At 36.5% G+C, this 144,179-nt stretch overlaps 8 protein-coding genes across 9 annotated transcripts in view; 4 read left to right on the top strand and 4 right to left on the bottom strand.

Moving 5' to 3' along the window:
* Positions 1 to 1,757: 1,757 nt before the first annotated feature.
* Positions 1,758 to 12,527, top strand: LOC121413765 (PR domain zinc finger protein 1-like). The gene is made up of 5 exons (XM_041606704.1): positions 1,758 to 2,082; positions 6,891 to 7,082; positions 7,777 to 7,896; positions 8,375 to 8,636; positions 9,063 to 12,527. Exons 1-5 carry the CDS (start codon positions 1,966 to 1,968, stop codon positions 10,964 to 10,966), a joined length of 2,595 nt encoding a protein of 864 aa, XP_041462638.1. The 5' UTR covers positions 1,758 to 1,965; the 3' UTR covers positions 10,967 to 12,527.
* A 3,705-nt stretch (positions 12,528 to 16,232) lies between these two features.
* LOC121413766 (protein white-like) lies at positions 16,233 to 37,024 on the bottom strand. Of its 2 annotated transcripts, none has more exons than XM_041606706.1 (18): positions 36,843 to 37,024; positions 35,225 to 35,382; positions 33,698 to 33,746; positions 33,103 to 33,298; positions 32,102 to 32,173; positions 31,631 to 31,723; positions 30,769 to 30,935; positions 29,268 to 29,442; positions 28,519 to 28,608; positions 27,956 to 27,987; positions 27,188 to 27,293; positions 26,152 to 26,289; positions 25,610 to 25,702; positions 24,281 to 24,416; positions 22,563 to 22,668; positions 21,786 to 21,883; positions 21,526 to 21,587; positions 16,233 to 17,194 (listed from the first exon to the last, which is right to left on the bottom strand). In XM_041606706.1, exons 2-18 carry the CDS (start codon positions 35,376 to 35,378, stop codon positions 17,087 to 17,089), a joined length of 1,875 nt encoding a protein of 624 aa, XP_041462640.1. In that variant the 5' UTR covers positions 35,379 to 35,382; positions 36,843 to 37,024; the 3' UTR covers positions 16,233 to 17,086. The 2 variants fall into 2 exon arrangements, with proteins under 2 accessions (XP_041462640.1, XP_041462639.1); XM_041606705.1 differs by having other exon boundaries at positions 35,225 to 35,455.
* A 3,917-nt stretch (positions 37,025 to 40,941) lies between these two features.
* Positions 40,942 to 51,359, bottom strand: LOC121413768 (sodium/myo-inositol cotransporter 2-like). Its single transcript, XM_041606707.1, has 11 exons — positions 51,253 to 51,359; positions 49,978 to 50,083; positions 49,489 to 49,569; positions 48,673 to 48,884; positions 47,414 to 47,549; positions 46,483 to 46,590; positions 45,854 to 46,004; positions 43,915 to 44,083; positions 43,350 to 43,565; positions 42,544 to 42,760; positions 40,942 to 41,561 (listed from the first exon to the last, which is right to left on the bottom strand). The coding sequence occupies exons 1-11, from the start codon at positions 51,346 to 51,348 to the stop codon at positions 41,374 to 41,376; spliced, it is 1,680 nt and encodes a 559-aa protein (XP_041462641.1). The 5' UTR covers positions 51,349 to 51,359; the 3' UTR covers positions 40,942 to 41,373.
* A 1,751-nt stretch (positions 51,360 to 53,110) lies between these two features.
* On the bottom strand, positions 53,111 to 59,402 carry LOC121412925 (sodium/glucose cotransporter 2-like). Its single transcript, XM_041605687.1, has 4 exons — positions 59,221 to 59,402; positions 55,676 to 55,747; positions 55,204 to 55,308; positions 53,111 to 53,173 (listed from the first exon to the last, which is right to left on the bottom strand). The coding sequence occupies exons 1-4, from the start codon at positions 59,299 to 59,301 to the stop codon at positions 53,111 to 53,113; spliced, it is 321 nt and encodes a 106-aa protein (XP_041461621.1). The 5' UTR covers positions 59,302 to 59,402.
* Positions 59,403 to 62,111: 2,709 nt separating this feature from the next.
* Positions 62,112 to 65,289, top strand: LOC121412926. The gene is made up of 2 exons (XM_041605688.1): positions 62,112 to 62,584; positions 64,641 to 65,289. Exons 1-2 carry the CDS (start codon positions 62,268 to 62,270, stop codon positions 65,287 to 65,289), a joined length of 966 nt encoding a protein of 321 aa, XP_041461622.1. The 5' UTR covers positions 62,112 to 62,267.
* Positions 65,290 to 67,802: 2,513 nt separating this feature from the next.
* On the bottom strand, positions 67,803 to 89,057 carry LOC121413769 (kynurenine/alpha-aminoadipate aminotransferase, mitochondrial-like). Its single transcript, XM_041606708.1, has 12 exons — positions 88,683 to 89,057; positions 88,180 to 88,279; positions 81,863 to 81,931; positions 80,707 to 80,839; positions 77,473 to 77,547; positions 76,966 to 77,078; positions 75,487 to 75,646; positions 74,931 to 75,013; positions 72,653 to 72,749; positions 71,557 to 71,683; positions 70,791 to 70,999; positions 67,803 to 69,577 (listed from the first exon to the last, which is right to left on the bottom strand). The coding sequence occupies exons 1-12, from the start codon at positions 88,747 to 88,749 to the stop codon at positions 69,518 to 69,520; spliced, it is 1,293 nt and encodes a 430-aa protein (XP_041462642.1). The 5' UTR covers positions 88,750 to 89,057; the 3' UTR covers positions 67,803 to 69,517.
* Positions 89,058 to 92,679: 3,622 nt separating this feature from the next.
* Positions 92,680 to 114,280, top strand: LOC121413770 (neuronal acetylcholine receptor subunit alpha-10-like). Its single transcript, XM_041606709.1, has 9 exons — positions 92,680 to 93,012; positions 101,778 to 101,911; positions 102,433 to 102,477; positions 103,464 to 103,573; positions 107,813 to 107,993; positions 109,482 to 109,650; positions 110,541 to 110,729; positions 111,122 to 111,320; positions 112,576 to 114,280. The coding sequence occupies exons 1-9, from the start codon at positions 92,949 to 92,951 to the stop codon at positions 112,856 to 112,858; spliced, it is 1,374 nt and encodes a 457-aa protein (XP_041462643.1). The 5' UTR covers positions 92,680 to 92,948; the 3' UTR covers positions 112,859 to 114,280.
* A 10,638-nt stretch (positions 114,281 to 124,918) lies between these two features.
* The window catches only part of LOC121412927 (neuronal acetylcholine receptor subunit alpha-9-I-like), a 20,825-nt gene continuing 1,564 nt past the window's right edge, over positions 124,919 to 144,179 (top strand). The window contains exons 1-6 of the mRNA XM_041605689.1: positions 124,919 to 124,922; positions 125,267 to 125,400; positions 125,921 to 125,965; positions 136,946 to 137,055; positions 139,792 to 139,972; positions 144,039 to 144,179. The exon at positions 144,039 to 144,179 is cut by the window's right edge and continues 28 nt beyond it. Of these exons, the coding sequence (XP_041461623.1) occupies positions 124,919 to 124,922; positions 125,267 to 125,400; positions 125,921 to 125,965; positions 136,946 to 137,055; positions 139,792 to 139,972; positions 144,039 to 144,179 (615 nt within the window). The remainder of the gene's footprint in view (positions 124,923 to 125,266; positions 125,401 to 125,920; positions 125,966 to 136,945; positions 137,056 to 139,791; positions 139,973 to 144,038) is intronic.

Below are 144,179 nucleotides of genomic sequence, written 5' to 3' on the forward strand. Positions count from 1 at the left end.
AATGCAACTATAGACATAAAATGAAGTAAAACACAAATAAGATTATCTTTAAACAATGGAATTTAGAATAAAAATTCCGATAATAATGTGAAAACTATATAGATCGAGATCCAGCCGTGTTTCTTTTACTTTATAATTGTATTAAGATTATTTAGTTTCAGGTGCATTTGAAGTCTTATACCCATTCTGACTATATTAAGCCACGTCCCTTGTGAAATTTTAGTCGAGTCTATATCTTCTTTAATTTAAACAACCATATCGAAAACTTGCATACAGTATACCGGACATATAAAACATAGCAGACGACGTTTGCAGACCTCGCGATCATCGTATGACTAGTGGTGCAGAATGTTCCATTGCGGCTTTATGGGGGAAATAGCATTACAGAGGGATAAAACGTCTTCACAAATAATGTTTCAGCGTTGATTCGCAATATCTTATGTCGATTTCATAAATTATCCTTACATTTAACATCATTTAAAGTGAAATGAATAAGCAAACTTAAATTTCAGACTTACCAATGCAGTGATCAGCTAGGATGCACCCCCCGTATACATAATGGACCCGTCACAACATTCAGAGACATATCCAATTCAGAGAATAAAATTGATTTTTGTTGGCAAAAATAATGGTATTTGATATATTTATATCCATAGTTCGGACTGACAAGGTATGATATATTCATATATTCCTAATAAAACGTTCAGCACTGCAATGGAAAGAGCTAGAAAACCGCTGTGACTCGAACAACACACCGACGTACACAAAAGCTCTGTCCAGCCCTATGTGTTGAATGCACGTCGAGTGTAGGTTTGCTCTTCGGACATCAGTATCACAAAGAAAATCTCCTCTGATTTGATGATAAAAGTGCATTATTTCCTTATTAACCAATCTCCATGGTTCTTTCATGAGTATTTGCCTTATAATGTGCCCTTTATTATAATCTAGGCGGAAATTCTTGATACCATCACCCAACGATGTGACGACGGATGTAATCCACCCGGGTACTATAAAAATGTCCCACTAACCCATTATCCCAATACATATTCCTGACTATGGATGGTTTTTAGTGATTTTAATGTAATAAAGTGCCATATTTCCCACCAATTGAATGTAAAAAAAAATATGGTCATCCGATAGAAGAAGTTATTAACATTCATTTCAGGGGGGCGGAAATTCTATCTGAATCAACGCTTGTCCTTGATACACATTTGTTTGTGAAAAAAGGGTATAATGCAAGGGAATTCTGCGTGTTATAAGGGTGCGCGCGTGCAGCGAGGACCTTCTGTCCGCTAGTTTTCCATATGCGTTCCCGTTACATCAAAGTGCCGACCCTCTTTGTTTTTACTTTTAATTACCGTTATTTTGATTAATAACTCCTAGCTTAGCATGGATCCACTATGTGTGCACCAGTGTTAAAATGTAACTACCACCTTCAAACTGTATTGGACCCACTCGAAGAAGAACAAAAGTGACCCCCTTTCATCTATTCAACCAAAGATTCTTGATCATTTTGATGATGAGGATGAAAGCTGCCGCCTTTTCCACCCCTTTCTTTTGAATCCCCGCCCAGGACAATGCTATAGGAGTGGGAATTTGTATAAGACAGAACTCCGGTGTTTGGTTAATTTGTTAGTGTCTTGCCGCAACAAAGCGGGAAATCTGTTAATCGTTCAACTTGTTTTGTTCTCCTAAATAAATGAGTGTACTTTAAACGACCCATTCAATAGCGGAACCCGACCCACACATTCAGTGAGCGTATTGTTCCGCCGGTGCAAAAGCGAGAGGACATCCGTGGTGCACGCAAAGTCGCCTGAGCTACAAATAGCCAATGCAGGTCTCTCTGGTTCATAGTACACATTTTTACTCTCGAAGAAAGCGGACATTCTTCTACTTTCTCTGCCTGCCCTCACCCGATAACTTTGTTGTGATTTTGTGCTGTTGTGTTTTCGAAGGAAAGGGAAAATGGTGATAGTTGACCATCCCCGCTCGCTAGCTATGCGAGATCTTTACTACCTAGCGGCGGCCCACCGAGCGATGTGCCCGAGCTTCCCCGTGCCTAATCCTAAGCCCCATCCATCGGTAAGAAAAAAAAACATCTCTTTGCTGCTTCGACAAATCTTAAACTATCATAGAAATTAACAGTATTGTTGCTTGATCTCAAATGGAATGTCCATTAAACCTTCGAAAAAGTTATTTGTGTATGATTCATGGACCAAAGCATATTAATCTTCTTTCAAATAAATACATGGCATCATTGTTTTTCTCATTAAACATGCAGGAAACTAAAAATGATAGTTATAGTTATCATGGTTATATATAGTTATAAGAAAAAACTTTGTTCTTTCATATATTTTTTTAAAATTTATACAAATTCTCATGTAACTCTGTACCCATTCGTTTCCATCAATATAGATAATTGAAAAAAAAACTTAATTTATATAAATTAGAGCATACCTGATAATAAGAGATAAATAAGCAATCGTTTATTATTATGTTTTTGTTATGATTGCAGTGTTTTTTTTAATATCCATTTTACTTAGTCTAAAAATGAGTTGTGACTATTCCGCTTTTGCCTTCAAAGATGTCCACACATTGTTGACCATTCCTCTGAAGGCCACTTGTCCACATGAGAAAAGTATTTTTCTGAGATACCATTTAACACGACAATAAGCCGATTTCAATTGCCTTTCACCCATGAACCCGCCATTTTCCATTATGTAGAATTTGTCATTGGTACAAAGAGATTTATTTTGTAGTTATTCGTCAACATCGTCTTAGAAGAAGATGGCCCACAATTACTCTCAGAAAGTGCGTGTTTAACCATAAGGGCGTGTAAATTTGGTTCAAAGCTAAACCAAGACATTATTGTCCTATGATCGAACTTTAAAGAATTCCTTTTTGACTTCCCCTTTTAATTATCCAAAGGGGGTAGAATTAAGTCTACAGCATTATATTTCCCTTAAAGATATAACGGGGGTTATGCTTTTAAGATTAAACAAACAACTTTCGCTGTTTTAGATCAGCGAGATTCTACTTTTACTCAACTTATGAATCTATAATATTTTTAAGATGCATGTTTAGTATGGATGTTGATAGTATTGAAGATGATACTTTCATTTTAGATCTGCTTATTGATGAGGTGAAACAGATTTGCATTTATCTTAAGAGTGAGTTATAGGTACATGTTTTCATGAAGCACTGGTCAGGTTTTCTCTTCATTATCTTATTCCATGGTAGGCCTATACTTCTATTGTTTTTGTTATGTAATTGTTCAGTTTCCATATATTACCATGTTCATCTTCATTGCAAATTGCGTTCATTTCTTAGTATTTATTATTCTTTCGCCTAAAAGTCAAACCTCGGTCATAATGAAATGATTGTGGCACAGGCCTATAATATTCCCACTTCCTGAAAAGCCTTTTTTTGTATTAAAAATTGTCCACCCTTCCCTCCATTTTATGATACCCCTCTCCTTTGTTTTTGTCCACTCCTGCCCCCTGACCCCTCTAGTTTATCCTTCTTGTTCTTATGCCCACCTCCCTCTTTTAATACATGGTGATAATTCTCACATCCCTATACATGTAGCTATACAGATTAATAAAATCAAAGATGGTCGCGCGCTTTCAAGTTACTTTTTGTTGGGGGTTAGGGGGTGGGAGGGCCCATTGTGGCGGGATAATACAAAGAGATAAAGGGGGCATTTTTATACAGAGGGGGTGGGTGATGACCCGGTCCCTATTGTTACATTAAATAGCACAAAGGCCTTTTAATCCTAATAGGGGCTATCACTTACCCAGACAGTTTTAAGTGTGTCGTTAAGTTGACACATTCTGCGAATTCTTAAGAAAGTGGTGGATTTAGGGATGCATAGGGATGCAGGAAGTACCGTATAAATTGTATTTACTAGACGACACATTTGGAAAGAGACGGGTATTTGCTTATCTATTTACTGTCTTAAGCCAAACTCTGAGGCATTTCTTTGATGCTTATCAAACGAGGTACATTTGACTATAAAAAGTAGTTCAAGGTATACTTTGAGCAGAGATTGTATATAATAAGATAGTGTAATATTTCAAATATCATGGTTGCACAAAATGATATGTCATCTCTGCATTAGTTTCACAAGGACAAAGAATAAATAAAAAAAAGTAAAGAATAAGGGGGGGGGGGGAGGGGTAGCAGAAGGAAGTAAGGGATGTATAACATAGTGAAATAATGGTAGAAATTGGGAGTTTGATCCACAGTGGAGACGATTCATTTAATATTCTTCTAGACCCTGCATGTCGGACTGATAAATGCTGTGATTAGATCGCATTCATTAATTTAATAGACAGTTGTATTATAAGAACTGAAGAAATATTTAAGTTTTATGGCTAAATTCTGACCTCCGAGTATAAAACTTTACGTCATTTCATTTTCCCCAAATTATATTAGACAACACATGGTACAATACAAACAGAAAAAAATATTAAGAAATCGTTTGTTGCGATTTTATTTAAAGCATTTCGATTGCTTTAAAAGGATAGGGCGATATTGCATGAGTTATAGATATGTTTTTGGAAATGGATATTGACCAGTGCGTATTTATTGTCCATCAATGCATATTTTGTCATGTCAGTCATGTCATGTCAAACCAAAAACTGATGTTTGCACGGTTTACAATAACGGAATAGAATCCTGGTTAAATTAATCATGTCAAACGGTTCCCAAGGAAAATTTCCTGGAATATCAAGCACCTTAAATCATATGCCAAAAAGAATAGTGACTATATTTCTGATAGGCACATTTGGGACCAAAGTTCAATGGTTATAGATCCAGGATATTTGTTTTTGCTGCATTCCAGTCCAATGGTACTCACTATAAAGCCCTAGTCACACGAGATGATCGCATTGAAGTTCGATAGTAATCTAACAAGCAAATGCGGTGCTAATGCAGTCCAAAATTATCCGAGTGCTATCAAATTGAATGCGCAACGCAACTTTTCATATTGTTTTGGCTGGTTTAAGAAAAAGTGAACTTTACACGCTGTGAATATTATGTAGGTTGACTGTTATGAGTCACTGCAATCGGCGGGTAATTGCGAATACCAACACAACGATAATTGGAATGAAGACATAATGGAAAAGTTCACCCGCGCCTTTATAGGAATACAGTCTCCTCTTCCTTACCACTTTGAGCGTCTTTTTTTAAATCCAATTAAATTATGTTATTGTGATGAAAGAAGGGAATACAGTTGAATCGATAGTACAAAATTCGTGGTCTCTTTATGGAATTAGAAATCCCAATTTTTACTTTTTTACCTTTAAAATGGAATCAGTTTCATATATATTCTTGAAACTAATGAATTAATTACTTCTGAAACCGAAAAGTCGGAGAAAAAAATACAAATTAGTCATTGCATATTAATAGCATAAATACTAAAAATAACGAACACATTTTGTGGTTGTATTGATGACAATTATTGATGGCCAACTGTACTGGAAAACGCTATCCAATGCAATAATAACGGGTTGGCAAAACAATAGAAAAATAAATAGGTGGGTTAAGGGGGGGGGGGGGTTATGGTACACTTCGATGAACAAATGGCTACGTTACATATACTGTGAATGCATTATGTCTTCAAACTGACGACAAAAATCAGTTCATAAATACCCTACTTGCGATGATATCTGTATAATTTCTTCCTGCTGTAAATATTGACAGACATTGGCACGGAAGGACATTTATAGGCCCTGTTCTTATTATATCAACCATGTCAACAGTAATGTTTTAACCCAATTACGTGACCAATACTCGCCCAAAGCTATAGTATATGTTTTAATGACTTTCTGCCATTTTATCATCCAAAATGGGATGTGCGTGGCCATGGACTTTGGAGTCGGATGTTTAGTGCGAATTATAAAAAAAACAACATTCTGGAAACAAACAGGAAAGCTCCAGGGGGAAACAAACAAACAACTTAGTAATATAGCCTTTCACTTCTCTCTTGTGACGTAAAAGTGATAACAAAACATCGCTTAAAAGAGGAAGAGGTTTGACGGGGTTTACCTATATGTCTAAAGGTTAGTTAGTCATCGATTGTGAGCCCCGTTTGAATTACTTCCGACTGTATGTGCCAATAAGTTCCGGTTCGCTTGCGTGACTTGATAACCCTGGAATTGGCGGAAATATTATGATATATGAAGAGAAGGTGATTTCACAGGACAGGGCGAGATGATTTCCTATATTTTTTAACGGGATGTTATGCAAATGAATTATCAAATTTCACTTTCGGCGTACTATAGCCCGCGGGGTCAATAGCCGTTGATTGCGGTTCCCGTACTATTTGAAGTGGTGGTATTGGGCCAAAGTATGCATTTGTAGTGTGTACTATCAAACATGTCAAACGGAACTTGGTTGATAATGATTGCTTCGGAGAACATCCTTCATTATGACGTCATTTCTTTGAAGTGTTTGTGCAAAGTTTTCAAACACGAATCTGCCGAATCATTGGCTATTACCCCTTTTCTGTCAATAGTATCAATAGCACTGCTCCATTTTCCTTATAGAATTCATACAATGATAAAAAAAATCAATATTACATTCTTGATATTTATTTGTCCATGTTGATTTTTTTTCTCAAACGAAATGGTAAAATGTCAATTTACTATTTCGAGCGGTTGTTTCCAGAATGGGTTCAGACCTTTTTAAATATCAAAGTTAAGACAAATATGTATTTACTTTGCATAAATACGATTAAAATTAAATGAAAACAAAATTAGAAAATAGAGAATTACCTTATACTTTTAGATCATGTCGGCCATGTAAATGCATAACATTTTCAGTCAATTTTATCTAACCACTATTTTTCATTATCTCCCTTTCTTTCTCATTTTTACTTCGATCAGGTCTTCGACAGCCGTCATCGGCTGGTCATGGGGTGCAACGATAACGCCGTGTCCACTGGCATGTCCGAGGTCGACTACCAGAAGAAGTGCATCTACGAGGTCAAGGATCAAGACTCAGACCCAGCCAGCAAAGAACCGAGGTCGGTGACGTCACTGCCAGGCAATCTCAAATTCAAGTACAGGAATGAACAGGTGAGTTTGGCCTCGTCCTAGTAACGTGATTTCTGGTAGATTTGTGAAACTCGTTTGGACTCAAGTTTAAAAAGCATACATGGTCATTTTGTTTTTGTAAAAAAGTGGTTTATCTAGTCAAATAGTCAAATAAATATATATTTTATTTTTTACTGTTTAAGTAAATACTTAAATAAAATACGTGGCTAGCAAAGCAATATTATCACTTAAATGCACTATTTTACATGTTCTTTTTTCTGTGATTCTCCGAAGAGAATGCTGTTATCTTCACTATGGGGAATGGTTCTTTGAATGAACTTAAAATGTATGATTTTCTTGGAAGGTGACGATTACAGTGGAGCTTAACTATTAATCTTCTTCGTCCACTATATAGTGCCAAAATAAGAAGTACATGTAGCTGGATATCATTTCATAGCTTCCCAATACAACACTATATATAAGAAAGATGCTAATTGATTAGATAGAAAAAGGGATACGAATATTTTGAATCTTTGGCGCTACGTTCAGCATAAATCTAATTTTGAATGTCACCCCTTTCTCGTACTCCCCCCCTCTCTCTTCACGCCTTGCGTATGTTCATGCCTCTGTTATTTTCTCCACTCCCTTCCCCCCTTCTCAATCTCTCTTTTTTAATGAGGGCGCTATGTTCATTCCTGACTAAAATGTTCTCAAATTCTGTCTCATCCATGCGCAGGTGGTCGGTGTGTTAGCAGACCAGTACATCCCGAAAGGTACACGGTTCGGACCCCTAGCTGGAAAGATTTACAGGGAAGAAGAGGTGCCGAGTGATGCAAACAAGAAATACTTTTGGAGGGTAAGTTATGGTGTCTGTATGCTCCCCTTCCTCCACGTTCTTCTAATTTTACTTATTATATCCTTTGTAAGGAATATGGCATGATTTCACTTTTCCTGTTTTCTGTAAATTTCGGAATCAACGGAAGAAACATTAAAGATATAGCAATTCTGGATTATATACGTGTATATCTTTATTTTTTTTTATAAAAAGCATCAACTGTGTAGTTATCATAGTTGAGAATGGGGATATCATTTTTATATATCTCTGATGCCTCATGTTATAATCATTGATGTGATGAAGTTATATTCGTAGATGTCAATTTAATAAAGAAAGAATGGCTTTGTTTTAGAACGATTGTAGCAGGAAAATGTTTGAATTACATGACCTGTAGTTTATTTGTGAATACCACAGCCCCAGTTGATACTGTTCAATGCTTTAATTAATATGAATTTATCACCACATTACCAAAGTGATATTTATTTCTTACGCTTTCTAGATCTACAATGTACAGAAGTTTGTCCACTATATTGATGGGTTCGACAAGAAGCGAAGCAACTGGATGCAGTACGTCAGCCCCGCCGGAGCTTCGGCGGAGCAGAACCTCGTGGCCTGCCAGTACAAGACAGATATCTTCTACTATACAACGAAGGCTGTAGAGCCCGGCCAGGAGTTGTTTGTGTGGTATTGCACTGAGTTTGCCCAGCGCCTTGAGAAACCCGTCGCATCCGCTCTTCGCGCCAGTCCAGTTGTGAAGAAAGGTAGGAAATTGGTCACTCATTTTTTATTACCTTGTGGTTATATAACCAAAATCACATTGGCCATCATAGCTTGTCCTTTTTTTCAAAGCATACTTTCTTGTAATTGATTAAAATACTTAATTGGTTTATGGGTTGTTGGAGGATAATTTGATGTGCAGGTTGAAGACAAATGTGACAAACAAATCAGTATTCTAAAAGTAATTAGTGTAAACCCGTTATGAGCACAAGATGTATACATTTAGATAGCATTTTGCAATTTTTTAATAAAATAATATGTTCATCAATTTAAACCACTACTTTTTATAAAAATACATCAAATAATATTTCTGGTTGCTGTAACAACTCATTCTTGTATAATTATTTGATTGATCGGTATAAGAAATAAATAGGTTTAAGTAATGAATCATTTTATTCTTTATTTTCCAGAGCCAGTGGTTTCTGCACCTTCTCCTTCTGAAGATGCTATAGACTTCAGCCGTCGACCAAATCAAATGTCTTCTAAAGTCAGCAATGCCAAGTCTTCCTTCCCGGTGTATTCAGGTAGTGGCAGTGGTTCCGACCACCTTGGTGCTGAAGCAGGTTCCAGTAAAACCTTGTATCCCAGCCTTCCTCCCACCTTCCCCTTCAGTCACCGAGTTGGATGCAGCCCACCAGGTACAGACATCAAACAGGAGCCACCTAGTCCAACATCCTCATCCTCAATGAGCAGTTCAACCTTGTTGCCAACCCAACCAGCCATTCCAGTCTCAAGGATGTACCCAGCTAGTGGTTCTCCAGTTGTCGTACCAGTACCCTTGTATGGCCTGTCCTCAAACTACATGAGTTCTGCAGGTGGTTTAACGTTTGTTGCCTCACAACCCATCTACTCTATGCCGTCCAGCAGAATGATTGATTCTCGCTCTATGGAATTGACCAAGAACCGCCACATTCAGCCAAAACCTCATCCAAATCAGCCTTATACAGATTCCAATGGTTATCTCCCAGAACCTGAATCATCCATGAAGCATGATATTCCCAGAAGAGTCAGGCGCAGCAGTAACCCTAACTACGGTCACCGTGCTCTAGGCTACGAGCTCCCACGTCGCAATGGAAAGATTGTATACGAATGCAATGTCTGCAAGAGGGAATTCGGACAGCTCTCAAACCTCAAGGTCCACCTTCGTGTCCATACTGGTGAGAAGCCCTTCTCCTGTGATCTTTGCGGAAAAGGTTTTACGCAGTTTGCACATCTTCAGAAGCATCATCTTGTCCACACGGGTGAGAAGCCACACTGCTGTCACGTCTGCGACAAGCGATTCAGCAGTACAAGCAACCTGAAGACCCACATGCGCCTCCACAGTGGCGACAAGCCCTTCAACTGCAAAGAATGTCCTGCTAAGTTCAACCAACAAGTCCATCTGAGGCTTCACAAGAAGGCTCACCTAGAAGGCAACGCGGAACTCTTCATGGATTTCAGCGACGATGCTGACACCCCAAGCACCGATGGATCTGACATGGCTGGTCTTCACAATCACCTCGCTAGCACTGATGTCACCGACTACTTCGGAAATTCTGATGTGGCATCGACAGGTAGTCGAGTACATCTCGATGATGAGGATGACGATGAGGACAAGTTGGTCATCCAGGAGGGAAGAAAATCACAAGAAGCATCACCTGCCGGCTACATGTTTGGTTCTGATGCCATTGAAGGATCCCCTCAAGGATTCTCTGATTCTGCCTCGACTGGAATTCCCCTGCCCAGCGGTAACGACGAAGAAGATGCAATGGAAACCGCCGAATTCAGTCGAGGACAGCTACCAGCCTTCGAGAGCAAGAGCAAGGCAGCTTCTCTTTCGTCATCTGAAGAACCTACGCTACCACCGTCCCATGGAACCAAACGATTGCATCCCGACCTCGATGTGGCATCGACAGGTAGTCGAGTACATCTCGATGATGAGGATGACGATGAGGACAAGTTGGTCATTCAGGAGGGAAGAAAATCACTAGAAGCATCACCTGCCGGCTACATGTTTGGTTCTGATGTCATTGAAGAAGCCCCTCAAGGATTTTCCGATTCTGCCTCGACTGGAATTCCCCTGCCCAGCGGTACCGACGAAAAAGACGCAATGGAAACTGCCGAATTCAGTCGAGACAAGCTACCAGCCTTTGAGAGCGAGGGCAAGTCAGCTTCTCCTTTGTCATCTGAACCTACGCTACCACCGTCCCATGGAACCAAACGATTGCATCCCGACCTCGAGTTTGGATCAAGAAGCAAGTTTTCGAAGTCCAATCCTGCACTAAAGCTCGAGACTGTGGTCCAAAAGATACTCAACCGCACCACCAAATCATAGAAAACGGGACATTTTTGCAGAATACTCGTTGGCTTGTTGAAGACGAGTGTTGATTTAAAATGACTTTCTTCCATTTGATTATCCAAATTCAAATTGCGACAAAAAGTCTTCACCAGTAATAAGATAAGATTAGATACAAACTTTACAGTGTTACCAAAGTGGATCGTACTATTTGGGTAAAGCAACTCATTAGTGTATTTTGTTGAACTCGTCATAATGTAGGATTGTATGAATAAGTACTAATCATACTGTAATCACGATGCCAAAATTAGCCGATTATGTCTATCAATATAAGTTAGTGCCATATTCTGCCGAGTCACCTTAATGACACCTAATTTACTAATGAACATAGATTGATGTATACGTACTTGATTTGCAGTACTTTATTTACTTACTGATATTTTGACATGCACTTTCATTTGGAATAACCATAATTAAATCATTTCCTGTTTATCACTTACCGATTTGAATACCTGTTCCAGGGGAGCGTTTCATCAACATTTTGTCGTCAGATCTTACAGGTTTCTTAGATTTTGATTGGCAGAGAAGCACGATTGCTATGGTAACTGTCGGATAACACAAGAAATGTCCGACAAGTCCTTTCATGAAACGCTCCCCAAGTCATCTACACATTCGAAAGTAATTTATGTATTCAAACTTCATCTTGAAATATTTAAATGTCTCTGTCTTTCAAGAAACATCCCGCTTTATCATTCATGACATTGCGTGAGAAGTGGGACTTTTCGGTTGACTTATCTGGGATGGAAAAATCATTTCTATAACTGCAGAAAGTTTCCTGAATGTTATCATTCATGCAATGTCTTATGATAGTGTTGTCTTTCAAAAATAAGACGTCAAAAGCAATCATGAAATTGTCTTTCTCTGATTATAATGTATTCTGTAGACACGATAGTTGATGTGGGATTTATCAGTAAACTATTTGTAGATTTGTTTGTAAATGTGTCAAGAAAGTGCTGAGGGGAATGGTTCTTTGAATGAACTTAAATGTATGATTTTCTTGGAAGGTGACGATTACAGTGGAGCTTAACTATTAATCTTCTTCGTCCACTATATAGTGCCAAAATAAGAAGTACATGTAGCTGGATATCATTTTATAGCTTCCCAATACCAAACATGCGTTTCGTTATATCATTTTCAATCTGCGCATGTGTAATGGCGGGCTGCCACCTTGCCTTGTTCTAATCCACGTCTAGTGGGATAAAGATTTTACTTAACTTGACTCCCACAGGCCTTACATTATTCGAATCGCAGTATTCAGCTATATTTATCTAATCTAGGCAAAGGTAATTCAATATGTGATGTGTATTCTTAAAATGAGTGACTTAGCAATTAAGATAAATGTTATTTTTAGAATGATAGTATATTTTTCTGTATATTATTAAGTGATGTTCTTTATTACAACTCATGGGTGTCAGGGCGGTGTGTTCCGCGAAGACGTTTACTGTGTAGATCTTCCAAAATAATTGTGCCTTATATTGATGACATTTTGTATAAAATTGTGACATTTTTGCCAATAAACAAGAATTTATGTGAACTGAAATACTTTTATTCAAGATAGACATTTTAAAAGATACCGCTTATTGCCGAAGACTGTGGAAGCGGAGAAAGTGTTTGAAATATAAGAGAGAGAGTGGGTGGGGGAGGAGAGGGGGAGGAGTGGTGAGAGCAGAGAGAGAATAAGGAAAAGAAAATAAAGGAGGACTGAAAGGTAAAAAGGGAGAAAAGGGATACTTGTAGTAAGCCCAGACGATGAGAGGGAGAGAGAGGGGGGGGGGGGGGGGGGGAGGAAGGGGGTTAGAGTTTTCAACGTTTTACCATGTCAATGCACGTAGGTTGTCGAAATGGTGCCAGGTCAAAATGGCAGAGGTAATAATGGCAGAGGTAAAAATGGCAGAGGTAAAAATGGCAGAGGTAAAAATGGCAGAGGCAAAAATGGCAGAGGTAAAAATGGCAGAGGTAATAATGGCAGAGGTAAAAATGGCAGAGGTAAAAATGGCAGAGGTTATAATGACAGAGTAAACCATTATAATGTATAGTGTATAATGTAAACACCAATGTGTGCAGCCACTAACCCTCGGAACAAGTTCGGGTCGACGTCGAACTACTCTCATAACTTAAACTGAATAAAAAAATAACTGAACATTCTGTAGTAAAAGTATTTTTTCATGTCCATATCATGATGGATCATGATGAATAGATATTGATGTCACTGGCAGATCCATGGGGCACAGCTGGCCCGTCCCCCCCCCCTTGAGAGGTACAATTGAAATCAAGACCCTTTTCTGCTTGCTAATTATTTTTGTGGAGGAGTTAGTAGGCGGAAAACTTTTTTGCGTGTCATTTTTCAGGAAAATGTGCCCCCCTTGGAAAATCCTTGATCTGCCCCTGATTAATGTGATACGTTAAATATAAATTATACAATTATTGTTCAGTCTTTAGAGTAATATCTCAATGCTAGTCCAAGTGGATGCAAGGTTCCCAAAGGGTTTGACGTCATATATGGGAAGCTGCCCCATGATATTTTATGCACTAAAAATGGTTCATAATTGTTTTTAAAAAAATATTTCAGGAGCGTCAGTGAAATGATTTGTCTCTTGATATATACTGAAGATAAAAAAAATTGGGATTTTTTTTTTGGTAGAAAATTACATTTCATTAATATTTTCTAAACACCAAATATGGGAAAGCTGCTCGCAAATGACGTCATCATTAAAATATAAAAGTATAGCTTTTTTAATCTTTGATTGATTTCCTAAAACCCTCACCAATATCATTTTATTTTTTCTCCTATTCTACAATGACTTTTAACTGAGGTTGAACTTCCCCTGTAATGAATTAAGTACAATTGCGATCAAGAGTGTGCTTCAAATTTGAATACTAATACAGCGATTTGACATGAGAAGGCCGTCCATGAGAGTCCAAAAAATAAGATATTTCAGCCAAAAGATTATCAATTTGATGCAGACGATCTATCTATGATTTTAAGAATGTCACCCTTTCCATTATTTTTATTTTCTTAGAACCTTTCTTAGTTAATCTATGTAGGGCTTACATGCGGGGGCTTTTTTATTTTTTTTTCATGGGAGTTTAAGACTCTTTACCTATACCATTATGACCTCTGCCATTTTTACGTCTGCCACATAGATATGTATACTAATTAGGCGTTATTAAGTATATATCTCTATGGTCTGCCATTATTACCTCTGCCATTTTTACCTTTGCCATTTTAGCCTCTGCTATTTTTACCTCTGCCATTATTACCTCTGCCATTTTTACCTCTGCCATTATTACCTCTGCCATTTTAACCTCTGCCATTTTTACACCGAGCCGTCGAAATAATGCACCAAAAACATATAAATTGGGAGGAATCTTGAAAGTTGTACACTATTTAAAACAAATCAGTCAAAATGACTAGTTAATAGGGTCAGCTGGGTGCAACGGTTATTCAAGTCATATCTGTTGCACCCAACTGACTACTGGTCTAGTCGATTTGACTGATTGTTTTAAGAGTGTAAGCTTCAAACTTTCCTCTTGAAAATAAATTGATATTTTCCCACTTCGATCAGGGCAAACAAATAAAAAAAGAGATACCATGAATATTTCATAAAGATGGTTAGAAATTTGCATCAGGAAAATCATATTTATTTTTCTGTCCACTGATTTTTTTTATGGTAGGCCTATCGAAGTGTTCAATTCATTTTTGCCCTAGTGATGGCGCCCTCATATTTTCTACTACTGCGGAACCTTCATTTCTTATTTTAGTCCTCATTTTTAGTCACATGTAAGTTGGGAGGGGTTTCACAGAAGGAGGTGAAACAAAGTGTAAAACAATTATTGCTAACACAGGGCTGAGGGGCAGGATGGGAAAGGTAATAATTTTGACGGTCATCCCTAAAAATACAGGTTTACGCGATGCACAATGTGCAGAAAAATATTTGTATAAATATATTTTATCCCTTAATTAATCAAATCTTAAAGAAATTACGATCCCTTTTGCAGAAATCATCCTTTGTCATATTTGTCAAACAGATTTGACAACAACAACGACAATATACGTGCTTTCATCATAGGTCATTTCATCTTTTTTTTCTTGAATCGTGATAAAATTTTGATAAATAATATCATACAGAAATTTTTAATTGCAGCACAGTTCCAATTAGCCATACCTATGCCGAAAGGCCTATTGAGTGAGTTAAACTCATTCACCCAATCAATTTTTGTGTGTGAGGTAACTGAGTTGAGTTTTGGATACCGTGCACTTTTTCTGAAAATTTGTCTTAAATAGTTAATTCATTATATCCTAGATATGGTAAAAAGAAGTCGAAAACTAAAGATTCAATGTAATCTTATGGAATAATAGTTTGCTGAGCGATTAAAAAAATAGAAATAAATATAATTATTTTTTTTTTGTAAAATTTGTAATTCAATCTCTCTAAATTTTGTTTACACAAGCATGTCATTGGCCGCGCTGTCATACTTTTGTTATTCAAATGAATTCCCTTGGTATAGAGGTGACCGATGACGTATCACGTATAGTATACCACTGTTGAAGGTTATGGATTCATGCGCCTTGTCAGTGTGTGCTGTTTTCTTGAAGTGGGGAGTCCCTAAATCAAACATTATATTTGTGACGTCATTATTTCCTGACAGAAAGAGTAAGTGTTCTTGATAATAAGAATATTAAGGCCTATTTTTCAAAATCGTTTGATTTGTATAATTATTACCGGGTCTTCTCCCCGTTCTGGCCAGGCCATGACTGATGACCAGCGCGCGTGAATTCCCATACAAGAACTAAATCGCCGGCGACGCCACATTCGTAATGTTCGTACACATAGCATAAGTGAGTGCATGGAGCTATTAGTATTAATACTAGCTTCATGCTGAGTGGGTGCTTATTCTTCAAATAGCTTATGTAAGTTTCATCATGGTGTTTATTTTTCGATTTTACATTATAAAAGCATTTCGAATTGATTTGAGTGGTAATAAGAAGGATTTTATTTCTGTGGTAAAGAGACTGAAAGAGTTTTACATTTTGCAAAGTGCATAGACCTATGATTCCATTCGAAATAGCTAAGAACATGAAGAAAATAAGAATATGATCATGGATAACATATGTGTAAGAATTAGAACCTTGGGTAATTGAAGTGGATAATATTAGTTAACTTAAATTTGGTTAACCAATTTTTGTTTTCAAATTTGACGGAAATTTTTTTAGTAAATATAATATAAAAAAAAGAATAAGTAGGGGATATGACATCATCAGCTTGCTCATATTCATGAAGACATGCATTTAAATGTTTCACCGAAATAATGCAAATCTTCGCATGTTTTATTAAACTGATCAAAATAATCATATACAATATTCACATAATTATGGCATTTCGAAAGAAAATTGATAATGTAAAACTTTAAAATGTCATAATTTTCTTATCCCTTGTCCAAATGTTGTTAAAATTTTCAATATATTGTTTATCGGAGTTTAGTTTATCAACAATTCTGTTAAAGCACATTGTTCTCAGCCCGGAGTACCCCTTTAATAACTCTTTATCCAATTCACCTCGCATTTTATGGTGAAGATGGCCCTTTTGAAATGCAAACTAGTATAAAAAAAGGTGCTTTGGTAATACCATTAGTTTCTCCTAATACACATTGTAGGAAATAAATAATAATAATATATTCTGTCTCTAAGTAATAATATACTTAAATAATTACAAGTATTCCAATAACAATAAGCTAACTTAAAGTTGGATTTAAAGTAAATAACAAAATGGTAATAATGTCAATAAAATAGGACTCGGAAAGAAATCGACTTAAAAAGACTTGAGTCGTAAAATGTTATGAGTATTTCATTTCATATGATGATTATTTCATTTATTCATCTACTTCCATTTCATAAATTTCACATTAAAAATAATATAAATTCATACAAAATCAGTTTGTCATCAAGAATATGATCATAATAAAACCTATAGAAAAATAAGACCCAAGAAGCACAGTGACTAGTTGATCAAGTAAGTTTTTCCCCTCTCCAATTTGATTTTTTTTTACCAAATGATTTTATTGCACTTTAATTCATTTAAAGTATTTTGACTAATCATTTCAACCAGACCACTTGAATCTCATTTTAAGGGAAAGAATAATAAAGGCAACTACGTGATATCCAGCGAGTTGAAACAAGATGAGAATGAAGTTCTTTTCAAAGGCGTTCTGAAAAGACAAAAATAAAACAGATAAGAAATACATAATATAAAAGCGAATATAATATTATCTTAACTATTAATTCTATTTCATTTCTTCAAATATTTTTGGTCAATCCCAAGTTAATGGCAATTTTCTAATTTTTTATGATGGAGGGGGGGGGGGGGGAGCTATACATACGTTATTATTAAAATTATTATGTCGCCCTGCGTGGCTGACATGTGGTAGTTTAAGCTCTGATATTTTGCGTGTTTTTCACCTTTATATTGTGTACTTTTGGTTTTATAGTTGTATCATGCAAATTTGTTATATGCATGGATTCATTTGGCCAAATTTTGAATCATTTTTTTCCAATATCGGTGTGATCTTTGACATAAGATTTTTTGCATTGGTTTTGATTTGAGCTACTCTGTATAGGTAAGCCATTTTGTACATGTAGGCTGTGTATTGTATGTCTGCTGCCTACACATACACTGTACTTGGTGCTCACCATTCATGTTCATTCAGCTTTAAAAGCTATTGTATTGTTCAAGTAAGTCATTGATCCTAGCATTACAATGGAGCTATTGAGACTTTGGTTCATCATTAACATTCTATTTACTGCTCAAGTCTCAACTGCAGCTGTGCCACATCATGTACATGAACATGGATATCTTCACACTCCAGTATCCTGGATTCATTGCAAGTACTTGAAACACCGCCAGCCATATTACCAGAACTCAACGGCAACATTCCAGTTCCAGTTATTGAAGTCCGGCGACGTCAACCCCAACCCAGGACCAACAACCGAAAACGCTCCTGGAGAGTACTGTGCCCGTAAGCTATCTGCGAGTACATCTTACAATGGAACTAATGGACGAATTTTTTATGACAGAGATTTTCTTCTGCAGTGTAACCCTGCATGGAAACATTACAGTCCTGAGGTGGTTACAAATGGACTATCAAACATTGCTCACAAAACAACGAAGAACAGGGGCATGCTCCACGAGAATTTATGGCTTCGGATCAAAGAACTTGGTATCCAGACACGTTTTCGAGGTAAGAGAGGAGGACAGAAAAGGGATTCTGCAAACAGTTTTTGTCTAAAGAAGCGACGAAGGAACAACATCAATCTTAAAACAGTGTCGTGCGTTGATAACAATCTTGTAAGATCTAGTTGCAATGTTTGTTTGTGGAACGCACATTCTGTAAGAAATAAAACTACTTATGTTACTGAATATGTTAATGAATATAATATCGATGTTATGTGCATTACAGAAACCTGGTTAAGTAATCAGGATAATGTAGTGATTGGGGAGTGCACTCCTATAGGATATACTTTCATTAACTCTCCAAGAGACGCAAGTAATCGTGGTGGAGGGATTGGAGTCCTGTATAAAAGCATGCTCAAATTAAAGATTAAGAAAATAGATTTTAGGTTTTCCACATTTGAACAAGCTCATATTACCGACTTGTCAAGCTCTATCCATTTTTTCATTGTCTATAGACCACCCCCTTCTTCAGCAAATAGATTCACAAGTTCTGACTTCTTGAAGGAATTTGATGAATACATATGTGAAATATCACTATGTCCAGGAAAATTGGTGTTATTAGGTGATTTCAATGTCCATTGGGAAAACATGAATAAAAATGATGTGCTTCACATGAGGAGCACCATCTCTTCGGCTGGGTTCATTCAGCATGTACAAGGCCCAACCCACAATCTTGGTCATACTTTAGATCTGGTTTTTACCAGAGATGATTCAGTTATCTTACAGTGTCACACATTTGACACTTGTATTTCTGATCATTATATGATTCATTTTTTACTGGCTCATCAAACAGCAGACCCAGTCTCTGTTACTTCTTCCTTACGTAATTACCGCAAGATTAATAAAGCTCAATTCAGTAATGCTTTACTTGACTTAGTTTCATCTCAACCAGAAGATTTAGATAATGTGTCTCTTTTTGACTGGTATGTTTCTGGCATCACTAAGGTGTTAGATACCTGTGCACCATCTTCAACCAAGTCTCGCCCTCTGAAGCGACGTAGACCCTGGTTTAATCAGTCTGTACTTGCTGCTCGCCAGCACAGACGTAAAGCAGAACGTAAATGGCGTAAAACACGACTAGACTCAGATCGCACATTGTTCATAGAAGCTAATAGGAATGTATGCCAAATCATTGATACCGCTAAAGAAGATTTCTTGAAAGATAAGTTAGGTTCGTGTTCTGTCAAGGAGGTATATCAGATCATTCATTCACTTTTGAACAAGAAGTCGAATCAACTTCCCTTATATGAATCTGCAGCCAGATTAGCTCATCAATTCTCTTTGTTTTTTGTCAACAAGATAAAAAGAATAAGAGCTGAACTTGATGCATGTACTGTACCTGTTAACATTCAGTTTACTGATATTGAAAACCAAACTATTCCACTTTTCACAGAATTTCAGGTGCTTTCTCAGTCAAATGTATCCAGAATCATTATGTCTTCTGCTACTAAATCCTCTCGTCTTGACCCCATTCCTACATGGATTTTGAAAGAAAATATTGTTCATTTATTACCATTGCTCACAAATGTAATCAATCAATCTCTTTCCACAGGTATCTTCCCTGATCAAGCACATTCAGCAATCATCAAACCTTTTTTGAAGAAATCAGGGTTGGATGTAAATGATATCAGTAATTATAGACCGGTCTCAAACTTATCATTTCTAGGTAAACTCATCGAGAAGGCGGCATGTACTCAACTAGCTGATCATATTGAATCTAATAATATTCTTGATCCTCTCCAATCTGCCTATAGGCCAGGTCACAGCACGGAGTCTGCTCTGATCAAAGTAAAAAATGACATCATGTTATCTCTCGACTCTAATAATGTAGTTTTCATGGTGCTGTTAGATTTATCTGCCGCGTTTGATACAATAGACCATAATATTTTCATATCCCGGTTATTCAACAGAATAGGCATTAGGTCCACAGTCTTATCCTGGTTTCAATCATACCTGTCTGGATGGACTTCGCAAGTAGATATTGATGGCACATTGTCAAATCCCATAACTCTAGAATTTGGACTCCCTCAGGGTTCAATAGTCGGACCCATAGGCTACTCAATATATACTCTTCCAGTTGGTGATATCATCCGAAATCACTGTATCAATTATCATTTTTACGCTGATGACATACAATTATATGTTTCTTTCGATCCGAAAACTCCTGGAGCTCTCAATAACGCACTGGTTAAACTCCAGAATTGTATATCAGATATAAGACAGTGGATGATAGTGAATAAACTAAAACTTAATGATAATAAAACTGAATTTTTTGTTGCGGCCTCTACTTATAACTTGCGCAATCTTCCAAATGTTCAACTTGATGTTGATGGTACACTCATTAGACCATCCGAAAAAATACGAAACCTTGGTGTCATATTTGATTCCCGCATGTCAATGTCGTACCATATCTCTCATATCTGTAGCACAGTCACTTTTTATTTAAGGAATATTTCTAGAATCAGAAGGTTTATTGACCAGTCTGCCTGTCACAATGCTGTTCGTTCATTGGTTCTGTCTCGTATTGATTATTGCAATGGGCTCCTTTCTACAATTCCCTCTAATCAATTAGTCCGTGTTCAACGACTACAAAATTGGGCGGCACGATTAATTCTACAGGTTTCCCGGGATCATCCTTCCCAACCACTCTTTAATTCTCTTCACTGGCTTCCTTTTAAACAGAGAATTACGTTCAAATTACTTGTGATTGTCTACAAAACACTGAATAAACAGGCTCCACAGTATTTAAGTAGCTGCTTGAATCTGTATAGACCAACCAGAGCTCTTAGATCGGCCAGTGATCACCTTCGTCTCACATATTCATTAACTCGTACATTAGCTGGTGACAGAACTTTTACAGTGTCGGCTTCAAAATCCTGGAACAACCTGCCACTAATAATTAGACAGTCTCCATCATTAGCAATCTTCAAAAAGTCATTGAAAACTCATCTCTTTAATACTTTGTAGTTTTTAAAATAATACATCTTATTCATTGTAAGCGCTTTGGGCCTAATGGGAAAAGCGCAGTACAAATAATAAGTAATAATAATAATAATAATACGTAACTGCCATTCGAAGGTCATTTTCACATTTTTGTACATTTTTTTTCTGGGGGGGGGGGCTGAATATGCATATAATCTGATGGCCATTTCATTTTTTTGTACATGGTTACGGAAATAGGTTGGGGGCGCCCCCTCCATCATTCCACAACCCCTGGACTTGGCCTTCGAGGACTGTCAACGAGGGAGTGGTAGAAAATGCGAAAGACGGAGTGAGAGGGGGCGGGGCAAAGTTTAGGGATTCGTTTACCTTGTCAAGTCCCCATCTATGTAGCACATCATCTCCCGTCAAACATGAAGTGTTAGTGCATTCTGTAGAAGAAAAAGCATCAGTCATATCACATGTAAATCTATTTCTTCTATTTTTTTCATTTATTCATACAATCACTCAAATCTGTTCATTTACCCATCCATATATTTTTTCATTCAAAATATGACCATGATGAGTCGAAACCATTTTTTGTCCGAGTGCCATCATATAAACAAGTTCAAAGATATTCAAAATCTTACCAAGTTCAACCCCTCGCCATTGGTTAATTGATAACATCTCATATCCCCATGGCAACCAGTTGATGTACAAAAGTGGGTCCAGAAAATGTGGAATAGACCTGAAACATAACAATCACCAGAGAGTGAAAAAAGAAAACCACACATGAAAAAACACGTCATGGTAGTTTTTTTCAGTTTATATAAATTTCGAAATGTTCTACTTGATTGTAGGCCCTACTGGCAGCTGGTTGATTTGAAGGGGTTACACTTCGTAATTCTGAAGGTTCTTTATTCCGAAGGTTCGTAATTCCGAAACACGTAAATTGCGTATACCTCGATGTTCGTTAACCCGAAAACGTAAAAGGGTTCGTTAATCCGAACTTTGTGGCGTTATTCCGAAGGTTCGTTAATCCGAAAACGAAATAAGGTTCGTTGTTCCGAAGGTTCGTTAGTCCGAAAACGAAATTAGGTTAGTTAATCATTTAGTTTTCGGACTAAAGAACATTCGGAATTACGAACCTCATTTCTTTTTCGGATTAACGAACCTTCGGAATTACAAATGTATGCGATTTGAAGGTACTATTTTGAGAGGCACAATCCTCGAGAAAACAGACAATTACTATATTACCAGATCACCAATGAATCAATCGAGTTATTTTGTCATCATTCGTTAAAAAAAATTCGTTTGTTAGAAGTGAATTTCCTAAAATCTTGGTTACCAAGACTATGTCAATCGTTGATAAATGAAGGACGTTAAAAGCAAAATAACAATAAAAAACAATACAAAAAACAACGTACCCAAGGAGACAGAAGTAACCCCCGAGAACGTTCGAGAGGAAGACGAGGGGTATCGACTGCGAGACTGTATTCCCAGCCGTTTCATAGATAGCTGACACCAAGGCGGCTATGATTATAATAGGTTGTGGTGGGGGTAGAAACAAAATCAAATAGTAATATTATTAAAATCATTTCAATTTATTACATTCTCAATGAAAACATGGAAAAACATACACAAGATACAAAAGGAAATCATTATCAAAACATATAAAAAGCATATTTATGAGAATGAGGTGCAGCAAAAAAGAGCAGAAAGCCTTATTGAACGTTGATCAAACATACATGCATCTTGTCCACTACATGGAAAGTGTTTTATCACGATATATGAATATCAAAATTACAGTGTATGGAACGCCAAAATAATGAGATTTTAGAATGACGACTCTTGTACTGCTAATTTGAAGGAAGTTTTGTATCGGCTGTTTAAAACTCATGGGACCGTCTATAAAGGGAGACTGAATAAACCCAAATATTTTAGCGAATTTTGAGTAATAAAATAAATATTAATTTGGCGTTCCATAGTGATTTTGACATGTTTACCCCCACAAGCTCGAGATTTTGACCTGACTAATGCAAGAACAAATCAAAACAAGTAAAAATTCTTATCCGTAGTAGTAACAGTTGAATATGATGGCGCTCTTCAATCTCTCCAGATTATGGACGTACACCACTAATGGGATCCGGTAATTTTGGGACCCCCCTTTAGACGTAATCGTTAGAAAAATATTCATATAAAATCAACAGTGCATATCTGAACATTTGATTTCATATGGGCATAAAGAGGGATTAATACTGGATCTGTTCAGTTCCACGGGAGAGCATCAATTTGTCAATGCTGGATTTTATGGGAACTTAATTAGTTGCCCCAAAAAACCCTGTGAGCACCGTGACTGCAACCATGTTTGCATGTAGTCTGGGTTTGAGCCCCTGAAGCACGAAAAAATGCCCTAAACACTTTAAATATTTTTACCGTTTGAATGATATTTGATGAACTACCAAATGATAAAGGTTTGGATGGTGTCATTATTAAGACTTATTTGTTGGCGGTTTCTTCAAATATCATTTTAACACATGAGTCTATGGGGAAATAGTTAATGGTGTGTTCCCATGAAACGCGCCAGTCACTTTCATAAGTAGGGCTTCGACGAAGGAAAGCTCATTGGACGTCACACCAAATGGCGACGATTATATAAATACGATGATTTTAATTAGTCACCCATCCACCTATTATTAGTAAAATCTTCTTCAAATAATATATCAATATATATAAATACATAATTGTAAAATAACGCGCGTGATACACGATTGTTCTGGAAAGGGCATCCCAAATGCAACACTAGCTGGCGTCCTTTGGCAAGACAGCAAGTACCTTTGCCACCCTTCACCCAGGTGAAATCAATGGGTACGCAGTGGGAAGGAATTATTTTAATGCTTGGGCGCCTGATGGTAGCCATGTTAATGTGCATTGCTTAGAAACATGATAGAAGCTGTTTTATAATTTTATTCCGAAGGAATATTTACATTTTATTTTGTAAAAAAAATTATGTTCATGAATAATATAACTATACGGCCTGTGTTAAACGATTCGGGATAAAACGCTTTCCATGTAATCAAGAAGATACATGAACGTGTATGGTAATGGTACGGTTTAGGTACAAATGCTTTTGAACAACACTTACCGAAACCGACGTTGATAAGGAAGACGATGATGAGGATACCCATGGCGCTGAAAAATGTTTGAGGATCTTTCTTGAGACCGACGACGAAGTAGACTGCGCATGTCGACGCAATCATGAAGCACGATCCTATAATACTCTGATGAATGGAAGTTGAATAACATTATTGTAATGAATTATCACATAACTTGCTTGTTCTCAATAAATACAAATACAATACAATATGGATATAATACAAATACAATTTAGACATAGAGCATGATCATGATTATTTCGTGTTTCAAGTATTAAACATGTACAGTATTTGTTAAAAAAAAGGGCTCGGTGTTTTTTTAGCGCATTCAAACTATTGGTTGATATTTTTGTACAAATTCAGGCTAGACAGGTATATCAGAAACCAACAAGAACAAAAGTGAACTCTGGGTGTGAAATGAATTTCGTCATTATAATTCGGGCCAGGAATCGATTTTCTCCCGGCGAGTATAGCCCCATTAACAAGGGCGGTACCACATGAAATTAAGGTTTGGGGAGGGGGGGGGGGTTTAATCTTTTATCATGTTTATTTTTATTTTTTCAAAAATGTTGCTGTATTATGTTAATTCAATTTTTTCAATAAGATATGAAAAATAATAGGGTATTATACAGTAAAAGGAATAAAACCCCTCCTTTTATGCTCATTATCCTGTATTATTTTCGTCCCCCACTTTTTTCTCCCCTTTCCTCTCCACTTCTTAAAATAATCACGTTCGATCGCACCCTTCCCTCATTGGCGCCGTCCATGCCCATTTATATGATACTTTCATAATATCAGACAATATAATACATTATTACACCGTGATATCAAGGACAGTTGATCTTTAAATGCCGGATACTTGTATAACATTTTGTGAAGGATAAACAAATGGCCTTTTCTTGGTTCCTAAGAATTTAAGTGCATCTTGTTCTTAGAAAAAATTGTTTAAAATACATTATCTGACAGCAAATTTATAGTTAATCATGGCGATGAGGAATATCGACATGATTACTTCCCCGTACACTAGAAATGTATTTTTAAAAAATGTTCCATGAGGGTAATTAAGTGTCCAACCGACACTGGGCATTTGTTTGGGGCATTTTTATTATCCAGTGTGATGAAAATTTTGCCAATTCTAAAGTAATTGCTGCTTATTTTTTAACCTTACTGGACAATATGCTTCCCGCATTTGGTAAAGTACTGCCCGAAATTGGTTCGACACACAATTATCCTCGTGCTGGTTAAAATTTTACCCAATATTTTTTAAAGTAAATATACATATTCCTGCATTATTTTCATTTTTGATGATAATACTTTACCTGTACGAGGAAAGTGGTAATATAATATGAACTGAGATGGTATAGTCCGTCCCTGTGCTCTCGTACAATCAACGGCAGATCGCTGGGTAACACCTAAAGCATGTAATGAATTTTATGAAATACATTTAAACGATGAAACAATACATGAGAAAAGAAAATTGGCCCTAATGCAAAAGCAACATCCGTATAGAGAGAGAGAAAAAAAAATTATAGTAAAAAACAAGTAAATGCCTTTTTGTCGGAAAAATAGTAAGTAGCGGCTTGATGTTCATACACTAACTTATTACCATTCGTTAATTAATTTTTACAGGAATACAATTAAATTAAATCATTAAAGTACTTATCGATAAGATTCAGTCAAAGAAGATTTTCATTCATTTCATTTAACATTCTGTACAGCTGAATTTAAAAAGTGATAAACACGTTTCCTTTCACGAAAAAATATCCACTGGAAAAAAATAACCCAGAAAGATTTTATTTGATTCTTGTGTTATGCTATGGAATTGAAGAATTTGTATAAATCATTATAATCATATACTTACGGAAAGTATGAGAAGAGAATTGAATATGATGAAAAATGATGACATAAAGAATAGTAGTCCCTGGATGCCATTAGCACGTGACTCTGTGTATGTGTCATCTGGATGCACGTATATCACCATCAGTAGCACGCATGCGCACTGAAAGAATGTGATAAAGCAACATATTTATTGAATAGATAGATTAAATACAAAAAAAAACCAAAGAGAGGGATAGGTATATAGATAGATAAATAAATAGATAGGTAGATAGATAGATAAATAGATAGGTAGATAGATAGATAGATAGAGAAGGAGGGGGATAGAGTGAGAGAGAGACAGGGAGAGAGTAAGGGGGTATTTTAAAGTTTTTTTTTATTTAAGGTAATATTTTTTCAGAAAAACGCAACATTGTCGTCTTGGTCGGCCTCTTTTAACACATTACAGACATGTATTTGTTAAACTTTATATTTTTTGTGAGGGGAAATCTGCATGTGTAATCTCGAGAAGGCAACCATCGCCATCTCATGACGTCACAAAATGATAAGTTTGGAAATTCATAAATTCTTTGATGGAACTTCGAACTTCTTGAAAACGTATTCAATTCATGGCTCTTATTTTTTTCTGCATACACTAAAATCAACGCTTTGTCAAAAACGGAGATTTTTGGAAAGAATGTAAAGTAAACCATGCACGTTTCTCGACAACCATGCAGAATTGAAATAAAATCTCATCAGGAACCAGGGGCGGATCCAGTATTTTCCAAAGGGGAGGGGACATTTCTTTTCAGGAAAACAAAATGGCAAGCCCCCCATGGCTATTTATGTCACGGAAAAAAAGATTTAACAAGCAATAAGCTTGCGTAAACACGACATTTATCACTATTTCCTATGACTCTCAAAGGGGGGGGGGGCAAAGAGCCGTATGTGCCCCCATCTGGATCCGACACTTTTAGGAACAGTCGTTTTCGTCAGTGCCACATTCTCCTTCATAGTACAGAAAATACAATTTTTATTAAGAATATATATCTGTGAAATAATCCAATGTTAGATCAACTCACTGTGATTAGCAAGAAACGAAGTAGAATGAGGAGTGGGTACCGCCAGAGACCAATCGAACACCTCCAAAAGAGATAAATGAACTGAGACATCCTTGGTGCCTGTTTGCTGCAAAATAAAATGCAGCATTAACAAAGGCGGTGTCCGGGAATTTTTATAGGAAAGAGAACGAGGGGGTGGGGCGGTTGGTTGGAGGAAGGGGCAAAACGCCCTAATGACAACGTAATTTTTCTTTATTGTACAAAATGATAGACTTGATGGATATATTGCAGACTTTATAGACGCAGACCTCTCATATTTAGACCCGTACTAGTTTTCGTTCTTTCTTTCCTTTCTTCCTCATTTTCCTCATCTATTTGCTTGTTCATTACGAGGGGGTGGGACCCCCCTATTCGCCTATGCAAATCACTCCCCGGGTGTGATATCTTATAAATATAAATAAAGAGGAGTACATTTTAATCGGGAAATAGCCGAGTCAAAGCGAGGCGTGTCAAATTTGTTGTTGATTGGGTCATTTCACAGCTCATATAAAATAATTTCAGCCAATCGATTTCTCGATAACTCCTATAGTTACTATTATTCCGAATCAAATTGGAATATCTTCAGCAACAAGAACAGCATTATACCTTTAAAAACGAAAGAGTGTTGCAAATGTTTCTTTATGTCCATATCAATGCTGTGCTGATGAAACTCTTTGCGGTTACGTGATATTAGGTTTTTTTTCTGTAAACCCAACCATGCACTAATACTTTGAAATTACATATTCTTACCTTTTTGAAACACTGCTTTCTAAATGAATGCTCTGTATGTAAAGAAAATCATTCGAAAGTATAATGAGAAATAAGATCCAAATAACGATGTTTCTCATTTTGTTTGTATACATGTACAGTGAATCCAATATGCAGAGCACGATATGAAACGTTGTCTTAATCAATGTAATAGTGGACGGTGTGGGTAGGTTTTTATTCTGTGAGCCCGTCTTAATCTATGTTTGAAGCTATTTTTTAACATAAATAGATATCAAAGATGACCCCTTTTATCAACTATTTCTCTTCAACAGTAACATGAAAACATATCTTTTTGAAGATACATGTCGTTTTCAAAACAACCATCGCCACCACCACAACCTGCATCTCCATTGCCACCACTACCATTATCACCACCACCACCACCACCACCTCCAACATCATCATCATCATTATCATCATCATCATCATCATCACCATCATCATCATCGTCATCATCATCATCACCACCACCACCACCACCATTATCATCACCATCACCATCATCATCATCATCATCACCATCATCATCCTCCTCCTGCTCTTACTTCATTGTCTCCAACACGTTCATACTCCTCACACAGCAGGTCGTGCACAGTCTTGGCCATTGTACTCTCCGAGAAGGCATTAGCTATGCTCTGCCAAACAAAAAGACGAACATTTTTATCAAAACCGTATTTTCTAATGGGGTGTGATGGGTTACGTATTTGTAAAGTTATATCATACTCGATAGATAAAATAATTGTTAGATTTCATGGATTTCATAATTTTACATAGAAATACAAAAGATGACATAAAAGATTCCCATCCCGCATGTGTCAGTATTCTCTGCATCTCTATTACATTGATAAACACCAATAGATACTACCACATGGTAAATAAATACCAGAAATAAATCTATCAAACATGAATAAAGGCAATAAACGAAGTGAAAGATAACAGAGCAGGAAAACCCACAAATTCGAGGTAATGCTGCTTTTCTATGTGTCTGATTTTTTCTTTTCGCCGGCAAGTAATCAAACGTCTTTGAATAGGAATGGGCATGGATAACAATAGGGGTAGCATTTACAATATTACGCTAAGCTGCTATGGGGAAGGGGAGGGACAGATTCTTAAATAAACCCTGCGTTGGAGGAAGCGCCCCTTAGAAATTGTCGAGCACTGCCTTCACGTCTCGACTCCTCGCTAGAGGTCTGAAAGCAATTGGTGAGTTTGTCCCCATCCTTCCTGAGATCATACAGCATATGCGTAATTTTTTTCACAATTGTGAAATCTAGATCTATATATTTTTCTTTACCTCGACCCTATCTAAGCATGCACATTCCCTCCCTGGTTTAATAGCCAGGAGGTCTATCAAATAGTCCGCCGGAGAAAAGGTGTCCGGGCACGTATATCCAAACACCGAGAAATAGGGGACAGCTTCTTCGCGTTCACCGAAATAAACACAGCGTCCGTCTGCCAAAAGGAATAGTCTGAATAAAGAATTATACAAAGAAGAGGATTAAAAAGTATCACAAAATGTAATTCAACTCGACAAAATAATATGAACCTTTTCGCAAGAGCATTCTTAAAATCTGAAGGTATTGAGGGTAATTTTTAACATTTCCATTTAATATATAATTTGCAATAGCCGTTTTCTTTTTTTATTTCTTATTTTTTGTTTACTCTTGCTCTTTTTCGTAAGGGCCCATCATGCACCCACCACCAGTGGCGTACCGTGGGTCACGGCATTGGGGGGGCACCAGCAAAATTTTCGGGTCACTTAGGGAGCGCGCGAAGCGCGCTCAGTTGTCAGGTATACTGACCTAATAGAGATATTTTAAGGACATGCAGTGCCATCAAACGGATATGTATCTCACTGATTACATAATGTGAGCGCGAAGCGCGAGCTGAAAATTTTTGATATTGAGGGCTAAAAATTGACATTATAAGCGAATTGTTTTGTAATCATGATACTTAACTGTCTCGCTAAACAAACAATGCGAGCGCGAAGCGCGAGCTAAAATTTTTGTATATACTGACCCTAAACAAGGAAATTTTAAGGATTATATTTTAGAATCCATTAAGAGTATAAATATCTCACCATAGTCATCTAATGCTATTGCCATCCTTTGCTGATTTTGTTAGAATTACATCTAAACACAGTCATGAAGCACCTTTTGTAGTCATGTAATCATGATTATCATACGCATCTTACTAATCAAATACTGCAAGCGCAAAAGCGCGAGCTGAAAATTGAGGAAATATAGACCTGAAGAGGGGCATTCTGAGGGTTGTTTGTAGGAATTCTCTAAGACCCTACGTATTTGACTAACCAAATGATGCGAGCGCGAAGCGCGAGCTGAAATTATTTATATATTGACCACAAACATGGATATTTTAAGGACTATAGTTACGAATCCATTAAGTCAGAGTATACATATCTCACCATAGTCATCTAATGCGAGTGCCAAGCGCTTGCTGATTTTGTTAGAATTACATCAAAACACATGGAGCAGGTCTATATATCTCGTTAAAAATTCTATGCGAGCACCAGGAACAATGAAGACACAATTAAGCAAATAATGTTTCATAAAGTTGTGAAAAAATGCTTCTTATGTTATATGACATAATATAACACTATGATAAACAACAATTTCTTCTTTCCCCCACTACGTTTCTCTTCCTCTTTCCCTCTTTTTCTCCTTTCCCCCTTTTTTTTCGGCCAGCCGATTGGGGGGGGGGCACGTGCCCCCCATGCCCCCCCGTAGTTACGCCACTGCCCACCACCGACAAAGAGCTTATACTGTTATACTCACTGATCAAACATATTGAAGACCTGTGATGATGGTTGGTGAATAGTACAGACAATGTTGTACCCGAGGTCGGCCAAGGAACGTAGGTTACCAATGAGGAGCTGAGCCACGTAGGAATCAAGACCAGTAGTCGGCTCGTCAAGAAATAACAATCGTCTCTCACCAAATAGCTATGGAAATTAGTCGGATAACAGTTAAAACATATATTGTTTGGTTGTAAAGGGAGAAATATTTAAAATGTATTAATTTTTGGTAATTCATAACAGTGGCAAACCGTGACCAGGAGGAGACAAAGTATGGGGGGGGGCACAGCATTGTTCACAAACAATGCAGTGCCCCCCAATGCTTTGTCTCCTCCGGGTCACGGTCCGTTACTGATTCATAATAATATTCACTGCTAACATTTGAATAAACTGAGATAAAATTGAAAGAAAAAAAAATCGTAAAACACGAGCTCTGTGAAAAATTGAATCTGAAATTTCATTTTATCGGGAGGCAAACTTTAAAATGAATAATGTGAAAAAAAAACACAAATAGGTCCCCGACCCCCCATGAACATTGTGTACACATTCATCTTTTAAGTTGTAATATCACTACACACCCATCTTTGCACATAACCTTCAGGCAAGCAAACACTAAAGTTGCAACTTAGCTAAGAGTTAAAATAATTGATTTTATTTAAACGAAACATTCCCGAGATGGGGCGCTAATTTGAACAACAGAAACAGTCAAATCGTCAAATACATTTTTGTAAGATTTGGAATCGTAATATAAGAGTTCAATATGATGAATCCTACTGGATCTTTATTAAATTTTAAAGGTCAAGTCCATAATTATCACAACAAAAGTTATTAGGACCCCTAACCTTGCAGGCAACAGAAAGCCGTTTGCGTTCACTCCCAGATATGCAGAATGTTCCCACGTCGATCAAACTGTCAGCACAATCTAACATAGAAAACTAAAAAGAAAACACAATGATGAGTGGTTGACGTTTATTCCCGAGATAATCGAGATGTACGTGTATATATTAGAGAAAACAAAATTATTGAGAGTGGAAGAAGTATAGAATCAGTGATGACGATTGTGGTCTCCCACACTGCACTAAATGGCGCCAGCTTAAAATGAAAAGTTGAGAGGGAGTATATTTCTACTCTGCTTTTTACACAAAATGGAAATGACAACTTTCGCAGAGTGACATCAATAAAAACTCTACAAGTGCTAATCTGCCTTATTTTACACAGATATATTCTTTTTATCATGTTTATGGGAATAGCATTGCACAAAGCTACTTTAATTGCATGAATCGGACTATTGTTTATATAACATAATGATGTACCTGTGTTAACAATTCGTCGACTTTGTTGTAGATCTGTTGCGAGGTGAGTCGTTTGTACATCGTCATCGTACCCTAAGGAGACAGAAAACTATGTCAATTGGGACCTTATTCAAATAATGTATTTAAATATTGCTTTTTGTACTGAGGAATAGAGTGAGTATAGAACAGAAATAATAACTTTACCAATTAGGGGCAAACTACATTGCAAATTCCGGCATTTGTTTTCGGTGCTAAATGATGAAAACCTACCTTCGTTCCTCCGATTGTGTAAACGAATATGTAATTAGAAAATAGTGAGTTTTAAAGCCTGTGTATAGCTTTGGTAAAGGGTCAATAATGTGATCGATAATCGAATATCATCTAATATGACAGTCTTACTGAAGCGTAGAGACCGTTAGATATTTTTTCCAACTGCACTTCTCTGAGAAAATTTCAAATATTCAAATCTTGGATATATAGCGCTCTCTCTCGGCGATGCTTGTTTTAAATTTAAAAAAATGGGCATTCAAGCACTTATCTTATAAATTTAGTGATAGGATATCCAAAAGTTACAGACAAAGAACATATCTTGAAAGTTTCAGCCCATTCCATGATTTGGAATAGGATTTAATTGAAAGACAAAAACACGCAGATATTTTAATTTGATCGGGTGACCCGATCAAGTTAAATTTCCATGTAAAATTGCAAAATTTATCCTGTAAAACACATTTTCATTTCATATCCTCCACATCATAACTGTTATAGGGCATATCCATTCATATTAGCTAGCAATGAATTGGAATAGTGATAGGTGCATTTTGGTGGATTTACCAAAACTATACACAAGCTTTAATTACTATCATCATATGGAATCTTTAAGACCGCTAAAAGCCTTTACATAAATAAAGCACATGCAATCAAATTTAGTAAGTCCGTATGGCAATTTGGGCCAGCGCTATCATTCTAGTAATGTAGAAAAAAAGTTACATATTTTAATTTTATCAAATTGAAACCATGCTTACCGTAAATACCAGGTATTCCCTCACGGTCAGTGTCGGTGGAAGAATGTCGTTTTGCTGAACATAGCCGATCAGTTCATTCAATGCTGGGCCCAGCTCACTCATGCGTTGCCCGTTTAGCAGTACATTCCCAGTCACCTCTAGGTCAGAGATACCTCGATTAGTCAGTACGTTCAGCAAAGTGGTTTTTCCTGCGCCACTGGAAGAAAAATGAAGTGTACCGGCCGTACGGCATAGATCTGGCTTAATAATCACTATCATATATAATATAGAATGTGGCCAGGCCATGCTGCCCGACATATAATTCAAGTTGTCAACAATTGTGTTCCCACTTCACCCTTTTAATTTATAGTTCATGTCACATGACAAAGTGTGAATTCTAACAAGTGTGAGATCTGTAAAGTGACTTGGTCCGGGGACTTGGTTACCAAAAAGTTATACACATAATTTTTCTGCAAGAACATGGTCACTCGAGCAAGGTGATCTTTATTAGAGTCTAGAGACTTGCGCATGCTCGAACTCGAACTGTTCATATTGATTAAAATCATACACAATGAAAAAAAAAGAGGTTTAATAAAATTTGTTCTGTGAAACTTACCTCGCTCCCATTAGTGCCATGAGTCTTCCTGGCTTGGCAACACCAGATACTAGAAAAAAACAAAAAGACAAACCAAAAAAAACCATAAAGCCGATGGAGAGGGAGAGAGAGAGAGAGGGAGAGAGAGAGAGAGAGAGAGAGAGAGAGGGATGGGGGTAGGAAAAGTAGCCTTGAGCAAATCAGATGTGAACAGGGGTGGATCCAGGATTTTACAAAAAGGGGGGGGGGCACATTTTTTCGAGGAACTTTTAACAAGCCAAAAAATAAAATAAAATGGTCTTCACTTTAAGGAAAGGGGCGCGGGGACGCACACTTCCGTTTTAACGGCATTTTTATATTACAAATTTTAATATTGATTCTCAAGGGGGAGGGCACGGGCCGGCTGTGCCCCCCCCCCTGGATCCGCCAGTGGATGTTAGGATTACTGTAGCTTATAAGTATAACAAAATAGTTGAATTGAATTGAATTGAATTTATTACCAAATATCACTGTCAGGTACAATTACAAGGAATAGTACAACACATATAATAAAAAACATTTGGTAATTGGAGCTAACATAATAATGCTATTAAATCGAGGTTAGCCCCAAATAATGTCATTATCATAGTTTAAACAATAAATTTAACTAAATCTCAATATTGTACAACAAATTCAAAACTAATTCTTCTTATTACTGTTGCAGAAAGTTTCGATCATTTTCAGTGAACATACATGTATTTACACTATTTACAAGAAAAAAAATAGTCTTAATTATTCACAAAATCTATATATACAATTATTTGTTTTCAGGCAGTATTTTATCATACCAAATTAATTGTAATCTTCCAGTAGCATTAATTTTAACAATTTGCTTTTGCTAAATGTCTTACGACTGGGGGTGTTTCTAATATTACTTGGCAGAAGATTCCATAAAGTAGGACCAGAAAATGAAATTGATTGTTTTCCCAAATTGGTATTATTTTTCTCACGATTAACATTTCGCTTTTCTCTATTTCTTGTATTGTAAGGATGGTCTATAAATGAAAAATAATCAATAAAACTATGTGGCAACCAATTACTAATTAAATCGTGCATAAATACTCCTATCAAATATTGGTATTGTTGGAAAATATCGAGAATATTTAGATCATAAAATAAAGGAGCAGATTGATAAGTATGATGGTTGAACGTCATTATTCTAGCTATTCGTTTTTGAAGTAATAATATAGGGCTCAGGGTTGTTTTGCACGTCCTACCATACTTCCAGACCATACGTCATTGAAATCAATCGATTATTTCGACAATGACACATTGGAACATATGTCTCTGTTAAACATAATTATGGAATGCACTTTCTGACTGATTACACAAGTTCATGAACACTGCCATGATCACAGTGATTATTCGTTGTCCATTGCTGCACAAAACGACAACATAAAGAGAAATCAAGACCCCTACCCTCACATAATTTTTTCAACCTCAACAATACTTTCTGTTCTATTGTCATAAAATCCCAAATACAAATAACACCTTTGTTATATCCTTTACCTTCTTTCAGAATGCGTGTCGATGGAGGCGAAGGGCGCCCTCTCACCTTGTCCAACAATCCTCTGCCTGGTGTAAAGGTCACGTTGATATTGCTCCAAGACAAGGTAATCCTTTGATCTGCTGGAATCACACCTAAACGGATTTCTTGATCCATACTTCTATATCATGAATATCAAGGGAAATATTCTGACAGTATACTCTTTCTTCATCAATCCTCGGCCTTCTCAAAATCTGCAGTTTTGTGAGGAGAAGTTATTTCATGATAAAAAAATATATCCCGAGGCAGGGGTGATGTCAGGATATTTTAATGGGTCGGGGGGGGGGGGGGAGATGACCAAAAGGATGTGTCATAGTTTTTCCTCCATAGAATTATAAAGGTATTTTAGAGTTATAGGGCTCAATTATCTTTTTAACTGTTCTTTCTCCCTTGTGTTAATGGTAGTGAGTTTTGTTAGCGTGATTGCTACGAAAGCACAACTGCTTGTACGCAAGCAACCAGAGGGACTTGATAATGAGCATTCATGCCTTACGAAAGGGCACCATTGCACCAAGTGGGTGTCGAACCCGGGTCATCGGAAGCCGAAACCCCTCCTCTATCTTGTTTATACTGTGCTATCGCGCCTCCTGTTCCCATTTCACAATTTTCTTCCATCCCACTACGTAAAAAATCATTGGAGAAACTGTCCCCTCTCCCTCTTACCACTGCCCCCGGACCCGAATCCAAACCGATTCCGTCGAATAAACCCGTCACATCCTCGTTTAAAAAATCTACTTCTATTTCTGCAAGCGGGTTCAGCAAGCGACGTCCGGCAAAATATAATATTTTCTCTTATGTAACGTATTGGCCGTTATCTAAATGACCTGTAGAAAAAAGTCATATAATCTTCATCTTCACCTGATATTTATCAATGGCCAGGCAGTGAGGTGCCTGAACTTTTAATGATTATTCAGTTCCAAGAATAATAGTGCTTGCTGCCTGAATCCATTCTAAATTGAATGGGATTTTACGAGCAACCGTCGAGAGCGCGATTGCTAAAATACTATTTTTTAGAACTGTATATACAGGCGTGTCCCGCCACACGCTCAGCCTTTATGAAATGTTATTGCATATTTGTTTATATGAATGAAAAAAAAAGAACAACCACTTGGAGATCTAATTTATATGGTCAAACCCAAGTTGCAAAATACCCGCCTATGTATTTATTTTTAAATCATTTTCACGTATATCTGATTTCATTTTTCGAGGGGGGGGGGGGTTCTATATTGTGCCCACAGTTTTTACTGTCCCGGTCCTCTCTGATTGACGCCCATATGGATAAGAATAGGTTACAATGTCTAAGAGTTAATGCGGCTCTGCAATTGATGAAGCTTTGAAGACATGGTGAAATTGATTCTTTTAAAAAGAATGGTTTAGTTTGGTTTAATTTACCATTTAAAATGGAAACAACGTACAATGTAGTAAACATGGTAAAAGCAGCTATTAGTATTTGGGAGGAACACATGAAACTATTGTGCTGAGAAAATAACTTAAAGGCTAATTTAGACAACAGGTGGGAAATAAAACTTAGAGTAAAGTAATGAAATAAAAAAGAAGCTCTATCGATTTAGAATTGCTTACCTGAATGGGAACGGCAGACAGGAATGAAGATATGCCTCATACGACTGAAGGAAAACTGTGGAATGAGGAGGTAGTTGGATCTTGACAATGGACACCTTTGAAATAATTAACGTTCTTTACTGGTTGCGTGTGAGGAAGGTTGATGGAACCTCAATGTGTGCGAGTCCGCTTTTGTAAGTTCGTTGTAAAATCAAACCACTTTGGGATCGCCCACTACCACTCAAAGTCGACCGTCAAGCAAAGGGGCAAAGTCTTTTATTGTATATTTTTGAAAACATAAATCGTTATGCTATTTTCTTCCTTTCTTCTATTTCTCACTTCTATCCTTGAATTTACCCTCCTCTTTTTCCCCTCCCCATGTTTTTACTATAAAGGATATATACCATTCGATCCAATCGGACTAAGTTTTAATTGTGCAAAATGAATGAAAATGAAATGGATATCAGACCAACTGATTATGCGACGAAATGGTCATAAAAGAAATGGTGATTAGACGAAGTGATGATTGGACCAAATGTTTTTTGGACCAAATGGTCGTTAGACAAAATGTTGATGGACGGAATGGCATCATACGAAATGAAAATAGAATATTTGGTGAATGGACGATTGGCAGTAGACGAATTGGCAATTTACCTTGACCCTTGGCTACTTACAATGCATTCTGCCCTTCAACTATTCATAATACTATGCCGTATTTATATACACATATTTTTCGAATATTTGCAATTGAGGGGTTGTTCTTTTGTTCATCTTTTCAAATCTAAATTCAATCATTTTCCACTTTGCCGCCATGAACCGACAGTTGGGTCAGTATGCGATTACCAGATCTTCCGTAGGGAACCAATGACCCAGGTAACTGATTCCGCGGCTTCTGGTTTGCGCACAGTCTCCCAGCTGGTCACGTCACTCGTGGCCCTCTGGGTCCCATTGGTGTTGCATTACCATGGAATCACAGCCTGTTTCCATTCCGCCATTGCAAACAAATAATTAGGGAAATGATTTTATGTGATATCATATATATCTTACATGACAATTTGTCAAATTTATTTATCTAGTTATTTATTCATTTATTAATGTATTTATATTTTTATTTATTTATTCATATATTGATTGATTGATTATTCATTTATTTATTTATCTCTTTAGTTTTATTTTAGCAGGGTAGCTCCATCAGTAATTTAAATACTGGTTTACATGGGGGCTCTGCAAATTGGAGCTATGCTACCTCATAATAACTTGATACACGTTTTATGTTGGTATGCCAAATTCAGGCTCTGCTACAATATAACATGAAAAAGAGATTATTTAAATGGTTTTCTATGATTTCATATCTGTATTTAACAAGTTGAAAAGATGCAGAATTACAGAAAAAGCCCGGAGAAAAAGTATTTCTTTTTCATGATTGCATGATAATGCTGATTTTGTTGTACTGAAGTTGAATTGAACATGCCAACTCAAGAAAAGAAGAGAAAAGGGCAATACCAAGCATTCCCATTCTATTTCCTATTTATAGATATTTAATAGTTCAGCTGATGAAGGTCATGTGTTAGGTGATGTTTAGAGAACTGATGGCGATAACAATAACCCAAACGTTTGCGTTGTTTTGATTTATTTTTTTGGACAATGGGTGACAAGTGCCGGGTAGGCAGGTGGTGTCCAGTGTATGATATCGCATAGCCATCAAGTACTTTTTACTCAAGTACACAGGAGTCTTTCCAGTGATTAAATGTGACCACGTGATGTTTTTGGCTTCAGGTTATGTGACATTTGTGCACCTTCCGCTCAAAAAGAGAGAACACATACATTTTGTAAAGTTTTCATATATCCATTTGCGTTGTGTGACAAATCCGTTATGAAGGTTAGGGAAGTGTTTTTTTTATTTATTTCTCCTTCATCTTTTTTTGTTGAGGGAGAAAGATGAAGGAGGGGGGGGTTAAATACAGACCAAACGAGGACATGGTAGTCGAGAGCATTCTTTACCATGTTTACGACATGTACTTTGCCACTCAAAAACAATTATATTATCTCATCTTTTACTAATGATTAACTGACCATCCCCTTAACTAAATGTTAACTGTTTTATATCTTTATTTCTTTAAACGTGAACCCATCCACATTCCGACAGAAAATACAGATAAAGGGAGTCATACATATTATATTTCACATATTTTTAATTTGTAAATATACACACATGTAATAACAACACAAGGATTCAAATTTTCAAAAAAAAAAAATATTTTTGCATTGACAGTGTCCCAACGGAAAATAAGAAATGGGATCGAACATCAATGATGCGTTTTATCTACATGCAATATACATAAAGCCACTATAGTCTAGGTGATTGGTGAAAAAAAGAAGAAAATTGTACAAGCATGAAAATTGGCACAACGGTAGAGTAAGTTATTACATAAACATTTTTAGCAGGGGGTGCCAACGTGAGTTTTCCAAATATAGCAACGGTTACCAGGTAACATATTTACTTTTACTGTAACTGAGCTTTATTGGGCTTGAGGAAATTACAGTTTCACGAGCGATATGTCACAATAAATTAATCTAAAGCATATTCCCTTATAGCACAAGAGTTTTGATCTATTTAGTCATAGCAACTGTTGCTAATAAAGGGACCTCTCTTCCATAGCAACAATTGTTTATCATAGTTCATATCATTATGATTTACTAACAAGAGCTCAGAAATTAATTTTGGCGCATAGATTCCTTGTGATGAATGTTCCATAGGTAGACCCGATGAGTACCATTATTGTGGAGCATTGTGACCCAGTGGATAAGTCTTCTGACTTTGAAACAGAGGGTCGTGGGTTCTAATCCCAGCCATGGTGTAATTTCCTTCAGCAAGAAATTTATCCACATTGTGCTGCACTCGACCCAGGTGAGGTGAATGGGTAGGATTAATTCCTTGAATGCATGAGCGCTGAGAGGCAGCTCGAGCTAAAGCCGGGGTAATAATAACAACGCGCCTCGGAATATAATATTTCTAGATAGATGGGGCAATATGAATGCCTATTATTATTATTATTACCATGGCAACGGTTGCTAGTAGTATTTTCCCTCAAGCAATACTTATACGGTGTTTCATGATTATAATTTATATGACCCACATCTTATCTATTTAAGCATTAACACATTAATCACAACAACCCAGGAACATTATAACGTGCATGCTCGCCCATACATGATAAGTACCAGTTGATATGTAACATGCTTTCTGCAAGCGATTGTTAAAGACCGTATGGTAATTCTTAACTAATACTAGTCATGCTAGTAGATAAAAACATAATACCTCTCACCAATCGAAGTACCTCAACAAAAACGATGTCTATTGGTTCCATATTACTGGTATAATAATACTTGTTGGTTGTTGGAGAACTCACCTCAAAACTAATATTTCTCCATTTGGAAGCTATAATTATTAGGGATTAACCTAAACATAAATATGTAAAAGATCAACCATTGATGACAATATTTTAGTCGTTGATAGTGCAGGGTTATTTGTTAATGTTTTTTTATTACTATATAGTTATATCATCGAATGATAACAGACCTCATGATACTTATCTGAGTGATTGACAATAGAGGTAGAATTGATCGACATTTGAATCATCGAGAATTACAAGTCTAGAAACCGTTGACATTCTGGAAATTTGTGGCTATCTATTTCAAGGGGGCCCTATTAATCTCTTTTAAGACCCTGTATACCAACACATGCCCTTGGAAAGAATTCCACAAAATAAACATTTAACGAGAGGTCACACTTGTAGAAGAACGGTTACAAGAGCTTACCAGGAGGTCATGGGTTCTCACAATCTGATTTTGGAGAGGTGGAGGAATGACCACCAATAATTGATTTAGTCAACTAAGTTTAAAATCATTTCAAACACCAAACTCTCGCCAGAATGTAATTCCCATATGATTGCTTGCATGGATACCATTTATCTCTTGCTAACTGTAGTCGGTCACTTGAAAGGCCTTGGTTTACCCCTCCTTTCCGTAGCCTGCAAAGAAGATCATACTCCATTCTGGTCCCGGAGAGGAGTTGTTTTTGACTTGTCAGTTCCGTCCCCAGGTGTTTTGACTTGGATCAATCCCGCGCAGTTCCGGGATCTATCATGAAGTTTGAAATATCAGTTAGAACCGATTTGGATTATTTCGTTTCCAGGCGTTTTGGCCTGGATCCTGCAGCTAGATGATCAATCGTAACCTTCTGCAGACTTTTACAGACGTTAATTTGGACATCAGTGAAAGATCTTGCACGAGTTGATTTAGACCTGACAGTTCCTTTTCGAGGCTGTTGGCCTGGGTCCTGCATGATTGATCTATCTCGGCTCAATCCTGCAGAAGTTGATTTGGACATGTCAGCTCTGTTTCTGAGCGTTTTCGCCTTCAGATTTTGACGACTTTTTCAGCATTTTGCTTAATGAATTTTACTCAATTTTTTTATACAATCAAATTCAACCCAGAAAACCGGAGTTTTTTTTTCCAGGTGGGGATAGACGTGTTCGGGGAATGCATCTCTTTACCACCACCAGACCATCATTGCCACTGACACTCCGCATAATATGATTGCGTTGACAAGGGTGAACTTTTGCCACATCGGATTCTCGTCAATGCTCTTGATCATGCTGGCCTCGTCCGGCACTTCGTGGTCGTCCTTAGGGTTGTAACCAAGAAACCAATAGACACATCTCTTCAAAACAGAGGTTTCTATGATTCAGAGGGGAAAAAATTACGAAGATGATTATGATGATGAAAGTGACACAGACAGAATCAAAGCTCGTTTTCACGTATTAGAATTACAAGGACAAAGTCAAACTGCTTAGAGCATATAGGGATATAATTTTTATCCTATACTAAGGTTTGAAGGTTTCCCACTCGACTACTCTTTTATAAAAACAAGAACACTACAGCACTCCCATCTTCCATAGTTTAATCACTTTATACACTCTGCCATATGAGCGTATTATGCAGTGTTTTAGGATAAATCCTTGCGGACATGATAAACTATCGTGTTACAAAAAAATTTCAAGTTCCAATTCTTTTTCTGGGACGTTCTGTATTGGACGTGGTGTGCATGTTCGACTGAATTTTGCTCAGTTTCAAACCTACCGCTGCCAATCGTAAAAATAACTATTATAATAATGGCAGGCCTCTGATCATTAAACTTGATCTGGACCTGGGTACCGAAAGGATTTTTTCACCGCGACGCAGAACGAATCTTAAAACAATGCAAATGTCTTGAAAATGGTAGTCGAATGAAAAGCTGAGAGGTCTTTGTCGGAAACTGTTGAATCGTAAAAGAAGTTTCGCCATCCGTCTGGAAGCTGACGAAAAGTGGCAAACATGTCGTTTGCTAAAGTCAAGGACGAAACTACTGATTCGATTCAGCAATCCTCGATAATGACTTCATTGTCATGAAGGGCATTTGACAATACATTCTCTACGATTCGAAATCTGCGTCACGTTGCGAAAACTCCCTATTTCCTCGATTGAGTAGCAAACTACTAGTATTTGCTTTCAGTTCCTTCATTTGCATTGATATATTGATAAAAAGTTCGTGCAATGATCACGATTTCTCCAAACTAATTTCAAGTCCGAAAATGAATGATAAGAACCTCAATTTAAAGATCACAGAATTGACACTGTGTCAGAGTCCCAGAGTTTATGCAGAAAAGGAAATTTTAAATACCTTCATTTTCAGTCGTGTTTTGCGGTGCTGGCTCAGCCTCCAAAGCGCCCTCTCCGTCTCCCGGTGCCCTTTTCACTTCATCTTGGGTGGCTTCGTTGGCCTCTTTGCTCTTGTTCATTTCCACAGCCTCAGGGTTCTGTTCAGGATCAGTGGTCTTCCCATTTTTGTCACCCGCTTTGATGTCCATTCCTCTGGTCCAGTAAGTCTTACCCATGACCTATATAAAAGGAGCAAAAAGTTTTTTTTTAAAAGAAAGGACCCTAAAAAGAACAGTTTTGCTCAAAAATATTTATAATTTGCATTCAAACGTGCATTACAATTGTTTATCAGTCTATCCTCTTTATCATCGGAGTCAGTTTTTATTAGGGCCCGACTCAGAATTCCTGCGCTTCATTAGCAAAATGACTAAGGCGATAAATCATTTTAGACCTGATACACCAAGGATATTTTGTAATAATTCGTGTGTTTTCCTCCTTGACCAAATTTTGATCACTTTACTTTCATTCTGCTAAAAGATATACAGGCAATGAATTGTGGTTTATTGCATGCTATGTTATAACTTGTCAGACTCTGACAATGTAAAGTCTAAACAATAGGTGCTGATAAGAACTCTTTCGGCCCGTATTTGGTTCCCTCGAGGAAAGATTCTTTATATGCTTAAGGAACATTAAATGGTTTTGTAAAGAACCTAAAAAGGTTCCAAAGTACTGTTTAAGGAAAACTTTCAGGGAACCTGTATGCGGGGCAAGGAAATAACCTTCGTAAGCATGATAAGATCATTTTACCAAGAGTCCAATGCGTATTACCTGTTCAGGCAAGGGTTTCTCTGTAATCAGACTGACAGCTATGGTGACGACCAAAGATACCAGGGTCACGATACAGTTGTAGTAGAGGAAGTGGACCCCACTAACAATACCGGGTCTGGTGTCCTCTACCCCGCAGGCTGGGGAAGGGTATATGATGTCCAGGATCATCCTAGTCAGGCCAAGGGCCACACCGGCTACCAGACCCCAGAAAGCCCCCTTTGATTTAAGTTTAAAAAAACAATGCATGACATTACATTCCGATATATCTGTAAGCATGGTATTTTTTAGGCCAGCTTAATAACATATCAAATTAGTCGGGTGGTTATATGAGACAAGTTAAATTCATGCGGATTTGATCAGTCACACTCAGATTTTCGTGGAACATCGCCTGGAATCATGGTTATAATTATCAATAAAATAGAATATGCAATACAATAGTCAAATGCGAAGAGGACTTTTAGAAAGAAGACAAAGAAGTTAGGAGAGAGATTTGTGTGTGTCGGTGCGTGGGCGTGTGTATGTGAGAGAGAGAGAGAATAAAGGAAGATGGGTGATGGGCACCAACCTGTTCATTAGTTCTTGGCCAGATCACGCCCATGACAAAACATATGAAGATGGATGGTGCGAAATAAGACTGAAGAGATTGGATGTACTGGAATAGCTGGCCACCTTGAGCAGCTTGGACTATAGGAACCCAAAGGATGCTTATCCCAACTAAAATCAACACAAATACCCTGTATAGAAAGGTCAAAGGTCATATAGAAAAGGGAAATAATAATGATTAGAGGTTGATAAAGATAACTTGTAAATGAGTTCGTACAGAACAATAGATTCACCACCAAAAATATCTGTGTGTATGAATTTAAAAAAATGTGCCAAAAGATTCTGAAAGAAACTGTGTAATTGCCGAGTACTTATAAAAACAAGCATGGCATTTCATTCAGATGTCGAGTCCTTTTCCAAGCAATGTTAATGCTCTGGCCCACACGTGCATAACTGTGCTAGCAATCATCAATCAATAGTTTAGATTCCATGATTATTTTTCACAAAGTTAGTTTGTGTAACTGTCCTAGATCGAAATCTACGATGATAATATTTATGGCGATAGTTTACCTTGGTTTTATACATATAAAAATGAAATGAGTGTTTGCTTCAACTAGCGTTCATATATATATAAACTTCGTCTTTCATTGAAGTTGATAGAGCTTTATAGGCCTATTATTACAAAAAAATCATTTGTTACCCAGCATTGATGAAAACACCTAGATCAGCTGGAGAGGTACCATTGAAAGAAAATCGAGAAGCGAAAAGCACTTGAAATAGATAAAACGATGTTACAAGTGTTTTCCACTTGAATGCTTGACCTGCTTATATGAAGTAGTACGGGGTTACAATTCTCGGATTTTACTTTGGTCATCTTTCACCCAGTTCAGGGTTTCTAGCCGTGGAGGTTGCACGGGCCTAATATAGATATTCGTTCGAGCCAATAGCTCAACTTTTAAGTTTGTTATTGCTGATTGACAAAAATGAATGAATATGACTGACAATCTAACACTGATTCTAGGGAGGGTACCTACTGAACTTACTTTTTCCGAATTGGAAAGATATATCACCACTATGGAACTATATTTTTACTGGCGGAAGAATTAGGGTCATTTTACTCTCCAAGTGATGAATTTGGTCCCGTCAGGTGTAGTCTTCATAAATGCTGATTTATTTTTAAAATGAGTCGGTCGAAATACCCTTTTATGGTCAGATATGGAATGTCAGACATTTATTCTATCCACTGGTAGTACACATTCAACCCTCGAATTTCCTCCTCATTTTTTAGGAATTACTTTTAAGTGCCACTTTAACACACGAGTCTATGGGAAATGAATTAGGCCTGTGAGCCCTGGATGAGGGTAGACATACACAGTTACACAAACAAAACCGACTTAGCACAAACACAGGAGGATCTGTCATTGCTAAAAATGTAATATTTTTCGCCAGTGTGGCTGTATAGTGGCGTAGTCAGCCAAAGACTTTGAGGCGCCAAACTGGTGCATCGGGCAAATTTTCTAAGAAGTCGCGAGCGAACATGATTTTTGATACGAAAAGCTAATTTCCATTGTCTTTCCTTCTTTTCATTTGTGGATTTTTTTAAAGGAGGTTAGCAGTGTCGACTGCTCATGCTAGTATTGGCGTCACTAATCATCTGGATAATAGTTTCTAGGTCTACTCTAGGTCCATGGTCTTCGGTAAAGCAGGCGTGATTGCGAGCAAGACCGGCCCGTTAATATCGTTCTTTGGTCGCCATACACTCGGAAACAGCATAAATGTATACCAATACAAATTCGTTTCTCAAAATCTATCATGATCTGACCAGTGAGATGTGATACTGACCATTGCTGCTGACCTTCAATAGCTTGTACAGTTCTTAGTGAAATATGTTTGAATAAAGTGTAATGAATGAGGCAAATTTTGGACGATGAACTTTTTGTTGAATGTAAAAAGAGATCTACCTTCCAACAATCATCAATTCAGTGTTCCTCGCCTGTGGTCGTACACGGCGCCATACATCCATGGTGAAGATCGTACTTCCGCTGTTGAAAATGGACGTGAGAGAGCTCATGAGGGCAGCAATCATGACTGCCATCATCAGTCCCTTGGCACCTTGAAACATGACAAACAAAACAATCACGAAAGACACTTAAAAAAAGTACTTACATGAAAATAACTAAAAATATTTCCAGACCCTTTTTCATCAGGAGTGTTATAAACTTTGAGTACTAATAATAACTATTTTCGGCTCCGGATTTCATTCCAATTGTTTATTAAAGTCAGACCACATGTATCAAAATGACATGTTGATTAAAAAAGTGACCAAATTGGGGACTTATAGTTTCGTCTGTTCGAGTTTATCCCGATGATGAGACTCCCCTCACTGATTTGTAAGAGTTGTTGATTGATTGATTTTTTTAACACGGGCACACGTTGGTATCAATTATTCATAAGGAATTTTTTTTATTTATTTGATGAAAGATAAAAGACCTATGTATCATAAAATTGCTTTGGTCAAGGGTCGTGCCGGGAATCGAACCCCGGACTTTCATGGTGTAGGCGGGCACGTGAATGAGTAGTAGAAACTTACCGACTGGCATAAGCCGAAGGATAAGGAGAGGGTAGGCAATGTTTGAGCATGAGCTGGGATTCTGGCAGTACTCTGTGCAGGCTTCACTGTCAACACACGCAACCTCATCTGCAAAATAACAATAATAATAGTAATAGTAATAATAATGATAATAATGATAATAATGCTAGTGAGAATAAAATTCAGTTACACAAACATGGACTGGGTAAAAGTTATCATGATCGGGTTAGGCGTTTTATCCTTTATGCTACGGTCACACATTTGATTTGGGACCGATTCCAAATAGATGGCATTCTCAATCGACAAACCATCGGTTGGTGAGATTAAGTTTCCTCGGTGTGACAATTACTTTACCTACTAGGAAGAATTAGGAGGATGGAAGAAAGAAGGGGATATTTGTAATAATCCATTCAATGGGAAAAACTGTTTGGTTCTTCAAATGACTCGTTATCGTTCCCTTTTGTGAAGCAAATCATGATGCCTTACAACACATTTTATTTACATGTAATAGTTCTATCATGAGCCATGCAGCTCAGATTTTTTTTAAGCAAGAAGAAAATCATTAAACGACAGAGCATATAATTATACATATTTAAAGATATAGTGTCATCGTGAAGCCGGGAGACAAGCGAGACAGAAAGCAAGCAAGTGTCCCGAAGTTTTGAACTTAACAAACTGTTTCCGACAAGCGATATCCAAATAGACCTGTTGAATTGACGTCATCACGCCGCCATCTTAGAGGCTGACGTCTTTGCCTTTCGTTGGTGATCTGCAGCTGGCACATAATTTATCTGCCAACTCAGTGTAGGCATATTCTTATATCCTCTGAGTGGTGGCGCTTTGGGATTATGACGTCACGTGCATAAGGTTTTTAATAGTTTCACTACGCATGCAAGTCAACACTATTTTTCTTCATATCATTCATTCTCACCTGTGTATAAAACCCTTGCAATCATACCCGGCATGACGATAAGAAACTGAGGTAAAAGTTTGAGGTAGCCAGCCACCAATGACCCTCCCTTGGCGTGCGTTACGTTCTTGGCGGCAAGAGAACGCTGCACGATGACCTACATATAAATAAAAAGCAAAACAATACATAGAGCATAACCTTTTATAAAGCCATAGTCGGAGCTTACAATCGACAGTTTAAGCTTGATTGACCTACGATAAGGCAAGATATCTGCGAAAACTCTACGAGGGCTTTGCTAACTTTGCTTACGTTTGCAATGATTTTACTCGTATGACGAAGATTTTGAAACATATTCGGGTACGAATTGCGAAGAAAAGCGTAACGGGGTGCCCCAGGAAACACACACACAATCAATAAAAGACCTCCGTCACTGGTTGGCGAGGACTTCCAAACCCAAGCACACGATTGGCGCACTTTTTCCAACACCATGGACACTAGTCATGGTGGACATTGCCATATCGTGACATTTATGAGTTTTCGCTCCACTGTCAGTTGTCTTTTGTGACATTGAAAAACAAAAAGTCTTTGTTGAAATTTTGTCAATCAGAACAGCAGTTTCGTCCTGGACTCTGGCCAAACTACATTATTTACAATTTTTTCGTCAGCTCCGAAAGCTTGGATGATGTTCCGGTTCACCATTGGTCGACAAAGTCCTACCAGCTATGGTTCATTGTCATTTGACGGGTACTTCCAATATATTTGCTGCGTTCTTCAATCCGTCGTCCATCGCAGAGCAAAAACTGTTTATTGCAACCTTCGCAAACGTGTGTGTGTCGCATGAAAACCGCACTCTACAGTTCAATTAAAGGTATTGTTTAACTTTGTGAGCAGCCGATTTAAAAAATTATCAAACCAAGATGAAACATGTGTACAAGTGCATGTATTATAACTAATAAACCCTGATAACAACCGTTATTGAGAATGAAGAGCTAAAACTACAAGGCAAACCCCGATTTTGTAAATAGGCGTCTTATAGACGCCTAAATATTACACATAAGTGTATGCGATGAAATTAAGATGGTGTTTCCGGTCACTTTATATTTCAATTTTTGAATCACTAAATAATTATTTTTGAACGCAATTTTTTCTGGATTTCATTCTTGTAACATATCACAGACACAGGTGACAAGTGTGACCTACTAGCTCAGATTTTTTTAAAAGTCAAACCAATGTTAACCAATCACTTTAAGGAAGTATAAGATTGGGTTATTATCCCATACCTGATCCGTACACCAATACCAAACCCCGATCACCATGATACCAATGATGGTACCGGGCCAAGGCTGGTCGGAGGTTAGAGGGTGTCTCATCATACTGAAGGCATCTTCCCTGGGATACCCACAGCTGGTATTGGTATCGTTAAGAACCGATGATGGGATGGCTTGCATGTACTCCAGCATCAAACCCTCCAGACCACCGATTTCCATGAAACCTGAATAAGGAAAATTATTTAAAAGAAATAAAGAAAAAAAAGATTGTTCACGTTTGTTTTGCGCATGTGTAGTCACCACGATCAGTGTTTGTGCAATCAGGCCAATATAATTTTTTACTCTAATGGCATTATAAAGGTGAAGCGAGACAATTTGTCCACGAATTCAATTAAAAATCTTTAACATTTGTTGGAAAATAATGAACACTATAAAAGATGAATTAATAATGTATCATCATCATGCACATGGATAAAACTCAAACTGGATATTTGTTCGGCCAATAACATGACGTCATATCAGTCATGTCAGTATGACGATCTAAATGCCCCATATTCAAAATTCATGAATATAGATATTCGTTACAAAATGTAGCTAAAATCTGTTCTAGTTATGCTAGATACTCCTAGTGAGACAATTCCTAACCAATGCGATTTTGTGACCAACTTTGGCGATACCTATCGTATTTCCGAGCCAAAAACCGAGTGAGTCAATTAGCAACCCCAGTTTAAATTGGGTTAAGTCCTACATAATGCACAAGCGTCATATCATAACGAGACCGTTAATATATGGTTATTAATATTATATGAATCTTTTTTATCGACTTACTTATCACCATAAGGGCAATACCACCGATAACCATGACAAATGATTGAAGGGTGTCGGTATAGATGACAGCTGCTAAGCCACCTGAAAAAGAGGGGTAATAAAAAAAATATATAAGTACATTCTGGATGATGTTCATATTTCATACTGACAGTCTCAACATGGTCCTACTGCGGTCCTACCAAGATCTTAAGACGGCCATGTCAGAAAAACCCTTATATGTGACCATTTTGGTGTGAAAATATAATCAGCGCAACTTCATTACCACGTTTGTATCCGGATGAAAAAAATATTCTAAGTACAATTTCACATTCCTTTGACTATTTGTTTTCTCATATTCTACTTATTTTGCTCTTACGATGTCAAAAATATGCACCATTCTTTTTGGATTATTTAATCATATTTTGAATAATTTCTTTATTACTATAATTTCATATTTTTTCATTGTCGTTCGACACTTGCAAAATATTACAAGACATAACCTCTAACAACCTGTAATTGTATAGATCGCAGTCACAGCCAAGAGAATGAAGATAGAAGCATAGATATTCCAGTTGAAAGCTTGTTGGATAAAGATGGCACCAGCATATATATCCACCTGTTACAGCCATAGAAACGAATAAGGGAATATGATTAATTATTTTCGACCACGTGCTCGTAAGGAAAACAATATGGTTGGATAATCAGTCACGCATTCATAAACTCCTTTTTAACATTAATTGTAATTGGTTATAGAATGACCATGTGTAACGCAAGCGACACATTGATTGTCTACTTGATAATTACGACTTTTAGTGAATATCTGGTTGCAAAAGTATTCATGAATTACATTCATATTCCAGCTTTTAGCAGCTGAGGCTACAGCCGGGGTAATAATAGTGCGCCACTAAATAGGCAACTAGATAGAACGGCGCCTCATAAATGCTATTATTACTGTTAAGTCTATTTTTAAGTTATTGATCAATCTGGTAATGAACACTTCATAAAATGGTAAAGATAACGTATAACCTTGATATTGATATATATAACACACACGGGGAGCAACAGCACTTATTTAAGTTCAGAATTTATTTTACATTATTCTCCTTCAATAAAGGGACATATCCAACAATTTCTGTTTAACAGAGTTTTTCTGACTTTAATCAGAATTAAGGAAAGTTGTCTCATCTGACAACTTATCAGAAAATTATCTGTTAAATTATCATCATCGAAACGTAGATTGAAACAAAACCGACTGTCTACTCATAGTTAATAATTCCAATTGCCTATCGGGGGGGGGGAGGGTGGGAGGGGTTGATGTCGATATGTTCGTGACTGCTATTTTTTTGCCACTATCTTATTTTCGTTTTTAATCATACCATAATGTAGTAAGCAAGAGATTCGGCTTTGACAGGTCAATGGCCTTTCTGACTTCCTACATCCGATACATTTTCTTTTCATTTCTTTTATAGTTCTTTTATATTTCTACCCTTTTTTATTGCTTATACTGTGATTTAAATTCTTTTACTCCTTTGTTCTTGTATACTTGTTCATATGTTTGGATGTTTTCAAAGGATGTCAAATAAATGAATTGAAATTGAAAAAGAAAATGTTGATAAAAGCCCCCTCCCCCCGTATGCCGGAGAAGACGGGCTATCGAGTACTGGAGTTTAAGTTCAAATGCTCGAGTTTGATATGTAAATCCTATTTTTTTCTCTCTGTGAGTCTCATCAGATTTTGTAATAACTAACTATTTCAGGCTCCACATTCCCCCCGAAAGATTCTTACCGATATTTTTGTGAATACGTAGAGAAACAAGGCTGAAAGCGACATGAAAATTCTCAAGCGTTGACCCCCGAATCTCACTCTGAGGTACTCTGGCATCGTGTAGACCTAAGAAGTGAAAGGAAGGGGGGAGGGGTGCGGTAGAGAGAGAGGGAGAGAGAAAAGAGAGAGGGGGGAGGGGGTAGAGAGGTCGACAGCTCGTTAAAAAATATTTCGATGCTTGCCAAAATACTGTGACCGCCACTCGGAATGGTAAAGAATGTTCATGATAATTTTATGACAAAATCGACCATCCACTCTCTCTCTCTAAATAGTATATAACAACAATTCGCTCTTGAGGGATCCACACTCAACAAACTCTGCTTTTTAGTGGATCCCTCAACTGCCTCAACTTTATTTTAACGGAAAAGAATAATAAAAGAAGCCATGTAAAATGTTTCATCTTTTTTTTGTATTTATCATTATTGAGTGATATATGGTTCTCATTTTGTTTAGTGTTTACCTTAAATATTTAGTTATTTTGGGGAATTGTCATATTGTGTACATTCCATATTCATTTGTATCGATTTTTATGATTATCATTATTATACCTGTGTAATCATGGTAATAATATCACGTATTGTTAGTGGAGTTGAAACTTGTAACTTTTTAAATCTATTACTTCAGCTTGACAAGTAATGCTAGCATTAAGACGTGACCTGCCAAACACTGTATGGGCCGTTAAGGTTTTTGCTGGCTTGTTCATGCAAATATACGTACATGAAGAACATGATGTACTTGAATGCTTACTTGAAATTTGATTCTTCATAATATCTGTAGATCCTATCTTACGATTAAAATAATCAGTTTCCATTTTAACAAACGATTATTGACACGAATTTGAAATCTCATTATCGTATTTGTTTTTGTTTTAAATTCAAGGTCTTTATGTCAAATAGATACTTTAAAAAGTGAGAACAGAATTCGAACCAACTTATACATTACGAAAATTTGTGTTTAAAAATGGATCTCATCTGACACCCCAATTTCAAATTCCAAGCTACTTTCACTCGCCCCCCCCCCCCATCCCCGATATCAACAAGGAATGGTTATCCTTAAGTAAACAACCACGCACTCTCCCAGATAATCCACCTTCCCCCAAGGAGAAGTGACCTTCATAAGGCCTGGCAGAGAGAGAGAGAGAGAGTGAGAGAGCAAGAGAGAGAGAGAGGGTGATTTTTTTAAACTTATTGTTATTTCGGCAATTGTGGGTCATTTTGCATCGTTCAAAATTTCATGTTGATCTTCATCTAAATTCTGAATCGTTTTTAGATATGCTAATGTCCTAAAACAAATAGAATACAAATTCATTCTTTCAAGATTAATGTCAGCCAGGAAGCTCTGAAGAGTTTGTTTATACTATTACGTAACAAGGACAGCTGCAATCCCACTCCATGCTGTTCATCAGCCTGTTGTGGTGGCAGGCATCGGTGTTATCGGCTCTTATCAGCAGCAGCAGTCACTAAATCAACCCCACCCCAGTTTAAACGCGAGAAATGCAACTTTCCCAAAAACTGAAATTGGGGTGTCAATACCCCACTTGAGATCCCATTGACTAACATGCAAGGCATTATCAGCAGTCAGATGAACCCCACCCCAGTTTAAACGAGAGCTCTCCCAAAATCTGAAATTGGGGTTTCAAATACCCCACCTGAGCTCCCATTGACACAACACGCAAGGCAATGGAGTTCCTGTGTTATAAGCTGGTGGGGTATTTTTTAAACACAGGATTCGCGTAATGAACTCGGGTAAATACAATCTTAAAGTTTACACAACTCGATATTAAAAAAAATGAGAGGAATAAAATATAAACTCAATTAACTTACCCTGAAGACACATACACTGGAAGAAATATCCAACCGAGGAGAAGGATAGCAAATGCTGCCTGTAAAATAAGATAGATAGAAATATTCAAAATTATTTCTACATAAGTATGAAGATCAAATAATTACCATGTGATTTTTTTCTATTATTCGATACAGTGTGATTATATTAAATGATTGAAATGGAGTACAGTCCCCATCCTGATACATATGACAATTTCAGATTTATAGAAAGTTTGACGAAAATATTTTCATGATGCCCTTCAAGACCCACGTAACCCTTCTTTAGCTTACCAAAGAACATGTTCATTACTTTAACAAATATTTTCTTTAAATCTATGTTGAAATCCAGGTAAAAGATGTTGGCCGTGTCTTAATGGTTTACTGAATTCAAATGGCTTTGAATAATGCACCAATAACTAATGAATGTTTTTTTTTTGCATTCAAGTAGAAACATTTGGATTAATGTGAAAGACACGAACATGGTCCTATTGAAAAGAGGATAAATGGGGGAGTTCCTGCAGTACAGACGCAAGACCCTTCTAAAGTTTGGGAAATCCTCTATTCATTATTTTTTTATTGAACAAAGAATTTCTCTCTTTTTAACCCGGAATAACCGATGTTGTATACATGAAAAATTTCTGTTAGTTCTCTTTGGGTTCCTCTGCTCCAGCTTTACTCATTTCCCTATACAACAGGGGCCCGTTGCAGAAAGAGTTGCGTTTAAACGCAAGTCAAAAAATCAATCGCAAGTCCAAAATGCGCACTGTTGATTGGTTGAAAATAAAGTTGCGCATGATTTTTAGAGTTTCGTTTGATTGCAACTCTTTCTGCAACAGGCCCCAGATCGTATCTCTACGATGAGTGCACAATAGTCAGGAGGATTATTACACTTGTATCTATTTTCTCGACCCAGAAAGATGGCATCCGTATCATCACGATCATAATACAATTTCTTCCTATCTCAAAAGAGTTGTATACCAGCGGGAATACATAAAAACACCACCATAACCACGCGGGACGTCTAGCGGTGCGGATTATGCCGCATTTTTGTGAATTGAGTGCAGCTACCCTTGCTACGGTTCTCCGAAACTTTACAAAATTACAATCAGAAGAGCCGAAAAGAGACGGATGAATGTATATAGTTTCCTATTTCAAATCAAATTATATATATTTTTTTATAGTAGGAGGAAATATCACAAGCATAAGGAACAAGTTGCATTAACATCTGTTTTGTCGTCATAATGTGGATATGGTGGAGAACGAATCGAAAGAATGTGCCACAAAAGTATGTATGATGATAAATGAATATACGTATCTGGATGATTTCATATTAAATTAAATGTTATCATCCTTTTACAGTTTTCAAATGAACATATTCCTGAATACTATAATGAGAATGATTGAAAGTATTAATCATAATTCATCAATTAGTAAGGGATAAATCTCACACGTTAAAGCTATATTGATTGTACATTTTGATTTAATTTTCATGATTCGGTACACCCATATTTCCAAAGATTTGGGATTAGATGGTTTGAATAGAACAAAGTAATTAACGTCATTGTAGACATAAACATAATAAAGTAAAACCGTAATGTTGCCCTGATGGAACATCTTTAAATGCATCGAAAACATTATAGTTAGGTTGCGCCCCATACTTCCACTGATCCCGCTTTATCGAAAATTACTCTTTATCGAAAATTTCTAGTTATCCAAATATAATGTTTTGCACGACTTCTTTACAGTCTTTATTTATATCAATACCCAGGCACCCCCCGGGGGGAGGGGTGCATCCCGTTAAATGTGGAAATGATAACGGGTGTACCCCTTGAAAAGCCTTTATTGCGAACGATTTTTTCCTTATCAGATTTTTCTAGAAGCAAAATGCCATTCATTTTTTTTTATCAAAACCCCTTTTCACTGTTTTGGTTTCTGTTTTACTAGCCATAAGACAAAATGTCGTTCATTTCCTACTGAAGACTCTTATTTTTTGGTTTTGACTGTTGATTTTTTTCGCCAACTGGCAACCGTAGAAGTCCAACTCTGGTTCCGCATTTGACCAGAAAATAGTTATATACTGGTATATTACCATGATTTCGTAAGCCGCCACGGCTACCCCGGCTGCGGCCCCAGTGCCCGCCAAACCGATGAAATGGCCAGTTCCGATGTTACTTGCAAATAATGACGCCCCGATCTGAAAATAGAATGAAATTTATACGGCATGTTGGAATTTTGGTGGATTGAATAAAAAAGTAATAATAATGATTAATCTTTTGTACCCAGGGTAGCCACTTCAGCTCTTGCCATTCTCTATTCTCGTACGTTGACCATCCGATAAGAAGGCAAGACGCCTGGCCCCATTTTCTAATGTCTTTGATACTCGGCCATTGCCTCGAGAGGTCATTGACTTGGTGGACCATATGCATAAATTTGGATTATGATATTATTCATTGTCATGGAATGCGAAATATCATGGTTATGATGAGAGATTAAATTAAGCACAATATTTGGATAAAAAATATATACTGTTATGTAAATTTATCGAAACGTGCATAACTCACGGGTAGCCATAACATCGATCGTCCTGCGAGGAAATATCCACTGGCATTGCTTCTGTTGGTCTTGTACATAGACTGAAATAAAGAAATAAAAACTATTAGTTGTTACTTATTACATTTCACTTTTTAATCCCTTTCATTATCAATCAAGTGGTTATGTATACATGTTAAATGAATGGAATTAATTTGTTCATTTGTTTATCATCGATGCAACTAAATGGGGGGGGGGGGTGGGCTTTAGGGACCCTTGCCCCCAAAATTTTCACAACAAAGAAAGAAAAAGAGACAAGGAAATAGAGAAGGGTGAAATATATTATTTTATGTATATTATGTAAAAATCCATCACAAAATTCGATTGTTGCAGTTGACGTGTCGAAATCTTTGCTCGCTCGCAACTTCTTATAGATTTTGATCGATACGCCACCCGTGGCCCCCTCAAAACTGTCGGCTCATTACACCACCGAAAGATAAAATGATTTATTTATTTTTTCATTTACCAAGACGGAAATTTCATTACCAAGCGCATCATTTATTTCAACGAAAAATGAGGGGACGAGTCAGAGGCGGGGCTAAAGTAAGAGAGATATCTTGAACTAAGTGAGGGAATTATATAATGCTTGTCAATTGGCCTTGCATAGTGGAACGCACTGTGTATTACGCAATGTTTGTTATTAAACAACTATACCATATAATAGGGTGCCTTGAGCATGTTGGGGCTCGGGGATCTCTGCATTAATTACACATTTCTTGTTCTAATTATGACTGTTACATTCACCAATAATTGTTGACTGAAAACACAGGAAATCCCGGGAATCCTTGCCAAACTTGTGTCTAATTCAATTGTTGCTCCGTGCCACCTGCGGTTGAAACGGAACTTTTTAATTTCCGTCTTTTCGTTTTGGTCAGCACAACACATGTAATAAAAAGGCCTAAATTTAAGACATTACTGTATCATATAACACCGTATATGCCAACACGTACCTACTACTCTAACAGAGAAGAATAAGAAGTAAACGTAGGATGGGGGGGGGGGGGGGGGGGGGTTAAAGACAGGAGGATCTGTACATGGTAAACCTCGATAGAGGAGGCAAGCACAATATTGTATTATTTTGCTACCTAATGACAAGCCCATCCCCCTCCCATGAGGGGGGGGGGGCTCATCTCCATTTTGTGAGAACTTCCCATGAACAAATTACGAAGTAATCGTGAAGGAGGTTGGGGGGGCAGTGTATATAAGATTTGGGAGAGGCATAGATGTAGAACGAAAAATGCAGAGAATCAGGAGAATTCGCAAATAATTAAACATTTTGAAATTATGAAAAACATCATTCGATTTTATTGTTCATGTAAAGTGCAGTCACCATTTTTTTCAAAAACAAAAATCTGTTGATATAAAAAACGTAAGTCGGATCCAATAGAATTGCTACACAGCAGAAGTTATAAGAACGTTTAACCATGGTTTAACAACGCTTATCACTACTTCCATCACACAAAATTTATTGCCTCTGACAACAAGGACGTGGCAGACATGGTTGATTAGTTATATTACCCACAGATTTACGAATTATTTTTTGAATGTGAGCCTGGCAGTCACAAAGCTTTATTTTAATTCAATGCCTCATGAAGCGAAGTTTAAATCGAAATTTGATTAAAAAATCATCGATGCTAGAAATAGTTTAGTGTGAATCATGGGCCTGATATAGTCATCTTTTGAAAATACAACTTAATAATCATTATTATACTGATAATTTGTATATTTCTTTTTGCTTAAATCACATCATTTGCACTTCATATTCCGTTGCTCGTGAGGTCTCGTATTAATTTGCGAACAGAGTAGGGACAGGGTCACCACGGAAGCAGTCGGGACGAATGCCCTGTATGATTTATTTTTCAAGTAGTGAAAGAAGGGGAGAATGTAAGAAAAAGTATGAAAAGAATACAAGCACGGAAAAATAGAGAGACAGATAAATAGAGGGTGAGAGAGAGAGGGGGGGGGGGGGAAGACAGACAAAGAGATAGAGAGTTTGACCCACATTATTCACTTTAAAACTAAACGTCACATTTATGTTGCCCCCACTGTAATATTCTAGAGCTACCCCTGGAACAGCTTTATGACACATGCTCCGAGTCATATAACTTCAGGGACATAGTATTTATCTACCAGATTGTTATTCCCTGCGTAGTCGGGCTGCATGGAACATAATCGAATCCGTCTGCAAATATCGATGAATTGAAAACAGTAAAGAAAAACAGGAACGCAAGTAAATTAGATTAAAATCAAATCAATTCCGTCAAGTTACGCTAAACGCCATCTACCCTCCCACAAAAATGAGTAGTATCCGTTTCTACTAATACCAACATTTTGTTTTTGGTTTTGCATTTAAGGTTCATTTATAAACGTTGTTTCAGCAGAGCTAGGCCGTAGTACCAGGTTAAATTTACGCACACATCAAATAATTAACACCTTTTTATTTATTCATTCATTCGTTTATCTATTTATCAAGTTATTATATATCGAGTGTTGTCCCGTCAGTATGAGTATAATCCGAAGGAGCCCTGCAGGTCATCCTGGGATATTCATTTCTTTGTTCGTTGTTTTGTTACATTTTGTTTGTATGTTATATTCGACATAAAAAACTAAATGTAACAAAACAACGAAAACAAAATGGATAAAAATAAGAAAACAAAAATCGTAACTAAATACATTGACAAAAGTGAATGAACATGACAAATTGACCAATTACCAGACGAAGAAATTCAAATAAAGTAATGGGAGATGAAAACATACCCGTTCTCCTCCCATAATAACCAAAATTGTGGTAAGTAAATGTGGATACGATATGCCAAACTAATATGGGAAATTGATGTATTCCATAAAGATGTATTTCATCTCAACGTCAACAAACTCTCCATAGCAACTCGCTATAGGTCAATCAATTACTGAGCTCTAGTATGTGACACAGGGAGCATTTTGCAAGGTGAAATTCTTCACCTTTCATGTCTGAGACACAGTTGTAAACCAGTGCCACTAACAATAATTTCGAGCATCCAAGACTAGTTACAGAAAGGAGTCTTAAAGTTACTTCCTGTGTGGCGATGAATAGCACCTTAAAAATGGAAATTCGATTTTGTTAACTTAAGTTATACTGCAAAAACTCACAGTGTTGATTTAATACCAGCCCGGAATCTATATATGTCCTCACCAGAGAAGTATTGAAACAACACCAGTTTGAAATAAAACTGGGGCTGTTTTAATACTAATTGCTGTTGTATAAACATCTATATGACCAGGTGTTAGACCAAAACCAAACTGGTGTTGTTTAACACTTTTCTGGTGTGGACGTGTATAGATTCCGTCCTGGTGTTTTTGCAGTGTTCGTAACAAAACCCAGCACCAACAATAGCAGCGTAGCAAACTTCACGAAATCTATGTGGTTTGCGATTGATTCTATAGTGAAACTGAACTAGGAGATGCGCGATTTATGTTAACACTCTCGCAGTATTTACACTTTTGGCAAGGAAGAGGATTATAATGTTGATTAACTCACCCATAGCCCGACAACGATGACGAACACGAAGTAAAGAACAATGATGACGATGTCGGCCGTAGCAAGAGATCCCTCGGCCATCTTGCTACTTGAACGGGTTAAAAATGCTCTGCTCAAACACAATATCTTGCCCAGGTCTGAGATGGGCTGTACACAACAGGTTGAGAATATGAGGGGTGCTGGGAAAATATGGGGTTAGTAATAGGAGGCGCGGAAGAGGTGTGTCACCCACTGCTCTTGCTCACTCATTATCTATAGTCGATTTGACATTTTCCGAACCTAGAAATGTTCTTTCCGATGAAGTTTTTTTTTTCTTGATTCGTGTTCCTATGGGGTCCTAGAACAAATTCAGCTTGGTTGCCCAAAGTTGCCGTTTGGGCAATTTTGCTAATGGCCGCCAGATGCCATCTTAAAAACCTAACTTTGAACCCCTGTCCCAAAAATGATGAGTAATGACTCGTTTTAGGGGTTTAGAGATGTGTAGAGCCGATTTCTGTAATCATTTTTGCAATATAAGTTCATCTTTAGGTCAAATCCAAGATGGCCGCCAGATGCCATCTTGAAAACCTAACTTTTGAACCCCTTTCCCCAAAATGATGAGTAATGACTCGTTTTAGGGGTTTAGAAATGTGTAGAACCGATTTCTGTAATCATTTTTGCAATATAAGGTCATCTTCAGGTCAAATCCAAGGTGGCCGCCATCTTGAAAAATTGACTTTTGATCCCCTTGCCCCAGAATGACGAGTAATACCTCTGTTCAAGAAAAAAACTTCATCGGAAAGAACATTTCTAGGTTGGTGTATTGAGCCTATGAGACTGTCAAATCGACTACTAGCGCGTTCGGACTGAATAAAAAATAGATAAAATCCGCCCCGTTCGACCAATTTCGTTCTCGTTAGGAAATATATAATTGCATCCGTCCTGACCCCTTCTTTACTCTCAGCAATGTTTCAGCTCACATATCAGGTTACAATGTAATGACACGCATTCGTATACGGGTATAGGCATCTATCTAGAACTAATCTTTTCTTGCTAACAGCCCTAACATTCACTTTTTTATTCACCTAAGCCTATATGGAAGTGATGCCTTAAACACATTTTAAGTTTTTTTATTCATTTCCTTAAACATACAAATTCAAATCAAATCAACTGCAGACAAATTTTGAAAATTGTACAATAATAATAACAGCTTCTATGGAAATGGACAAAGATAAGAATACACACACACACACCCCTCCCTCTCACGCCCCAATAGATATAGAGAGATAGGGTGGGGTCTGTGTGTGTGTGAATGTGAGTGTGAGTGTGTGAGAGAAAAGGTGGTGGGAGAAAAAAATATCAATTCTAATAATGGTTTTCACGTAGATATTCGGGGCGTTTCATCTAAATTTTCATCTTCAACTTCATTGATTTTTGATCGGCTATGAAGCACAATTTCTACGGTAACTGTCGGATGAAAACGTCTGACAAGTCTTTCATGAAATGCTCCCCAGGTTATAAGTACATGTAACTATTTATTTTCGATACTTAGAAAAAATTAGCACCCCCTCATATAGCGTCAAAAAATTGTACACGTTTCCCTTTTCTTCCGTATTTTGTTATTTATGATTTTTTTATTTGATAGTTTTCTACGTTGATTGGGATAAGGTTCCACTAGTTTAATTTTTTTTAACGAAAAATGTTTACTCTAGCTTTGCTTAAAATCAGCTTCTTTTCAGTGAATTTGTTTGTTACACTTCTAACATATTGATATATGCTTCATCTCTACGCCAGCATTTGATTTCAAAATGTAAAGAAACAATAACTGTGTGATTCTTTTGATTTGTGACATCTAAATTTTAATGAACATATTGTGCAAATGAGATTACCGATAATTTTCCAGGGTTACACATGCATTCATTTTGTTCCCCTTTTTTAAAATGAAATATTTAAATTTCAATTTTATTTGAAAAATGTAAAACTTGCACTGTCATTTAAGTAGTTATGCCTCTTCGTGAGATAATGAGGACCCCTCTTTATTTTCAAATGTATACAAAGTCGATTTTAAACGGTTCAAAAAGTGCTATAAAATCCAAACGAAAAGACTTCATTGGCTTTCTAATTTCCAGATTAACTAAATAGGGAATGATAATATAGAGGTCTACATATAAATAGTAGGGAAATTTACAAATCCTGTCTCAGTTTACATTCTTATTTGATTTTCGAATTATGTTCTTTGTTATTATGAACTGCATCCTTCAACTATCGCTTCACCACATAGTGACAAAAGTTTTACGGCAAATCCCCCGGGGGTGGGGGCACTTACATTGACGAGTGGATACCATGCGCGACCCAAAAAACACGTAAAATGTCTTTTTCACGATAGGGCACGTTACATACGTAACGTGATAAGGGTGTCAAAAACACAAAAATAAAGAAAAAGAGTATCTATTTCGCTAGGAAAATTACGTGTTTAGGGTGGAATATGTGGGAATGAATAAAAAAAAAATTGTTTTATAAAGGATGTCCTTTTTGCCCCAACACTTCGTGTGTAGAGTCCGATTTGCGCGAGGTGTAGAAGGTGAGGTCGTACAAAACCAAATAAGGTAAAGCCGACGACCGAAGTACCCGTAATAATAAAACATTCCTGTAGTTGTTTAGGGGTTCATTTCAGGGAATATTTGCAAAGAATATCGTTTTGTTTCAAATACTTGTTAAGGATAGGGTTTCACACGCCAAATACTTGTTAAGGGGTGCATTTTTAGAATATGGAAATTACGTGTTTTGGGTGCTTTTCGAGACCCCATGGTCGCGCATAGTATCCACTCGTGAATGGAAGTGGCCTCCCCCCGGGGCCAAATCATGAAAGCCCCCCCCCCCCCTCTAGCGTCTGTCGATGCGATCGACTGATTTTCAATAGATACATCGAGAGACTCCAGGCCAAGGTCTCTGTAACACTTGCCTAACAATATTTTCAAAGAGTTGAACAACATATCTCACAATCGACAATCATCGAACTTCGAAGTGGGCAAACACGCTTTACACTGCGTGCAAGTCAGAACGAATAAATGGCAGACGCTACTTCGGAAAAGCAGAATGGTTCGACTCCAAGCGTTCAAACCCCGCATGGGCCGCGGACTCGCACCATCCTGTGGTGTGTGCCACGTTCTTGTTCCACCGCCCTCACCAAGTGCCTGAGCTTTTGCAAAGAGACCGAGGTGTGGTTCGAACCCTACCTCTACTGCAAGGCGACAACCGACACAGTGAGGGAGGTATTAGGCCTCCACCTACCCCGTCAATACAAGGGAAATGAAGAACAGTTTAGGCAAGCTGGTGATCTATTCGACAAGATTTGCCACTGTGAAGTAAGACCGGAATATTTATCGTAAGTTTAATATTTTATAACGGATAATCTTACCTACTATATTTTTCTGATAGTATTTATAGCTATACTGCATGTGTATACTGCCCAAAGCCGGGTTGCGAAGTTATCGTAGTTTTATTTGTTATAGCTATTTTTTTATCATGCAAAATAATGTTGAAATTTTGATATTTTGTTTAAACATTCCAAAAGATGATACCCTATTGCTAGTGTTCAAGAATAGTTACAAATAAAATAGAGGGCTTCAGACGCGAGAATATTGACCCCCCCCCCCCCCCCAAAAAAAAAAGAAAAAAAAATTGGGAATTAAATCATTCATGATAAAAATTACAGTCCTAAGTACTAGTCACCATTTGGTGATTTAAACATGCCTTTAAATTCACGTTTTGATGTGAATCATGTAATTTCCGATTGGCAGTTCCGTAAACTCTAGATAAGTGCTTACAAAAAGCGCTCCGCAAAGTTAATTGTGGAATGATGTGCTCATTCCACCTGGCATTAGCTTCGTTATATTAAAGGGAAATCCAACTGTGGTTATAAGATTTGTGAGAGGAAAGAAAAATAAGTAAAACAGAAGGGCGAAATTTTGAAAGAAATCGAATAGGCAATGAGAATGTTATACCTGTTTAAAAGGTAAGATCTCTATGTTTATGTCAAATTGGCAACATTGTCAAAGGCCATTCACGTTACTATGATGTATTTGTTGTTTTCTCTTAATTAAGTAGATATTCCCCAGGGGTAGTAATCATAATATCAAACAGACATCATATTGCTCTACGTCCTCCTGGAAGTAAAATAGAATTTGAAGTAGAACCTTTCAAAATGATATTTTAGTCATCTTATTGGAGTAAATGAAAGTGTAATCGTTGCTAATCATCTCTATAACCATGATAACATCACCAATGTGGCAAATTCGAAATCTCCATAGGTATAGTAATTACCAATTTTTAAAACTTTTAAAACTTCTTAACACTCTTATTGTTTATCCGATAGTGTTCAAGCTTTGAAATATCTACTTGTCGTATTTTCACTTTTCCTCTAGCATGTCTAGAAACAACCTTTAATTTTTGCCTGATTTCCCTTTAAGTTCAATATTTGTGTTATATGGAGTGGTACAAACAATGAATTACCACACTGCAAAAACACTGGTGTTAATCTAACACCAGCCCATATTCTTTATATGACCACACCAGAGAAGTGTTAAAACTAAACCAGGTTGGTTATGGTCTAACACCAGTTAAAAAAGAGTATCGGTTTGGTTCTAAACTTAAGTTCTTTCAATACTTCTCCGGTGTGGACATAAAAGATTCCGGGCTGGTGTTGAATCAACACAAGAGTTTTTGTAGTTCAGCACCGGTAACTCCTTGGTATAAGGAAGTTGCCTTTTTAAACCTGCGTAGAGCAAAGTAATTGCTTGCCCTTGTGTCAGTTTTAGTAATTTTCCCTCGTTAAAAATGCGTCATTACTTGAAGTTGAAACAGATATAACATAGTAGTACTAATTGTAACTAATCAAAGTAACATCATATTACTCTGCATGCATCTCAAGATATGTATTTGAATTGTGTCACATGACCGATAGGTGTGTTCGCACCGGGACGCAAAACACTTTCAATCACATAGAAAATATATTGTAAAATGCCTTTCATAATGAAACCCGGAGTCTTTGTCGAAAATTGGTGGGTCAAAACCGCCCTGTTTCGTCCTAGAATGTAAAAAGCGACGTATTATTTGAAAATGTTCTTCAGCTCCGAAACTTAGGACCAAACTGCTCTTCCGGGTCAAAAATTTTCGACAAAATCCTCCTTAAATCATCGATTTGAAGGACAGCATGCTCAATGAATATGCATAAAGACATGCATAGAACTGTTTCACTGAAATAATGCAAATAATGAAATGTCACAACTTTGCTTTTCTTTTTCCGATTTTGATGAAATCTTCAGTGTTTTCTGTCAAAACCATATCATTTTCAGCATGAAGTGCCTCCTTAAGTAGCCATGTGATGTGATCACACCGAATTCAAAACAATTTCCACTGTTTTCTTTTTTATATAAATACAGGTTTGCGTCGATTGGTAAATTCTTGGAAAGCTCCAGCGAACGTCATGTATTTGTCAAGGACATGGCATACGCTATCACGCCGAATGAATACATATTTCTTCCTGAAGGTTACAAACACGTTTTCCTCATTCGGCACCCACTTCGGGTGTTTCGTTCGTGGCGGAAGGCAATGTTCGCTCAACATTCGGCTCTCGGTCTACTGAAGGGCGAGGCCGCGGTCGAGGAGTCGTACGACCTCGAGCGTGATTGTCCATATTTAAACTCAGGTGGCCTTATGATCAAGGATACTTACGACATATGGAAGTACGTCTGCGAAAATCTAGACAGCGATCCGATTGTCATCGACGGCGACGATCTGCTGTCGAAGCCAGCAGAAGTGTTGCCGAAGTTCTGCAAAGCGATTGGGCTTCCTTACGACGAGTCGCTATTAACGTGGGACGCTTCTGCCGAAATTACGAAAAGCTGGAAGCTCCCGGCTGATGGGCTTGTTGGAAATCTGGTCCATTTATACGGGACGGCCATTTTGAGTGGGGAGTTTCTGGAGGCGAGTAAACCGCCCTCTCGTGACGAGGTTACCGCTGACGTCCTGAGATGTAGCGATGAGATGATAAAATATTATGAAGAGATGTATGAAGCCCGCACAAAATAGCAAAGTAGTTAAATCGGCATGAATGGCCACAACACAGAAATGTATAAAAAGTCTCTGTCACATGATGTTTCTAAAGATACCATCTGGCTCCGTGTAAAGACTTTTGGTATAGAGAATAGATGGCAATGACGTCATTATTTTCCTTCCTGGGTATGTTCTGGTGGAAAAGATCCGTCGCTTTCACCACAGAACACCGGATTCGACTCTTAAAAGTGCACGACTCGCCTTAATCGTCGGCAGTGTTTAGCATAACGATCTGGATCCTATAAATATTGAAAACGTACATAGTACTTGGTCCTAATTCTGAAGCCAGGAGGGTGTAGCTGTTCGTAAGTTAACAGCAAATTGTAAGAACAATTGGGGAACCTTTCTTACGCGCTCAATAGTCACCAACGAACATTTAATGGTGAATAACATTTACCACAAGAGAGGATCACCAGTCGTTCTCAAAATTATCGTAACTTAAAGGACATGCCCCAACAAAAGCTTGATTTGAATAAAAAGGGAAACATGCAACAAGCATAACACTGAAAATTTCATCAAAATCGGATGTAAAATAAGAAAGTTATGGCATTTTAAAGTTTCGCTTATTTTCAAACAAAATAGTTATATGAACGAGCCAGTTACATCCAAATGAGAGAGTTGATGACATGGCTCACTCACTATTTCTTTTGTATTTTTATTATATGAAATATGGAATATTGTTATTTTCTCGTCACTGTCATGTGAAATGAAGTTTCATTCCTCCCTGAACACGTGGAATTCCATTATTTTAACATTTTGTGCTTCAGGCAAGGAGGTCCTAATCGTCAAATTCGTAAAAATCGAAATATTGTATAATTCAAACAATAAAACACAAAATGAATTAGTGAGTGACATCATCGACTTTCTAATTTGGATGTAACTGGCTCGTTCATATATTTGTTGGAAATAAGCGAAACTTTGAAATGTCATAACTTTCTCATTTTACATCCGATTTTGATGAAATTGTCAGCATTGTGCTTGTCTGATTTTTCTCTATTGATTCAAATCAACATTTTTCTGAGGTGGACTTGACTTTTAATTACGAAAAGCTTTAAGAAACGGCCCTTGGTTTGACCTGGGCCATACTCTAACTCTGTGTTAAGATTATGGGAAGCCCCAAAAAATGATAAAATGCGTTTACGTTATAATGTTTCTTACGTTCAATTTTTGTTGTTGTTGTTGTAATGATAAGAAAACCATTTCAGTAATTATTCCCAGACAGATATGAACAATTCGAGTTGTAAAATGAGCTGTTTAACTGAATGTGTACTGTTAAAGACACCTGTCACAGTTGGTTATCCATACCTGGCTATCCATCGCTAAAACCACAAATTTCTTATTTTTTTCTGAAGACAACATTCGTTGGAAATTAGCATCATGCGATAGGGTGATACTACGTGAGGGGGTTGAAGTTAGTCACTCGATTGGTGCGTGGAATTTATAACGGATCATTTGTCGTAGTTCCTCGAATCTTAATATAATTTCTTTGAGATAAACTTACTAGGGAACGCTGCACTAAGGATAGCGTATAATTTCTCTCAGTATGAATTACATACATTACGTGGAGCGTTGTGGCCCAGTGGATTAGTCTTCGGACTTTGAAACAGAGTGTCGTGGATTCGAGTACCAGCAATGTCGTTATTTCCTTCGCCAAGAAATTTATCCACATTGCAGGGGCCGCGGAACGGTTTTCAAACTGGGAGGGGTGGGGGGGGGGGGGGGGGGGGCTGACCATGCTAAAAATCACAGTCATATGGTCATTTTTGCATTTTATACAGGTTTAGAAAAAAAAAAGTGTGTGTGGGGGGGGGGGCTGAAGCCTCCCAGCCCCCGGTTCCGCGGCCCCTGAATTGTGCTGCACTCGACCCAGGTGAGGTAAATAGGTACCCGGCAGAATTTATTCCTTGAAATGCCATAGCGCTGTAAAAGGCTGCGGGGCTAAGGGGGATAAAAAAAGGGTAATAATATCCAATTAAGCGCATAGAGACACATTTGGCAGTGATATGCGCCATATAAGCACATTAGTATTATTCTTCTTATTAATATTTTTGCATTACCCTATTATTTGAGACATGATTTCGATCAGTGCAAATTATTTATGCATATGGCATATGTATTGTTTGCTCCTCGTATCTTAATATTCTCAGAGGGAATGCTGCGATACTGATAGCGTATAAATTTCTCTCAGTATGAATTTCATTACCACATTATTTAGGACATGATTTCAATTTGTGCAAATTATGTATGCATATGTATCGTTTTCCCTCGTATCTTAGTATAATTTGTTTCAGTAAAAAATTACTCAGAGGGAATACTGCATTATCGACTGTGTATAATTTCCTTTATTATGAATTGCAATACTATGTAGGACATAATTTCAATAAGTGCAAATTATATGCATATATCTAGTTTTCTTCTCGTATCTTAATTTGTTTGAGTAATAATTACTCAGAGGAAACACTACATTATCGACCATGTATATATTCTTTTAGTATGAATTACATCATTATATAGAATATAATTTCAATCGATGCAAATTATGGATGCATATGTATCGTTTGATTTTGTTTCTTAATAAATTTGTTTTAGTAAAAATTATACAGAGGGAATATTGCATTATCGTCCGTGTACAATTTTCTACAGTATGAATTACATGACTATACGACATAATTTCCATGAGTGTAAATTATGTATGGATACAGCCTATGTCTCGTTTGCTTCTCGTATCTTAATGTAACTTGTTTCAGTAAAAGTTACTCAGAATGACTACTGCATTATCGACCATAATATTTTCTCTCAGTATGAATTACATTACTATATACATGATATAGGACATAATTTCCATCAATGCAAATTTTGCATGCACAATGTCTCGTTTGCTTCTCGTATCTCAATATATTTTGTTTCAGTAAAAATTACCAAGAGGGAACGCTGGATTATTAATTGTGTTTAATTTTATCTCACAAGGAATTGCACTACTATACAGGACATGATTTTCGTTAGGGAAAATTATGTATGCATTCATTTGGTTTGCTTCGGGTATCTTGATATAATTTAGTAAAATTACTCAGAAGGAATTCTGCATTATCGACCGCTTATTATTTCCTCCAGTATGAATTACACTATGATCATGATCATATACATGTACATGTAGGACATCATTTCCATGAGCGCAAATAATGTTTATACTATATTGCGTTAGTTTGTATAATATTCTATCTCAAAATGTAATTTTATATTTTGTACCACCACAATGTGATAAATGCAATTCTTCCATTGATTAAAATCTTACAAATTATGATCCATGTCAGGAACCCACGTCAGTATCATAATTTATTTAGATTATACAATTGCTGAATAAAAAACGGAACAAAAGCGTAATTTGAATTAGGAATGATATAATTTCTTACTATCTTAATGAAACAGAAACATTAATTCTCTCGAAATTGACAGCCGTTTGGTGAATCGCCTGGTTACACGACTTGCATTGCACGACAGTCTTTTAGGGCGGGCCCAAAAGTCTCTTTTAAAAAAATCAACTACCTTCGTGAAGGTCCGTTCCGTTGTCCTGTGAAAGGTGCCTAATAGTCCTGGCCGGGGAAGCGTGACATTATTTTTCATACATTCTTTCTTGTCAATTCAAGGGTGCTGATTACAAATCGGAATGATGACACGCTCGTAACCTTAAGCATTTCCGCAAATTGGCAATATCCAACTTGCCACTGAAATATGCACGTTATCCCAAAAAAATGACAAAACTGCACACTTATTGTAAAATGTCTATTATTGTGACACGGGAGCGAAATAATGTCTGAAAACACATTTTCTTTTTAAATAATTATTTCATTAATATTAAAACGTGCTGCCACAGACCCCCGTTACTCTATTATGTACAATATCAATAGGGGAAAAATAAATTTCTCAAGAGTAAGCACTTAAATGCAAGTAATTGTGATACAAGTACTGTCTGAAAACATGATTGCTAACGAAATATATCATCAACTTTGTCATGTATGTGATGAATGCTTTATTTTGCTATTCGAAATGGCTGCCATACGTCCCTAACTATATCATTAACAAGTTTAGTTTGGAGAAAAAATGTTGACAGAATTTAGCTTTGCTTGGCTACAACATTCCTGTAATTTTGATGTAAGAGTGAAATATAATGTCTGGCAGCATGATTTTCTACATTCTTCCCACTTTCTTAACTATCCTTGGAAGTCTTGTTGAACTCTTGTATCGTTTCTGCCAGTATCTTCAGTCCCTGGCAGAAAAGAAAAGAAAATAGCAAAGAATAATTTTTAACAAGATAACTGGAGAGAAAACACTACAGGTTTTTGTCATCATGTTTATAATGAAAGTTGTTTCATTGCTGTTCACGTTTCAAACGATTTCATCTAATTTATACAATCTCGAAGTGTATTTGAAAAGCAAACACTTGTCTATAATTCATTATTAAAAATCACATTGCCAATGCGCCATTCCCATTCCTTTTACTAAGATCAATACTATAGTAAAGTATTTATTTTCAGTATAAAAAGCTTAAAAAATGCAAAACGGATGGATGGCCCATATTTAGTTTTGTTGACATGGCTATACTTTTATTCCATGGGGTCCATATATACAATAAAAGTAAAAAGTAAACATATATGAAAGAAGTATATACGGCAAATCAAACAAAATAACGAAAGTGATATGATATATTATGTTACTAATGTAATGTTACTACTATTATGAGACAACAGTCGGAATGAATCTATGTAAAAAAAATGTATATACACTAATTAGATTCATTATAAGAAGTAAGAAATGAAAAAGTAAAAAGGAGAATGCACTTTGTGGAATGCAATTAACGAGTCTACCCTTGCAAAGATTTTTTTTGTCGTTTCAAAGAGCTGAAATCTTAAAGTACCTTCACGTGTTTCTATACGCTTATATAGTAATGTACGTTGTGTCTTTTTCTGAATAATGTTCTGAATTGATTATTACGAAACCAGAAATCGAATCTCGGGAATTGTAATCTTTTCGCGGGAAAAATGAGAACAATAAATTTCATGACTTGACTGAATATTAATGTAAAATTTACAAAAGTAAAGTTATGACTGCTACATTGAAAAAAAACACATCTCCAATATACTGTAACACATGTTGCTATGTCGGATTTTGCATATTCACATGTATCAATAGAGTACTGAAATGCGACTTCAGTTGCCATGGTGTCATGGCGGGTTGGTTCTAAACAGAGTCGCACCTGACGATCGTCAGGCGATCATTCTGAAAGCCGCCATTTTCTCCTATGAGAAACACGCGCTTTCATTCCGGTTTCATTTGTTTAGTTCCAGGCCGCCATGACGCCACGGCAGCTGACGTCATCGCTCCGGTACTCCATAGCGTTGGCAAACACTTTTTAGCGCATGCGCAGTAATAATTTCGTGATGGCAAATGTAGTATTCTTATTGCAATTGACATAGGCCTACCTTTGCTAGGTTTTCTTCCGGCCCCACTGAAAAGGCCACTCGTATGTAAGACGAAGGCTGTGATTGGTCCATGAGAAAGATAATACCAGGTGTGAGAAGAACGTCATTCTTTAGGACCTGGTCTAAGAGGAACTCTTCGGCATCTCGGATTGTCAAGAGCTTAATCCACATGAATAATCCTGCTCGAGGGACGGACCATGTTGCTAGACCTGTTACAGTAGTTCAGGTGGACGATAAAAATTAATTGTGTTCTCAATTCTGTACAAGTAGAAAGTAAAGGTGTAGGGGATGGGAGAAAAGAGTATGGGGTATGGGTAGTGTTTATTGTATTATGTAAACGAGAAGAAATATGACTTCAACTTGAGAGCTGGTCGTCTTGCCCCACCATCTAAATCACTAGCATACCTAAGGGGGGGGGGGGCAGACTGCCCCCCTGGCGAGCCACAACTCATGCAGGTGACGTACTCCTGCCCCCCTGACGAGTTACAACTGATCAAGGGGACGTGCTCCCCTTTTGAGAAGCAAAATTGAAATGTAAAAATGCAATGAAAGAAAACGTGTGCCCTCTTTTGAACTCGAAGCCCTTTTTTTTGCTTGTCATTTTTTTCGTGGACGAAATATCCTCCACAAAATTTGCCCCGCTTTTGGAAAATCTCGGGTATGCCGCTGCTATGAATATAAATATCCCGGCGTCATTCCGTGTCTATCTATCCACAGGAAAATATTCAAACACTTATCTTCTGCTGAAATTAGGGTGGGGATATACCTGTAAGGTGGTCTTCTGCAGCTTTTGCAATGATATCTCTTCTTCGTCTGTAGAACTCTCGTGTGGTATCTGTGTGTCGTATAAAACCATCGATACCCCATTGCTGGAATTGACGACTAAATAGTACCTAGGAGAGAAAAAACATGAAAATCTCTAAAACATTTCGAATCCACTACTACTACTACTACTACTACTACTACTACTACTACTACTACTACTACTACTACTACTACTACTACTACTACTACTACTACTACTACTACTACTACTTCTACTGTTACTGCTACTACTACTACTACTACTACTACTACTACTACTACTACTACTACTACTACTACTACTACTACTACTACTACTACTACTACTACTTCTACTGTTACTGCTACTGCTACTACTACTACTACTACTACTACTACTACTACTACTACTACTACTACTACTACTACTACCACTACCACCACTACTCCTACTATTACTACTGCTACTACTAATACAACTGTACCATGTGTACTGCTACTACTACTACTACTACTTCTACTACTACTACTCCTACGATTACTGCTGCTACTTCTACTGTACTACTACTACTACTACTACTACTACTACTACTACTACTACTACTACTACTACTACTACTACTACTACTACTACTACTACTACTACTACTACTACTACTACTACTACTACTACTACTACTACTACTACTACTACTACTACTACTACTATACCACTACTACTACTGTACTCTTTTTCTACTACTACTACTACTACTGAACTCTACAACAACAACAACTACTACTACTACTACTACTACTACTACTACTACTACTACTACTACTACTACTACTGTACTACTACTATACTCCTACTACTGCTTCTACTACTACTACCACTACTAGGGCTACTTCTTCTCTTTACTACTACAAATTCTTCTCTTCTTGCTTCTTCAAATAATACTACTTTTACTTTTACTTAATGGTTCTGCTGCTACTTCTTACTTCGATGTTCTCCTTATGCTGCTGCCGCTACTACTGTTCATGTACCCATTCCTTTATCATTTTTTCATACGAAAAATGCAAATTTGTTGAATTCTTACTTGTGAAAGTAAACTAGAGTGTTGACAATCAACCTGTAAATGGTACAGCAGTCGAGTGACCAACGCATTAGGACCAGATATCCAGCCAAGACGATACCTGAAGTATGAAATGATCGATCAATAGTGTAGTAATTGAAAAAAGTAATTTAGAAATATATATTTTTAATTATATAACCTTTCAAATGTACCCGAAACTAATGTAATTTCAATTCATTTTGATGAAACATAATCAAACATTTGTCTACTTTGTGAATTAATTACACTGTTGATTGTGTAATTGAAATATTGTGATTTTACAGGAAGAAAAAGAAGATTTTGCAGAAAACAATAACAGAATCATTTTGTAAATTAACAAAACAGGAATTTTTCTGCATTTTAACAGAACAGGTCTATCTAAAAAAAGGGGAAAATTGTGTTTTATTCAAGGAAATTTGTGAAATACCAATTTCCTGTAAGATCGCGCAATCTGTTAAGATTACTGGTTTTCTCGAGACTCTGCTGCAGGAACTTCTTTTATTTTAATGATAAACTTTCAGTAGTGTACTTGTATACTTACAAGTTAAGATTATCGTTTATTCCTTCTTTAGTTTCGTCGAATTATTAGTGCCTTTTTTGCACATTAGCAATCGATTTGGGGGAATGTTAATGTAATTTAAGAGTGAAAGAAAAAAATGCAAAAAAATACAAATAAAAATTGCATAAAATCAGGCAGGCGCGTACGCAGGATTTTTGAAGGGGGGGGGGGGGGGTTTCGAGCTGATTTTTTTTGAAATCTCCCGCCCAGTCTCTAAAAAGTGATGAGCGGGGGGGGGGGGAGGTGACGTTTTTTTCTTTTTTTTTTTCAGCGCTGCAAATAAGACAATAACATTTAAGTGGGGATGGGGTATGTAACAGTGCGGTCATGACCCGCGAGCGAGCAGAAATGTTCTCGTTTTTGCGTTGAAAACATAACCTTTTTGTCAATAGTTTGTTGGTATCATAGTCGATGCTACATGTCCTTCGGATCGTAGCACTCATGATATGGCCTTGATCAGAACACTAGAAACTTGAGAAATGTCATGAATAATTACGAGCGAGCGGAGCGAGCGAGCCGAAATGTTTGCGTTTTTCCGTCAAAACATACAATTCTTCTCAATAGCTTGTTGGTAATGATTACATATTAGTTGATGATACATGTCCTTCTGCTCGTAAGTCTCATGATATGGCCTTGATCAAGAGACTAGAAACTTAAGAAATTTCATAAATGATTACGAGCGAGCGGAGTGAGCGAGCCGAAATTTTCGCGTTTTCCCGTCAAAACATACATTTCTTGTCAATAGTTTGTTAGTAAATCAAGTATTAGTCGATGCTACATGTCCTTCTATTCGTAACACTCATAATACGGCCTTGAACAGGAGACAACATACTTATGGAATTTCATAAATTATTACGAGCGAGCGGAGCGAGCTAACCGACATTTTAGCGTTTTCCGTCATTTTGGTTTTCATATTGGTAAAACATATTTTGTAACAAGACGTATGTCTTTGTCTTGGTTCACTTGTATTCATAAGTATACATCATGATAATCATGTATGGCCTTGTTAATGGCGATACCGTGATCATGTCGGCGACATGCGGAAATAAAAGATATAATAAAATGGAGCGAGCGAAGCGAGTGGAATTTTTTTCTGTGTTTTTCATGGGAAACATGAGATTCTGTTCATTATTGCTGTCATATACATTATTGGGTAGGGGAACTGTCCGTAACCAGACCAAGGAGTTATCAGGCGCTTGCCCGATAACTCCTTAACCAGACTGACCTCTGGGGAGACAAGCAAAAAAAAAAAAAAAAAAAAAAAAAAAAAAAAAAAAGGGGGGGGGGGGTTTGAACCCCCTAACCCCCCCCCTTGCGTACGCGCCTGAAATCAGGTATTATGCTTATTTACGTTGGGTATCCAAAATATATAAAACTCCATAATAAATCAAAGGCAAAAAAAGGGTAAGAAACGAATCCTCAAACATGTCAAAGCGATTGTGTTCACTTTATTGCTTTATTACATTAATTACAGGGAGCAAAACAATTGAAGGGGCGTATCAGGCAAAATTTCGACATATTTATTACGAATATAACATTTTGTGGCAGTTTTTGACAATAGTCAGAATCTGATACCATTTTTCACCCCTCATTTTTTTTTCCTCTATTTTTTCGTGGTCTTTTTTTCGAGGAGGGGGGGGGGGGGGTGTTAAGCACCCCAACATCCCGAACCCGCTGATTAAATTAATGAATGTATTTTTTTACCCAGCACCAAGTATCTTGGCAAAAGAATCACATCTGATGACTCTGCCATCTACGTCCATTGAGAGAAAGGATGGTATCAAAGGCTGTAAAAAAATCGAACATGGTGAAAAATATATTAAAACTGTTCGACAATATGAGAAGTGTGTAGGCCTATAATACATACGTTTCATTTTGATGGTTTGCGGGGTCAAACATTGGGTTTTGGTCGACAAACACGATCTAACTTAGATATCGAAGGAGTAAAAAAATGCCTCCTTAAAATTCAAGCAATGAAGGACAGTTTACTTTACATTGCTTTACATTGCTTAACGACAATTTAGAATCATTCAACTAACAATATTATACATTTATATAGCGCCATCTATCTAGAAACAATTTATTCATTTTTAACCCATTTGGCTCCAGCTGCCATTTCTAGCACCATGTATTAAAGGAACGCACTTCGATCATGGGTTGAGTGCAGCAAAATGTGGGTTAAGTTCTTGCTGGAGAACGGTATGACTTGGACTCGAACTCGAGACACTTTAATTGAAAAACAAGAGTCTTATACTCTTACCCCATCATACTGCATAAAGTAATAGGCATCGTCTTCGAGGATGATGAAGTCATATTTCTGAGCGAGGGCGTAGATCTCTTTCTTCTTCTCAAGCGATACAGTCTCACCAGAAGGGTTATTTCCATTCGGCACCAGGTAGAACAGCTTCGGTCTCGTTGCCCTGCAGGAAAGAAAATCGGAGGAGTGTTTCATGAAGCATACTCTCACTGACTAATTTGTTCTAGGCCAAGTTGTCAGGATTTCAGTAACGTATAACAATTTAACTGTCAGTGAAAAACCACTGTTTGTCACACCGCCCGAGCATTGTTGGAGCTGTCGTGGAGCGGTAGGGAGAGGGAGTCGAATTTCGCTCACAAAAATGTGGAAAAAATCGAAAACAAAATAAAAAAAATCGAAATCGAAAACGGTGAACGGTAGCGAGCGGTGATGATTTTTCCTCACCGCTCCACGACCGCTCCAACAGCGCTCGGGCGGTGTGACCAGGCCTTTAAATGAAATACTTCCCGGGAAAGCGTTTCATATTTCCTTGTGTCAATGGTTTTCACTGAAAAGAAAATGAATAAAAATACGGAAATCACTGAATCTGATTGGCTGAGAACATTGCAACGTAACATGTTCCGCGAAAGACTTAAACGGATCGCCAATCTAAAAATATGGTGAAAAAATACGTAAATAAATAAAATAACAGTGGAAGTGAGAGCATCAACGACTCTTTAGAGAATTTCAAAATGCGCCAGTCAAAGAGATTCCATGATTTCGGAGGCATAATATCATTGTATTGTGCAAATTTACCATTTATGATAAAGAAGTTATATAAAAACATGGCTATATGGAAAAAGGTCTCGTGAATTACGGTTTTATTTTTAATTTGCATGCCATTGATAAAAAAACCCCTTCATAATTTGCCCATAGAAGTCACTCACGAACGATCCGTTTAGCTAGAAATTTGCTTAATTCACTGCTCCTTTGCATCTTTTAAACACACGCATAAATCCTGATTGATTAGATCAACTGATGAATAACGCAAGGATATGCGATGTCACCTCAAGAAAGCGATATCTTTAAACACCAGTAATTATGTAAATGAAATGGTAAATTGTTTCGCTTCCATTGGAGGGCCAATATTATGGGTCGAGATCTGTTGGGAAGCAATTGCTTTTATGAGAATAGCTTCTTCTCTTTCATATCCTTCTTCTTTTTTCGTTCTTCTTGTCCTGTTCTTCTTCTTATATGGATGGGATATCAAATATTATTATCAATATTAGTATCATTATTGTATTATAATTATTATTATTGTTATTATGATTGTTGTCATTTTTATTATTATTGTATCATAATTATTATTAATACTATTATCATTATCATAATTTATTTCATTTATTTTGGTTACATCACTTTACCATGGCAGTCAGTGTAACGTCTAACGGAAAATCCGTTTAGTTCCCCGTATATATATGTATATAGATTAAGATTTTGTACCATTTTTCTTTATCGTTCGGATCCCAAGCAGATAGAAGCTCTTTAAAATGAGCCATATTAGGGCCGTCCTCTTCCATCTTGATACCGAGGGGCGTCGCTCCTATGCAGCGAATCTGTGCAAAATTTAAAATTTAATTCGACTTTACAATATAATTAACCTAATATAGAGTGCAACCTTTCAAGGTGCTCCTTCCCAAACCAGTGAGAGAGTATTTAAGATGCGAAAATGCAAGAGTTGATGCATTTTTTTATTCATGTGTTGTTAATTCAGGAACGCATATGCACATCTACCCATACAGTCATTTATTTCTAAGAACTTATATGCTAATGCATTGTTGCCAAGTCATTATCATTTAAATGTATTGATTTTGCCTCCATGTTCATATAGAGACACCGTAATTGCAAAGTTACACCGGTAAACATGGTAAAAATCGCGCCCATTTTGGAATCGGGCTGCACATTAAGGGTGGAAAGTTAAACATTCTTGTGAAATTAGGGCAAACTCACTGCTTCCATAAATGTAGGATACGATCTTTCTTGCACCAAACACAGAGAACCGGGTGACAGTATCAATCCGGCAACCTTGGATAAAACAGAAAAAAGTGATCATGAACATGACGTCTCCACCTTGACTTCAAACGTGAATGGTTTTTGTTTTTAATAATTGGTTGAGGGGGAACGGCAATGTTCATTTATTTTTGCCCTACATGTGCATCGTTACTAAACGCAAAACATTCATAATATCAAATAGTACGAAAATGGATAGGTTGCGTTCTTAGCAGAGTACATTTAGGTAAAATTCTGTTTGAGATTATTACCAGATCCGTCTCTTAATCAACGTATTTATATTAATATGCATTATACCAATCGCAGAATTACATTGTTTCTTTTTAGGCTGTGCATATCTTTATTTTTAAATAATAATTATAATATGGAACATTTATATAGCGCTACTACAAATGTTTCTATTAGCCCGACTTTAGCACGGCTACCCTGATGCATCGAGCATTCAAAGAATTTCTTCCTAACGGGTACCCATTTGCTACACCTGGGTCGAGAGTAGCAAATGTAGATAAACGCTTGACAAAAGGACGCTAGTGCTGCGGTGGGATTTAAACCCGGGACCTTGTGGTTCACAGTCCGGAGACTTATCCACTGAGCCACAACACCTCTACTTATATTCTCATAGATATTAAGCTTTTTTTTCATTTTGTTTTTGTTTTCTTTCTTTCTTTCTTTCGTGTCACGAACCATCTTATCGATGTTTTTAACCTGAAAATTTTGCTCTGGGCCTATCAGATACAAACATCTCGGTACCTAACAATCAGTGACTTAATGAGCCAAAACTTTTGAGAGGGCTCGATGTGGCTGGCGTATCTGGTAGAATTGATAAGACGTTGTGAGCGAGCAAGCAAAAAGTTCGACATTTTTGTTTAAAAAATCCAAGTTTGTGATATATTTATTTACATAATGGGCGATTCCATACGTGTCGTACGGGACATTTTGTCAATGATTTCTAGTCTCTTACATGATCATGCTGATTGTTTGAGCAATGAAAACTTATTTTTGATCAATAATAAAGTAATAGTGGTTAGTCATGTGTAAAACTGATTACCGTCCCCCTCAAAAAAAATGATAATGGCTGAATTAAAGGTGAAAATGTTGTGTGTCGTATGGGACTCAGAAATGTCCCGTACGACACGCAACATTTTCACTTTGAATTCACCCATGGACAGCATATTTTCATGAATATCACCGACTATTTTATGAAATGCTACCCCCTTGATCATGCAGATAACGCGCCCCCTCTTCAACTCCGCTTCCTTAAGACATAAGTGGAGTGCAAATATAAGTATGTCTATTTAAGAAGTGGGTTTTATTGGACAGATACATTAACTGTCACGCTATGTTAAATGAGTAACTATCCTGATTGCATTAGAGTTTGAACCAAAGAAGATGCACCCTCATTTGGCATTATACGCATTTTATTCCATCCATCTCCACAGTTCATTTTGGTAAATGAACATATTTTGCGACGTAAGTTAATGCCGCCGTATAAATTTTGGAAAATAGGATGGTTTGCAAACATTTTTATTTATCCAGACGCCAAGGTGGTCACTTGATTGGATTCTATTCAATGACATTTTGAAATAGTTACTGCAACCATGGAAATACAAGTTTGTAACTTTGTATCATCAAGGCCTAATAAATCTCTGTAATGGGAAATCCTAAACATATCCTGATAATCCTGTCTGATATACGCTCTTCCTCCAATTGCCCCCTGACAAGATTTATTTGTTATTTTGTTAGACACTTAAAATGTAGGGCAACATTCTGTCCACTGTGTTGGGTGTCTTGGGTAATGTGTGTTGATATATTCTGGGTAAGTATTATCCAATTGAGCAAATTTATTACCCAATTATTAGCTTTTATTACCCAGTTTGGGCACATTTTATGCAATAGTTGTGTGGACAGTATGTTGCCAAGGGTTGGTTAAAAGTTCGGCATTTTTTGCCCAACTACGCTTTGAGTGTATGACAATCTACCATCATTACCAATTTGCGAATCTGATATCTTTAAAGCAAAACATTGAAATTGAATATCTAAATCATACCGTTAAAAGATATTAGGAGACTGTCATTTTTCATGGGCAAGTAAATAATGCAAATCCACTATATAAGCGATATCCCTTTAAACATCTGGTCATTACATTTCAAAGGTCATATTTTATTGATAGACCGATAATTGCTCAATGAATTGCAAATTATTGATAAATAAAAGTTTAATAAGAAGTTCAAGAGATAAATATTGTGTCTGATAAATCGTCTGTACTTTCAGTGCCTGCCTCAACATGCTAAATGGGATTTCTTCTTCTTCGTCTTCTTCCTCCTATTTTTATATACTGCTACTCATTATAATGAGTCGACATGTACAACACGCTCTCGAATTTTAGATTATTTTCGTATGGTGTGATAGAGGCATATCGAAGATAATTCGCGTCATTTATTTAAATATCTATAGATTGTCAGGGCCCTGGGAACGATTTGTTTGCTGGTGATGTAAATTTGACAAGCCAAAATAGAAGAAAAACGGGGTTTTACCTCAAAATGAAGACCATTTTGGCCCAGAGAAATTTGACAGGCAAAAAAGAGGGAAGGTTATCGATGGTTACTTTGGTCACTACAAATTCGAAAAAACAGACAAACAGGGGTTTCACTAAAAATGAACGTCATGTTAGCCCAGAGAAATTTGACAAGCAAAATTTGACTTTGAAATATAGGTCATTTTGGTTACATTTCTCGATTTTTAACACCTACCAGAAATCAAGGGGTGCTGCCCATGAAGAATAATACACACATATCCCTAAGGAAAATATCCCAGCACCTCCGCTTCCCAGGGCCATGTAGACACTTCAAAAACTCTGGTGTTGATTTAACACCAGTCCAGAATCTATACATGTCCACACCAGAGAAGTATTACACAACAGCAGTTTCGTTTTGGTCTAACACCAGATAGGTGTTTATACAACACCAATTAGTATTAAATTAGCATCAGTTTGATTCCAAACTGGTGTTTCAATACTTCTCTGGTGTGGAGAGATAAGCACTACTACCATGACTACATGACTGTATTACCGTGTTTCAACGGCGAATATCAAAATACCATGCCCCATTAATAGCACCACAGGCATCACCACCATCACTTCACCTTTTTAGCCAACATCAATTAATGGATACTTACCGATGATATCCCGTGACACCCCCCTGGGTTGACCATTACTCGAAGCTGTTTGTCCGTGTCACTGTCTTGGTAGGTCGGCGGCTGGTGTATCTTCACCGTCAGTTCACTCAAGAAGGCAAGCAAGGGTTTAATTCTGTCAAGATTTGAATAAATATGCAAGTGCACACGCATTAAACTGGAATGCGAGTAGGATAAAAGATCACTGTTGATTAAATTCCTTGCCTACGGGCATAATTAAGTGCCAATGCCTGGAATCGAACCCCGACTTTCAAGTGTGTAGTCAAGCGCCTGCATTGAGACCACTAGGCCGCAGCTTTTTCCTCTTTAAGTTGGTTGGAAAATTAACTGAGGGAAGCAAAACCAAGATTTCCATGATTTTTTTATGTTTAAAATGACTGTAGATGGAGTCTTGTGGAGCGTTGTGGCCCAGTGGATTAGTTTTCGGACTTTGAAACAGAGGGTCGTGGGTTCGAATCCCAGCCATGGCGTAATTTCCTTCAGCAAGAAACTGATCCACGATGTGCTGCACTCGACCCAGGTGAGGTAAATGGGTACCGGTAGGAAGTAATTCCTTAAAAAGTTGTGTGCGATATGAACGCCTAGCTTAGTCGGGTAATATAGGAGCGCCTTGAGCACCTAACAAGGTGGATATGTGCGCAATATAAATATCCTATATTATTATTAGATCTTGTTCTCTTTATGACTAGTTTGTATAAAGTTATTTATCTCATGATGAAGATAATCTTAATTACATTGCTAAAATGGTCATGACTCCTTCTATATAACAACTAACACCACCAAAAAGCATCAGTGTAATACGTAAGAACAATAATTTCCAAATACTATTCCATTAAACTTGAATAATAATAAAGATAACAATAATGATGATAATAGTAATAATGATGATAATAATAATAATGATAATTATACTCGCTTATATAGCGCTTAACACTTGCTTTATCAGAAGCGCTTTACTACCTCAACTGGAAATAGTTTTAGATATCGTAAGCGAAATCAAACTAATAGAATTAAAACGATATAACATCAACAAGAATTATAAGTATATCAATAATATTATGAAAACAATAAGATATACACACAAGTATATCAGCAGTAAATACACGCGTAAAGCAATGATTGAAAAAAAATAACATACCCATCAGTATTTCCGTAATTATAGGCAACCTTGCAATCCTCCTCGCTAAGCTCGAGCGTCGACCCATCTCTGCAAATTATAGAGACCAATGACATAAACGAAGAATGGAAGTAGAACGTACAACTGGTGTGATCAAACTGTAGGGGAAGGCGGGGTAAGTTGAGCATAGGGGCAGGTTGAGCCACCAGCCCCAGGCCAATAATGAATGAGTCAGACATTGTGGTGGTGTCATGTATTGATGACCCATAGCATTACCCCTAACCCCACCACATTGTTTTCAACTTTGAAACAAAAAGTACTTTTTAGAGGGAAAAACATCAATTTCAGACAAAAAGGTAAAAAAAGAGTGTGAAATAGATAAGTGCTTTGTAAACACACACGTCTTTGAATATAATAAAGACATGATAACAACATTATTAGTCCAGGTATGGATCTTCATTCTTGTCATAGTCTTTTATATGATGGATGCATAAATGTGTGGATACAAAATTATCGCACTAAGTTCGGACTGGGGTAAGTTGAGCCAAACAGCATGGGGCAAGTTGAGCCATGGTAATTCCTATGGTAATGTATCTTAAAAAACAAACAAACCATAAAAATCGATTGAAATGCTGGCTGAAAGGAGCAAATTTACATGACTGCACTTTCCTTTAAAAGGATGTTAGTATTTATAGAGAATTAGGAAGTGAAAAGACTTTAAACAAAAAATTGACATGCTGGTTCTCCCCTCATACATTTTGTACATAGTTTTTGTTGCTCAACTTACCCCAGAAGATGGCTCAAACTTACCCCATATATGGGGCAAGTTGAGCCATTTGACATCGTTGTTTTTCAAAGGTCACGATAACTTTCAGTGTGGGGATAGAAAGTTTTATATAGGTGGAAAATATTTCAGAAGAATTAAATTTCAAGGCAAGGTACTTATTTCGACAAGATTATTAATCATATCAATTCTAACATGCAAAAAGCAAAAACTGTCACAACTTACCCCGCCTTCCCCTATAATAAGCATTAAGAAAACATCCTCATAATAGGAAGGAGGAGATGGGGCAAGTATGAACCAACATACAGGCCCAGATCCAGATTACATTCAGCAGGCTCAGATAAAATATACCGAACCCCTATAACCCTTTACCACAGCCCTTCGTTTAGACACGAGAAAGGACGGTCGATTCTTTGATGGTTAACTGCGATGGCTTCAAATTATCTCTTAGATAACAGTTTTGGTAATAAAGAATTTTTGTCCCCTTCAGGACTTGTCCGTGAATGTTTAATTTACTGGATTTTTCTGTAGATGATTATTTCCGAATATGAATTTTGATTTGAAAGAAAAAGCACATGTTCTAAATCTGCATATTATTTAGATGGAGATCGAGATATTGTATATGGACATGTTTTAATGCAGACCAAAAACTTCGGACTCCGCAAAATATAGAGACTAAAGACATGAATGAAGAATGGAAGTAGAATGTACAGCTGTTCCGATGTACTCTTTTGGCTCCACTCACCAATTACAGAGACTGAGGTTCTAACTCGATCTGTACTGGGACTCATTATGTATAAATTTCGGATAAACCAAGGAAGTGAAGTTGCGCGACAGCCGAAGTAAGTCAATGTTGTTTTTTTGTCCTTTTGAATTATTTTTTGTGGGTCATTTCAGGTCCAAAGCGGAATAATAATTTTTTTTTGGTCCAGTTATTTTCAAATATTTTTTATGAAATAAAGACAAAAATCGATGAGCCCCGTCCGGGGGATTTTGCATTTTTAACCCCATAATGGCAGCTGCACGATCGCGAGCCGTCTGTGTACGAGGATAATTTTTTTTAACTCCTCGAAGCCGACGGCTGTCAGCTGTCTAGTCTTAATAAGACACTCTTGTCCAACAATTTGGAGCCTATCCAATATGTCAAAAATGTACGGGAAATTCGTCAAAAAATCATCAACTATTTTGTGATTTTTATTGATGTTAATTGATTCGATTTTATTTTATTCATATACCATTATAAACATGTATTGATTAATCCTACAAATCTGATAAACGTAAAAACACACAAATTGAAAATAATGGGCAGTTGGGGATTTAAGGTAACACCCCCCAAAAATAAGTGCAATACAATTCAACAACATTGCTGCAATCAAAATGAAAGATTTAAATATTTCAATATTTTCTTGAAGAAAGTTATTTATTCAAGCATATTCGAGATTGTCGGTCGAAAGGCCCTTGCCTGCATAGGTTTCGAATCCATAAGTCAGAGCTTGCTTGTCATATCATGTATGACTTTTAGGCCCCGTCGTAAAACACTGTCCCGCAATGCCAGTTGTGTGACATGAGATTTTTTTTACGTTTAACGTACAACGGAACCATTCAGTATGCGTTTCGTGTGCAAAATCCTGGTTGCTATTGGGCACATGAGAGAAATTCAACCGCGGGCAAAGCATGCCGGACAGGCGTAAGTAAAGATCACATGACTTTATTGATTAAAATAATTCATTAAAAATAGATCAAATGTTTGTATATCAAAAGAAAAACAATAGACATAATGCTATGTTCATACTCTTTCATAATTAAGGCGTTTGGGGGAGGCTAGACTGCATTTTTGTATTTCATTTTAATTATTATTACCCACAATGCAGTTCTGGTTTTTCTGGCAATGAACTGGCCGAAATTATGGTTAGTCTTATTTCAGGCCATTTAACTTTTGATTGAGCTGGGCAAGTACCTGATTAACATATCAAGTCTTAATGTACTGTTAATTGTGACTAACGTCGGTAAATTAAAGCAAAATCTATCGAGGGATTGATTTTTAATGATTTTTTGATGAGCTATGATATTACACGTGAGTGAATGGGGGTCTGTAATACTCATGTGTGCCCTATAGCGCGACTACACTTCCACACTGTCGTTGCTATGGCTGGGCGTCGTCTGCTAGAAATCGGTGGTGAGAAAGCTTCAAACAGTTTCATGCAAAATGATAGGTTATGTTTAATAACAGTTGATAAGTATGTAACTGGGCATTTAGTGCATTTATCGCTTACGATGCTGAAATGACGCTTTCAAATGTATATTCAATGCTTATTATAATTTATCATGCAGAAATGCGAGCTTCTACTGCCAATAGGAGATCAGATCTGGTTGGTTTGAGAGTGTGAAATGAAATAAGGAGGGATTTCAAATTGATAAATAACTTCTAATTATCATCAGGATTCCTATTATCAATATATAGAGCACGCAGAGAAAGAAAGATGAACAAAATATTAAAATATATAAACTTGTTTCAGTCAGATGTTATACAATCATATATTGCGCACTTGAATGCTATTCACTTCATTGAAAGCTACGGGGGGGGGGGGGGTGGAGCTGAGTCGGGGTACATACCCCCATCCTCCTGGCTTGTAAGCATGGTGGGGTTGATGCCTAGAGCACCCCCCCTCTTCTTCCTCCAAATTAACGGTTATTATGCAGAAGGGAGGCGAAATGAGCAAAATAAATGCTTACACTCTTTGTTTGTTATCAATTTTCTTTTATTTACTTTGTTTATTTTCATGCGAATACAAAGGTAATAAATCACCTAGAACAAAATTAAACATGTTATCGAGAAGTTGTGAATTCACACAATACATATTTAGCCCATTGATGGACATCAAGCAAGTAGAACTTGTAGCTGCAATGCCATAGGAAGCGCACAAAATATTTGAATGGAACACTGCACTTTTACATTAAAATGAGGGGTGTCTAATGAGACGTTTTCTTTTCTTTTAACACGTTTATTCAGATTAGGTATAGAATGCAAGGTATCAATCTCTTCAGGAGAACCCACTCTTTCTTTTGAGACCAAAATTTTCAACTTTTCGTCATTTGACCCACAGTATAGGGCACATGAGAGTAATTCAACCGCGCGCAAAGCATACCGGACAGGCGTAAGTAAGATTACATGACTTTATTGATTAAATTAATTCATTAAAAATAGATCAAATGTTAATATATCAAAAGAAAAACGATACACATAATGCTATGTTCATACTCTTTCATAATTAAAGGGGAAGTTCACCCTGAAGAAAACTTTGTTGTGAAAATAGCAGAAAAAATAGTAAAAAAATATTTTTGAAGGTTTGAGGAAAATCCGTTAAAGAGTAAGAAAGTTATTAGAGTTCAAAATTTTGGATTTGTGACGTCATAAACGAGCAGCTGCCCCATTTATTATGTAATATAAAATGCATGAATTTCAAATTTTGTATGGTTCCTGATGACTTAATTTTGTTTTCTTTTCATGATCGGGTGTGAAATGATTTGTCTATTGATATACAAAAGTTACAGTGAAAACCATTTTCAATTTTCTGAGAAAATGACATTTCATTGATTTTTTACCATTCGCTATGTAAGAATGCTGCTCTCATATGACGTCGCAAGTCAAATAATTGAAATTCTAATAACTTTTTAATTATTTGATGAATTTTTCTCAAACTTTCGGCAATATTTTTTATTATTTTTTTCTATTTTTACAATAAACTTTTTGTCAGGGTGAACTTCCCTTTAAGGCGTTTAGGGAGGCTAGACTGCATTTTGTATTTCATTTTAATTATTTTTACCCACAATGCAGTTCTGGTTTTTTCTGGCAATGAACTGGCCGAAATTATGGTTAGTCTTATTTCAGGCCATATTAACTTTTGATTGAGCTGGGCAAGTACCTGATTAACATATCAAGTCTTAATGTACTGTTAATTGTGACTAATGTCAGTGAATTAAAGCAAAATCTATCGAGGGATTGATTTTTTGATGAGCTATAATATAACACGTGAGTGAATGGGGGTCTGTAATACTCATGTGTGCCCAATCATTATGGTAACAGCGATATATCCGATTTAGGACGAGCTTCCGGAGCCACATCTGGTTCGTCCCAGAGCTCGAGGGGCCGCCGGAGGGGGGGGGGGGCACTTCCATTGACGAGTGGATACCAGGCACTTCCACGTGTAAAGAGGATTTCTTTTTCAAGAGTGGGCACGTTACGTATATGTGACCTTATAAGGGTGTCAAAAACAATATCTAAAATACTGAAAAAAGGGATATATTTCGTTAGGAAATCTACGTATTTTCGGTCAAGTTTCCAATACTTGTTTTGAAACCCCATAGTCGCGCCTGGTAGCCACTCGTCAATGGAAGTGCCCCCCCCCCTGTGAATTTGAATCTTATCCTCCATTTCGGAAAAGAACAAAATAATGCCCATCACGTTATGTGCTATACTGCTTATTGTTTGTGTAGAAGGAGAGAGCAAAAGAACCACCCCCTGCAAATTCGGATAGTTTTCAGACGGATAGACCTATTGCATATGCTATAAGCATGGTAATCACCGCATGCGAAATGGTTTCGGCTGGAGAGGTGATCTGACACATGGAATCAATTGCCAGTGATCCACCAATGATCCACATTAGATGCAATATCGATTCGATGGACTGTAATAATCTATATCTAAGCCTTAATTTAGTAAGTTTTTCATCACTCAATATGTACTCGATTTGTTTGAAAAACAACTTTCTTATCCATGTCATAATCTACCATGTAGGCCTAGCGTTGGAATATCTACAGCCAGCTGCCAGAGTAGAGGCCCGCCGCAGGCTCAGGCGGGCATACGCTGATGACCAGTCGTACATGCATGAAAGTGGATTTAATCTCGCATCTTGGAAAGGCATGCATGGTGACGGAGGAAAGAATTTCGCAAAGGAAAAGCAGATCTATAGGGCCTGTAACGCAAAGCTTAGCAATAATTGTAGAACTGTTTTCTACGTTATATTCTATTGACTATAATGTACAATCAATTATCGAAATCGAGTGTATGATTAATCGTTAACTTTGTGTTACCAGACCCTTATGATGCGTCCCAGAGGTTTGCGATAACTCGCTGTTATAATTATAGAGGAGACACACCTTGCACAAACAAAAGGAAAAAATCTAAAAAAATCAGAAGCGATCCCAAATTTTTAAATGGGTAGTGAAAATCTAATTTTGTGAAAGATTTTGACATAATATTCAGAAAAAATATTACCCTAGCTATCTTTCCCTTTTTACTTTAGGGGGGGGGGGGCAAGCGCACCCCAAGCCTGTGATGCGAGAGCACAATATCAAAATGAACGAAGCACTAAACACGTACTCATTTGATTTTTATCTTCTGAAAACGAGGCGTCGTTTAAAAAAAACTTGTAAACATTGACAACGTGATTCTGTTCCATCGTAATGCTTCTCATCAATAAAAAAAAGATAAGAAGAAAACGAGAGCTGTAAATATTATGTATTGGTTTTGGAGCATAAACATGATAAAACGAACCTGAGGTGAAACTTTGCTCCAATAAAATGGCACAAATCATTGTTTGGTAGCCCCGGTGACATATTGATCAGAGGTCGCGTTGACTCTCGACCGATCCTGCCTGGAACAAAAAAGGCAAACAAACAAAAGACACGACAAACAGTATGGAAGGAAAAAAAAAATCTTCTTTACAATGAATACTAAAAGAATTCTTGGCCAGATTACACTCATACCACTTTGTAGTGTACACTACTACTACTACTACTACTACTACTACTACTACTACTACTACTACTACTACTACTACTACTACTACTACTACTACTACTACTACTACTACTGAAACTACTACTACTCCTACTACTACTACTACTGCTGCTACTACTACTACTGCTACAATTGCTACTACTGCTACTACTGCTACTACTACTATTACTACTAGTACTACTAGTACTACTACTACTACTACTACTACTACTACTACTACTACTACTACTACTACTTCTACTACTACTACTACGTACTGAATCTTCGTAGAGGTGACGGACGACGCTTCGAACCGGACTCGCTGAGATAATCCCCGTAGTTCATGTTCGTTGGGCAGCAAAACGATAAGAGTCACAAACTCAAGCTGACCACGTCAGGCCGCGTCTTGTCAAAGAATGGAGCACATACACTTCCTGAAATGTTGTAAGATTCTTCATAGACGATTATTTGCTATGCCGGGCAATCCTTACTTGGCACAGTGGGCTTCATGCAGGTAGATACTAGATTGGAATGTGCTTTTTCCTCAACGCTCGATATTTTAGATCTTTAACGAGAGAGAGAGTTTAGCTGTTGAAAAACGAGCAGGAATCGTAAACACGTTTAACTCGTTTCATCTTTGTTGTTATACTTTACTACATCGCCTGGCTGCACCTAGGGTAGTAGAATGAATCGTACGTGCTATTACAAAGTTCAAATTCCCATATCATCTGATGCATGATTATATCAAGTGTCTAATTGTCATTATTGTCACCATTATCACCCTATATTTTCGGGTCAACACTTTTATGATTATTAAGTGGCATATGTATTGGGATCTCTGCGCTCGGCACGCGTTGAAGTAGTGTCCCTTGCAAATATCCGACACACTTCGCTGCATTTACGCCCCCTTTCAGTTTCTGACGCCTTTGACTCGGTTAAAAAAGTCCGCTCTTTTCTCATTAGGGCAAGTTGGCATTTGCCCATTGCATCACTAGCTGCCAGTGTCGTATCCAAAATACCTGTAATGAAAAATAATTTGTAAGTAGGAGAAAAGGTGGTCAATTATCGCCTTTACCGAAAGCAACCATCTATAATTTTTGAGGCAGCCCCCACCCGCATTCCGCTGCGTAAGCGTTAGATACACACTATGGTTATCATAAATACAATTATTGCCTTTTTACGTGGACTAGGATTCTAGCTCACCACTCAGATCGATTTGCAGTCTAAGGAATTTACGGAACAGTTCACTTGCTCTGGACAGCGAATATATTGCAATAGGCACCTTGAACAACGCCAGCTAAAGACCAAAACTTATTTTTTCATGGATTCTTTCCCAGGTTGCATCATTTTCATCAATTGGTCTTCTATGTAATAGAATTTCAAATATTCTCCCAGCGTTTCACTCATATATATGTCAAAACTATCATGTTCAACCTCTAGCATGTCTAGTTGGTCTTTATTAAAGGACGAGTCCACCTCAGAAATTAAGGTTGATTTGAATAAATAGAGAAAATCAAATAAACATTATGCTAAAAATTTCATCAAAATCGGATGTAAAATGAGAAAGTTATTAAATTTTACTGTTTCGCTTATTTTTCACAAAACAGTGTTATGCACAACTCATAGACATGCAAATGAGACAGTCGATGTTGTCCCACACTAATTCCTTTGTTTTTTTATTGTTTGAATTATTCAATATTTCATTTATATAGATTTGACAATATGGACCAACTTGATTGAACACTATACCTATAGTATTAGACAATGCTAATTGCTCATGTTCAGGGAGGAATTAATAGTTTTTAAACGAAAACGGAGAAAATTTGAATATTTCATATAATAAAATACAAAAAGAAATAGTGAGTGATGTCATCATTCTCCTCATTTGTATACCGACAAGGCAGTGAATATAACTATTTTGTGAAATTAAGCGAAACTTTAAAATGTCTTAACTTTTTTATTTTACATCCGATTTCGATGAATTTTTCAGTGTTATGCCTGTTGGATTTTTCTCTTTTTATTCAAATCAACTTTTTGTTGGGGTTTACCTGCCCTTTAAGAAGGTAGACCCACCATTTTTCATCAAATTTGATTTTTTTTGTCTCAAAGTATTGATTTTTAGTTGCTTTATAAGATGATGCCAGAGAAAAGTTGAAATTCCTATCAAAAAGTGAACTAAAATGGCAAAAAAAACCTTTTTTCAAAAGGGGTTGGATCCATTTCAGTTTGGTTGCAAAAGAGAATAGATCCACACATAATTTTTTTTAGATAATATCTTAAAAATATGAACACAGGTAGATTTTTTTTTATACCCAATAATTATGTTCTCATGGTAGTGTATCATGAAAATTAAGTTTCTATGAGAATATTGCAATATGGGAGAATTTAAAAAATGACTTTCTTGGAGTGGGCCTAACCCCATTTGCAACTAAACTCATCTGAAGATTTTAATTGTCAAAAAGGGTTAGGTCCATTTTTCATACATTTTATTGTTTTCTGTCTCTAAACTTCTAAATTTTTAGACGCTCCGATGATACCAAATACAATTTGAAATTCAAATGAAAACGTGAATGAAAGTGGCAAAGAAAAATCACCTTTTTAATCAAAAGAGATTGGATTCATTCAGTTTGCTTGCAAAAGGGCTTAGGTCCACAATTATAATTTTTAATAAAATATATAGAAACAGTTGAAGAGAGGTAGATTTCTTTTATACCCAATTTTATGTTTACATAATAGGTTAGTATATCATGACAATTTAATTTCTCATAAAATTTTTGCAATTTTGCAAAGTGAGAATAAAAAACATGGTTTTCCTGGAATGGTCCAAAATGACCTAACCCCTTTTGCAACTAAACTCTTCATTTGACGGTAGAGGTTATTATCACTTCCTTCCCTCAACAATCTACCTTAGTTTATTGGTCTGATCATTTTAATGGTTACGCAAACAAAAAAATCATGAACGGGTATTCAAATGCATTTACTTTCTAATATCTAGTTCATACATCACATTTAATGGGAGGTATAATAGAGCTGTTCACATGGCAACAGGAAACACAAAAAGTGCAAAATTTATTTACGCATGGGACTGAAGGCCGAATAAATTTCCAGTTGAACTATGGCTAATTGGTTATATTTGAAGGAGGAATCGAGTCGACAGAAAGAGGAAGTGTATGTGCGCGAGGGAGTGCTGTTGCTGTAACTGCTTGGGGTGAGTGTGGGTGGGTGAATGTATGTGTGTTTGCGAGTAAGGCTAAGTGAACATACAAGGGATTACAAGAGGAAATTGGAGGGAGAGAGGGAGGGAGAAAGAGAGAGAGACAGAGCAGTAGAGGGAATGTTTTGAGAAGTGTGTGTGAGTAATAAATGTGAATGTGGGTATGTGTGTTGTGGGGTGTGCGTGTGTGTGGGTTGAAGAGATGATGAAAGGGGTTTATGGATTAATAAAAAAAACTTGACAGAAAGTAAAAGGAAGAAAGAGGGAGAGAGAGGGGGGGGGGGTTAATGCATTTCTCTGGATAGAATAATAAACTTTAAGACAGAGGGGTGTGGATGTCCTTACATGTATTTGTGTTTTAGTGTCAGGGATCGAGCGGAGGTAAGATGGTGCCGTATCAAAGTGGTTTAACGCGTTCGATTCCCGGCTCGGCATTTTACTGCATTGAGCACGGCATTACACTTGATTCATAGCTCTTTTATCACAATAAATGGAATAAGCATACATGGTATTGATTCCAACTTGTGCATGTGGCTGAATAATTAGGTGTACGGATTTTTGTGCTCTGCATAAAAGTAAACTTTAAATTCGTTCCATCATTTTTTTTTATTTACCCATGATTTTCGTGAATAATGCATATGAAATACAACCCTGTAGGCAAAACAATATAATTTATTAATTTAGCATTATGCAGATTCATGTATCCAACCCGGTGTTACGAAGTAAAAAGATGGAATACGATGAAAATGGAGTAGAAAACCCCCAGGTATCTGTGTTGTGCAACTCTGTAGTACTGAAGTTTTATCATAAAATGGCGTTTTAAACAATGTTGAGCTGACTTGTTAATGCCATTGACGGGATTGCACGCAGAATACAAGCACTAAATAAGAAAAGTTGAAAATGACAACGAAGGTAAGAGTATGTAAAATCGATGGGATAACCCAGTTTAGATGAACTTCACCAACGTGGCGCCTCCCAACTCCAGTTTTAGCTTACTCCCCTTAAACCGTACACACACTCATTATCCTTTCTGATAGATGCGACAACGTTGCGAGCATCTAAACCTTATTTGATCACCACTGGCTTCATCTTCGTTTGAAAGCAAACTGATGCATCATTCTGTCCGGAAGCAACCGAATAAGACGACCTTTTCTGTAAACAATCCTATAATTTGTACGTTCCTCCGTATTTCTTTTGGATTTTGTGTGTGACAACATTTTGTTGTCTCCAGTGTGACAATATTTTATTGTCTTCAACTGAGCTCATCTTCGGCTATATTGACGACGAAAAGGAATAAGTAGAGCAGAGTTCAACCATCACGATCGTGAACATGATGACTGCAAACTTTACACTATTTCTTCTTTTACTAGGTGCATCTATTCATGCTTCAAATGGCAAGTATTTAAATTTGCTTAACTAGAAGCTACTCACCCCCTTACTTTGCAACTTTATGCTTCATGCTTACTTTATTAATTGCAACTTCAGTTTAATTTCATATTTTATTCAGATTTTTTTTTCATGGATAATATTGGCCTGATATCGATAGTTGCTGTCCGGATACATGCTTCAATGTATTATGAGTATCACTTTATGGTTATGATAGACATTACTGGCAATAATCATGATCATTTTGATATGATAATGCGTGTATTGTCATGATTATGGCTAATTGTTTCTGACCATCAGTACACGAGTATGTAAGTCATTCTCATAATAATCCAATGGGTAACGGAAATCATCCAATTTACAGCACAAAACATCAGGTTGATATGGTAGGAAGTACATCAGGTTACATGGTTATGTTGTCTTCGTAGAAAATAAGGGAGGGGGGCAGAACAACTTAACGAAACAGGACAAACAGAACTCCTGAAGAAGGACCGTCAACCTGCCCGTCACACCGATTAATCTTCTTTCCTGCTCCTGCTCTACAGCTCTATTCACCGACTCAAGCCAGCCTCGATCCGCTCTTCTATTCAAGCCTCTCTCACCTCTCCAATCCAACCAACCTACTACTCAGCTTTCCACTTCTTGTGATTAACAGTGCAAAAAGAATAATTTACTTCCCAACCACCATTTTCTCGTCAAACAGAAGAAAATATTTTTTTTCAATCTGGAGGCCAGCATTTTGTACTTGTGTGCGTGTTTTGGTGGAGAGGGTGGGGGGCGGGTAGTTTTTTCTTATTTTATTTTGGCACATGTCTATATTCGACCAGGGAATTATTACTGTCATCTGTCCAAATCATTGGATGTAGAGCACTGATTGAGCATGTTATAAGCTTCAACTAACTATTTATGAACCGTTCACGCTTAGTTTGAATATCCATATTATGTGCCATGCTAAAATAGTTACTTTATAAGGAATTCTGAAAACAAAAAAAATACACATATGTATTTTTTTTTCATTTTCTTTTTCTTCAATAGAAATTATTACAGACCATTTAACAACTAAATTAAACCGTAAATTGATGTAGCAGACCAATTAGAACAAAAAATAATCACCCTTTTATGAATTTCATCTCCCGTAGACTTTGTAAACAAAGTATAAAATGAGCCATTTCCGGCATGACATAGCCTCGTACAAAGTCACATGACGTTGCGATGGTATACCCGTATGTCACGAATTTAGTCTCAAAAGTTGCACGAGACTTTAAAAAAAAAAAAAAGAGAGGCCATACAATTTTGCGTGGCTATCTTTGCGTTTCGCAAATATCGCGCGAAGCGTCGGGGGGGGGGGGATCATGGCCCCCAGTCCTTTTAGGATTACAAAGGGGCGACTCTTGTTAAAGATATGGAAAAGCCAAATAAATAAAAAACAAAATAAATAACGATAATACTAACAACTAGAAGATAGGAACGATTTCCTCCTCTCCACTATTCCTTCTTTATCTTTTGTACTTTAATATGTTTCATTGTATATGTCAGTCTATAACTTTAAGGTGTAATGATGTGAATTAATGTCATCTATTAAACTTCAAAATTTCGGGACCATTGAATTTTTAAAATTTGAATTTCATATTTAAAGAATGTACTTTTCTTTTAGAAGGAAAGCCTTTTGTATACATACGTTATGATCATGATAAATGTTTATTAATTTGTTTGAATAAAAATGAAATGAATATCAGTCATTTTTTTCATTTCTGTATGGATCCAAAAGTTAAATACACGGCTTTAAGGGATTAAAACAAGTTAAATGTGGAAATTGACATTGCTGTTTCCATTGACCCAATAATTCATTTTGTGATTATATGAAAACAAATAATACATCATGAAAACACGAGAATATGAAGTCGTTGAATCTAATAATCATTTGATATAAAAAGGAGAGGTAGAAAACCGGTTGGGTTATTTTGGGATGGGAGTAGAAGCAACTAAGTAAATACCGCGAGAATAATTTTACTTCCAGTTTCCGATTTATTTCATTCAAGGCCATTAGATTCAGAAACTGATCCTTCATAATTATGTGTGTGTGTCATTCGATTTTCAAAATCAATTGATCAAACAGGATTAACCTTTCACCGTTGCACTGATCCGATAATGTAGTGGGAATTATTCAAGTTTTCCAAGTAATGGATAGCCACTCGGCATCCCTATCAGGGAAGTATGATATAGGCTTATTGCTCACTACAGGAAATTCAACGGCAAATAAATATTATATACACATATAGGTGTATACCGAATACAAAGAGAAAGCAAGGTATATAATTCAAAACCTTCATTATTAACTAGTATCTGAGGGCGTCAAAGGCCACTTGGAAATTGGCATTCGAGGACACAGTTTGTCACTGTTTGATTTACGATTACATCAGGTACGAGAGTTAATGTGTTTGCATTATCTGGTAGCTATTGGTCATTTCATAATGAGCTTCTAGCATCCATGGTTGCTCTGTGGGATTTTCCTCCACTAATGAAAGTGATGGGAAAGAAATGTATCGCGATGATTGCGATCATTCACGTAAAATGGAGGGGGTTCACGATCAAGAGAAAATAAGAAAAATAAGGGGAAAGAGCAAGAAAGAAGATTAAAATGGAAGACAAATAGCATTTTCTAGAATGATGCTAAAATCTCTATTAATGTTAGATTCAATATAATTTTTTTTTTGGGGGGGGTGCCCAAAACACCATATTCTGCCCCCAGTATCTCTGTCCCATTACACCACTGTTAGCAAGGAGCACAAAGGAGAGATTTAGAATTATGTTAAAGCAGAGACAGAAACCTCAGTGTTTTTTCACATCAACAAGAGCGAAATGAAAAAAATATTATCGGTCTTCGTTAAATGATTGTAAAAAAACTATACAATGTATACAGAAATGAACATTGTAATGTGAGTGTGTACAAAATAATGAAAGCAGTTGGGGAGAATGGAGGAGAGAAAATACAGTCATGAAGATCATAAGAAAAAGGGAAAATGAGAGAGAAAGAGGGGTGGGGGTGGAGATAGAAACAAGAATATATGTGAGAGAGGGAGAGAGAAGGAGACGAAAGGCTTGGGAGGTGGGGCTGCTCGGGAGCCCCCAGGATTTTTCTTGCGGAAAAAAGGACAAAAAGAAAGAGAGAGAGAGAGATACATAGAGGGGGAGGGAATAATAATAATAATAATAATAATGCTCAATTCTTGTATAGCGCATCACACATAGCATAGCATGTCCCTATGCGCTTAGAGAAGAAATAGTGAAAGGTATATAAGAATAAAGTAATCGAGATATTTAGATTGGACCATTAGTTCAAAGTTAGTTTTTTATGCATTGAAAAGATATGTCTTGAGGGATCTCCTGAATGTACATAAATCACTTTGATATCTCATTGAATTCGGTAAAGCATTCCAGAGGACAGCAGAGGCATAAGTAAAAGCACGCTCACCATATGACTTTGTAAAGACAGAGGGAACAACAAATAATGCTTTTGAGCTTGATCTAAGATTTCGGGATGGCTGGTAATATGAAACTAAATCGAGTAAATAGGACGGGGCAATTTTATAAAAACAGTTGTGTGCAAAAACTAGAAGTTTGAATACAATCCGGGAACGGACAGGGAGCCAATGTAATTCTCTGAGAACTGGAGTAATTGCTTCATACTTGCGTGTTCGTGTTACTAATCTCGCAGCTGAATTTTGAATGGTTTGCAGTTTTTTAATTTGTTTAATAGGTAATCCTGAAAGGAGACTATTGCAGAAATCAATGTGACATAAAACAAAAGCATGTACCAATTTTTCAGTGGTGGGTTTATCCAAGAATTCACGAAGTTTACCAATTTTGTATAAGGCATATGATGCAGAGCGACATTTTTGCGATATAAATTCATCGAATGTCAATTTATCATCAAATATAACTCCTAGATTTCTACAAGAAGTACTTGCGCGTATGTCCATTCCACCAAGTTTTAACATCTGGATTGATTCTGTTTCTCGGAAACGTGAGGAAATGTGTAAAAACTCTGTTTTTTCACCGTTTAGTTTGAGGCTATTGATCTGTGACCATTCTTTAATCTCTTGAATACATTGTGTAATTTCAGCAGTGGGGTCAGAATCCTTAAACTTTTTAAGGGTAACATACAGTTGTGTGTCATCCGCATAAAACATTTTTTGTATTTTGAACTTATCAATGATTGACTCAAGTGGGGAAGTGTACAGTGTAAATAAGATCGGCCCCAGTACAGATCCCTGAGGAACACCTTGAGTTAAAGAGTGGAAAGTTGATTTCTCACTTCCAATGACGACACGATGGCTTCGACCTAAAAGATATGAATGAAACCATCGTAGAGCCAGATCACGTATCCCAAATATATACTCTAAACGTTTCAGGAGAATGTCGTGTTTAATGGTGTCAAAAGCTGACGAAAAGTCTAGTAATATAAGAATAACTTCTTCACCTCTGTCTAATGATATCAAAATATCGTTTGTTACCCTAAGAAGAGCCGTTTCTACACCATAGTATTGGCGATAACCTGACTGAAATTTGGCATGTAAATCATATTCGTTAAGATAAGCTTGTAATTGAGAAGCAGCTAATTTTTCCAAGATCTTGGCAAAGAATCTTAGATTTGAAATAGGGCGGTAGTTTTTAAGCTCTTCCTTGTTCAGAGAATTTCCTTTTAATTTGGGAATGATGTTAGCACACTTAAATTTACTAGGGAAGCAACCAGATATAAATGATTCATTAATGATTTCTGTCATTATAGGAACAAGCTCAGGTAGTAATTGCTTAAGAAATGATGTTGGAATGGGGTCAAGATCACAAGTTGATGTAGAGGACTGCATGATTACCCTACGTACTTCTTCATCTGACACTGTTTTGAAGTGTGTAAATGATGACTTGCAGTTGGAAAGCTCCTCACAGATGCCACTCGGCGAAGATGTAGCCAAAGATGTAACCTTTAGCTGATCGGTTATGTTTGTTACTTTCTCTTTGAAGAAATCAACGAAACATTCAGCTACTGAGTTACAGTTATTTATACTGGGAATGACTGAAGAAGTGGTAGGCTGCGTTAACCGTTCAATCGTCTTGAATAGTTCACGCGGAGTGCAGTCTTTAAGCTGGTTTCGATGATACAAACTCTTTGCAGATTTCAGCTTGTTACTGTATTGATGGGCTGCCTTTCGGAAACGCTCCCGATCGATCTCTAAACCACGTGGGAAAGCTTTACGTTCTAATACCCTAAGTTCACGCTTAAGTTCTCGCAGGTCATCACCATACCAAGGAGATTCAGGTCGGCTTGTAATGACGCGTGTAACCACCGGGGCATGCTTATCTAGAAGAGTAGAAAGTGTAGACTCAAACCGGTCAACCTGTCCATCTATGGTGTCCGAGGGGGTAGAGTATAGCTCAGACACAAGAATGTCTTGACGAAATGCCTCAAGATCAATATTTTGGATTTTGCGAGTTCTGATCTGTACCTTTTGGGGCTTTGGTTTACGAATGTTCAAAGAGCAAGTGACGGCTACATGATCGGATGGTAGATAACCTTCTTTTGATACATTACTAATGAAGGCCTCATTTGCTCGTGTAAGAACCAGATCTAATGTGTGTCCATTTGTATGTGTTGGGAAATGGACGTGTTGCTGAAGGTTAAGAGCTGCAATATCATTCAGAAAGTTGACAGAGTTTGAGTCCGTAGCAATATCCACGTGATAATTAAAATCACCAACAATCAGTAACCGATGCGTTGAAGATACAAGCTGCTCCATAAGTGTAGAAAATTCTTGAAGAAAAAACTGATCAGTAGACTGTCCAGAAGCGGTTCGTTGTGGGCGATACACGACCAGAAGTCGAACCGGAACATGTCCATGAGCAGTAACGAGTACATCCATGTATTCAAATGATGTGAAGATATTGGTTGATTTAAACTCCTTGACTTTGAAGGATTGATGTATACATACAGCTACACCACCTCCTAGACGACCCTCTCTTGGCTGATGATGTACGATATAGCTCTGGAGGGTGGATGATATCTGTGCTAGTGGGATGTCATCGCGATGATCACCTGTGAACCACGTCTCTGTTATAGCTGCGATGTCGACTCGATTGTTGATCATGAGGTCACAGAACATATGAGTCTTATTATTCAGTGATCTGGCGTTCCACAGGGCTAAGGTCACTGAATCTTTTGTGACTTCATTAGATGTCTGGGATTCAGGTAGCTCTTGATGCGCTCGTCGTCGTCTACATCTTCCCCCTTTTCGACATCTTCTTGTTCGACCTCTACAAATACCCAAATCATTTAATGTGGACCATATGGTAGAAGATACATTGTATTGCTTAGAATTTAATTGGTACAGGGTATTGATGTCATACTTAATTCTAATGGCACACATCTTAGATATATTATTTGTATAATTACAGTTGGCATAAGTATCCTCATTATTTTTAGGGGTTGGACCTGGGTTCGGATGTACGTCCCCACATTGAATAAAACTTAACTGAAAAGTTGACGTACATGTAGGAGTACAGTAATAAGATATTCTTTTACCTACATATCGTAATCTCAGATAAGATGGTGAATTAAGAATCACAGTGGATGGGGAATCTGTGAGAAAATGAGTACAAATAAACTGATCGCCACCAGCTATACTGAAAAATACATTAGAAGAAATTAAAACCAGTACAAGAGGGAAAGGTAAAGGTTACTAATCATACCAATGCTTTTATAGTGCTCGTCATAAATATTCGAACTTTAATCTGGTATATACACTATAGTAAATAATCGACTATATAGTTGACCTTGACTCTTTGCGAAGTTTTTGTTTTAGATGTTTGTTTTCATATTGATAGAATATTATTAACTTTTAGGCCTTAAGAAATCTTACAGCTCAGATTGCGAGAGATTATTGAAGTAGGGAAGTTGATAGCTAATGTGAAAAATCAATACGTCCATGGAAATAGCGGTAAATGCGATGGTGGATACACGCAAGCGCTGGGACAGAAGATGTTTTACAAAAGAAAATAGATAAAATAATCATAATCAACGGGGGTGAAGTATTCGTCGAATTGATGGTTATATATATTGTAAATATAAAAATAACCCAGAAAATAGTCATTTTGAAAGGAAATACGTTCGTTATCGTAAGGTACTTACATCCTTCTTATGTTATCTAAAACATATTTTGCTGATTAATTCAGCAAGTGCAAAAAGGATTCATCGAGTACGTGGAAGGTGATCAATAATGTTTTGCACACAAAGAAATCAAAGGAGTTCAAAAAGAAATTATTAATCATAATGCATTGGTTGTCAATCCTGCTGCTATGGCTAATTTTGTAAATAATGGTACGACTCTCTCTAAAAATATTCCAAAAACTGATAATAGATTCCAACACTTAAAGGGAAATCCAGCATTGGCCATAAAATATTGTGTATTGGGAAAGAGAAAAACACATTAAACAGAATAGTGAAAGTTTGAAAGAAATCAGACAAGCAATAAGAAAGTTATAGCTGCTTTAAAATTGAGATCGCTAATAGTATGTAGATTTCAAATTGGCAACTGGGTAAGTAAATTAGGGACAAGGGCAACTTCCCATAGGCCATGTACTTATTATCAGGTATTTGTGGTTCTCTCCTATTGTACCCGTTACCCTGGGGCAGTAATCTAAAGATAACCAAGGTTGTATATTGTTTTATGTCCTCATGAAAGAAAAAAAATATAATTTGAAATAAAACATTTGGAAAAAATGACATAGTCATAATATGTATTGGAGTACATGGAAGAGTAGTCCTTGCCTTATATCACTATGACATCCCATATGCGGCCAATTTGAAGTTTCCATGGGTATAGTGATTACCAATATTTACAACTTTTAAAAATTCATAACTTTCATGTTGTTTGTCCAATATCATTCAAACTTTCAACTATCAACTTGCCTGATTTTTCTTTTTCTCAAAAAAAGTTTTTAATTTGGGTTAGAATCCCCTTTAAACAAACCCAATCATAAAACTATTTTCTTTACTTCGATCACTGAATATGAAATTAAAAACATTGTAAATAATATGCATTCAAATATTTTCAAATGTAAATTGAAATTGATGTCGATTAATTTTCATAATTTTCCTGAGTAGGTTACATAGTGAATTTTACAAAAAAATTGTTAAAAACGCACTGGCTGAGTAATAGTGGCAAACACATTTTTTTATGTACACTCTTCAAATACCAACAGTTGTAATATTTTGGCAATTCTTTATGCAATCGAATCATGTTATTGTCCTCTCCTACATATAAAGACTTCCTCTTTTTGTATCCGACAGACTGTACAAGCGTTGCTATCTATTGCAGGTTCCCTCATACATGTCATATATCACATTTTAAATTGTCTTTGATTTCAAATCGCTGTATTATCTAATTTAGATGAATGATGTCATGTCTGATTTGTACACCATGCTAATTCTTCTAATGTTATATTGTTTTAATTATTTGATTTTTTTATGCAAAATAAAGTCAAATGTACGATATATATCCCATTTAGATCCGTTTTACTCGCAGTTGTAAATGTCAAGAAAACATTGACAATTAATAAGGCAGAATTTTACTAACTTGTTCATTTATAAAAATTTTATATTCGAGCACTAGCGTGACAAAAATATCTTGTACTTTCTTTTACTGTGCAAACTGAGCATTACAAAATATATGTAAACAATAAATAGCTCTTGGAAGTTTTTGTTTTGCTTTAACTTCAGGACGAAACAATCGGAGCATTCTACTACAGCATCTGCTTGACAACTATGGACCAATCACAGTGCGACCGGTGAGTGATGTCAGCCGACCTACGAATGTATCCTTCCGCCTCCTTCCGGTCGAGCTCATCAAGTTTGTAAGTACAGTACTTTTACATGTGTACATGTTGTCATAAAAGCGAAGATGAAAACAAGTCATGCATGAACATTCTATATTGGGGGTAGGTGTGTGCGCGTGTCTGCAGCGGCTCTATGGTGTGTGTGTGTGTTCATTTGTGTACATGTGTAAATGATACACACTGATGACAACTGCCTCTGTCTTTTACTCGATTTCATAAGACTTTTTTTTAACCAGGTTAAGCTGACAAACTATTACGAATAATATAATGTTTGTTGCTGACTCATTAAACAAAATTTTTTTATCTAACTTTTTAAAAATGTATTTTAATTTGAACCCAATATACATTCCGACATAGTGTATTTTATCATTAATTGGTCAAGCTATCCAGCTTCCCAAGTATTGATCTTTTTTACACAAGTAAAGGAAAATATTGTTAGTCTGTTCTACCCCCATCATGTCCATGGTTAGTTATAGCGTTCACCTTTGAGACGGGCTGAATTTTGTTGTTGAAAATAATAATCTCATTTATTTTTACAGGATGAGGAGAATCAGCAAGTAAAACTATCAGCATATATGCGAATGGTAAGTTAACACTATTTAGATAAATTTGCAACTAAGATATGCATAGTAATTTGTATCTAAAAGCATTTTGTTAAGTACAGAAAACTTGATTATACTAACCAACCCCTCTCAACCACCCCCCCAAAAAAACACACAAGCAAACGAAAATAAAACAAAAATGTTTAGCAAGCTTGATGGACGAGGAAGGGTATAGGAGGCAAATATAAACACGGAAAGCGAGTATGGGCGATCCAGAGGGCTTTGATATGGGGGAAAGACGAACTAAAATACGTCATTATAACAAGAGAATATCAGGGATGAGTGCAATATAAGAAAGTGACGTAGGGTCTTTCACACGTGACTCTTGAATCAAATGATGATTGCTATTGTAATCGTGACTGTGATTAGCGTTCGTGATTCTAATCATGTTCTAGTTGGTTTCACACGTGCTAAATATTCACTGGAATCATTCAAATTATGTTTTTTTTTACCGGGTAAATGGGCTGTCAGACCTCTCCTTGGGCTAGTTTTCACACGTTTCCCTTTTCTTTCACCTTTTTTTCTTCCCTCATCACACCACCTTTGTGATATGAACACATAGGTAGTCGCCCCTGTCACCCATAACGGATTTTTTTTTTAATGGAAATTTTTGTTTCCTGCATGTTACTTTGGTCTATCCTTTATAAACAGGATGTTTTGTATCATTTTTTTTCATAATGGTTATCGTCAATACTATAAGAAACATAATTATCATCAATGTTTGTTATTAATATTGTTATTACTATTATTATTGTCATTATTGAATTTTAATCATTTTCATGATTATTATTATTATCATTATTATCATTAGTAGTGGCAGCAGCAGTAGTAGTAATAGTAATAGTAGTAGTAGTTATAATAGTAGTAGTACTTTATATTGTTATTCTTCTTCGATTTACTATCATTATCATCACTATCATCATCATCGTAATCTTCAAAATCATCATTATTGTCATTTTATTATTCAGATATGGAGGGATGAGAACATGATGTGGGATCCAATGGATTTCAACGGGGTCGATTACGTAACTGTTAAAAGAAGTGACGTTTGGCTTCCCGACATCGTACTATACCAAAAGTAAGATATATCCACGTATTTGTTACCATATACATGTACTTGATATATGCGCTCATTGAATGAATTTAAATCAAGTTGCATATGAAACCAGGATGTTATGATGTGGGCACTATGAAAACAACCAAACAAAGATTATACCTCCATCAAATAATAATAACAAGATGTGTCTTCAGTATAGAAACTGGAATTTATCTATTCCTTCTTAGACAACTTAGGGAAACAAGAAGAGGCACTATAGTAACTCATTAGATAGTGGTAAAATCAGGTAAAATGGAGGGGGTAAAATGTCAGAGGCAAAGATAGCGGCGATAAAAATGGCGCAAGTAAAATAACAAAGGTAAGAATGGCAATGGTAAAATTGCGGATAGATGAAAAAATGACATAGGAAAAAATGAAAGATGTAAAAATAGGAGGGGTAAAAAAAAACAGAAGTCGATATCAGCCTAAAAACGATACAATGATTGTTATATTAACTATTTCAGACTTGTGATATTAAAATGTGCTATTATAAATGACTAATTTTATGTATTATATCAGGTTATGAAAACAAGGGAAAAATTCTTAATCATGTTAATTGCCGAATCGACTTCAATCATTGTGCATGGGTTATCACAAGGTACAAAAAATATCTTGCTATGTTGGAAAGAAGAAAAAGATCCGCTTGTGAACCCAACAATTTGGACAAGTTTGATATGTATATAATATGCCTCCATTAACATTAGTAGTTGATTTATGCGCAACAATCACATCAAACTCCCGGCAGGAACACACTGAAATTTGAAAGTTAAGGAACACGACATAATATACTTCCACTTAAACCTGCATTCATGTAATTTTTTTTTCGCCCCAAATAATAACAAGTTATGCGACAGTGTAGAAAATATCATTTGAAAATTATCACCAATGCTGGCCCCCATATTTGCCTCTAATTCGTATTTTAATGATTAATGATATCTGCACACTTTCCGAATCCATTATTAAAATTCATTTTCAGTTTTGGTTCCCTTATGTTTATGACCTTTATCTCTTTCATTACACTAATGATATTGGTTTGCTTATCAATGAAATAGTATGAAAGGCACGTCTGCATGACTTCTCTCATTATAAATGCAATTAGACCAACCCAATAGTGACAAACGAATAACATTGATCATTATGGTGATGAAGATGTAAAGGGTACAATCATTGTGGTAAATCATTCGTTTATATTAATAAGTTAAAAAGGATGATAAGCCTTATATAGGCCCGATATGGAAAAGACAGCAAATGCAAAACTGTAGATGCTCCGCACTGCAGTAAATTACGGTGTTTCTCGCGAGGATTTAGTTACAATTTTCATTTGCTATATTCGGCCAATATTTGAATTTGCTGCTCCAGTTTGGAGCGGAGGTCTCACAATTGCCCAAAGACAACCTTCAGAAAGAATACAAACGCGCTTTAAGAATCATCTTTAGTAATTATTATGTCAAAATTACAACAAACACTGTAAAAACTGTGGTGTTAAAACTCTATTCTCTCACAGGTATATAAGGAGCAACAGATTAGAAAAAGCAGAGCTGACTTTTAGGTTAGACATGTCCATTTATTAATTTTAAGATATTCGAAGAATTAGACACAATCCAACTAGGCTCAATCGATATGGACCCAAGATATGCGAATGCAAATTACCACCCCTTTTTATAGAGAGTTACATCGAGCAAAGCATCCTTACAGGGGATTGAAATCTTTAGAACAAGTGGGCTTGTGTGGAAACAGAATAATCAAAGAATAAAATCATAGAAAGTTTGAGAAAAATCGGACAAATAATGAGAAAGTTATGAGCATATGAATATTGCGATCACTGATGATATGAAGATCCTCCCATTGGCAATGCGACAAAAATGGGTGGTGTCACATCTAAACACCTCTCCCTTTGATGGACTATGAAATGACCCCCATGTCTCTTTTTGCTCTTTCTTATGGTGATACAAACTCTTTATCCATAATGTATTCTTTGGAAATCTGTATTACACGCCCTCCTGTAGCTATACTACATGATCTACATTAAAGAAAAGGAATTCGCCATTATATACGTTGTATTATGCAAGGCGTCTGCTATGAATTTTGATTGCAAGAGTGAGTAAGACCTACAAGTTATGTTTTTTTTTACCTCTGCCATATTTACCCCTGTATTTTTTTTTAACTTCAAATCTTTCTATCACCTTTCTTGTAAACTAATCTATTCCAAATTGTACATGAAAAAATGGGACATTCAAAGACACTCATAATCCGTTTGAGTGACATCAGTTAATGTACAATATTTAAGGCGTCTCGTCGAAATTTATGTGAGAAATGAGGATAAATCATGAACCCCTATTTACCCATAAATGCATGTTCAGTGTATTCATAAAATCATCGTCGGATCATTATGTGCAAACTGACACGAATATGCGTGTAATATTGGAAATGCCAAATGTTTAATCGTCTACTAAGATTATTGTCCTATCCATGCTGGGGGACAATAATGATTAAGTGAGGCACATTCAATAGCATAATCCTAAACGGTGCGCAGATTTGACAAAATGGCTGGGAGCGAGGCGAGAGAACAGTTTATTTTAAAAGTCTGCATTTCTAATATTTTGGGATTTGAATCAATATAGAAAAATGAAACAAACACAGCACTGAAAATTTTATGAAAATCGGATGTAAAATAAGAAGTTCATGATAGGTTAAGGTTTCACTTTTTAGGAGACTCGATAATGTCCATCACTCACTATTTGTTTTTTATTTGTATTGTTTGAATTATACAATGTTAAAAAAGATATTTTAATTTCAGTACAGATTTGACAATAAGTACCCTTTTGATTGAACCACAAAACGTTAAAACAATGGTAATACCACATGTTCAGTGAGGAATAAAGCTCTGTTTCAGATGGCAATGAGGAGAGAATTAAACATATCTCATATTCAAGGTCAAGTCCACCTCAGAAAAAATGTTGATTTGAATCAATAGAGAAAAATCAGACGAGCACAATGCTGAAAATTTCATCAAAATCGGATGTAAAATAAGAAAGTTATGACATTTCAAAGTTTCGCTTATTTTTTACAAAATAGTTATATGAACGACCCAGTTACATCCAAATGAGAGAGTCGATGATGTCACCCACTCACTATTTCTTTTGTTTTTTATTGTTTGAATTATATACAATATTTCAATTTTTTACGAATTTGACGATTAGGACCTCCTTGCCTGAAGCACAAACTGTTTCAGGGAGGAATGAAACTTCATCTCACATGACAAGACGAGAAAATAAAAATATTTCATATTTCATATAATGAAAAACAAAAGAAATTGTGAGTGAGTGATATCATCAGTTCCTCATTTGCATACCGACCGAGATGTGCATATAACTGTTTTGTGATATGAAGCGAAACTTTAAAATGCCATAACTTTCTTATTTTACATCCGATTTTGATGAAATTTTCAGTGTTATGCTTATTGAATTTTTCTCTTTTTATTCAAATCAAGTTTTTGTTGGGGTGGACTTGTCCTTTCAATATAATAAGATGCTGGGGATTTCATCAGTCACCTCATTTGCATACCAACCAAAATATGCGTATAATATTTTGTGAAATTGAGCAAAACTCGAAAATGTCATGACTCTCTATTTTACATCCGACTTTTTTTTCGACAGATTCAGCGTTATGCTTGCTGAATTTTTCTCTTTATTTAGATCAATCGTTTGTTGGAATGGACTTGTCCTTTAACTTCGCGATCTGAGATAATTGGGTCAAGGGCGCCTTTTCATAAGGCTGTTCGTAAAGAGCAACTTTTAAGAACGACTGGCGATCCTTTCTTGTGGTAAATGCTATGATATGGGCGATGGTTTAGCGCATAAGAAACGATCACCAGTCGTTCTTGAAGACGCTCCTAACTCACGAACAGCTTTATGAAACGGCCCCCGGGACTGGCGTCTCCGTTTCCAAGATGTGAAAAAATGCATTTTTTGTTGTTGCTTGATTAAAGTGATTTTGTGGTTGAAGTTTTCTATGATTACTAATTCATCTTTAAGATAAACCTTATTTTGTTCTTATGCACTTTAGAAGAGTGTTCAACGAAAACCTGCTTCTTACCAACAATATAAAATTATAATCATGTCCTTCGTTTGTATAAATTGCATGCCTCGACAATGCGCTTCTGCTCCATAATTACTTACCCCCTATTCCATCTCGTTTTTTTTTTACCCCTGTTGCATTCAGTGTCGTCAAAGAATTCATCAGTTACGCAGATACGTACATCGTTGCATCGAGTAACGGGAGCATGAATTGGTATTTTCCCGCCATCATCGCCACAGCCTGTCCTATCGATATCACATACTTCCCCTATGATGTCCAATATTGTAACTTGACATTTGGCCCTTGGTCAGAGACTGCAGATAAAGTAAGAATTAGACGTTGTGCAGATTTTTGTTCACATGCTGATGCATTGTTCTATAAACATATTATTTTGAAGATCGGTGATTTATACAGTGCGTCCCAGAATAAACGAAACCGAGATTTAGCGATCATTTATCATAACTTAATCATAAATAGAATAGACAAATGACCTACCAATTTAAAGCTTAGAATCTCCTCTTTCATCTGATATTACTTAGGTTATTTATTATTCACGCATGAGTGAGCAAAAACAATTTGAAGAAAGGATGCCAAAAACTCATTTGGCGAGGGGTATCTGGGTTAAAAAACCCCCCACATTTCTGAAAAGTTCAATATCTGCTCTTTAATTTGGTACCTACATTACAGAAAATGGTCAAGAAATAAAAAAAGTTCTGGTCATTTGAAATAAGGCTTGTATTTCCATAATTTCATGAGATAAACGTGTTTTCACCGGTTTCCCACAGAAGCCTTCGCACGGTGAACAAAAGATTTAATGCATGGCTGATCGTCAACAAAACGGAGTATTGAGTGAGTTTGAAAGCCAGCCTGGAGAACCTCTTCATTTTATAAAATTATTGAAATTCAAGCCTTATTTCAAATGACCAGAACTTTGTTATTTCTTGACCATTTTCTGTAATTTAGGTCTCAAATTAAAGAGGAGAATGTGGTTTTCTTTTTGAAACCCAGATAACCCCCGCCAAATGAGTTTTTGATATCCTTTCTTCAAATTGTATTTGCTCACTCATGCGTGAATGAAAAATAATATCAGATGAAAGAGGAGATTCTAAGCTTTAACTTGGTAGGTCATTTGTCTATTTTATTTATGATTAAGTTATGATAAATGATCGCTAAATCTCGGTTTCGTTTTTTCTGGGACGCACTGTATAGTTATAATCTTTAATTTGAACTACCAAATATTTGATTAATTCATGTTCACTTTAAATTTTAATAGTCATCATTATCCAACAAGGACCACCGGACTCTTTCCCCAACCGAGAGCTATATAGAACCATTCTTCTTGAAAATATATACACATATATTTTTACCGGTACAAACCTTTGGAATCAGTGCGCAATAGACCGACCCATTTAGGTTTCAGTAAACATGGTAAAGGATGAAAGAAAATTTTTATCCATAAATTTAAATCGCATATCTCCAACGTCTCTGCCTAATCAGCTTCCTCCTCTTTCTCTCTTTCTTATTGCCGCTTTCCCTCCCCTCTTACCTTCATTTTATCTATTGATTGCTAATGTGCAGTTTTCTTGTTTTCTCCTTTTTGTTTATGTTCTTTATTCTCACTGGTCTTTTCTTCTTGTTTTATGTAGTGTTTTGTGTATCTTGTTTTCTGTCCTGTCGTGCCCTGTCCTGTGGTAGTATTCTGTGATCCATTTTATCTCAGATAAAATAAATCATTTTATCTCCGTTAAAATCAATGAGATGAAATACCTTTAAAATTTTATTTTCTTTAATTTATTCCTTTATTCAATATAAGGTCAATTTTCGAATGTCAACAGAAGCTGATGCCAACGTGGATATATTTCGTAAAAATGGAGTTTGGGTACTCGAACAGACGACAGCAAGTAACCTGGTCATTGAATCTTGCTGCTTCAACCTTTCATGGAGTGCGGTCCAGTTTGTCCTTGAAATCCACCGACAATCAAGTAAGTAGGAACCTATTTCTGAAATAATTTTCAGCCGAATATTCCCGTTGCGCTATTCTGAAATTCATATTGGTATTCAGCTACAAACCTTGCAATCATCTTCATTATCATTGTACACTAACAAAGCATCTTGTGATTTCACCGCATTTCTGGTTTACCCGAATGTGTTTGTTAAATTCGTGTAATTATATTTAGACCATCGGGTATGATTCTCTGGTGATTGGCATTTTCTTTCACATTCATACGTTTACGATGGAATCGAAACATGACGTCAAATGCAATCATTCATTCATCCATTCATTCACGCGGGCGCGGGCATGTACTCATACACTGGATGAATGCATTGAAATATCGTCTGTGCTTATTTGTCCCTTCATTCTTATTTGTCATGATGTGTATTCAGTCTCCGTTGCTGAATGCACTCACTTAGGTCCATCATTTGGGAAATCCTATCAATTATCAAGATAAGATACATTCACGCATTCGCACAGCAGATCATGGACCTATTGTAATAGGTCCGTGCACAGATCCACACTAATTTTTAGGCAGTTAATGAGTGCACAAGTGAATGCATCTTTGCGTTCAATAAAATAAATATGCGCATCATTCATTCATGTATATACACATTAACCCATGAATATACACTCACGCATTCACACACTCGTGTTTTCAAGACTTTTCTAATTCAGACATTCATTCGATCATCATTCTTTGGATAAGCCTGGTGTGAACTGATGGCATAGGCCAGACATGAATGCGATCATGCGTTCACCATCTCAATGTCCATCCTGTTTATGCATTCATGCAATCATTCATGTATTCATCCATGCAATCATCCGTGCGATTAACCAGTCATCCATGTTTGTGCCAATGAAATAATCGTATTGCAGGTTTCTACACCCGCACTGTCGTTGTCCCATGTATTCTCCTGACGGCATTGATGGCTCTCGTCTGCTGGCTTCATCCAGCTTCCGGTGAGAAGGTGACCTTGGCAGTCAGTAACCTTCTGGCTTTGATCCTCTTCCAGCAGCTCGTAGCCGACAGGCTTCCGCCAAGCGGAGAAACTACTTCTATCATTGGTAAATATCTCATTCCATTTGTCACTTTATAATAACACCAATAACGGAGAAAGTAAAGAGATACAGGTTCAAAAGATATTTGTGAACAGGGCACGAGGGACCAAGGTTTTGGTAAAATTAACTAGGATGATTATTAATAGCTCGAAGGTTATGTGCCGCAAATAGCCGTTTTTATTAATTTTTCCTGTTCCATGACAAATAATTGTGATATATCATAATAAAATAATATGAAGCATCTATCTATATCAGCACGCATTGGTGTTCATAAGCAAATTGTGGCAGCCTTGACTCAAGAAGTGTGTTCGGCTCAATTCATTTTCACTTAAAATTTCAAGATTTCACTTTGTAAGGCATGTAGCGTCTAAACACATCTAAACATTAATGTCCAACAGTGATCTTCTTCATAGTGATGATTGGGTTAAGTTGTACCGAGGTGATATGCTCCATCATTGTCCTGCGTCTGTACCACACTGGTGGAAGGCGGCAGATACCGGACTGGATAAGACGAGCAATGCTGAGCCCGCTCATCATGCGTCTCTACACCAACGCAGAGTGTACCGCCATGTTGCGTGCTCAAAAGAAGGCTAATGAGTAAGTGAACCCACCCAAGAAAAATGAAAACAAACAAAACATAATAATCATATTTCTTGATATCACCAAGGAGAGCCACTTCAGCTTTTTTTGAACTGTTGTTGCGATCTTATAAACGAATAGTGCTTATAGTGTAACTCGACGGGTAAGTTCGCGTAAAAGTGTTCTATTGCAAATATAATGTACGAGCGCACAGTGAATGGGGATCGAGTTTTTGCGAGAAAATCACTTCAGTACAAAATATTCACGCACAAACACTCTGTATGTTTCTTTTTTCCCAACTACTTAAGGTTTTCTTTTGGGTGGGGGTTGTAGTCCGTTCTAAAAAAACACATCTTTCTTATCACAAAATAAAAGAGATTTAAGACATATAATAACCTGGTAAAAAAGTGCAGTATATTTTTCATTTCGAGCAAATCATGGGCGATAGTGTACGTGTACATGCAGGGGATACTCTGCGTGCATCCGGTGCGTTGGTGTACAAACAAAATAATGGGACCAAGCAACACAGAGGCAGGCAGTGCGCGCACACACTGGACACATTTTCAACAAGCTAGGGAGCGAGTTACACTATAGCAGGAGTTTACAGTTTAAGACTGTAACAACTGTTTCATTCAAATACGTCGACAAGAAGACAGATTCAGGTTCCATTTTTATAAGTCTTTCGTATGACGTATGACTCTTTCGGGAATCGAACCCACGAATTCCGTTCATGAAGCGGGCTCTTTCCACTTGTGTCACCATGTCATATGGTTCAATGACACACAAAGATTCTCGAATTACGAAATTACTTCATTTTAAAAAATTACTTCATTTTAAACAAATTACTTTATTTTACGAACCCCGACACCTGATCACTGAAACCCTTTCCTTCAATTTATCTACTGAAACTATAATCATAAAATAAAAAGGGAGGGGCAGTGGGACATGGAGACGTGGGATTTAGCTGTGATCCGAAATCTAGTCCTTGTCCAGAAAGTGGCATTGAAGTAAAAGTCACTTTCGGCGCTTTTCTTCGTTCATATATATGATTTCCATTGTTTCAGCCAATTGGCTAAGAATATATACATGTATACATGTAGATACATGTACCTTTAGCCGACCTACACATCATAATACTTTGTTCTCTTCACTCTTAGATGGGTTAAGATTCTTGATTTTAACAGTTCCTCTCCAGAGAAGAGTAATAAGAAGTTGGTAATGAATAATTTGTTATAGTTGTCACGACTGTGTTTAATCATCAATTTCTCCTTAGACTCCGGATACTCGATTCAATGACCAACCCAACTCTTCAGAACAGCGCCAACGTCGCGGCACAGAACCAAGAAAATGGGAAGCACGATACGAAAGCAGACGATATCGTCAAGACTATTAGTAAACCACAAGAATTGGACACTCTGAGCATTCGCAGTGATCCAGAAATGATTAACAAGGCGTGGCAGGAAGTGGCCATCGTCTGCGACAAATTTTTGTTTATTCTCCTACTTTTTGTCACTTTCGTTGCTTGGTTGTATGTGCTTATTAGCTTTCTAATTTAGTCAAGTCAATTGACTGTCAAGAGGTCTAATAAGGGCTTTACTCTGACGGGAATGTTCCAGAGATCACAACATGCGAAAAAATTGTGTAAGAATAGAAAGTGCAAAGTATCCGGCATGTTGACGAGATAGAGCTGTAGTTGGCCTTGTTTCCATTTGATGAACTTTATCTTTTCTTGATGAAACCCTGATAATGCAGAAGACAGAGGGAAGGATTCTTCAACTGTCATTATTGCAGGCGTGGAGTTGAATCGAATGTATGGATCGGTTTTATTCCGTTAAATCCTATTTATACACGCTCCCGTTTTGTAACGTCATTTCTCTCATATGTGTTGATTGCTGTATCAATAGACATGAAACGGGAATCCTTTTTACCTACTTACATCTAATAAATGTAAATACAGAATCTTATCTTTCTCATTTTCCTTATATGTTTTTTTCCGTTTAAGCACTTCTTTCCTTCGGACCCCACCCCTTTCTTTCGCTTCTTCTTTCTCGATCTGCACAGTAAAAACACTTAAAAAACGCTTTACTACATTAACTTTAGGTTCATGTAACGTAGGTTAAACACTAGAACAAGTGTTTCCAATAATTTAAGGTTTAACTCTCAGTCAGATCCTACATTTACAGTATTCTTTTCTTTTTCAAACAGGGCAGTTGATGTACAAATTGATAATACATATACTACCAAGCATTTTGATTATGATGTTTACATAAGACAACACCACTCAAAGTTACCCGACCCGATAATTCATTCGTTTCCATATTCCCTGTATCCACTCTCTCTCTCTCTCTTTGCACAAAAACAATGATTTCTACGGCCCTAAATACTGGAACTCTGTAAGCAACGACAACATTTGTCTTACAATGTACTTCCCTCCTTCGTGTTGGTTTCCCCCTTTCTTTACATCTTTTTGTCTCTCTCTCTTCCTCTTTCCTCTCTTCCTCTTTCACCCACACATAAGCAGCACCCTATCCTCTCGGTTACTGTTTATTCTGCATTCTCCTTTCATCAGCTCCATGTTCCATTTATCAACCGTCACATCAACTTTTTACATCCCCCTCATTCATGTCGTTGTCTACACCTATACTAATATATCTTTTATCCAATTCTTTGAGGGATCCGCATTAAACAAGCCCTGCTTTTCAGTGGATCCCTCCATTTCCTCAACGTTTACTTTATTAAAAGGATAAATAAAAAATAGCCATGCAAATGTTCATTCGTGATTGTTCTACATTTAGTTCTACCCTGAGTGTATGTATTATAATTGTATGATTATCATTATTGTTAATTGCTTAACGAAACATTCATGTATTTCCTTTGTATGCTTTTATTTCTTACATAGTATATTCATTTGTATTGATTAGTATGGTAATCATTTTATATTTGTGTAATATGTTCCGTCGAAATTAAATAAAGGAAACTTGAACTTTAACCTATCAATCTAGCATTGCATGGACTCACTTATTCTTAATCTTATCTTAGCTTGTTTCTTTACCAGAAAGATTGAACATGTTGAATTGCCATTGTTTAATGCGCTGTATCATTGCATTGGATTGGATAAAAAAATTAAATGACTCCGTCATCGCGAGCTGAAATTCGTAACGTACTGAACTGAAAACAGTGACCTCTTTTGGACGTTTTAATGACCCATGAGGAGGAATCATATCCCACTAATCAATAGTGCGAGTGCGAAGCTCAAGCTAATTCTTTTTATATCCTCACCTGAAAACTTGACATTCTAACACTCGTGACATTTAGGAATGCAATGGCAATACACTGTTAGAAAATTTATCCTTAAAATGAAAGGAGTTCCTGCAGCAGAGTCTTGGGAACACCTGTAAGTTGGTATTTGGTGTATGGAATCTTACAAATTTCCTTAAATAAAACACCCTTTTTCCCCTTTTAAACAGACCTGTTCTGTTAAATTGCAGGAAAATTCCTGTTTTATGAATTTACAGAATGATTATGTTATTGCTTTCTGGAAAATCTTCCCCTTTTCCCTGTAAAATCACGGTTCTTTAACAGTGTATCTCGCTAAAGCCCCTTTTACATCTTCACGGAAGCAACACGGATCATCCCGGATTGTCAATCCGGGGTCATCCGTGTGCAGTCCGGGACTACCGTGTGCACTCCGGCTACTCATTCGGCGCCATCCTTGATGTATCGGCATGTCCGGGAGAAAAATTGAACATGTTCAATTTTTCATCCCGGAGTACACGGACTGATAATCATCCGTGTTCATCCTTGTAGACTCCTTGTACTTCCGTGTAGCTATACCGAATGCATCCGGGAGGCTCCTTGTAAGAACCGGGTGATCCTTGTTGATACCGGCTTTATCCGGGGTCAAATGTTTGCGTACACGAACTATAGTCCGTATTCATAACCAAGCACGAGCATGCTCCAGATGCTGCAAAAAGGGACGAAACTTCATTCTAGCAAGATGCCGGCGACAAGAAGTGGTAAAGTCCGTGTAAAGACCCAGTAACATCCGTGATCATCCGGGTATTCCGTGTTGACTCCGGGAGCATATCAAACAGGATCCCTATTGCTACCTTGCCTATCCTTGTAGACTCCGTACTTTTCCGTAAATATCCGTGTTAATAACCAGTTAACTCCGTACTCACTCCGGGAATGCTAGAAAAATACAAATTTGGCACCCCGGATCATCACGGACTGAGATCCGTGATGATCCGTGTTTCATCCGTGAAGGTGTAAAAGGGGCTTTATCAAACACTTTTTTGGGGCTATTCAGCACTTTTGTAATCATGAACATCGTGCGAAATTGCGTATCTCGCTGAAACAAAGTAATTTAACTCAAATCTCCACTAGATCATATAGATTCTAGAATAATTTTTGCATATTGACTTAAAACGCGACCTTGATGCCCTTTGTTTCTTTCGCTTTCCTTTTTGTTTTATATATTTCATCGTTTCCTTCATTTCTTCTCCTTTCTCTCCCCCTCTCTCTTTGCTGTCGGCAAGTGGCAGGGTTCCTCGGTACACAGGGAATCCCTTTTCGTTACGGGCCTGATATTGGCATGTTCGTTGAAACTTTTAAGATGAACTACTATTCTGTGACGCTTTGGTTTTCTCATTCCAACGAAATACAACAACAACAGCAAAAAAATTAAAGTTGTCCGTTTCCTGTTCCGTTTAAAACATTTTTTTTCAACATTAATTTCGAATTATGAAAAAAAAACGTGATACGAATACCTGAAGATGGAATTCGCTAGTCCAACAAAATAGGTATTTCAATTTGTAACTTGATTTAAATTCCATAACTAAGATTGATTACATGCCACTCAATAGTTTGATAATAAAACATCGTGGGATTCCCAGAATGGGTCTCGGGTTATAGAGGCAAAGTTATTTTGGGGATGCCTCATTAAAATAATGAACATTAAACTGAATGTAAGAAGTGTAATGATTATTATAATACATCATATCTTATTTTGTAACATGCTGCTTCTGAAAAAATCATATCTCATAATATATCTTGCAGCCTTTTTTGTTTTGCTACAACTCTCCAACTGCATCGTGCGCATTTTTATTCCATTTATTCCAAAACTGATATAACTGAGTAACAAACCTGGACAATGTTGATTATCAACTTCCGTAGCTCAGTGCTTGAGTTAACCCGGTCAGTACTTCAAACTGATGCAACAGCAAGATGCCCTTTTTTCTGCTGCCACTTTCTCGTCCATGGTACTTTCATAATATGCATCTTTCAACCCATTCTGTCGACTTAATTTTTACGATTTTTCTCCCCATCAATTGAAACGTTTTTCTGAGAATGGCAGAGGGATGTATAAGTGTAATTAACTTGTTGCATACATTGATAGTTTCTGGTGATCTGATTGGTTAAAGCTATACATGTATTGGCTTGGTGGGTATAGGTGTATAGTTGCAATGAATAGTGGCATACATGTATATAGTTTCTGGTGTTCTGATTGGCCAAAACTATGCACGTATTAGCTTGACTGGTATGGATGCATGGATGTATAGTTTGGTGGAATAGTGGCATAGATGTACATTTTCTCGCGACCTGATTGGTTAAACTATACATGTATTGGATGGACTAGCACGGATGCATGGACGTTTAGTTGGGCGGAATAATGTCAGTTTGGCTTGCTTAACCATGCAACTAAACGAGCTTGGATCGGGTCGGTGGGATAGATGTATAGTTTCCTGCGTTCTGATTGGTTAAAACAATACATGTATTGGACAAATCTTAAATAGATGTATGGTTTCATAGTTGTCATATAAATGGCCTGTTTGGCCCCTCACACACGTACTCAATATCCTTCCTTATTGAAGCAACATCATTGGGAGCACTTAAACCTTATTTGATCTCCACTGTCTTCGTGTTCGTTTGAAAGCAAACTGATGCATCATACTGCCCGAAAGCAGCACAATAAGACGACTTCTGAAACAATTCCATAATTTGGGCGTTCCTATTTCTTTAATATATTTCTTTATATGTATGGCAATTGTCTTCAGTTGGGTGCACCTTTCATCCCTATATTCTCAACGGAAAGGAATAAGTAGAGCAGAGTTCAACAATTACGATTGTAAACATGATGACTGTAAATATCACGTTACTATTGCTTTTACTAGGTGCATCTATTCATGCTTCAAATGGCAAGTATTTCGATTAACTTAACTAGGAGCTATTCATCCCGTTACTGTGTTATCAAATGCATCTTCTGTTTTGTTTCAGTTTCGTGCTCATGTTTTTTTTTTCAAAATGCATAGTTTATTTCCATCGATAATTTTGACAAGATATTGCTGTCCGCATGGATGCTTCAACGTAATGCGTTTATCAATATCATTTTATTAAAGATGCTGGTTATGATAGACATTACTACCAATAATAATGATCATTGATAATATAAAAAAATGTATAACTGATTGTTTTCATCACTGCAGAACTTCTTACCAGCCTGATGTTTTATGCTGTATTTTTGTTTTATATTTAATGAGATTGCTTCAGCCATCATTTTGACAGACCCGTGCATTGATGTTATCAGTACCAAACCGAACGATGACGCACGAAAGAGATAAATTTTGAACTTCATTCATATACAGGACACTTAAGAAATTAACTGGTCCAAGTAAAACGATTCAACTATCTAAAATGTAATGTTATGAAACTATGAAATAATAATAATTATTATTATCAATCCTATGATTATAATTGTTATTAATATCATTATTATTATTACCCTCCTAGTACTACTACTACTACTACTACTACTACTACTACTACAACTACTACTGCTACTACTACTACAACTACTACTGCTACTACTACTACAACTACTACTGCTACTACTACTATATCTGAATAGATATGATGGTGAGTGTGTGGGGGCAGGGGAGGGGGGTCTCAAGTTCATTGATACACTGATTAGGAATAGGACTGAGGGAAGAAAACCTTTAACAAAGGGTAAGGATTCTTTTCCCCAACTTTTTAGCAGTCAAAAGACATTTTATTGAGTTAAATAATATAAAAATATTCACAAGTAAACATTATTACACACTCATTGAATGAACTCAAACAATAAAAGTTCACATTTCTCTCAAGTAAATAAAGAATGAAGTGACATCCATTTAGTATCAAATTTTGTAAAAAAAAACGAAAACAAAAATAGAACTAATATATCTCTCATCTTCATAATAATAATGATAATATATAATAATGTGACTTATAAAGCGCCAAATCCACTCTGGAGAGTGCTCAAGGCACATGAAGAGCTAAGAGTTAAATAAAAAAGTTTTTAGAAATATTTGAAAGTCTCGACAGAGGTACATTTTTTATGTCTTCAGGGAGGCTATTCCACAAAGTGGGACATGCATATCTAAACACAGGTTTTTTTTTTTACCGTTCAACTTTTGAAGAAATAAATGTGTGTTAAATAGGCCTATACATACAAAACAATTCAATGCGTCATTTCTTTTCTCACCGAAACCAACGATGATATTGTTCTAAATTAACTTGACGTGTGCCTGAGAACATTCATTTATTCATTTTTTTGTTTCCTTCCAAATTTCTTTACTTAATTTACATTTATTAAAAGGGCACTATATGTTCCAACTCCTTATTAAAAACAACAATTTTTTAAAACAATCTTCATCTTTATTCTGTATTAAGAAATAATATTCTTTTTAGTATTTTATACTGATAATAATAAACAAATGTCTGCAGTAAAACGTAATAACATGATATGGTATTTTTAAAATTTTTATATTATCACGAGGGTCATGTAAATATCGATCCCATTTTGAATATATTAAACATGTTAAATGAACACATTTTGTTTTTACAAGCAAATTTTTATAGATATATTGACATTCTTTTCGGTCATGTACTAATATTTTTATATGTAAAGGTATCAAAGGAATTTCTATATCTTTCACAATTTTCGACATTTACTCGATATTGACCCTTTATTGTTTGACTTATAGAAAATTATGACAAATAATTTACTTAAAAACAATTTTTCGTTTACATTAATCATGAATAAGTAAATGCCCTTTTCATCAATCAAGTCATTAATAAATCTAATGCTCTATCTAAGCCACAATTGAAAAAATCCAAACGTATTCCCAATTTGAATAGAATTGTTTCTCCACAAACATGACAAAGGATAGGTATAAGCCAACTATTTTTTCTCGCTGGTATAATACAAAAACTTAGCATAAAATACATTTTTCCGAGATGAATTTACAACTTCATGAGAAAATGACAGAAAATTTTCATCCCCAAATTCTATTACAAATGGCTTTGATTAAAATAACTTCATTAAATGAAAGACGTCATTACACCTTCCTAAAAATCATTCTCCGAATCCATTTTAACTTTAACATGTTTAATGACATATTGAAAAAAAAAATATCTGGCATCTTAAGACCGCCTTCTTTATAATCACCAACAACCTGTTTTCTTTAATTTTATCTGGCTTGTTCTTCCATATGAGATTAAAGAACTAAGCTTGTATGGTTTTCAATAACTTAGTAAAAGGAGATGGAATTGACATAGATAAATGATTAAATTGTGGAGGTAATAATGATTTCACTACTGTAATTCTACCGAAAACAGTGATATTTCGAATAATACATGAAATCATCTATGACGTCTTATTTTGTCAAAAATTCTATAATAATTAGTTTTGGGTATTTCATCAGTAAGAACATGAAAGTCTGTACCAAGTTACCCCAAAAATAATTGTGCACAAAATAACCTAGCCTTCCATCTAATCACATATCTTGTTCACTTTTTGAAGCACCTATCCGAATCGATTGTTTGATATGGATGGTTGGTTGGGCTTATTTATTTATGTGAATGGTTGGTTATTAATATGGATTGCTGGTTGAACTTAATTACATTGTCGGATGGGATAGAATATTCTGATTGAAGTTAGAGAAAGGAGATCGCAATCAAGTATGAATATTCATATTATGGGCGGTCCCACATTTGCAAGTTATAGTCGAGTTTCCACTATCTATAAATAATGATTATTTATATATAAATAATGGTTATTTGTGTACAAATGGCAAACTGTAAAAATTGTTGATCATTCATAAGTAATGGGATAGTGAAACAAAATTGTAATTGATAAATAATAAAGCACGATTAATTTTAATTATTTATAGATACTGAGATAGATGTCTCATTATTTAACAAATAATGGTTATTTATAAATACTTGAAAACTCGAACATTATTTATAAATAATGGCCAACTATTAAAAATTATTTGTGAATAAAGAAGTGTAAAATGTTATCATTAATAAATAATGATTATTTATAAATATTGAGAATAATGGCGCACTCGAAAATTTTTATTTATGAATAATGAGGTAGACGTTTTCATTATTTAACAAATAATTATTATTTATGAATAATGCGAAACTCGACAAACTTATTTATAAATAATAGAAAACCAAAAATCATTATTTATAAAAAAATTGAAAATTGAATCGAAATTATGTATAAATAAAGAAGCATGCAATGTCATTATTTATAAATATGGAAAAAGGAATTGCAATTATTTATAAATAATGAAGCATGTAATGTCATTATTTATGAATAATGAAAAACCAAAAAACACTATTTATAAATAATGAAAAACAAATAATAATTATTTATAAATAATGGAATGTCGAACTACTATTATTTACAAATAACGAAGTATGACTTATGATTATATATAAATAATTAGAAATGTTATTTTATATAATAGAATACTTATTTACAAATAAAATGAAAATCATATATAAACAATTGTTATTACTTAATAATATAACGAATAACTGTTCTATATAATATTGGTACAAACGGCACCTCATAGAAAAAGCTGCCTGCTGACCCATCCATAAGAATGTGCCACATATAAAGAGTGACATTGTAAGAAAGTATAGAGTTTGAGCTTTTTGATGATGTAAATGTTATTTGTGCCCAAAACACAAAATTTTGCACAATTTGCAAGAGAAAAAAAGAGGAAGAATTTTTTTGAGGCATCTTTCCATGCCTGAGATTCACTTATGTATCAAAATATTTTATTCAAAAGACATAATCAGTATAAAAGAGTAATATTTACTCTTTCATATGCTACAAAAATAATCAATATTACTCAAGAAGAAAGTGGTTAAATTCTTTTAGAAAGAAAGTCTCACAATTCACGAGATTTTGCAGGGACATGAATTCAGCCACGAGATGATAAATTTTGCTTATTTGCTCATTAACACAGGGGCTTGGAGACTGACTGACTTTAAGCTTTTATGGATTTAAAGAAATGAAGTTTTTAAATTGATATTCATGTTTCTTTTCAGCTAGTAATTCCTATGGCATATGAAATTAATAACATAAAATGTATTATAAATCCGAATATGAATACACTTAATCTCATATCCATTAGAGATAAAGAGTAGAGAAGTAGAAGAGGTCGTGATTAGAAGGAATTCTAACAAGAAATCACGATAACAATGTAACTTGCATTTTCAGATTGATTTCATTCAAGGCCATTAGATTCAGAAATTGATCCCTTATGAATATTTGTGTGTGCGCCATTTGATTTTGGAAATCAATTGATCAAACAGGATCAACCTACCACCGTTGCACTGATCCAATAGTGTAGTGGGAATAATTCAAGTTTTCCAAGTAATGGATAGCCACTCGGCATCCCTATCGGGAAGTATGATAAAGTAATTCGAGGGCAACCATAAATAGGTGGATACAGAATACAAAAGAGCAAGATACATAATTCAAAACCTTTATTACAAACGATTATCTGAGGATGAGTGCGTCAAAGGCTACTTGAAAATTGACCTTGGAGGACACATCTTGTCACTGTTTGATTTATGATAACATTAAGTGCCAGCGTTAATGTGTTTGCATTATTGGGCAAACTATTGGTCATTTCGTAAAGAAATGCATCTATTGGTGCTCTGTGGGCTTAATTCAGCATGTCCATGATGATGTCAATGGTTCCATTTCCTCCACTATTGAAAATAATGGGAAAGAAGTGTATTGTTAAGATCATTTGCGCGTAAATGTTTCGAGGGGGAGGGGGAGGTATCGTTCACTCGCTCCCCTCAGAGGTTTCACGACCAAGAGAAAATAAATTAAGGAGAAAGAAAAACAAAACGAGACTAAAATGATTGATATAAATCATTTTCTTGAAAATTTGCTCAGAAAAATGCGCTAATGTTAACCAAGATAGACAGAGAGGAGGAGAGACAGAGAGAGAGAGAGACAGAGAGAGAGAGAGAGAAAACAGGGGCGTAACAGGGGTCGGAGGCCGGGGGGTACGTGGGCATGAGCCACTAATTTCCCGGTCATAATATGGTTAGAACAGGATTTTTTTTTTATTTTGCCCGAGCACTAGGGCGAAGTTAAATACGTGACAAGTAAAAAGAAATGGGGGCACGGTATGGCGTGGGCGGCGAAAATGTGCTTAATAAAAGTCCCGAACGAGCGAAGCGGGCGAGATAAAAAAAAATCATCTTTTATCTAACGTGAGATTGAATTTGACATGGTACTCAGAAAATTAAATTATATTTTACACATTCCTGTCATTTCATTTCCTTTTCTTTTATCTTTTCTTGTTTGTTTTCGGGGCCACTGCTATGCGGATCAGGTCCGGGGCAATGGCGGCACTATGATTTTTAACCTAGGCTAGGGGAGGCAAAGAACATGTGGGCGGGGCACACAAATAATTTGCCTATTTCACAAAATCGAGCGAGAAGCGCGAGCTATTATTTTTTTTAAGGTAGACCCTACTAACTTGAAAAGGGACATGTTAAGGACTAGTTGTTTCCATTGGGTCGTAAAGATGATATCTCACCAAATAAATAATGCGAGCACGGAGCGCGAGCTGAGAATTGTGATATCCTGAGATGATTACTGGAGGTTCTAAGCACTTTTTGTAACCATGAACTGGATGACTATCTGATCAACTAATTGATGTGAGCGCGTAGCGCGAGCTAATTTTTTTAAAATGAAAATTATGAATACACAGAATGTGTATCTCGCTAAAAACGAATAATGAAAACTCTAATCGTGAGAAGCATATTGACTTGAACATTGGATTTTGAAGTCACAAGTGAAGAAATAGTTTCTTTATCTCAGTCAACAGTTACTGCGAAAATATAAATTTTAAATAATGACCTGAACGATTTATGGTTGGGAGCTAACAGCGAATGGATGAGAACATTTTCAAAATTTAAAGAACGAAAAAGCTGTTTTGGAGCAATTTGCAGCTTTAGTCATGTTAGATGGATGCTTATGATAAAATTTACTATACATTTCTTTTTTTTTCTTCAAAATTTTGGGGAGGGGGCCAGCTCACTGGGGAAAATGCCCCCGTGCCTCTACCTTGGTGCCGCCACTCGTCTGGAGTGGAGCCCCCGGAACCTCGTTTTTAAAGATTAAAGATCTGGCCACTTTTTATCAAATCGCAGGTACATATTACACAACACATTAACTTCAACGCAGTTGTGGATATTAAACGAAACTTATTTTGAGGCTAAACAACATAGCAAATGTGGTAAAATTTGTAAAGGGGCCAGCGAGCGAAGCGAGCTAGAAAAATTTGGCCTTTTAAAATGATTTTGAAATTGAATTCTAATTATGTAATAACATAGCTCTGGAAATTTAGCCAAAGTACTCAATAAAAGGCTTTTTAAGGTAAATCTAGCCAGTGCAAAGTTTTACTTTGGTTAAGACATAGGGGATATAACTAGCCTTGGCTAAGAGGTTTTTTTTTGTCCTGATTGCAAGCATTATTGCATAAAATTTAACAAGCTTATGATCGACCTTTCTTCTCGTTCTTTATATTTTCCAATCCTCGGCAGCCCGGTCGTGTTCTTAAGTTCTTTTTTCTTTCTCCATTATCTTCAGATTCAGATTTTACAATTCAGCTTTTGGCTCTACCTTCATTTCCCGTTTTTTTTTGCCTCTTTCTCCCATTTTCCCGCCATTTTTGCCCGTGCCTAACCCTATCTTTTGATTTTATCTGTCTATCGCTTGCTAAGTATGCTAATGTGTTAGTATTCTAGGATATTTTGTATTTCCTCACATGTTATTCTTTCCTTCGTTTTCCCGCTTTCCTTCCGTTTTCCCTATTCATGTTCTTTCTTTCCCTTTTCCTTATTCTCTTTCCATTTTTCCCTTTCCTCTTTTTCTTTCTTTCCCTTTCTCCCTTTTCTCTTTTTTATATATATATATATATGAAATCCCGGTAAAATCTGCCAGGGAGGGGGGCAGCTTGCCCACCTTCCCCCCGCCTGTTACGCCACTGATGGGGGAGGGAGAGAAGGAAGTGCTATAAATTATATTCATGCTTTTAAAGTGAACGTCATGAATATTTGGACTTTAATCAGGCATATGCATGAAAGTATTAAAAAATCGACTAGACTTTGATTGTTTGCGAAGGTTCTTTTTTACAGGTTTGTTTCAGAAGCTTAAGACTCGGATTATCAGAGATTAATGAAATACAAAGCTGATAGATATTGTAGAAAATCAATACATTTATGAAAATAGTGGTAAAATCATGAACATGCGTTAGTAATAAACTCGCAGTCAAGAAATGAGACCAAAAAAAATCACTTTTTGAACAAAACATAAGGATAGTCATTTTAGGTGTGGTATTTTTTTTAATGATGGATATATAAGAAATATCTCCTTTTCAGATCAGTCTTTCAATCAGTCATAATGTCAAGGACACATGAGTGGCTAATAGGGCAGACTTTTATTTAATCCATGCTTCACTATTATGCTTTCATCAAATGAATACATTTGAGCACTAGCATGAAGAAATACCTTGTACCCATTATGCAAACTGAGCATTACCAGATATATGGAAATACAAAATAGCTCTCTAAATTTTGTTTTGCTTTAACTTCAGGACGAAACAATCAGAGCATTCTACTACAACATCTCCTTGATAACTATGGACCAATCACAGTGCGACCGGTGCGTGACATCAGCCGACCTACGAATGTAACCTTCCGAATCATTCCGGTCGAGCTCATCAAGTTTGTAAGTAATGTACTTGTACTTGCGCACATGTTATCGTCAAGGTGAAAATGAAAACAAGTCATGCATGAATATTTGGAATAGAATATTAAGAATGAGAATTATACATGGAGATATTGCGCTCGTGTGTGTGTGTGTTCCTGTGCGTACGTTGTGTATGTGTAAGGGTGTGACGTATGTACATGTGTAAAGATACAAGCTAATGAAAAAAAATCTCTGACTTTTACTCTATTTTATTTTAGAATAGTATTCAACTTTGTCAAGTTGACAAACTGCGAATAACATCAGGTGTGTTGTTGTCATTACCCAAAGTTTTCATCATTTTCAAGTGCTTTAAATTTTTTTAAATCCAATACCTCCATACATGATAGATATTTTTTTTAAATTAATGTGTCAAGCTATCCATCATCCCACGTATTGATCTATTCACACAAATAAAAACAATATTGTTAGTTGTACCCTACACTTTTGAGAGGAGATGAATTTTGTTGTTTTAAATAAAATGATCTCTTCTTATCGACAGGGAGAGGAGAATCAACAGGTTGAACTATCATTGGATGTGCGGATGGTAAGTTTATACTTTCTAGACAAATATGCAAATAAGATGTACTTTATTTTTAGTTTGATTTGATTTATTTATTTACCAACAGTATTCACATGTTTACAGGATATAAAACAAATTGCATAACAGTTACACATGTATAAAAATACAATGGTAAATGGGACCAGAAAATAGCACAAGTGCTAATCGAGCCTGGCCCCACAAATATTACAAAATACACTTTTAAGAAGGAAAAACAAAACAAAACAAAAAATTAAATCACAATATATTCCTTGTAAAGGGTTATCATAAACATTTTTGAAGTATCTTAACTGTATTAATTATCTACAGTAGACTTACACGTTGATGGTGTGAATTTATGAAGACAAATAACTTTTTAGAGGATTCCTAAAACTTTTTCTTGATTTCTTCAATTTGATTTCGACTGGTACTTTATTCCAGAAATTACTACCTAGAAAAGAAAGTGAAAATTGGCCTTGAGTTGTTTTTAGTTTTGGAAGATTTACTTGTTGGCCTTTCTTCTGTCTAGTAGGATAATTGTGCTCAATTAGGTTACAATAATCTGCTAAGGAGTGAGGTAGGTTTTTATTACGCAGATCATACATGAAGGTACATACTGATAGATTATGCAAATCATAAACATTAAGAATTTTTAAATCTTCAAATAAAGGGCAAGAATGAGCTTGCCAGTGACTAAAGGTAATTGCTCGCACTGCCATTTTTTGGGAAAGATATATACAATTCAGGCTGTTCTTGTATAAACTTGAGTATATAACCTGTTACGATACTGCAACAAATAACAATCAAAATTTTATTTAAATTTCCTTTTTTTTTATTACAGGAAATAATTATACATAAATAAAATAAATAATGATCTTACATAAATCTCTTGAAGTGTCCGATGTAAAATCCCGAAGTGATGATACTATATCCAAGTAATAATCCAAATGATAAAATCCCAGTTGACTGGCGAAAATTCACAATGATGGCGATGATGAAACTGATGTTGAAGTCCGATGAATAATAAGAGTCACTGCAACGAGTTGAAATGTCCGTGAAGACGATGTTGATGATGATTAACAGTCAATTTCAGCAATCCATGGGTTGAAGCGTGTTCTTTGAACAGGTTGATGATGTTGATGATCTCGATGAGAACTGATAATTTCTCTCTCAAAATAACTGCAAACAGTTCATTGATGCATAAACTGCTCTGATCTGATCTGGTGAAGTGATCTCATATGATGTGATGTGATCTCCTGCTCTCATATGATGTGATGATCATCTTGAAAAATCTGCAGCTTTATACTAATTACAAGTGTTCTAGATCATTCTCAAATTTCAACTAATCTACAAGCTTCTAGAATTCACTCTTCTGGAAGCTTCTTTATTTCTAAAACATTCTTGAATGACCTCATTGAAATCAAGAGTGTCAATAACATAGCTAAGCCTATTGTTCCTAATCTCTATTCAGAAATAACAATACAACTCCTTGGCCTTTTAAATAGGCAAGGCCTGCATAATAAAAAGACATCTGGAACGTTCTTACAAACATGCTGTGGCATGTACTTGATCATTCTAGGCTACTTTTAAAGAGGAAATAACTAATAGATTAATGTAACTGCTTTCATAATATTCTTCTACAATTATTCTTATATATATATATAACACCTCCCCCACCGGGGAAAAGAAAGCTTTACCGTAGTAAAGGTTTCTTTAAGATTACTTTTTTCTTTTAACTGTTCAAAGTCATCTTGATAAATCATTTACAGTTATCGTGTACAAAGATATAGTACATAACGAACATGTTAAAATAAATGAACATCAAAGATATTTTCTTCAAATGAAACACTTGGTCAAAATCATGAATAATTTCACTTTTTATACTCTTGACAGAGCATCAGCAATTACATTATTCTTTCCCTTTATGTGTACAATTTTCAAAGAGAATGGTTGGAGCATTAGGCTCCATCTGTACAGTCTTTGATTCTTTGTTTTGAATTTCTCCAAAAACACAAGAGGATTGTGGTCTGTATAGACTGTAATCTCTCCATTGGTTAGATACACCTCAAACTGCTGAAGGGCTAGTACGAGACTCAGGGCCTCTTTTTCAATAGTTGAGTACTTCTTCTGAAATCGATTTAGTTTCTTAGAGAAGTAGCACACTGGTTTTTCGATGCCTTCTTCATCTTCTTGGAGCAATACTGCTCCTACTCCAACATCACAAGCATCAATAGCTACTTTGAATGGCTTTGTGAAGTTTGGAGCTTCCAAAATAGGTTCATTCACCAAAATGGCCTTTAATTTCTCAAATGATCTTTGACATTCGTCAGACCAAACATACTTCACTTTTGCCTTCAGCAGGTTTGTCAGAGGACTAACCACAGTACTGAAATTTGGAACAAATTTCCTGTAGAAGCCGCTCATACCTAAGAATCTGAGCAATTCTTTCTTAGTTGTGGGAATTGGGAAGTCTAAGATAGCTTGTATCTTGGCTTCTCTTGGTAGCACTTGCCCTTGAACCACATGACCAAGATATGTGACCTTTGCCTTGGCAAATTCACTTTTCATCAGATTCACTACTAGATTGGCTTTGTCCAGCCTGTCAAACAGTGCTCGCAAATGATTCAGATGATCATTCCAAGTATCACTGTATACTAGGATGTCGTCAATGTATACGACACAATTGTCAAGTCCGGCAATCACTTGATTTGTCAACCTTTGGAAGGTTGCTTGTGCATTTTTCATTCCAAAAGGCATGACTTTGCATTGAAACAAGCCTTCAGGTGTAACAAAGGCTGATATCTCTTTGGCTCGGTCAGTCAGTGGCACTTGCCAATATCCTTTAAGCAAGTCTATCTTTGTGATATAGGCAGAATTTCCAACCCTATCAATACAATCTTCTAACCTAGGAATTGGATACGAGTCAGTCTTAGTTACTGCATTTACCTTTCGGTAATCAATGCAAAATCTCTGAGAGCCGTCTGGCTTTGGAACCATTGCAATGGGAGAACTCCAACTACTCTGACTCGGTTCGATTATGTCATTATCTAACATAAACTGTATTTCCTTATTCACCATTTCCAACTTGCTTGGATTGAGCCTATAAGGATTCTGTTTGATAGGTCTTACATCACCTACGTCTACATCATGTACAGTTAAAGGTGTACGACCTGGTTTGTCTTTACATACATTCTCATATTCTCTTAACAGGCCAGATATATCATTTCTTTGATCTTCAGGCAGGTGTTTTAATGCCTCATCCATGTTTCCTAACATCTCTGAGTTAGACAACTTTACACCACATGGTTCGTTCTTAGATACATCTGTATAAGACAATTCATTATCTGTCTTTCCATAACATTCTTCTTCATGTACATCTACATGTTTTTCTTCTTCTTTAACCTGTGTTGTACCTATTGGCTGACTAGCCTCTCGCTCAAAGTATTCTTTTAACATGTTTACATGACAAACTCTTTGAGACTTTCTTCGATCAGGGGTACTGATCACATAGTTGATATCATTCAATTTCTTTTTGACTATGTAGGGACCACTAAACCTAGCTTTCGAGGGCTCACCTTGCAAAGGCAACAACACTAACACTTTGTCTCCAGGCTTGAAACTTCGCTCTTTTGCATTTTTGTCAGCGTGAGCTTTCATTTTTCCCTGCGACTCTTTCAAGTGTTCCTTAGCCACATCACAAGCTTTTGAGAGCCTTTCTCTAAACTTTGACACATAGTCTAGAAGGTTTACATCATCATCCTGAACCATAAACCTCTCTTTGATAAGCTTTAGAGGACCCCTAACCTCATGACCATAGACCAATTCAAATGGACTGAAACCTGTGGACTCATTTGGGGAATCCCTAGTTGCAAACAGTAGGAATGAGATCCCTTTATCCCAGTCATCGGGATAGTCTTCACAGTAAGCCCTAATCATGGTCTTCAAAGTCTGATGATAGCGTTCTAACGCTCCTTGGGACTGTGGGTGATAAGCAGAGGACTTGATCTGCTTTATTCCCAACTCCTTCATAACTTGCTGAAATATTCCTGACATGAAATTTGACCCTTGATCAGATTGAATTTCCTTCGGCAGACCGTACCTAGTGAAAAACTGCACTAACGCCTGCACCACTGTCTTTGCAGTGATACTTCTCAAAGGTATCGCCTCTGGAAACCGTGTAGACAAGTCCATAATCGTCAGGAGAAATCTGTGACCCGACCTCGTTCTGGGTAAGGGTCCGACACAATCAACAAGAACCCTAGTAAAAGGTTCATCAAATGCAAGAATGGGTATCAATGGAGCAGGCTTGATAGAAGGCTGTGCCTTACCAATAATCTGACATGTGTGACATGTCTTACAGAAATGCACAACATCTTTGTGCATCTTAGGCCAATAGAAATGCCTCATAATTCTATCTTCTGTCTTCCGAATACCGACATGACCTGCCATAGGTAACTCATGAGCCATTTTCAGAATATCTGTGCGGTAACAAGGAGGAACTACAACCTGGTAAATTATACACCAATCTTCATCAGCTGGTCTCCGGGAGGTCTCCATTTCCTCATCAAAATGTCATCTTTGACATAAAAGCACTCAGGAACCTTATCAGCCTCAGCCTCAGAACATGCTTTTTGTGACAAGCTTTTTAATTCTGGGTCTGCCTGTTGTGCCTGTACAAGGGAGGATTTACTAAACAAACTATCATTGTTAGCAACAGAGCCTTCAATACTATCCCCATTCAAATCCTTGAAAAAGGTTTCAGCTAACCAGACATCAGTACTCTCCTCTACATCAGCAGATTCCGCATCATCCTTTTCAGCTCTACGAGTCTGAGACCTAGTAACAACACAATCCGGGAAAATCCCTGGAAAATCTTCCTGCAACAATTCAGTTTCAGCAACCTCAACGGGCTTCTCCGAAACCATTGGAGATGCAACAACTCTATCTCCAGCCAAGTCGTTACCTAACAAGAAATCAACACCTTCCATGGGTAATTCTGGAACGACACCAACAGTCACAGGACCACTAACTAGGTCACACTTTAAGTCGACCTTATGCAAAGGAACCGACATGAAATTTGGGCCAATACCTTGAACTAAGACGTTGGCATTCTCTGAATTCTCCGGAGGAAGAGCCGAATCACCTGGCACCATCAGGGACTGTGCAGCTCCTGTATCCCTAAGGATCACCACTGACCTACCAGCAGCACCAGTTGAACAAGGGGATACTTCACCATCATGTAAAAAACTTCTAAAAGTTTCATCAACCTGCTTGACTTTATCAGCAAATACCAGAGAAACACTCTCAACATCTTGATTGGGCTCTGATGGAACAAACTCCATCGAGGGAACACTTGTTTGCTTGACAAAACCCATGTCTTTCTTAGTTTTGGTTGGCATTCCAACCAATTTCCAACATGATTCTTTCAAATGTCCCGATTTATGACAATGAGTACAAATTTTGGAACTACGACTCTCAGACCTTTTGGTTGATTCTGTGCTCCCACTAGCCTGATTCTTGTTAGCGTCTTTGTCCTTGCTTGCATATTTTCCCTCACTAGGTTTACTGTGGGATTCAAATGACCCTTTACCTTTCTTTTTCCAATAATTCTTGAAAGGAGGCCTATCTCCACTACCCTTATGTGTGACCTCAAATTCATCAGCTACTATGGCTGCTTTACTGACTTCAGTAACTCTATGGTCATCTAAGTGAGATTTAATGCCAAAAGGAAGACTCTTTTTGAATTCTTCTAGGAGGACAACTTCCCTAAGGTGAACAAAATCTTTGTCAACTTTCAGTGATCTGTACCACTTATCGAACATCATTTCTTGTTCCCTAGCAAATTCAACATACGTCTGGCCTGTTTGTCTTTGCATGTTCCTAAATTTATGTCTGTACGCTTCTGGTACCAACTCATATGCATTGAGAATTGTTTCTTTTACTGTAGCATAGTCACATGATTGCATTTCAGAGAGCGAAGAATAGACTTTTGCAGCCTTTCCAACGAAAACACTTTGAAGGAGAAGAGTCCAGTATTCCTCGGGCCAATTCAGTCTCTTGGCCACTTTTTCAAATGACACAAAATATGTATCAACTCCCTCTTCATCAAATTTTGGCACAAGGCGAATATTTTTCGCCACATCAAAGCCTTGGGGAGATTTATCTTTAACAGAGTTAGTATTAGTATTTGCATGAGCTAACTCCATTTCTTTCAACTTTAACTGGTACTCCAATCTCATTTTCTCCATTTCAATGTTTTCTCTGATTCTTTCCTTTTCAATGTTTATTTTCTCCATTTCAAGGTTTTCTTTGATCCTTTCCTTCTCAAGGTTTTCTTTGATTCTTTCCTTTTCCAATTCAATGTTTGCCAGTTGGATCTGAGCATCCTCTGACATATTGATAGAAGTTTCAGACTCCTCTGTAAGCTTCATGTGACTAGCTAACAAGTCAATTATCTCTGCCTTCTTTAAACCTGGGGCTAGAGATACACCCAAATGATCACAAACTGTTATCAAATCATCTTTATTCAGTGACTTCAAATGATCATATGACAATTCTGTCATTGCAAGAAATCCTTCAACATCAAATGTAGCCATAGTGAATATACACAAATACAAGCAAGTAATAACCCAGTACAGTATATTCTAGAACTTTCCAAAAATTTCCAAAATGTTTCCAATTCAAATTGGCTTTTGTTTCAAATTGACTTTCGTCTCATATTGGCTTTTACAAATTTGGTTTTCGATTCAAATTGCCTTGGCTTGTACAAATTTGGTTTTTTTCCCGGACAAGCCCCCAAAATTATTTGTTACGATACTGCAACAAATAACAATCAAAATTTTATTTAAATTTCCTTTTTTTTATTACAGGAAATAATTATACATAAATAAAACAAATAATGATCTTACATAAATCTCTTGAAGTGTCCGATGTAAAATCCCGAAGTGATGATACTATATCCAAGTAATAATCCAAATGATAAAATCCCAGTTGACTGGCGAAAATTCACAATGATGGCGATGATGAAACTGATGTTGAAGTCCGATGAATAATAAGAGTCACTGCAACGAGTTGAAATGTCCGTGAAGACGATGTTGATGATGATTAACAGTCAATTTCAGCAATCCATGGGTTGAAGCGTGTTCTTTGAACAGGTTGATGATGTTGATGATCTCGATGAGAACTGATAATTTCTCTCTCAAAATAACTGCAAACAGTTCATTGATGCATAAACTGCTCTGATCTGATCTGGTGAAGTGATCTCATATGATGTGATGTGATCTCCTGCTCTCATATGATGTGATGATCATCTTGAAAAATCTGCAGCTTTATACTAATTACAAGTGTTCTAGATCATTCTCAAATTTCAACTAATCTACAAGCTTCTAGAATTCACTCTTCTGGAAGCTTCTTTATTTCTAAAACATTCTTGAATGACCTCATTGAAATCAAGAGTGTCAATAACATAGCTAAGCCTATTGTTCCTAATCTCTATTCAGAAATAACAATACAACTCCTTGGCCTTTTAAATAGGCAAGGCCTGCATAATAAAAAGACATCTGGATCGTTCTTACAAACATGCTGTGGCATGTACTTGATCATTCTAGGCTACTTTTAAAGAGGAAATAACTAATAGATTAATGTAACTGCTTTCATAATATTCTTCTACAATTATTCTTATATATATATATAACAAACCCCCAGCCCCAACAGAAAAAAAACTGTTTAGCAAGCGTGATGGAGGGAAACACGGAAAACGAGCAAGGGCGGGCCGCTAAATTATTTTTCCCATAAAAGTCCCGGACCCCAATATGAAAATTCATTATCTGCGTCTTCGGAATAAGAGTCCGCATGTGCGTGGACTTGATCTTTACAAAATTGTGGTCGCTCGCTTATTTGCATGCCATGAATCAGCACCTTCAAATTGCCGGTACCCTCTGGGCCTCAGGCTTAGACCTATAGATCCAATTCTTAAACACATGTCAAATTGTCATTAACGACAAGACAACATGCTAGGTTAGGCTAGGCTATGGCTTGCTTAGGCTCTCAAATCTGGACCTGTCTAACGCCCGCAGCCGAATAATGCCATGAAAGTTAGAACTGAATAAAGATAAAATACACGAGTAGATTCTAGGTATAGTTGCAGCATGAATCAGCAAATTAGACATGAATCAGCAAATTAGACTTTCTATTTCATAAGAAGGCTATTGTCAAATATTTTCATAAATCTAGATCTGGTACATTAATGTTAACCTATCTTTTAAAAATCATGAAATCTTCGCTCAAACTCCATAATTCTGATGATCACTAAAACAGATTTTATGTGGGGCAGTGTATTAATATTGCTTCGAAAAATACCCGACATTTGATAGAATCCATAATTATAATGATCACTAAAACATAATTTATGTGGGGAAGTGTATTAATATCGCTTCGAAAAATACCCGATATTTGATAGAGTTTCGCGCTTATTTTGCTAATTCCTCAGCACTTTTACGCATTTTCTTTCAGAGGGCAATATTTTGTTTTATTCATACAATCTCTTTGGTGGTATTTCATTGGATTCTGTTCGATCTCATTTTGAGATTATTACAACTGATGGTATTTATCTTTAATGCCGAACTTATTCGTTTAATTACGTAAAACCAATAAGATAACGTTAAAGGGGAATGAAACCTTTGGAACAAATAGGCTTGTGTAGAAACAGAAAAATCAAAGAATAAGAATAAAAAAAAAAAAAAAAATCGGACAAATAATGAGAAAGTTATGAGCATTTGAATATTGCAATCACTAATGCTATGGAGATCCTCCCATTGGCAATGCGACAAGGATGTGTGATGTCACTGATGAACAACTTTCCCTTTGGTGGACTATAAAATACCCTCAAAATGTCTCTTTTTTCTTTTTCTTATGATGATACAAACTCTCTATCCATGATGTATTCTTAAAAAATATGTATTACATGCCCTCATGTAAAAAGAACACATGATCTATGGATAGATGTGATAAAAGAGGCAATTCAAGTGAAATATATACTAAAGTAATGGGGAGAGTTGTTCACAAGTGACATCACACATCTTTGTCGCATTGCCAATTTGCTATCTCCATAGCATTAGTGATCGCAATATACAAGTGCTAATAACTTTCTCATTATTTGTTCAATTGTTCTAAAACTTTTGTTGATCTGTTTCTTTGATTTTTCTGTTTTCACACAAGCTATCTTGTTCCAATGGTTTCATTCTCCTTTAATGCCCTATTCTAGCCATGGCCTACCCTAGCATGCTGTTTTAGTATTAATGCCAATTTGATAAATGAATTGGATCTAGATACACAGATGAGGCCAAAAGTTTACGTACACCCATGGAATTCAGTTAAACTGTTTTCGCTTGCCAAACATCGTAAAACTTACTATATCTTCAGAAATGGGTGAGTGAAATGAGAAATACAGTTTACACCAAAGATGAAACAGAAATTGAACCAGAAATGTTTGAAACATCATCTGGTGATTTCATTAAAGTTTGTCGCATTTATTAATCAATGAATCAGAACAAGAGAACCCCCCTGTTTCAGGGTGGTGGGAGGAAATTTGTCAACTACCAATAGATTATAATGGAAGCACGTATTAGATTTTAAGTTGAAAAATGTTAGAGATAATAAAGTGAGACAATTTAATTTCAAATTACTGCATGACATTTTGCCTTTTGGAGAAAATCTTTTTAAATGGAATATTTCGTCAAACACTATTTGGTCATTTTGTAACGAACCTGAATCATCTATTCACATTTTGTTAAAATGTCACCAAGTAACTGATTTTATGACACCACTGAACAATATTTGTGTTTAGAAGTAACATGCAAAATTATTAAATGTGTTTGTCTAGCTTTCAAGTTCTTTTCATTTGTCCAAAACATGTAGAAGTTTGGGGAAAAGATGACACTTAAATATTTTTCAGCTCCTGATGACAAAGCAATGTGATAAAGTGGCATGACAAACTCATTTCTTTGATATCAAATTTGTCATGATAGCACAAATATTTTTTAAGATACAGTAAATTAAATGTTTGGCAAGTTTCAACTCTTCCTTGAATTTCCTGGGTGTATGTAAACTGCCCTCAGAAGAAGGGTACCGGTAATTTGAGGACGAACGCGAACGACAACAATTTTGTAAAGACCCCCTGCATGCATGCGTACTCTTTTTCCGAAGACGCAGCTCGTGAATATTAATATTGGGGTCTGGAGCTGCTGTGGGAAAATAATTTTGCGGGCGGCCAGAGTGCATTGGTATGGGGGAAAGACGACTGAAAGTTACGCAATTAAAAAACTATCAGGGGTAAGTTCATGATTCAAACCTTTCCTTGGGGTACTTTTATTTTTTATTTATCTTTTTTTCTTCCATTTTAACAGATCTTTTTTCCTTTATGATAAGAACACAGAGGCTGTCGCCCCTTGTCACCCATTACGCGACCAAGAGGATATGCCATGTTTGTCTTATTACTAATTGAATGAAAAACTTGAAACAATTTAAAAGAAATAAATTAATAATTGATTTTGTTTTGTTTCCTGTATGTTATTTTGTCCGATCTTTAATGAAAAGGATGTTTGAGATCATTTTTGTATCACAATGTTTATTGTTAATATATCGTTAATACTACTGTAAGCATAATTATCACTGTTTTTATTCACTAATATTGTTATTTCTATTATTATTATAATTTTTTTAGTTATACTCATTTTCATGCTTATTATTATAGTTATTATTATTATCGTAAGTATTATTATTATAATTAAACTATTAGAATTATTATCAGTAGTAGTTGTAGTAGTAGTAGCAGCAGCAGCAGTAGTAGTAGTAGTATTTGTAGTAGAAGTAGTAGTAGTAGTATGATTTTTTTATTATTATCATTCTTCTTCCCCTTATATACTATTATACTATAATTACCATTATCATTATTATCATCATCGTCACCCCTATTGTTATTTTTTCCAGAAATGGAGGGATGAGAACAAGCTGTGGGATCCAATGGACTACGACGGAGTAGATTACGTAACTGTTGAAAGAAATGACGTTTGGCTTCCCGACATCGTACTCTACCATAAGTAAATATGCGCATTAAAACGAAACAAAACAAAGACCAAAATCCCCCCCCCAAAAAAAAAAAAAGTTTTCCTTCTTTGTAAGACACAGGAGGATGCCCTCATTACCCATTACTATTTATGTACATTATCTGCCCTTCTTCCGAGTCCGTTCCTTTCAATCAATACCAGGTAAAAATGCTTTGTGTATACATGGCAGCTGCAAAACTGGCCGAGGTAAAAATGACAGAGCTACATATCAATGGCAGGGGTAAAAATAACAGAGGCCGACATAAAAATGACATATATACAGATTGCCACATCAACTACATGTATTGACTTTTAACCAGAAACAAACATTCACTTGATCATGTTAATTATCGAATTGACTTCAATAAATGGTCACGAGTGATGACAAGGTATATCTTGCCAAGTTGGAAAGGAGAACAAGAGCTCCTCTTTGTGAACAAAACAATTTGGACAAGTTTGGTATGTGTCCTCCATTGATAAAATTTGTTAAAATTACATGCTTTTGACATTTAATTTATAATTTTTGGATTATTTTCCTTATTTTCTATTTTCAATGACTAATTTGCATAATATGCAAATTAATTTTGGGCATTGGGATGAATTCTCATGCTAGGTGATAGCAGCATATAAATGTCAACATAAATGAAATGTTTTTAAGCAGTCCTATGAGGACAATCACAATATCTTGACATTTTTTCCGTATAAGGATGCTTATTTGCTTAATATGCAAATGAGGTAGATTTGTTGGCGCTTTTGAATAAAAAAATTGCATACAATTATTTGTCATTAATTTTCGCTCAAATTAAATTGTTTTGGACACCTAATTTGTAATCTTTGGACTATTTTCCTTATTTTTTTCTTTGAGAATACTATTGCTATTACTGGGCCCCTCCTTAATTGCCTGAAATTGCGAATTCGTATTTTAATGATTTATGGTATTTGTAAATTTTACCAATCCATTCTCAAAATTCATTTCAAGTTTGTTATTCCTTATATTTGTGACCTTGCTCACTTTAATTATACTAATTATACAGAAAACCAATGAAATGTTTTTTGGTAAGCGATACAAAGTGAAAACATGTCTGTATGGTCACTGTGACGTTTGCTCTCATCATATTTAGAAGAAACAATTATGAAAGAGTCATTTGCGACAAACGGACAACGTTGATAATCATGATAATTAAAATGCATTGAATAGAAGGATAGAATGATGATAAATCGTTCGATGATAATGATTATGTAGAGAGAAATATGATAGGCCTAGTAAGGATACCGAACAATGAAAAAGGAAATTTTTCTGTACCTGACAAGTGCATATCGTTTTACTTCTTTCAGTGCTTCCAAGAAATAAAATCACTACAGGGCCCAGAGGTTTAAAAAATAATATAATAGAAAAGTGAAAACAAAATCAATTTCAAGACACTATAGTGCATGATCATTGATACCACCTAGCAAAAGGACTATTTCGTTTTCAACGGAAATAACTTCTTTCTGCTTACCTCATGAATGATCAAATAGCCAAATGGACGATTTTAGATATATTAATATATATATATATATATAATAGTATATTTGTTATGATTGGTATAGCAGCAGGTTCAAGTGAATGTCCGGTTCCCAGACTTATCAATATGTTGCTGCTGAGCTTTCTAGTAGACAGGCTTGTTACAGTGTGTGTTTGAAAAAAAAATTAGGGAGCGAAAAGTGATTCAAATTTATTGATGATTCTTTTGCTAGGGATCCTGGTCCATCGATTTGTTTTTATATTATGAATGATATACAATAGGTGGGTTCCAGTTTTCATGTACTACTTGTTGCCTCTGACAATATTTCATATTTCCAAGAACGACGTCCATGTGAAAAGTATGCAACAAAATTTAAATGTGTTATTATGGTAATTTGATTAGGATCCGCCTTAATATTGATCATGATTTTACATGAAAATGTCGATTGTTTAAGAAATAAATAAGACAGTATTCTCTTAGTGTAGACGATTTTCTCATTTCTTTAATATATAATATAAGCAAATCTAAGACATTCCCTTCAGTCTGAAATACTTTTATTTCATTTCCCGCTTATGTACTTCCATTCGTAACAGTTAAACCCCACTTTTTTCTGAGGAATTCGCCATTATATTATGCAAGGATTATGCTTTGACTTTTGTTTTAACGAGTGAGTACAATCTATTGTTTGGAAGGAATATATCGCAACTGTTTGAAAGATGTAGGGCGTCTCTGCAGGGTGTGAGAATTTATATATGGCATTTTAGCTACTTCGCAGCCGCTTTCTGATTACAATTTGTCAAAAGCCCTTAAAAACAAAGCAGTCGATAATCGGTGATTAAAAAACACAAATGTTGTCCCTGGAAAAACGGCATATAACTGCAATTTTTCGTCCGGTTCGAATCTTTTGACAATGTGCTGTCCCAGTCCACCAAATTTTGACATTGACCACTTTATTTATCTGTCCATTCTATTTTGACAGGTATTTTCAATAGAATTCTGAACTTTGCAGTAAGTGTGTTCGAAGTGGATGTACTTTTTTTTATTGCTAATTCTTCTTTAAGAATTATTGTGTTCTTATGCACTTTAGAAGAACGTTCTACCAAAACCTGCATTTTACACAGTATAAGTGTTGAAGACTCTAGTTTTGTAGAAATTACATGCCTCCAAAATGCGATTCTGCGCCATACCCCTTTTCCATACTTATTGTTACCCTTGTTGCATTCAGTGTCGTCAAAGAATTCATCAGTCGCCCAGATACGTACATCACAGCATGGAGTAACGGGAGCATGGATTGGTACTTTCCGGCCATCGTTGCTACAGCCTGTCCTATCGATATCACGTACTTCCCATACGATGTCCAGTATTGTAACTTGACATTTGGCCCTTGGTCAGAGACTGCAGAAAAGGTAAGAGTTAGACGTTTGGGGTAGGCAGATCCCTTATACTGTTTATAATGTGTTTTTTTAATTAAAATTCGATGTATTTATGATAGAGTGCGCTAATATCGGTTGCACGGATCAGAGGAGGTGCCGTGGCCGAGTGGTCTAAGGCGCCTGGATATACATAAAAAGTCCGGGGTTCGATCCCGGCCGCGGTCCCTATGCCCGTGAGCAAGGCATTTAATCTACATTGCTCTTTTATCCTACTTTCAAATAAATGGAAGTGTTATAAATACATAGTCTAAAAAATACACGTTTTCAGATATGTAATACTGCAGAGAATAAATTGACTTATAACGTATCTGTATAGAGAAACTACAATGTTTTGAGAGGAAAAGTAATTGTTACTACTTGCTACTTGGTAACATGATTATTGCGGTATAAATGTATTCAGTAGTTAATTAGCATGTTATCATTTAAGTGGGTCTATATTACTAGACTACACTGGCATTATAGGTCAGGAAACTGGCCAGATATGAGTAGTTGAGGACTCGAGATGGCGCTATTGGTTGATATCTGCTTTAGATATGGCAAGCAGAGTACGTTTCACCTCTTTTCTGATGTTTATCCAATGAAAATTACAAAAAGAAAAAAAAAGATATTGAGTAATCTTTTCTAAGGACAGTTTCGATATCTAATTCAAAAAGGAGCTAAATCCAAAAATATTGAATGCATAGTCTTGTCTTCATTCAAAATAGGAAATATTTTAAGAAATAACCACATAATGGAATTAGCTCCTCTAAGAACAAAACTGTTTTGGATTTAGCTCCTTTTGAAACAAAACTCTAATTTGCATTCATCTTTTTTTACCAAACTTTCCTTTTTTGAAATGCGATGTGTTGCACTTGATTGCCAAGTCTAAGATACATGTATTTGTATCAAAAATCAATTTCGGTCAAAAGTGGATTTAGCTCCTTTAGAATCAAGCTCTTCATATTCATCTATACATACAGAATATCAGTAACTATTTACTTTTTCATTTCATTAGTACATTACATTTATGCAATAAATATATAAAATTAAGGATGCACACCAACTTTATAATGACAAAATGACAAAATTATGTAGTAGAATTAAAAAGTAAAATTATAAGCATCTATTATATCATTTTGTGTTACATAAAGCATATAGAATATTTAGGTTCGATGGAGTAGCATTACCCCTTTATTTGAGGCAATAGAGCTCCCTTGTATTAATCTGCCCTAACCAGGATTGATAATGAATTGAAGGTGGACACGTTCCGTGGCCGGGAGCGCTCGCACGAAAACTTTTTCGTAGGATGCCTCCCAGAGGTCGCTTTCTTGTTGTACAAGTTGCACACCTGGCTATGCACGTGTGTTCCAACATGCTGTATCAGTAGTGCTGAGTGCTACCGATCCCATCATGCCCTGCTCAAGGAGGATCATGACTAAGCCGAATGATTAGTGATTCAGGAATCACCATGACATCACTCTCATAAATCCTTTGTAGAGGTAGAAGAGTTCCCTGTTTGTCCAAAAAAAAAAAACTTGCGGAGGAGCTCGAGGACTTAGTCAGATTCCGTTTTATCTTGACTAAATTGTCCTCTGCCACCTCAGCTGGGTCAACTGAGATACTCAGATCTCAAACGAATTGGCTTTGTAAAAGGATATTTCTATGGAAAAGATATTCTTCAACAGACATATTTGGGACCCTTTGTCTTTGACTTAATTGCACAACATCGTCTACTCAATCGACAAGGTGTACAAATCTATTACTTTTTTTTAAGTAGAAGCCTTCTCTACCCCTGTTCCCCTGGGCCAGCCCCTCAATAGAGCTGCTCCAGAAGGTGAAGAAGTAGATCCGATTTAGGAGTATCCACAGTGCCAGCGCTCCTTACTTGGACAGATTCTGAAGGTTCTACGTCAGGTCCGACAATCAAGACTTAGACACCTTCCCAATCATATCACCTTGTTTTATGAATATTCTCGTTGTATGATTGGTAGGTCTTCACCATTCATGGTTAAAATAGCATTTGGGATGCCAATATTTGCATTGCGTTTTCGTTATGAATCAACTCTAAGCAACATCTCATCTGCTATCCGAGCTACATGAATCTTCTCGCTGAGTATTTGGGTACCAAGCCTGATGTTGATAGGCCCTACCACAAAACAGTCCATCGTCATGTCTCGGCCAACCCCCTAGAACTACACACCTAAGGATGGGTGGCCGAGGCTGGAGGCGATTGAATAGCCTATCTGATATAATGATGAAAGCTGCCGCAGTGTCCAAAAAAATTTGCCAACTATCAACTCAACACTCTATGTTGAAAAAAAAAACAATTCTACAAATGACTATTTCAACCTCTTGATCTTTAGCCTTTAGACTCACCATCTCCTCCGATCCCTGTCCATTTCCCTCCTTCTCAGAGGTTAAAGCCCTTGCTTGTCTTTTGTGTGCAGGTGATCTCCCAATAGGGCAGACCCTACTAAAATGGCCTTCTTCCCCACAGTTGAATCAACCTTTGAAGTTTTGCTGCCGATCGGTTGGTGGAATTGGACCGACGATGGTCCTCTGTCTTCTTATGACGGATACGGCGTTTTATTAGAGTTATACCTCAGCCTGTCTTGTGTACCTGAAGCCCGACCAAAGGTATACCTTGGTCTGTCCGATATTCCCAGAGCTCGGCTGGAGGTATATTTTGGTCTGTCAGGTGTGACAGAGGCACGGCAAGAGGAGTACCTCGACTGGCCTCTTGACATGGACAATGTGGAGGTGTCTGGGTAGTTTGATCATGTTGATTGAACAGTGCTGGTCGGCCATGAAAATCTAATTGGGTACGGGGACCAAATTGAAACTGGGGTCCTAGTGGGGAAGCTAGTGGTGGTATAACTGGGGGGGGGGGGCTGTGGTACGAACAGGCCATCGTTCCATCCTGAAAATCTAAGTTGATTTCCCCATAGGGAGTTAGCCCTATCTTGTGGAGAGGCCAAAGACTGCTGAGTAGGAACGCCGACTGGCCTCGCCCTGTGAAAAGTGTATGTGCATGGATGCGTTGTGACCGAGGCTTTTGTACTAGAATAAGTGGAACGCTCGTCTCTTTCGGAGCGCACTTCTCTACGGTCCAACTTAAGAGCTGCTGTTGTAGGCTCATAATCAAAGGCGGAAACTAACAGCTCTGCCTTCGGTATGTGAGGATCGATAAGAATGTTTCCAGCGTTGGCCATACCCACCCCTGGCAAACTCATCAATTCCTCGGACGAACAAAAGTTGACTTTGATTTTTGGTAGGTTGCTCGCCATTTAAATGTATGGGGTCCTCATCTTAGAGGGCATAACATTTTGTTTAATAGGATGGTAGTAGATTTTTTTGGTTCAGAATTATAGTGTAAAGACATTAAAGGATTAGGGTTTATTTAGTTTTGTGTTTGGCATAACATGGAGATTTTTTCCATCGGAGCAATTGTCGCCGGAGCAATGTCATGAAACCGAGATTCAACCGGAAACCTTTCTGCTGTAATCACTCATTATCATGGCACAACGATTTTATTCACGGGAAAAAACTCAAATTGCAAATTTTCTTTTCCTGCTTGGTTTAAAATTGAAGCACGGCGTTACAATTCTAAGGCTTGAAGCATCAAACGTTTCAAAGTGTTAAAAGGGTTAACGGTGAACTTTCTCTCCAAATTTTCATCAAGTATCACCGTCGGTGATACTTAAAAAAAGGGGAGAGAAAGTTGTGAAAAAAGAAAATTACCTGGATATTGATATGTATACCCGCGTATAGACGGGGACGTTAGTTGTGAGCCATGACCTCTGCAACTGGAGTTCCACCACATAGAAAAAATGAGAAAACGAAAAAAAAATGAAGGAAAGATGGTGTAATATCATATAACAAAATGTATTATGAATAGCATTTTCTTTTAACAGGGTCAAGATTTTCACTTACTCGCGAACTTACAGAACTTTTGATTAAGACGCCATGTATGGCTCCTCAAAACTTTGGACTCATTGTGCCAAATTATGAAATGTCACTAAACAAACTTTCATTTATTTATTGTATTCCTGAATATAAGGTAAATTTCCGAATGTCAACCGAAGCTGAAGCCAACGCGACTTATTTTCGTAAAAATGGAGTCTGGGTTCTCGAGGAGATAACAGCAAGTAACCTGTTCATTCATTCTTGCTGCTACGACTTATCATGGACTGCAGTCCAA

This window comes from Lytechinus variegatus, chromosome 4, assembly GCF_018143015.1.
Source record: "Lytechinus variegatus isolate NC3 chromosome 4, Lvar_3.0, whole genome shotgun sequence".
NCBI lineage: Eukaryota > Metazoa > Echinodermata > Echinoidea > Temnopleuroida > Toxopneustidae > Lytechinus > Lytechinus variegatus.

What these genes read in the sequence shown, in the direction of transcription:
- LOC121413765 (XM_041606704.1), top strand. Translation starts at nt 1,966, where the DNA reads ATGGTGATAGTTGACCATCCCCGCTCGCTAGCTATGCGAGATCTTTAC. An exon ending in TCAAGTACAGGAATGAACAG is followed by an intron (nt 7,083 to 7,776) that starts GTGAGTTTGGCC and finishes ATCCATGCGCAG; the next exon opens with GTGGTCGGTGTGTTAGCAGA. An exon ending in CAGTCCAGTTGTGAAGAAAG is followed by an intron (nt 8,637 to 9,062) that starts GTAGGAAATTGG and finishes TTTATTTTCCAG; the next exon opens with AGCCAGTGGTTTCTGCACCT.
- LOC121412926 (XM_041605688.1), top strand. Translation starts at nt 62,268, where the DNA reads ATGGCAGACGCTACTTCGGAAAAGCAGAATGGTTCGACTCCAAGCGTT. An exon ending in GTAAGACCGGAATATTTATC is followed by an intron (nt 62,585 to 64,640) that starts GTAAGTTTAATA and finishes ATATAAATACAG; the next exon opens with GTTTGCGTCGATTGGTAAAT.
- LOC121413770 (XM_041606709.1), top strand. Translation starts at nt 92,949, where the DNA reads ATGATGACTGCAAACTTTACACTATTTCTTCTTTTACTAGGTGCATCT. An exon ending in CGGTCGAGCTCATCAAGTTT is followed by an intron (nt 101,912 to 102,432) that starts GTAAGTACAGTA and finishes TTATTTTTACAG; the next exon opens with GATGAGGAGAATCAGCAAGT. An exon ending in GACATCGTACTATACCAAAA is followed by an intron (nt 103,574 to 107,812) that starts GTAAGATATATC and finishes TGTTGCATTCAG; the next exon opens with TGTCGTCAAAGAATTCATCA.
- LOC121413766 (XM_041606706.1), bottom strand. Translation starts at nt 35,378, where the DNA reads ATGGATCAAGAAATCCGTTTAGGTGTGATTCCAGCAGATCAAAGGATT. An exon ending in TTCGTTTCTTGCTAATCACA is followed by an intron (nt 26,290 to 27,187) that starts GTGAGTTGATCT and finishes ACATTCTTTCAG; the next exon opens with TGCGCATGCGTGCTACTGAT. An exon ending in ATAGATGGGGACTTGACAAG is followed by an intron (nt 17,195 to 21,525) that starts GTAAACGAATCC and finishes TTGTCTTTTCAG; the next exon opens with AACGCCTTTGAAAAGAACTT.
- LOC121413769 (XM_041606708.1), bottom strand. Translation starts at nt 88,749, where the DNA reads ATGAACTACGGGGATTATCTCAGCGAGTCCGGTTCGAAGCGTCGTCCG. An exon ending in ATCCTACATTTATGGAAGCA is followed by an intron (nt 77,079 to 77,472) that starts GTGAGTTTGCCC and finishes AATTTTGCACAG; the next exon opens with ATTCGCTGCATAGGAGCGAC. An exon ending in TGCAGAAGACCACCTTACAG is followed by an intron (nt 71,000 to 71,556) that starts GTATATCCCCAC and finishes CTACTGTAACAG; the next exon opens with GTCTAGCAACATGGTCCGTC.
- LOC121412925 (XM_041605687.1), bottom strand. Translation starts at nt 59,301, where the DNA reads ATGGCCGAGGGATCTCTTGCTACGGCCGACATCGTCATCATTGTTCTT. An exon ending in GATCGATGTTATGGCTACCC is followed by an intron (nt 55,309 to 55,675) that starts GTGAGTTATGCA and finishes TTCTATTTTCAG; the next exon opens with ATCGGGGCGTCATTATTTGC. An exon ending in TGGCGGCTTACGAAATCATG is followed by an intron (nt 53,174 to 55,203) that starts GTAATATACCAG and finishes CTTATTTTACAG; the next exon opens with GCAGCATTTGCTATCCTTCT.
- LOC121413768 (XM_041606707.1), bottom strand. Translation starts at nt 51,348, where the DNA reads ATGCCAGAGTACCTCAGAGTGAGATTCGGGGGTCAACGCTTGAGAATT. An exon ending in ACGTATTCACAAAAATATCG is followed by an intron (nt 50,084 to 51,252) that starts GTAAGAATCTTT and finishes TGGCTGTAACAG; the next exon opens with GTGGATATATATGCTGGTGC. An exon ending in AAACACGACTGAAAATGAAG is followed by an intron (nt 41,562 to 42,543) that starts GTATTTAAAATT and finishes TCTGAATCATAG; the next exon opens with AAACCTCTGTTTTGAAGAGA.